The 138,103-nt window shown below is 36.4% G+C and overlaps 13 protein-coding genes across 13 annotated transcripts; 7 read left to right on the top strand and 6 right to left on the bottom strand.

The window, feature by feature from the left end:
- Positions 1 to 1,184: 1,184 nt before the first annotated feature.
- Positions 1,185 to 2,514, bottom strand: LOC133321577 (lipase 3-like). Its single transcript, XM_061530663.1, has 4 exons — positions 2,440 to 2,514; positions 1,656 to 2,372; positions 1,498 to 1,582; positions 1,185 to 1,429 (listed from the first exon to the last, which is right to left on the bottom strand). The coding sequence occupies exons 1-4, from the start codon at positions 2,512 to 2,514 to the stop codon at positions 1,185 to 1,187; spliced, it is 1,122 nt and encodes a 373-aa protein (XP_061386647.1).
- Positions 2,515 to 6,119: 3,605 nt separating this feature from the next.
- LOC133321576 (lipase 3-like) lies at positions 6,120 to 7,438 on the bottom strand. Its single transcript, XM_061530662.1, has 3 exons — positions 7,364 to 7,438; positions 6,585 to 7,301; positions 6,120 to 6,518 (listed from the first exon to the last, which is right to left on the bottom strand). Exons 1-3 carry the CDS (start codon positions 7,436 to 7,438, stop codon positions 6,120 to 6,122), a joined length of 1,191 nt encoding a protein of 396 aa, XP_061386646.1.
- Positions 7,439 to 9,265: 1,827 nt separating this feature from the next.
- On the bottom strand, positions 9,266 to 11,461 carry LOC133321575 (lipase 3-like). The gene is made up of 3 exons (XM_061530661.1): positions 11,442 to 11,461; positions 9,739 to 10,303; positions 9,266 to 9,670 (listed from the first exon to the last, which is right to left on the bottom strand). The coding sequence occupies exons 1-3, from the start codon at positions 11,459 to 11,461 to the stop codon at positions 9,266 to 9,268; spliced, it is 990 nt and encodes a 329-aa protein (XP_061386645.1).
- A 4,565-nt stretch (positions 11,462 to 16,026) lies between these two features.
- Positions 16,027 to 17,756, bottom strand: LOC133321574 (lipase 3-like). The gene is made up of 3 exons (XM_061530660.1): positions 17,670 to 17,756; positions 16,870 to 17,598; positions 16,027 to 16,440 (listed from the first exon to the last, which is right to left on the bottom strand). Exons 1-3 carry the CDS (start codon positions 17,754 to 17,756, stop codon positions 16,027 to 16,029), a joined length of 1,230 nt encoding a protein of 409 aa, XP_061386644.1.
- Positions 17,757 to 25,230: 7,474 nt separating this feature from the next.
- On the bottom strand, positions 25,231 to 26,552 carry LOC133321573 (lipase 3-like). The gene is made up of 4 exons (XM_061530658.1): positions 26,475 to 26,552; positions 25,706 to 26,419; positions 25,398 to 25,647; positions 25,231 to 25,292 (listed from the first exon to the last, which is right to left on the bottom strand). Exons 1-4 carry the CDS (start codon positions 26,550 to 26,552, stop codon positions 25,231 to 25,233), a joined length of 1,104 nt encoding a protein of 367 aa, XP_061386642.1.
- Positions 26,553 to 33,041: 6,489 nt separating this feature from the next.
- On the bottom strand, positions 33,042 to 34,368 carry LOC133321572 (lipase 3-like). Its single transcript, XM_061530657.1, has 3 exons — positions 34,297 to 34,368; positions 33,524 to 34,234; positions 33,042 to 33,455 (listed from the first exon to the last, which is right to left on the bottom strand). Exons 1-3 carry the CDS (start codon positions 34,366 to 34,368, stop codon positions 33,042 to 33,044), a joined length of 1,197 nt encoding a protein of 398 aa, XP_061386641.1.
- Positions 34,369 to 58,606: 24,238 nt separating this feature from the next.
- LOC133321571 (uncharacterized) lies at positions 58,607 to 61,786 on the top strand. The gene is made up of 3 exons (XM_061530656.1): positions 58,607 to 58,643; positions 60,429 to 60,601; positions 60,674 to 61,786. Exons 1-3 carry the CDS (start codon positions 58,607 to 58,609, stop codon positions 61,784 to 61,786), a joined length of 1,323 nt encoding a protein of 440 aa, XP_061386640.1.
- Positions 61,787 to 71,310: 9,524 nt separating this feature from the next.
- Positions 71,311 to 75,260, top strand: LOC133321569 (uncharacterized). The gene is made up of 3 exons (XM_061530655.1): positions 71,311 to 71,581; positions 73,912 to 74,081; positions 74,151 to 75,260. Exons 1-3 carry the CDS (start codon positions 71,311 to 71,313, stop codon positions 75,258 to 75,260), a joined length of 1,551 nt encoding a protein of 516 aa, XP_061386639.1.
- An 830-nt stretch (positions 75,261 to 76,090) lies between these two features.
- LOC133321568 (uncharacterized) lies at positions 76,091 to 81,677 on the top strand. Its single transcript, XM_061530654.1, has 3 exons — positions 76,091 to 76,199; positions 80,314 to 80,486; positions 80,547 to 81,677. The coding sequence occupies exons 1-3, from the start codon at positions 76,091 to 76,093 to the stop codon at positions 81,675 to 81,677; spliced, it is 1,413 nt and encodes a 470-aa protein (XP_061386638.1).
- Positions 81,678 to 85,903: 4,226 nt separating this feature from the next.
- On the top strand, positions 85,904 to 89,867 carry LOC133321567 (uncharacterized). The gene is made up of 3 exons (XM_061530653.1): positions 85,904 to 86,018; positions 88,473 to 88,651; positions 88,728 to 89,867. The coding sequence occupies exons 1-3, from the start codon at positions 85,904 to 85,906 to the stop codon at positions 89,865 to 89,867; spliced, it is 1,434 nt and encodes a 477-aa protein (XP_061386637.1).
- A 13,360-nt stretch (positions 89,868 to 103,227) lies between these two features.
- LOC133321566 (uncharacterized) lies at positions 103,228 to 104,415 on the top strand. The gene is made up of 3 exons (XM_061530652.1): positions 103,228 to 103,339; positions 103,832 to 104,004; positions 104,077 to 104,415. The coding sequence occupies exons 1-3, from the start codon at positions 103,228 to 103,230 to the stop codon at positions 104,413 to 104,415; spliced, it is 624 nt and encodes a 207-aa protein (XP_061386636.1).
- An 81-nt stretch (positions 104,416 to 104,496) lies between these two features.
- On the top strand, positions 104,497 to 108,314 carry LOC133321565 (inner membrane metabolite transport protein YdjE-like). The gene is made up of 3 exons (XM_061530651.1): positions 104,497 to 104,950; positions 106,969 to 107,132; positions 107,196 to 108,314. The coding sequence occupies exons 1-3, from the start codon at positions 104,497 to 104,499 to the stop codon at positions 108,312 to 108,314; spliced, it is 1,737 nt and encodes a 578-aa protein (XP_061386635.1).
- Positions 108,315 to 110,283: 1,969 nt separating this feature from the next.
- Positions 110,284 to 111,993, top strand: LOC133321564 (uncharacterized). The gene is made up of 3 exons (XM_061530650.1): positions 110,284 to 110,392; positions 110,625 to 110,800; positions 110,872 to 111,993. Exons 1-3 carry the CDS (start codon positions 110,284 to 110,286, stop codon positions 111,991 to 111,993), a joined length of 1,407 nt encoding a protein of 468 aa, XP_061386634.1.
- The last annotated feature ends 26,110 nt before the right edge of the window (positions 111,994 to 138,103 follow it).

Here is a 138,103-nt window from a genome sequence, read left to right as displayed (position 1 = left end):
TAAACACCTCTAAACGAAAAGGGCAGTCGAATGCGGCTTTATAGTCGACGAATAGGTGGAATGTGTCGATGTGTTGTTCGTGGGTCTTTTCCAAGATTTGGCACGGAGTAAACATCTGGTCAATGGTGGATTTACCAGGTCCGAAGCCGCCGCATTGTTAGGATTCAATAACATCATATAACAACAACAACTTATCCGATGTGAAGGATACTTATTCCGCTATAGTTGCCACATATCTGGTATCCTTTTTTTGCACCGCACACAGAATGCTGAAGATCCAATGACTGAGCATATATTCCTCTAGCCAATTTGTACTAATCAGTTGGTGCATTCTCCTTATCAGCGTCTGACCACATGTCTTGAATAGTTCGCCTGGTAATCCCTCGGCACCTGCTGCTTTATTAGTCTTCAGCCGATTAATTGCTATTCTGACTTAATTTTGGCTAAGTGGTATACAATCATTTCTAATCTGTTCTCGGATATACTCTTCATGGCCACTATTTGATACCAGAAGCTTCTGAAAAAGATCCTTCCAGATCCTTAACACGCAATCTGTATCTGTCACTAGGTTTCCATCTTCAACTCCACAGGAGGATGTGACTGCACCAAAACTTTCGGTTTGGTGTTTTATTCGTTTGGAAAATTTTCCGGACTTCGTTCTGAATCCTGTACCTCTCGATTTGCTCGCCCTCACGATTTTTTCTTGTTCTTTCTTCTTTTTTCTGAAAATAGGTTTCTCCTCTCCTTTTCTCCCGATAATTCTCTATCGCATTACATGTTGCTACACTCTGCAGGGTTACCCTATATGCTGCGTTTCACACATCAGCTTCTTGATGGTAGTCTTTGGTAACCATGTGTTGATTTTGCTGTAGCCTGTAGGGGGTGGACAATTCTTTCCCATTGTGCTTCTATCTGTAGTTTTATTAAAATGCCACGCTAGACACTCTGAAATTATTTTTAGTGAACAGAGAATTAATTTATACTTTGTCCCAAAATGGGATAAGGTATTAAGTCCTGTAAGTCCACATAACCTATGAACAAATGAGACATTGATCATAGAAATCGATGAATTCCTAACGGTTTTATTCACAATTAAGTGCATATTTCTCAAAGGTTACCCTATTCGAAAACCGTGGGAGATATAATTTATTTCAGATTTTAAAATATAAACGTCATATATTTAACTACTGCAACAAACCATCGACCCGCTTCATTTCATTCAGAACATCACCATTAATGACATCCTTAATATTATAGCCGATGACAAAGTCCATATGGGAAAAATTATCCAAATCAATAAAATGTCGAACAGTTTTATTACCCAAAAGATCGGACAAGTGCTCGACAACCTCAACCGCTGCAAAAGCATCATCTTTACTGTGATAGAAATGCAGTGGAAATTGTGGATTTATATTGGCCAATTGGTAATCTGGAGGGGTATCCTGCTTATAACGTTCCTATTGCCCTTAGTCCCAAAATCAAATTGACGGAATTTACGCGATTTATAAAGCTGCACATAATGTATGGCTTGATTGGTGGAACAACGGGCCGGATGAGTTTCATAAAAGTCGGGATAGACATCCTAAGACGGAGGAAGGTTATTTTTTTGGAAAAGTCAATATCAAAATATTTGTAATTCCTTTTGTCAATCTTACCTGCAAAGTATAGTCTGAACGACCACCCAAACCCACAATTAATAGATAGGGACAAATGAAAAGAGCCCCCTCCGTTCGACGACAACTTTCAATTCCCAAAATGTTGCGGATGAAAACATTGTCAATTAGGGCTTTGTCACCAGCCAATGGCGTCATAAAGGAATAACTACCCAATAATGGTGCGGAGAGCTTTATCAATTTAGAAGTGCTATGTTCCATAAAGGCCACCGGAGCCATTAGATGTACTGACCTCAACTTCGCATTATATTGCGGATAGGTGGACAGTAATACAAACATTGATGTAGTACCCTGAGAATGACCAACATAATGCAGATTATTTTGTTTGGTCGTTTTCAATACGAAGTCAATAATACTGGGCAGATCCAGAACACCAATTTCATGCCATGTAAAACGCCAAAATTCTCGAGAATCCGTTGATAATTTGGGGTGATAGCCGCCATAAGGATTACCACGGGTATTACCCAACCATACATCATATCCATTCTCAACTAAAGTATAGGCTAAGAGATCGGGTACACCTTTCAACACCCAAAAATCGGAGGAGCTAACTAAGCCATGTTGTAGCAGGGCCACAGGTAGTTTGACATTGTTCGGGGCATTTGGTTTTCTAATACGAAACACTGTTATACCAAAACCATCGGGGGTGGTTACATTATACTCTTCACTTTGGCAGCCTGCATCTTTTATGCGATCCGCCTGAGGGGTTTTTTTATCAAATTTTTATATTTTTTTTTTTCAAAATACAAATGTGTCTTTAACTTACAGTTGTCAGGGTTTCTACATTCTGTAGCGCTAAGAGGAAAACCGCGACAAATATGGAAATTATTTTCACAGTCATTATAGAGGTATGATAGACAATAGCGCCACCCAGAGGGAAAGGGTAAAACTAAATACATAATTAACCACTGCACATAATTGAAGGAGGTGTTTTTTTCAGCCATAGTTTCAGCGATAGTTGGTAGCCACTCACCTAGTACAGACTACAGCCGAAAAATCATTTTAATAGCTTATGTCTTCATCAAATAAACATCATCATATGAAGATAACACAAAGCTATGACACCCGAGGAAAATGGAAAAACCTAAATAAGCAAGGACTCCAACCCCTGCACACAATTCAAGAAGGCGTTTTTTCTATGCAACGATAGATGGCAGCCCCATCATACCAAAATCCAATCTCGGCAAAAACTCAACATTAACACATTAGGATAACACAAAATAGGAATGGTAGGATATAGCGCCACACAGAGGAAAAAGGCAAACTTGAATACATAATTAACCACTGTACAAAATTCAAGAAGGTGTTGTTTTCAGGCAACGAGATCTGGCAACCACTTCACCTCCGCATCAATGAAATGTCAATATGAGGTTAGCACAAACAAAGAATGTCAGGAGATATCTCCAGCGAGAGGAAAATGGCAAAACTTAATAACCAAGGAAAACAACACATGAACAAAATTCATGCTGGTGTTGTTTCTAGGCAACGATAGATGGCAGCCCCATCATCAAGTACAGGCTGCAGCAGACCAATCATACCAATAGCCAATCTCGACATGAACTCAACATTAACACATTAGGATAATACGAAACTGGAATGACAGGAGATAGCGCCACCCAGAGGAAAATGACAACACTCAATAAGCATCGACCACATCCACGGCACAAAATTCGAGGAGGCGTTGTTTCTAGGCAACGATAGATGGCAGCCCGATCATTAAGTGCAGGCTACAGCAGACAAATCATCTACTTAGCTGGAATAGAACAATAATTAACTTAACTAAAACAAGGACCAATCGCGTAGCATGGTAATGCTTAGTGGAAACCATATGCTCTCAAGAAAAGTAACAGGATAAAAACAATCGCAAATAAAATTGTGCGAATAACGAATTTCAAGTTGCCTTTAAAGACCTTTTGTAAGTATACCTGTTACCCATGGCTAGAACCTGTCCAATTGCAGCCACTTCAGTTGAAGAATACAGCTATATTTCCTCCCTTTATTATCAGATGTCGATGTATTCGGTGGGAAGTGAGCTTTCATGAGAAGTCTTATTGTTTCTTCTGTTGTCTCTATTCTGTTTCCCCTCTCATCTACTGTGGTTTTGGTTTGAGTGCGGGTTTTTAATAGAAACTTCGTTAGTTTTGAGACATCATTTACGCTCTCAGAATATTTCCCAGGAGCTGCGTTCTTGCGGTTCTTGTCATTTTGTTCTATTATTTCCCCTTAGTGTGGAAGTTGTCTCAGTATACTGTAGATTGCGGCGAGCTCTATCCTTTCCCGAAGTGGACGACTTTTTTCGAAAGACTTTACAATTCCTGTCAGTGTTCAGGCTGTAATTATAGGGCTGCCCTAACCTATCTTTTATCAGTCTCCCGAATTTTACCCAGTTAGTCTTAGACTTGTTTCGGAAGAATATTTTAAACCTAATATAGTTATTTTCTTCTCGCATAAAAAGTGCTATCCAGCGTACTGTGTGAACAACTGAGGCCAATGGTTAATCACATTATTGGACCATATCAATGTGGCTTCAGACCTGGAAAATCCACCATAGACCAGATTTTCACTCTGCACCAAATACTGGAAAATACCCGCTTTACTAACAACAGGATTAATTAAGATTGGCCGAACAGGAGAGAAATACGATTGAGCACTCCCTTCGTCGTCAAGGTGATGCATACAGAATGGTCGAATAAGAGCGAAATATATTGTAGCACTCGCTTTACTGCCCCTTTTTTAGCTATTTTAAAAATTGTAGTCATATTATCCAAAGGAATGGGGGTAATATCCAAAAGTTGAATGGAAAGGGGTAGGTACTATAGCAGAACCTAAAATTATGTACCGAAGAAGTGTGCGGTTTTTGTTATTGGGTTAATTTATGGTGGATATATGCCGTACACTTGTGCCTAGCTGTGGGAATAACCTACAACATCAAAAATAGAATTTATAATGGAGGGAATAGCTACCATAACAGAATCCAGCAGGAGAGTTCTGCATAATCGGTTGTATCTTGAAAATTTTCTTTAATTGTGAAAATCATAAAAAGATCATTTATGATCTCCTATTCCGAAAGGAAAACTAAGCTCTGGGCGATATATATTCATCCAGATTGGATACAAAAATACACGAACAAAAATTATTCAAACCATATCCTCGAAAGGCATATAAAATGATATCTAGCGTGCTATGTGAACGACTGAAGCCAATTTTCAATGATATTATTGGATCGTATTTATGCGGCTTCAGATTCCATCGTAGATCATAAATCCATTTTAAATCACATTTTCACACTGCGCACCATGGAAACGACCCACGAAAATTACATCGACATATTCCACCTATTCTTTGACTACAAAGCATCATTTGACAGGTAAATTCGCCCAGAGGTGTTTAAAGCCATGTCTGCGTGTTTAAAGTCATGTCTGCATTCCTGCGAAATTAATATGGCTATGCAGGATAACCTTAACTGGCACAAGGTTAAAGCGGTTAAAATCCGAAAGGATCATTCGGATCCCATCAATACTGAACGAGAATTCAGACAAGGTGACAGTTTGTCATGAGACCTTTTTAACATCCTGCTGGAAAAGGTCATACTAGATGCAGCGATAAACAGAAATGACTCTCTGTACACCAAACAGCATATGTTAGGCGAGTAACTTCGACGAAATGGACATAATGGGTCGAACATTGCCAGCGGTAACAGCCACCTTTGAACGAATTGAAAAGGAGTCTGCGAAAGTGGGACTGGCAGTAAATGACGAGAAGACCAAGCTGATGGTATCAACTCGCAAGACGTCCAGTACACTGGGACCTACTGTGGAACTTGAAAACTACAGCTTCGAGGTAGTTAACGATTCTATATACCTTGTTACCGCCATAAATAAATCGAATGACATCAGTTTTGAAATTCGGAGAAGAATAGTATTGACCAATAGATGCTACTATAGTCGGAGTAAGCAATTGAAAAACAAGGCCACCTCTCGCCAAAACAAATTCACACTCTACAAGACGCTGATACTACCCGTTCTATTGTATGGATCTGAAGCAAAGGTACTTGCGCTAGTAGATGAGACAGCTCTTGGAGTGTCAGAGAGAAGAATGATTCGAAAGATCTATAGGCCGATCTGCGTCGACGGTGATTGTGGCCATCGAATGAACCATGAGTTGTACCATCTAATCTCGAACATCGACATAGTCAGACGTATCTGGCTGCATCGAGTACGTTGGCTAGGCCCCAGCTCAAAAGGCATATAAAAGCGAGCCAAGTGGTGATTCACGCAGAAGGGATGATCACGAATTCGATGCAGAGATCAACTGTAAGAAAGTCGTGCGTGAAAAATTTTAATGGAACAAGCGATCTGTCACAAACCAGCTAAGTAAGTAGGAATGTCCTCAAAAGAAACTATAGGTATATTAATTTATTTCAAAATATTGACATCATGTCATCAACTACTGCAATAGACTATCGACCCGCTTCATTTCACTCAAAACATCAGCATTAACGACATCCTTAACATTATAGCCCAGGACAAAATCCATATGAGCGAAATTATCCAAATCAATAAAATGGCGAACAGTTTTATTACCCAAAAGTTGTACCAAATGCTCGACGTCTTCAACAGCTGAAAAACTATCATCCTTACTGTGATAGTAATGCAGTGGAAATTGTGGATTTACATTGGCCAATTGGTAATCTGGTGGGGTATCCTGCTTATAATGTTCCTGATTGCCTTTAGTGCCGAAATCAAATTGACGGAATTTACGCGATTTATAAAGCTGCACATAATGTATGGCTTGATTGGTGGAACAACGGGCCGGATGAGTTTCATAAAAATCGGGATAGACATCCTAGAAGGAGGTGTTATTAAAAAAAATCAAGATTATAAAATTTATAATTTCTTTTGCAAATCTTACTTCCAACGTGTAGTCGGATTTGCCACCAAAACCCAAAAAGAATAAATAGGGACAAATGAAGAGTGCACCTTCCGTCCGGCGACAACTTTCCATTCCCAAAATGTTGCGGATGAAAACATTATCAATAAGGGCGTTGTCACCAACCAATGGTGTCAAAAAAGAATAACTGCCCAGCAGTGGGGCGGTGAGTTTTATTAACGTCGAAGTGCTATGTTCCATAAATGTCACCGGAGCCAATAGATGTACTGATCTCAATTTCGCATTATATTCAGGGCGGCTGGAAAGTAATACAAACATTGTTGTAGTACCCTGAGAATGTCCCACATAATGAAGGTTATTTTGTTTTGTCGTTTTCAATACAAAGTCAATAATACTGGGCAGATCTAGAACACCAATTTGATGCCACGTGAAACGCCAATATTCCGCAGAATCCATAGATAATTGTGGATGATAACCTCCATAAGGATTGCCACGGGTATTACCCAACCATACATCATAACCATTTTCAACTAATGTATAGGCTAACGGACTTGGTACCCCTTTCAACACCCAAATATCTGAGGAGCTAACTAAGCCATGCTGTAATAGGGCCACAGGTCGGTTGGCATCATTTGGGGCACTTGGTTTTCTAATACGAAACACGGTTATACCAAAACCATCGGGAGTGGTTACATTATACGCCTCACTGTGGTAGCCGGCATCTTTTATGCGATCAGCCTAAAGGAGGAGGTTTTTCAGAATTTCAATATTGGCGAGATATTAATGGGTCATGAACTTACAGTTGTCAGTGCTCCTACATTCTGTAGCGCTAATAGAAAAACCGCCACAAATATTGAAATTACTTTTATATTCATCATGAATATAAAAAACAGTGACTAATGATTTAGAAATCGGAATATTGTGGCGAGGTTCTAAAAGTTGCCATGTTTATATGAACAAAAATCTCATTAAATATTTTAACGCATTTCCCATAAAATTTTAGTCGTGTTATTCAAGGTATATTACTGGAAAGTAATTATTTTTTTAATCTGAAAAAAATCGGTAATACATCAGAAAATATAATATTTTGGGGACTATAGGTTTTTGACAGCTTACATTTTTTACCTACTTACTACGCTTGTAATTACTTACTTAGGCTTGTTACAGAACGGTTGTTCCATAAGCCGAGCTTAAAAAAGATTGCCAAGCGCGTCGGCCTTGTGCGCATCCCCGCCAATTTGAAAGACCATGTTGTTTTCTACTTGGTCTTTCCATCTGATTCGTGACCTTCCCCTTCTACGGCAACCATAGGCTCGCTTTTATATGCTTTTGAGCTGGGGCATTCTCATTCATTCGCAGAATATGGCCTAGCCATCGTAGTCGCTGCAGCTCTATACGACTGACTATGTCGATGTCCGCGTATAAATTGGTGGTTCATCGTGGTTCATTCGATGCCGATATTCACCGTCGACGCAGATAGGCCAGTAGATATTTCGGAGAATTTTTCTTTCAAACACCACAAGAGCTGCCTCATCTGCTTGCGCAAGTGCCCATGCTTCAGATTCATATAACAGCACGGGTGGTATCAGCATCTTGTAGAGTGTGGGTTTGGTCTGGCGGGAGGTGGCCTTGTTTTTAAACTGCATACTTAGACCATAGTAGCATCTGTTGGTCATCACAATCCTTCTCCGAATTTCAAAACTGGTGTCATTCGTTTTATTTATAGCGGTACCAAGGTATATAAAATCTTTAACTACCTCGAAGCTGTAGTTATCAAGTTCCACAGTTGGTCCGAATCTACTGGACGTTTTGCGCGTTGATACCATCAGCTTGGTCTTCTTGTTGTTTACTGCCAGACCCACTTTGGCAGACTCCTTTTCAATTTGTACGAAGGTGGCTGTTACCGCTCGCAATGTTCGACCCATTATATCGATGTCATCGGCGTAGGCGAGTAACATGTGTTGTTTGGTGAACAGAGTGCCATTTCTGTTCACCTTTGCATCTCATATGACCTTTTCCAACAGGATGTTAAAAAGATCACACGACAAACTGTCGCCTTGTCTGAATCCTAGTTCGGTATTGAAGGGATCCGATAGGAGCTTTCCGACTTTAACTGCTGACCTTGTGCCACTTAAAGTTATCCTGCATAGCCGTATAAATTTTGCAGGAATGCCGAACGTAGATATGACCTTAAACACCTCTGAACGGATAGGGCTGACAAATGCGGCTTTATAGTCGACGAATAGGTGGTGAATCCTAGTTCGGTATTGAAGGGCTCCGATAGGTCCTTTCCGATTTTAACTGCTGACCTTATGCCACTTAAAGTTATTCTGCATAGCCGTATTAATTTTGCAGGAATGCCGAACACCGCTGAACGGATAGGGCTGTCAAATGCGGCTTTATATTCGACAAATAGGTGGTATGTGTCAATGTGTTTTTAGTGGGTCTTTTCCAGGATTTAGCGCAGAGTGAAAATCTGTTCAATGGTGCATTTGCCAGGTCTGAAGCCGCATTAGTATGGTTCAATAATGTCGTTTACACAGCACACGGGATAGCACTTTATATGCGATTTCTTATTATTACCTACTTAATAGTCCTTGAAAATGTTTTTAAAAAAGCCACGCCTATTGCTAAGCCTTGAAAAACTAATTTTAAAAAATACAGACCTATTGTAGGCTTTAAATATATTTTTATTAAATATTTTATAATATGGTATTATTTTTGGCCAGCAGCTCTTCTGTATCCTGCATAATTTCCAAAATCGGCCGATTAATAACTTCGTGGATGTTATTTGCCCAAATAAAATCGATATGAGCAAACTCCTTCAAATCGATGTAATGATCAACACTACGGTTACCTAAAAGTTTACTCAATTTCTCAATATCCTTACGCGTTGCCAACTCATCGTAATCGCTATAATACAAATGTAGAGGAAATTTCGGATTAATATTTTCCAAAGGATATTCAGGGGGCGCTGTGTGATTATACTGCAGAATATTGCCTTCCCGCCCAAAATCATATTGGCGAAAGCGTCCGGATATTTTAAGCTGTACATAATGTATGGCCTGATGGGTGGACGATGGTGATGGATGTGTGGCATAAATGTCCTGTAAAAGTGACTTGAAGAGGAAACGAATAATTAAAAAATCCACATTTCGAATATTGCGGAACTTACATGATTTAAATATCTGGAATAACCACCAGCTACCATAAATAACAACGATGAACAATATTCGGGATTTGCAACGCCTGTACGACACTGTTCTAATCCGAGTAGTTGATGTAAAAGCGGAATTTGTAGAAGGGGTATATCGCCCAGCAGTTCACTTATAATTGGAGAACGAACAAAAATCGGTACCAATAGCTGAAACAAGGGGGCACGAACATTTGCCATATAGGCCGCCGGAGCCAGTAAATGCACGGATTTGAGTCTGCTATTATATTCCGGATGTGTTGAAAGTAAGACCAACATAATGGTACAACCCTGAGAGTGACCGACATAGTGTAGTGACGACTGTTGCGTTTCCTTGAGAATATAATCGATCATTGAGGGTAAATCAATTGTACCAATTTCATGCCATGAAAAACGCCAAAATCTCCTATCATTCGATGTCATTTTCACGTGGCGTTCACCATAGGCATTTCCGCGTGCATTACCCAACCACACATCATAGCCCTTATCGACCAATTCGAAGGCCAAGGGATTTTCCAATTCACGTATAACCCAACAATCGGAACAACTAAAAAGACCATGCATAAGAAGTAGGGGAGACTGGGGCACCTTCGGCATCGGGGCACCTTCGGCAATCGCGTTTTCGATATGAAGCTCTCCCCGTACATCACTAGTTTCGATACATATGTATCGAATATCGAAATAAATAACTTACACAAAGTTTGAAATTTCTAACTAATAAGCTTATTTAGATACATAGGTTTTTGTATTTTTATAGATGTTTCTGTAATATTTCAATTCCATTTCGTAAGTATTTCGTGTATAAAACTTTTTAAATTTTTAAGACAATATTATTAAAAAGTGGTTAACTACGATGTGTATTATTCTAGAAATATTTAAAAATATAATATTTTTACAAAGCTGATCGAAAAAAATGAAAAAACTATAAAAAGTACATTCGGGGCACATTCGGCCATATACAGGTTGTGCAATATTATTTCCTTAAAATGTTTTTGAGTTTGTCTTTAAAACTAATCCTTTAATATGGCTCGAAATTGCATATAAAAGATCAAAAGTGCTTATATTGACGAAAATGCGATAGAAAACCCCTATTTCTGATTGTGTGTGCGACCTTGAGATGTAAACGTCCGCCGCTAGAAAATAAAGCCCTATAATTCAAACATTGTGTGGCGTATTAAAACCAAATAGAGCCTTTAGAGGATCAGAATTTCAACCAGACTGATAGCGATGACAATTACCCGGCTATGACTATGGTGCCGAATGTGCCCCATCAAATGCCGAAGCTACCCCGGGTTGGGGCACATTCGGCGAATTTGACTTTTTTTACAAAACTGTAAAATTTTTTAACTAATACTATTTTTATATATCTTTTTGGTACTATTTTTCATAATTAAGTGTCAGAGGACAATAATCAGCCATATAGTTGTTATATATGTTGAATATGTACTGAGATATAGAGCTCTAAAAAAAAAGTGCCGAAGGTGCCCCAGTCTCCCCTACAACAGGACCATCCGTAAGTTTTCTCTTTTGTACGGAATTCTTGACACGAAATATTGCCAGTTGATAACCATCCGGGGTCTTCACATTATGGGTTTCACTTGAATAGCCGGCATATTTGATACGATCAGCCTGTTAAGAATTTTTTTTTTTTTAATTTCTTTTCAGAAAATAAACCACCCACTTACTGTTGTAACGGCCGCAGCATTCTGATATTTCGAAATTAGAAAAATTAAACCAACAATTATCGTCTTTCTCATGACTGAGAAAAAATCGTGCCTGACTAGATTGATATACCGTTAAAAATTAAATGAAAACATGTTTAGTTCTGTTCTGTAAAATAGGTGTTTATTTGTAGAATTGTCAGATAGACACACACAAACACACCAACTGTCATCGATACAAAAAAATGATTTTGATTGGAAAGTGAAATTTCTAAAATACACAGAGAAAAATAAATTTTGGCCTGACCTGCAAGCCTCCACGATGCGATTTTAACCAGCAAAATACCAAAAATGAGTCCGCAATTTTATCAAAATATTGGCGACGTAGGGGATGATAGATCAAGCAACGGCTCTGATTGGTTTTAGCATGGCAAAGCCCAGGCCTATCTTGTCTCCTCTTTCATCTCAGTTGTGGACACTGACCTCCCCACGATGTCACCGTGGGTAGCTACTTCCATCACCTGTTGAAATAGTGAGCTGATAGTGAGCCGCGAGTTCACCCACAAGAATTAAAAAAAAAATGGGTTGTCGGGTTAGTTACCCGCCAACATTGAGAAACCCCCTTCTTTTATGACAAACCAACTAAACAGAAAACCAAACTCCACCATGTTTACGACCCCCGCAAACGTATAAAAGACCACGATCAGCGAATCTGAACATGAAATGTGCGCACTTTGTACAGAACAAGTGCAGTTTTCCCTTTGACGGATGTACTCAAGAAGTACAAAGCCGATATTATTGCCTTACAGGAAATGCGATGGAAAGCGGCTGGCGTAAGTAAAACAGATGACTGCGCCCTGTATTCGGGCTGCCAAGAAAAGAGACATGAACTTGGCTACGGATTTTAACAGGAGAATAACAGATCTCGTCTCCAGATTCACTCCAGTAGATGAGCGAATTGCTATAAATCGCATAAAAGCGTAGTTCTTCTACATCAGTATCATTTGTGCCCATGCTGCGATGGAAGACAAAGATGAACAGACCAAAGACATATTTCCGAATCGAATATCGATTCGGACATTAACCATGTGGCAGCCAAGGTCCGCACCCGTTCTAATGTTGAAAAGGTGCAATCTAACACAACACGGAAATTCGAAGTCAAAAAGCTGCAAACACAACAGATAGCAGAAGCCTATTCCACTCACCTTACCAACCTGCTTGACGAAAGCACTTCTTGTCCCGATAATAGTTTAGAAGCACAATGGCAAAACATTGCCCACTCCCTACAAACTAGAGCAAAAGCAACACTTGGGTACCAAAAACCTCCATCAGGAAACCCACGCAGCGTATAGGACCACCCTGCAGACAGTAGCAACACGTAATGCGAGAGAGAATTATCAGGAGAAAAGGAGAGAGAAGAATCGTATTTTTAGAAAAAAGGAGAAGGAAAACGTAAACGTCAGCAAATCGAGATGTACAGGAGTCAGAATGAAGTCCGGAAATTTTACCAACAAGTAAAACACCAAACCGACGTCTTTGGTGCAGGCACATCCTGATGATCGGAAGGAGCATTTTGCAAAGCTTCTGTTATCACATAGTAACAGTGAAGAAGATATCCCAGAACCAATAAGAGATGACGTTATAGATTGGATACCACCTAGCCAAGATAAAGTCAGAATAGCAATCAATCGGCTGAAGTATAATAAAGCAGCAGGTGCCGATGGATTACCTGCCGAACTATTCAAGACCGTGTTCAGATGCCGGTCAGGAGCATGCACCAGCTCATTAGTACAATTTGGCTAGAGGAATGCATGCCCAATGATTGGACCCTCAGCACCCTGCGTCTCGTGCACAAAAAAGGAGACAAGACTATATTTGCCTACTGTAGAGGAATAAGTCTCCTTTCCATCACATATAAAGTGATATACAGCGAGCTGTGTGAACGACTGAAGCCAATGGTCAATGACATTATTGGATCATATCAATGCGGCTTCAGGCCCGGCAAGTCCACCATTGACCATATTTTCACTCTGCGCCAAATCCTGAAAAAGATCCACGAAAAACATATCGACACATTCCATCTATTCGTCGATTATAAAGCCATATTCGATAGCCCTGTCCATTCAGAGGTGTTTAAAGTCATGTCCGCGTTCGGTATTCCTGCAAAATTAATACGGCTATGCAAGTCGGAAAGGGCCTCTCTTCAGTACCGAGCGAGAATTCCGACATGGTGACAGTTTGTCGTTGATCCGTTTAACATACTGCTGGAAAAAGTGAGCAGAAATGACACTCTGTACACTAAACAGCACATGTTACTCCCCTACGACGGCGACATCGATATAATGGGTCGAACATTGCAAGCCACCTTCGAGCCAACTGAGACCTACTGACAGTAAATGATTTCAGAGCATGGCTTTAGATACTATGGCCTTATATACAATTGCACATTTTCTTTCAGTGCTCTCGTAGATAGAAACGGGGCGGTCAATTTCTAACTGGCATCGTGAAATATGGAATGTTGCATGCATTTCATGATGTTTTCACAATCACGGGTCAATACATTCCATCCAATAAATGTAAAGTCATTTACAATTCAACAACAACTATCAGTTAAATTAATCATGGTGTCTATTGATTTGATATGTTGTTGCATTTCCAATGATGACAAAGCGAAATTTTCAAAAATCACAACGTGTACCACGTTTAACACGGCGCTTGTTAGATATAATTAAAATTATAACTAACAAAGTATTATTAATTCTTATTATTAGTAATAGATTTGGTAATAAATACTAATGGATTCATTATTTATGAAACGCCAGACAGAAGGTCTTCATCGAGGAAACCAATCGGTATAAATGATAAAATGTCTTAGGAACCGACAGTAAGTCTTCTTGGAGGAGACCAATGATCTTGTTATGGTCATATTTCTTCTCGTAGAAGCTCTTATGGTAAAAGGACAGAAGATTTCCTCTTATCATAGAAGACCAAAAACTCTTCTCATAGAAGACTAAAACGTTTTCTCATAGAAACCCAGAAAGTCATTCCTCACAAGTACAGAAAGAAGGTCTTCTTATAGAAGACCAGAAGATCTTCTTATAGAAGACCAGAAAGTATTCTTCTTACAGAAGACCAGATGGTCTTCTTATAGAAAAAGAAGGTCGTCTTATAGAAGACCCGAAGGTCTTCTTATAGAAGACCCGAAGGTCTTCATATGGAAGACCAGAAAGTCTTCATATAGAAGACCAGTAATTCTTTTTATAGAAGTCCAGTAGGTCTTCTTATAGAAGAACAGAAAGTCTTTTTATAAAAGACCAGAAGATCTTCATATAGTAGACCAGAATGTATTCTCAGAGACAAGGCGGTCTTCTCATAAAAGACCAAAAGATCTTCTTATAGAAGACCAGAACTAATTTCTCATAGAAAACTAGAAGTTGTTCTTATAGACCAGGCGGTCTTCTCATAGTATACCAGAAAATTTTCTTAGAGAAGACCAGAAGGTCCATCTGGTCTTCTTCTTATAGAAAACCTGAAATTATTATTATCTCAGACCAGCAGGTCTTCTTATAGAACACCAAAAGTCCTCCTTTAGGAGACCATAAGGTCATCTAATGAAAGGCCAGCAGGTCTTCTTATGGACGACCAGAAGGACTTTTTATAGAAAATAAGAAAGACTTTTTATAGAAGACCCGAAGGTCTTTATATAGAACAGAAGGTTTTCTCATAGAAGACCAGAAGGTATTCACATAGAAGACCAGAAGGTTTTCTCATAGAAGACCAGAAGGTCTTCTCATAGAAGACCAGAAGGTCTTCTCATAGAAGACCAGAAGGTCTTCTCATAGAAGACCAGAAGGTCTTCTCATAGAAAACCAGAAGGTCTTCTTATAATAGACCAGAAGGTCTTCTTATAATAGACCAGAAGGTATTTTTATAGAAGACCAGAAGGTCTTCTCATAGAAGACCAGAAGGTATTTTTAGAGAAGGACCGAAGGTCGTCTTAGAAAAGGCCAGAAGGTCTTCTTAGAGAAGGCCAGGAGGTCTTCTTAGAGAAGGCCAGAAGGTGTTCTTAGAAAAGACTAGAAGGTCTTCTCATAGAAAACCAAAATGTCTTCTTATAGAAGTCTCGCAGGTCTTCTCATAGAAGACCAGAATGTCTTCTTATAATAGACCAGAAGGTATTTTTATAGAAGACCAGAAGGTCTTCTCATAGAAGACCAGAAGGTATTTTTAGAGGACAGAAGGTCGTCTTAGAAAAGGCCAGAAGGTCTTCTTAGAAAAGACCAGAAGGTCTTCTCATAGAAAACCAAAATGTCTTCTTATAGAAGTCTCGCAGGTCTTCTTATAGAGGACCAAAAGGTCTTCTTATAGAAGTTCCGCAGGTCTTCTTCTTGCGAGGAAAAGAAAGTTTTCTTATAGAAGAATTTTAAGTCCTCTATACGGTACAGAATTTTTTATAAAATACTAGCAGTGCTTAGGAAACCGATCAGGTTCGTCGCTAAATAAAACAAATTCCGGAAAATCTGTTTCTATTTTGGATAAAATTCTAGCTTTTCTTAAAACTTAAAAATATATCACAATTTATTACCCATCACGAATACATAATATAGCTTTAAGGCCCCGTCTCGTTTTCCAGCGCCACTTCAGCATCATTCATTATTTGCAAAATACGATTATTCTGGACCTCCTTAACGTTGGTGGCCCACAGAAAATCTATGTGAGCGAAATTTTTCAATGGTATAAAATGTTCTACACTTCGACTGCCCATGATGCCGGTTAATTTTTCAATATCCCTCCTCGTTGATAATTCATCATAATCACTATAATATAAATGTATTGGGAATCTGGTGTTAACATTGGCCAAATTGTAATCGGGTGGTGTTGACTGATTGTAACGTGCCATATTGCCTTCTACACCAAAATCATATTGACGAAAATATCCGGAGACTTTTTGTTGTATATAGTGTATAGCCTGATGGGTGGAAGCTGTTGAAGGATGTGTATTGTAGGCTTCCTGCAGAAGGAACTGAAATGGGAAAATATATATTTTTTTTATAAAGTAGCGTTACGGCGAAGTTGAGAACGTGTGTGAGATGATCGAAGGACCATTTTTTCAGTTTACAAAATTAAAATTTTTGAAATGAAAATAATGTGCATGAATTGAGCCGAATATCTTCTCGTCATTTCCTATTAAAGCAGACCTCCTCCTAGACGACCAGAGTCCAGAAGGTATTCTTATAAAATACCATAATGTCTCTCTACGGAATAACTTCAGGTCTTCTTCAAACAGATCAAAAATAGTTATAGAAGACCAATAGTTGTCCTATACAAGAAATTCCTTAATAAATACAGAGGATCTGATGCGGAACCGATATAAATGGCCCATATCGAATATTTCCGTAAATATAAATATCGTCCTCCAAGAACGCAATATGCCAATTTACACTCCACTTACACTTTTAAAATACGCCGAATATCCACCGAATATAAGGAACACCACACGTCTACACAGCTCCGGACTGGCTGATGGATCGCTGTTAATTATTTCACGGCATTTATCCACCGCGAATATTTGTCGCAAAATTGGTTGTTGAAAGAGAGCAGAATCGCCCAACAATGGATCCAATGGTGAATATGAACCCACCACCACTGCCAGTAGCTCAAACAGCAATGCCCGAATATATTTACAAAATATCACAGGTGCCAACATATGTGAGGTCTTAAACTTCGCATTATATTCCGGTTGCATTGAGAGTAAAACAAACATTATTGTTGTACCCTGAGAATGGCCAACATAATGTAAAGACGTTTGCTGGGTCTCCTCCAATATATAATCGATAGTTTGTGGTAAATCGTTCATGGCTATTTCATGCCATGAAAAACGCCAAAATTTCGGATCATCTGGTGAGAGGCTAACATGACGTTTACCATAGGTATTACCACGAGCATTACCCAACCAAACATCATAGCCACTATCCACCAAATCATATGCCAATGTGTCGGTTAATCCTCGTATCACCCAACATTCCGAAGAGGTTAACAAACCATGCCACATTAAAACCACTGGGCGCCTAGAAACATCATTTGTCGAATTTCTTATGCGAAATATTGTAATGATGTAACCATCTTTGGTGCGGATTTCATGATTTTCACTAACGTAGCCGGCACTTCGTATGCGATCGGCCTAAATAATAAAAAGGAAGTGCATTATAATCAATCTACGGAAGAGACTTGGCAATTGTATTTCCCACTTACACTTGTTGTCGTTGTTGTTGCACCAATAACACTTTGGAACTTTAGAATTAGAACGACGCTTAGATTTAATACGATAGCCGACTTCATTGTTTCGTCCAGCTAATCAATGTAAATACTGAGAATGTAATGCCACAAAACATGATGAGATTGTTTATAAAATAAGGCAAAATCCAGTAATCATGTATTTGGTCTATGTGTGTTCAAGCCGAACTTAAAATGCGTTACATTATTTTTATGAATTAGGCACACATTGAGGTTATGTGGTGTGTATTTAAATAAATCGAACATTGTTTTCAAATAGTTTACAAATATTATTCACCAAAGTATGTTTTTAAATATCTAATTTAAATAAGTAAAATTCGACAGTGTCGAAGAAGGGCCCTTTGCAGTTCCTTCGGTGTGAAAATGCATTCCATTTTTTTCTTTATATCGACTTCTGTATGTTGTTACAGAATTCGCATATGCATTTTCCAAATTATTTCGAAATAAAAATTCGATATAACGTTCAGAGAGTGTTCCAATAATGGGATTTCTGCATTTTATGAATGCAATTCATAAAAATTTAAATACCAGCTTCTTGTCAGAGAGAGAGAGAGATAGACAAAATTAACTTTGAAGTGTGTGTGCTTGATGGTGGTCGCTTGTTCCTATGGCACAGCAATACTTTGTCTTTTTAATTTTTGTACAGTCAAAATCGTTCATAACGACGCTATTTATAACGATATACCCAAAAGTCCCGTCATCGGTCCTTTGATCGTCGCTATAAGCGATTTCGATTCCAATTTGATTTTATGTTTACTTCTCCTTTGTTATGTCTTGTCTCGTTTTTTCTTATTTACTTATATGTGCATGCTCTGCATCATTAGAACAATAATATATAATGTAAAACATTCGGTTGGGCTTGTTATTCGTATAAACACTTGTTTCATATTTATCATTTATAATATCAAAATTATTTGGAAAATACATATGCGAATTTTGTAACACCATTTCTGAAAAAAAGAAACAATGGAAATCAAAACTAGTAACAATCGAGGGAGTGGAAAGTAGGCGGTTTTTAGCAACAGAAATATTAGACAAATAAATGGTTTCAAAAACAACAACCACGAAGTAAGGGAAGACACGAATAACGATACCAAAACCCAACACAGTCGATCAATAAATGGTGGTTGTGTTTTTTTTTTTGGGCTTGTTAACACCATTTTATCATTTATAAAAAAATTATTTGGAAAATACAATGGAAATCAAAACTAGTAACAATGGAAATCAAAACTAGGAAAGTAGGCGGTTTTTAGCAAGAAGAGAGATAGAGAAATGAGCGCAACTATAGGTAAAGTAAAGCGAAGTAGGAAAATAGTTGTGATATGTGATAATGAAATGTTTTTGGAAAACATAGTGTCTTTCTCATGATTATAATAATTTTCACTTGTTTTCAAAGCGAGGAACAAGTGCAATATTTAAACAATCTGTATATGTGCTGTACATGTGCTAAATTACTAAGCTTTAACTTATATATTGTCATATCTATCGTGATTTCCACAGCCCGACGAGTGAATAAATCGACATAGAATTTAACACTTTAACTTGGAAAGTTTATGGTCGGGTATGACGATTTAATGATGATCGGAAGGTGTCGGAAGTCGTATAATAATCGGCTACGACGATTTATCGATGATCGGGAACGTTGTATACAAATTAGAAATACATGCTGACCAAGCTCTTGGGCAAACTACTATATCTAACTAAGAATATTAAGTTGAGGCCTCTGCGGAGAACGGTAAGCCAAAGCATCTGTGGAGAACAGCAAATCGAATCCTCTATATCCACTATGATAAACCACCAAAAATATTGTGAATGCTCGTATGTGCAAAGAGCACTTATAATACAAAGCAGGCCCGTTCAATGACAAGTTCGCTTCAGTAGATAAAACTGATGTACTTATGGTTGTGTTGTTATGAAGTGAATGTGAATTTTCTGCATGTAAACGTTAATGCTAAAGAAATTCGTGGTGTTCTGCTTGTATTACATTTGTTATGTTGAATAGAACGTCGGTAGGTGACTGGAAATGAGAGGACATCATAGCAAGTCAGGGCTGTGTGGAGAATGCCCCCTCAAATCCACGTTTTTGGCGACCAAAAAATATACACATCACTCAAACGGAATAGTCGCCACATGACCAGCTTTTTCTGAAGAAAAAGGCAATCATTTGTTTCGAAGTGCATCTTCTTCGAAATACTGTAGAATTATTTGGCTTGAATACGAAGACCCACACGATCGATTGCCATTTTTGCTGATACTCCTAGCATCAATAATTTTTCATATAATGATCGTTTACGATGATCGTGAATGATGTATACTGATTAGAAACACATGCTGACTAAGACCTCGGGCAAAGGTCTATATTTAACTACGAAGAGTAAGCCGAGGCCTTCACGGAGAACGTAAACCGAAGCCTCTGTGGGAAACAGCATGTAAATTTCTAAATTCTAAATATTCTAAATTGCAAATCCTCATATGTAAAATGAGCAATCAAAAACACTTATGGCTGTGGTGTTACGAAGTGAATGCGAATTATCTCTTTGTGGTGAACGTTAATGCTAGCTTAGTTGGTGCAGTTCTATTTGCAATACGAGTACATTGTGTTGAACGTTACAAAATCTTAATGCGGGAATAACAAGAAATCATTCAGGGTTGTACGGGTAACGTCTCATCAACTCTAAGCTTTTGCCGATCAAAAATATATACTTTGATTTGGCTCGACTACGAAGATAAATATTTAAACATTAGGCCACGTATTAATCGAATACGAATAGTGTTAAATAAAGCTCGATTTGCAATTGTGGAACAAATGACAAAGTTAGTTTGTAGAATTGAGATAAATGGAAGTATGAGAACCGCATTTGTTATTGCATATCGCATAAAGAACACAAAGTACCGTCCAGATGGTAGTTTGAAAAGTGATCAGTAGTAATGTCTTCCTTAGTTGAGCTGATTAAGGTGTGATTGTATTTCTAAATTATATATTTATTAAATTGGATTAACAGCTACAGTAAGAATCAATAAAAAGTATGTATGTGAATCAATAAAAAGTATTGGTATCTTTAAGAAAATATTCTTAAATTTGTTTTTTACTTCTAACAATTGTTTATTTATGTACCTACTAGTGGCATAATCTGTATATATCCGTTGTAAGTAATCTGACAGCAGAAATTGACTTTTCAAGGAAAACATTGGAATCAAACTGAACAAACAGATTGATTAACACTTGTCTACAGGATCCCTTTTAAACACATAAAAATAAATAATTATTTTTTATGGCAATAATTAAAAAAATAATAATAATATCGATTTTATTATAAAAAGTTAAAAGCTTTAAAAATATTGTTAAGAAGGCGCCAACACTAGATTGAGTTCGAAGCCGATGTAGTGCAAATTTGTTGTCTAGTGTTGTTAATATAGCGTCTTGAGTAATTAGAGTATAAGTTATTAGATTTTTACAAATTGATTAATTACAGTTAATAAGTAAGTAACTAATAAAAGGACGTATGACGTGTAAGTCAGTTAATTTTCGTTTCTGATTGTTTTGAACAGCACAGTTTTTAATTGGCAATGAAAATATTGAGTTGCAAATAAAAATAACGCATATTACACATATTATTTATAGTGATAAATATGACCATAGAATAGTATTTTTATGTGCGGTTCGATGTTGTTAAGCTAGGTTTTTGGAAATTCGTATTTAAATATGTTAATCAACGCCCAGACAAAGCGGATGTAATCAGAATTTTGAAATTTTGTATATGAGTTGGTAATCCTCCAATAATCAGTGACCAGAAATAAACTAAAATCCTTAATTTTTGTTCCTGACTACGTGTGCTCTACACTCCGCTCTGGAGCTACCAAAGGGTTTGTAGAATCTCATACAAAATTTTAAGAGGTATCTTAAACACATAGCATTGATTTTTCGGAAATTCGTACTAAAGGTATACGGAAGTGAACTAAATTTTGCACCTTTCTTAAGGTAAAGCTGAAACGCTGAACATATATATTTCAAAATAAGTACTAATTAAAATATTGGATTCATTAAATTAAAAAAATGAAGTAAGTATATGAAAAGGTTCACCGACTACTTTTAGAAATTTTAATTATGGATAAGGAGTTAATTTTCGAAATTTTTACTATAAATTTATGAAAAATACTAAACTATACTTAATTTAGCTGGCTTGAGACAGAACATTTGTTCCATAAGCCTTCAATTTGATCTTTCTATCAAATACGTGGCCTTCCACTACGGCGTGATCCATCAGTTGGCTCGCTTATATACTCCCTTTGAGATGGAACATCCTCATGCATTTGCACAAAATAGCCTAGCCACCGTAGTCACTACAGCTCGATACGACCGACTAGTCGATGTCCCTGTATCGATGGTATATCTCGTTGTTCATTCAACGCAGATCAGAGAATGTTTCTTTCAAACACTCCAAGCATCGGCAAGGGTAGAATCAGCATCTTGTAGAGTGTGAATTTGGCCTGGCGTGGCCTTATTCTTAAATTGCTTACTCATACCATAGTTACATCTGCTGACCAACACTATCCTTCTCCGAATGTCAAAACCGATGGCATTACTTTCATTTATCGTAGTACCAAGGTATATAAAATCGTTGACAACCTCAAAGCTGTAGTTTTCAAGTTCCACAGTTGGTCCAAGTCTATTGGAAGTCTTGAGCGTTGATACCATACCATTCTCACCATTTACTTCCTGTCCCACTTTGGCAGACTCCATTTCATTCTGTTTTTTCAATTGTAGTTGTTACTGCTCGTAATGTTCGACCCATTATGTTGATGTCATCGGCGTATCACCTTGTCTGAATCCTCGTTCGGTATTAAAGGGCTCCGAGAGGTTCTTTCCGACTTTAACTCCTGGTCTTGTGCCAGTTAAACTTATCCTGCATAGCCGTATTAATTTTGCAGGAATGCCGAACGCAGACATGGCTTTAAATAGCTTTGAGCGGATAGGTCTGTCGAATGCGACGAATATGTTTAATGTGTCGATGTGTGTTCGTGGGTTTTTTCTATGGTGGATTTGCCAGGTCTTAAGTCGCATTGGTATGGTCCAATAATATCATTGGCTTAAGTCCTTCACACAGCACACTGGACAGCTCTTTATATGTGATGGAAGTAGACTAATTCCTCTATAGTAGGCACATATCGTCTTGTCTCATTTTTTGTGCACGTTACACAGGATGCTGAAGCTTCAATCAGTGGGCATGTTCTTCTCTAGCCAAATTGTTCTAATAAGTTGGAACATGCTGCTGATCAGCATTTGACCACCGGACCTTCCAGATCCTCAGCACGTATCTGTCAGTAGGTTTCCATCTTCATCTCTATAGGGGATGTGCCTGCACAACCCAGAGTTCATACGAGAGCTAGACATGTACCCTTTCTAACACCCTTGGAATTTTCGGATTCCGATCTTCCAACGAGGAGTTATCATCCCGGCCATCAAAAGTAAGGACTTTTCTTTAATCACCAAAAACAACAACATCCAAATTTTGAAAATTAGTATTCTTCTCTTTTAAATCTTCAATCATATATGTGTAAAGTTACAAACCTTAACATGCATTGGTATTCATTTACCAGCCCAACGAAAATCTTGAAAATTTAAAATCGAGAATGGGGGAGATCCCCTTAGCAAACCAACCATTAAACACTGATCTACTAATTATAAAAATATATTAGAGGTTTAGAAGTGTAAAAAATTTCAATTCAATTCTTATAACAATTGTGAACATTTTTCTTATGAAGTGTAAATTGTTAGTGGAAGCTTTTTATACCCTACACAACTATGTTGTCAGGGTATTATAGCTTTGTGCAGCCCCAAAATTTTATAACGCCGCGAAATATTAGTCCTAGACCCACCATTAAGTATACCGATCGGTATATCTCGACTAGCTGAGTCAATCTAGACATATGTGTCCGTCCGTCCGTCCATTATAATTTTTAAACACGATACAGGCCGCAGTTATGGACCAATCTTCACGATATTTTGCATGTAGGGTGGGTTCTGGCCAATGAAGACCCTATGGTTTTTGGTAAAGATTGATTAATATTTAGGAGATGAAATGAAACAAATAATTAATTTTTGTCGGAGAAGGGGATCGGCCCAAAGAATAAGCGTGCCAGTTTTGATAAATATCGGACTTTTGTGTGAAAAATTACAAAATTTTTATTTTATAGCGTATATATTTACACCTATAGGACATAGACCCGAGAAGTTGATGATGTATCAAAGATGAGTGGTTTGCCTTTAAATTGATATCAATTATATTGTCGTATGTACTCCGATGTGGGAGATACACTTCCATATTTACAGGTGCTTACGTATTCATATATTATTAAGTAACCCATTACCACACTAGAGGGCGGAAATATAGCGCTGATCGCTTTTTCGGTGATGATCAGATAATAATTTTGGGATGAAGTGGACCGAAAACTTAATTTGTTGTGTGTGTTTTTTTTTCGAGTCGATCTATAGACCATAATTATAAGCCAAACATCACAACACAACCCACGGTGAATGGAATCTGGACAAGTAATTAGAAGGGCTGTACTGAATATTAATAGTATTTGTTCACCGCTAGTCGGTCAGGAGGGTGCAAATATCGCGAAATATTGCCCAAGTTCAGAATGTATTACCACAGAAAGTTAGATTTGTATGTAAGTTGTGTAGGGTATCATACGGTCGACCCAGTCCGACTATACTGCTAAGCTCACTGGTTTAATTCAATATTTACATATTTATTGGGCAATTATATATAAAACTAATATGTATATGGCATTTATTAATTATCTTATTGAAAATGTTTATACAAAACTACATGGCATTTTTAATTGGCACAGTTAATATCGACAGAATCAAGACAATTGGAAACAATATTACAATATAAAAAACTAACATAATTAAATTCCAATAAAGTATTTATTTTTCATTATTTGATCACAACACTTTTAAAAAAGAACGTATCTGAAAAAATATTATTTATGGAAAAAATATTATTTTAATGATCAAAGCCTTGTATTACTTTCAAACAATTTTCTTTAAAAAATTCTCGCCTTGTGTTGGGTGTTGAAAAAATATTTAAAAATCCACGCATGAATGACTTTGGACAAAATATTCTTTTAAAGATCCAAACCTTGTATTACTTTAAAAAAAAAATACTCTTTTAAAAACCACATCTGGCTTTGGAAAAAATATTTTTTTAAAACCACGCCTGGCTTTGGAAAAAAATTCTTTTAATGATCCAAGCCTCGTATTACTTTAGAAAAAAATTATTTTAAAGAGCTACTGCTTGTATGACTTTTAAAAAAATATTATTTAAAAAATCGAAGCCGTATAAGGGACTTAAAAATGTTCTACCCAAAAATACTCCCCTTATAGAGATTTAGAAAACATATTGTATTAAAATCCACGTGTGTTATTTATTTTTTAAATGGTATACTAATTTATATTACAATAATTTAAATTTATTTTTGGTCTATTATACTTAGAATTATGAAACTATTAATCCTGAGAGTCTTCACTTTGTAATACCTCCTCCGTATCCTGCATAATTTTCATTACAACTGGATTAATGCGTTTTTTAATATTATAACCCCACATAAAATCGAAATGGGCAAATTTCTTCAAATTTACAAAATGTAAAACACTTCTATTCCCGAGAACACCACTGAATTTCTCAACATCCGGTTTCGTAGAGAAATCATCAAAATCACTATAGTAAAACTGAAAAGGGAATCGCGGCTGTATATTTTTCACATCATAATCCGGAGGTGTGGTACGATTATAATGCTCTAAATTCCCCTGACTGCCATAGTCATACTGGCGAAAATGTCCCGACAAATAAAGTTGAATAAAATGAAATGATTGGCGGGCTGAAGTACTTGCCGGGTGGGTTTCATAAACATCCGGTAAAATGGACTAGAAGAAGAAAATCCGATAATGATTATTTTTATTTTTTTTTTCGAATTCTACTTACTTTTTGTATAAAATCCGACATGCCACCATTCAGCAATGCCAGCAGAACGGTGCAAACCTCAATGGAAGCCTTACGATTATTACATGTTTTAAATAAACGCCCAGCAATCGGTATATACCTCGTAGTAGTATAACTCACCAGGCCATCCATTGGGGTATGCATATTTACAAAGGGCGCCAAGGAAAGGATCGGTGGAGCTCGTGCATGCTTGAGATAGGCAATGGGGGCAAACATATGCAGCGATTTTAATTTTCGATTATATTCCGGTTGCATGGAAAACAGAACAAATAAAATCGCTGTACCCTGAGAATGCCCCAAATAGTGAAGCCGAGTCTGCTGGGTCTTCTCCAAAATATAATCGATGGTATTGGGTAAATCCATGACTGCAATTTCATGCCAAGAAAATTCCCAAAATTTCGGAGAATCTGTTGATAGTTTTAAGTGGTGTTTTCCATAGGTATTGCCTCGAGCATTACCCAACCACACATCATAGCCGTTATCCACCATTTCATACACCAGGGCATCCTTTAGGCCACGCATAACCCAACAATCCGAGGAACTCATTAAACCATGCATTAGGAGAACCGCTGGACCGGGTGTAGATCTCGTCTCATTGTTTCGTCCAATTATACGAAACACCGTCAAAACATAACCATCTTCCGTAATGACTGTATGTGTTTCACTTCCATATCCAGCCGCATGGATACGATCAGCCTGCATACGGAAAGTGATTAGAATTCTGATTTTCTTCTCGAAATTAGTTACTTACAGTTATCTGTGTGCTGGCATTCAAATACTGCATTAGAACAATTAAAATAATTAAATATCCGACCACAAGTGATTTCATTGTCACCGTTAGATCTTGGCGGATCGAATGCTTAGAGAGAAATGGTCACAGAACGCCCAGATGATTTCTATAAACTAATCTTTATGGGGTAAAATACCTTCAGATGAAATAATCTGTACCGCAAACGAAATACCCTACGGAAATATGAACGGACTTTTTAAAGATTATTTTTTCAAGGGCCATCCATACAAGGCGTGGATTTTTTAAAGAATATTTTTTCAAGGGCTATCCATACAAGGCGTGGATTTTTTAAAGAATATTTTTTCAAAGGCCATTCAAGGCGTGGATTTTTTAAAGAATATTTTTTCAAGGGCCATCCATACAAGGCGTGGATTTTTTAAAGAATATTTTTTCAAGGGCCATCCATACAAGGCGTGGATTTTTTAAAGAATATTTTTTCAAGGGCCATCCATACAAGGCGTGGATTTTTTAAAGAATATTTTTTCAAGGGCCATCCATACAAGGCGTGGATTTTTTAAAGAATATTTTTTCAAGGGCCATCCATACAAGGCGTGGATTTTTTAAAGAATATTTTTTCAAGGGCCATCCATACAAGGCGTGGATTTTTTAAAGAATATTTTTTCAAGGGCCATCCATACAAGGCGTGGATTTTTTAAAGAATATTTTTTCAAGGGCCATCCATACAAGGCGTGGATTTTTTAAAGAATATTTTTTCAAGGGCCATCCATACAAGGCGTGGATTTTTTAAAGAATATTTTTTCAAGGGCCATCCATACAAGGCGTGGATTTTTTAAAGAATATTTTTTCAAGGGCCATCCATACAAGGCGTGGATTTTTTAAAGAATATTTTTTCAAGGGCCATCCATACAAGGCGTGGATTTTTTAAAGAATATTTTTTCAAGGGCCATCCATACAAGGCGTGGATTTTTTAAAGAATATTTTTTCAAGGGCCATCCATACAAGGCGTGGATTTTTTAAAGAATATTTTTTCAAGGGCCATCCATACAAGGCGTGGATTTTTTAAAGAATATTTTTTCAAGGGCCATCCATACAAGGCGTGGATTTTTTAAAGAATATTTTTTCAAGGGCCATCCATACAAGGCGTGGATTTTTTAAAGAATATTTTTTCAAGGGCCATCCATACAAGGCGTGGATTTTTTAAAGAATATTTTTTCAAGGGCCATCCATACAAGGCGTGGATTTTTTAAAGAATATTTTTTAAGGATCATTTCAGGCGAGGACTTTTTAAAGAATATTTTTTAAGGATCATTTCAGGCGAGGACTTTTTAAAGAATATATTTTAAGGATCATTTCAGGCGAGGACTTTTTAAAGAATATTTTTTAAGGATCATTTCAGGCGAGGATTTTTTAAAGAATATCTTTTCAGGCGTGGACTTTTTAAAGAAATGATGATCCTTGAAAAGATATCAAGGATCATTTCAGGCGTGAACTTTTTAAAGAATATTTCTTTAAGAGCCAACACAAATGTATATTGCCAGTCAGTTAGTGTAGCGCTAATAAAAATAAATTATTCCTGATATTTCTACAAGTCATTTTATGGTAATAAAAAAACTTTGTAATGAATTGTAATATGTTTATATTTATTCACAGTTATAGAAAAAGAAGTGGAGGTGAATGCAATTGATTGTCATTGTTATGCCGTACGTGTCAAGATTCTAGATACAGAGAAAAATTATCGATTTGTATCAGGTGTGGACTGTGACTATCTCAGTTTAATTTTAATCGCTGGCAATAAAGTTTGCTCTTGGTGTCATCCTTAACATACATTAATATATTTGTTTTATTAGTATAAAAATAGATTTTTTTATATTTTTGCAGTGTTAGAAAAATCTAAAAGTTATCCAATTATTATTATCAAATTTCTTATTGGTTCGGAATTAATTTCATCAAAGAAAGATGATGATTTTATTGCAAAAATATATTCTATCTATATACACTTTTAATAAGTAAAAGTACCTATTTTATTAGCTTGGAGTGTGGCGTATCGGCATTTAACTACTCAGCAAATATATGAAAAACAAAATAATTATATATAGAAAAATAACTAATTAATCGACTTTGTAATTACAGTATATTATTTATATATGGATTGTTTTGATCCCATTACCTCATTGAGAAAAATTCATTCATCAACATTGTAGGTTCTACAATCCTCGCCTTATACATGAGCCTTGAAAAAATATTTCTTAAAAATCCTCGCCTTATACATGAGCCTTGAAAAAATATTTCTTAAAAATCCTCGCCTTATACATGAGCCTTGAAAAAATATATCTTAAAAATCCTCGCCTTATACATGAGCCTTGAAAAAATATTTCTTAAAAATCCTCGCTTTATACATGAGCCTTGAAAAAATATTTCTTAAAAATCCTCGCTTTATACATGAGCCTTGAAAAAATATTTCTTAAAAAACCTCGCCTTATACATGAGCCTAGAAAAAATATTCTTTAAAAAATCCACGCCTTATATATGAGCCTTGAAAAAATATTCTTTAAAAAATCCACGCCTTATATATGAGCCTTGAAAAAATATTCTTTAAAAAATCCACGCCTTATATATGAGCCTTGAAAAAATATTCTTTAAAAAATCCACGCCTTATATATGAGCCTTGAAAAAATATTCTTTAAAAAATCCACGCCTTATATATGAGCCTTGAAAAAATATTCTTTAAAAAATCCACGCCTTATATATGAGCCTTGAAAAAATATTCTTTAAAAAATCCACGTCTTATATAGACTTTGTACAAATATTCCTTAAAAAAGCCAGGTCTTGGTTTGATCCTTGCAAATATATTCTTTAAAAAATTCACGTCGTACATGTCCCTCGAAAAAATATTCTTTAAAAAGTGAGCGCCTTGTATGGCGCTGGTAAAAATATTCTTTAAAAAATCCACACCTTGTAAGAGCCTTGAAAAATAATCTTTAAAAAATGCGCACCTTGTAAGACCTTGAAAAAATAATCTTTAAAAAATCCGTACCTGAAAAAATATTCTTTAAAAAATCCGCGCCTTATATATGAGCCTTGAAAAAATATTCTTTAAAAAATCTACGACTTGTATGGCTTTTCAACAAAATATTCTTTAAAAAACCCACGTCTTGTGTTGGTCCTTGAAAAATATTCTTTAAAAAATTCTTACAGAGGCCCATTAAGGAATTCAAGTTTTTAAATAACAATGTTTTTTTTAACAATTCCTGCATTTGTTGTCGTCCTGCCATCGGCACACTCCACACCTTTCGGCAGTAGCGTAACAACAAATAAAATTATAGCCACTAGAACGTTTTTGAAATTCATAGACTTCAGAAAACTTCCGTATTTGATGTGACATGAAAAGGGTATATAGCTTCTCAAAGTGATTTGTATTCTTCGAATGAGACACTGAAAACGTGATTACAATAATTTAATTACAATAGCTATATTGAAACCAAGAGACATGAGGTTGGGTTTCCTTTGCAATGCTAGTTACATTTGCGTACATTAGAATGAGATATGGCATATTGGCGAATGATTTAGTATTTCATAAAAATGAGGGAGTACCCTTTATAAGAAAAAAACTTGACATGTCATAATCCTGCCTAGAACCGAATTATAAGAAATGAAAAATATAAGAAATAGAAGAATGGACTATGTACACCATAGAAGAATGGGCGATGTTGTATAATGTAAGCAGAAAAGTTATTTTCTTAGGAACTGTTGACTGAAATAATATGGAAACTGAAAAGTGTCTAGGACGACAAATACGATTCCCGGAAGAAAATACTAAACAAACAAGCTGCAAAATGACAATCGGCTTTGTCTACATATACAGTGGTGATTACATATTTAGCACACAACTGCAGACAATATTTGTTTGATATAATTCCAAATATTTTATGGAAGAGCAGAAAATTGCCATCAACAATGATATACCTCTTTCTGGTACCACCCACGAAAATATCAAAATTTTGGGAAATTGTATACAGCGTTATCCATGTCGTGATTTCAAAAGTAAACGTAAATAAGACAAACTGTATGAATATTGGTAGCCCCATAAATAGGGTTATTGGTGTTAAATCCCATAATCTTAGATAATATCGCTACGAAGAAAAAATACGCGGCTTTGAAATGTCTTTTGCAATAATGCCATATTCGCTCAGGTTGTATTACATGCGGCACCGTCTTGTTGAAACCACATATTCCCCAAGTCGTATTCTTCAATAGCATGCAAAAAAAATCGGTTATCACAGGAACATTTTCGAAGGAGTAAGGTCCAATCACTACTTTTGGACCTAAGAGACTTTTTCTGGATGTATTGGTCTCTTTTCAATTACTGGAGGATTCTCGAAACCCCGAATTTTTCATTTGATATGTGTCGTACATTAACAGATATATAACCCAAAATAGGTTAGCAGCCTATTAAATAAGCTTCCTCCAAGAACGTTTTTAATAAAGGCTTTTGTTTTTACGTAGTCCCCATTTAATTATTTTATGATCGTAGAAAAAATTCCAAACCAAACTCATGTACCTTGGCATTCCGAATTCTAAGTTGCTAAACCAGGGATGCCATCTATCATTGTCTAGAAAAAACGAATTAGTATTTGCATTTTTTCTCTGGGTGGCGCTATTTCTTGTCATTCATATTTTTGTGTTATCCTCATGTGTTTATGCCGAAGTTTGATATTAGAATTTCCGAGAGCTTCAAATGCATTTCATTTGCAGTTGGATGAAAGACTCTTTTTGTTCTACAAATAATCGAAAACCACTTTGAAAAAAAATTTATACCTCCGTTTGGATTCGAACACAGCTCTTATAACTTTGTAATTTGGCCATGGACTACGACACCGCCTTGTTTTGATATAGCTTCCATAAGGATACTTTGAATGTCCAATTTCTGCTTCGTAGATGATTTGTCAGCTGCAGCCTGTGCTAGGTGATTGGGCCGCCATCTATCGTTGCCTAGAAACAATGCCTCCTTGAATTTTGTACAGTTCTTGGGATATTTGTTTATTTAGTGTTGCAATTTGTTTCCATCCGGGTGTCGCCATATGATCTAAGTCCTATTTTTTGTAATTCCTATTAATGTGTTGATGCCTAGATTTCTTATTAGATTGTCAGAGACTTCGGATGCAATTCATTCAGTGGCGATAAGCTTATTTCAGACAAATATTCGAAAAAAATTTAAAAAATATTCCTCTTGGCTGCGAATCACACCCGTGTCCCATATGTTATTGTTTGGTACTGAACCACAATAATCGCCCAGTGTTTTGACATAGCTATAATAAAATTGGTCCTGGCGAAGTATATACGTACATAAAAGGCCCAAATCCTGCTTCGTGTTTGCTGCTTTATCATTGTTTTATTCCAGCTAAATAGATGGCCTGCTGTAGCCTGTCCTTAGTGATGGGACTGCCCTCTATTGTCACCTAGGATGTGCAGTGGTTGCAGTCCTTGCTTATTTATTGTTGCATTTCTCTCTAGGCGGCGCTATGTGTGAATGACGAGATTTATAAATGTAATGTCAGAGGTGCTTCGAATGCATTTCATCTGGAGGGGTGCGTAAGACTATTTTTCGTTATTCGAAAATAACAATTTGAAATCGGTAACCATAAGTTTGTGCATTATGACACCAGACATAGCTCTCATAAAATATTCTCTGCTGATTTTAGGTACATTAAATGTGTGCAGGGGTTGTGGTCCATGCTTATTTATTATTGCAATTAATTCCTCAGGTTGGCGCTTTCTTCTGCTGTCCTCATTTGGATGCTTCTTATTAGAACGCTAGGGTATTCGGCCGCATTTCATAAGAATATATGCCTTATTTTTTACAATTAGTATTTCCTCCTGACACTGCGTTGCACTTCCGCGCTCCCATGTTCTGACCTAGTTCTCAAACACGTCAATTTTACATGCACTGCTAATTTAATTTTAAGTATGGCATTTTCAATGGAAGAATACATTTTTGAAAAAAGCGAAATATTGTGGATCCGCCTCTAGACTTATGTCGATTATTTAATACTTCTATTAACAAGGAGATATTATGATGTATTTTAAGCGGATTAGGGGCTCATTTTAATTAGGGATACGTAGTCGAGCGCAAAAGTCGACTTTTAGACATTTCGATTTTTGCCTTTGACGTTTCGATCTTTCGACTTTGTCAAACATGTTCAAAATCGATCTTGAAAAGTCGACATTGCGATTTTTTCAAAGAACAAAAGTCGACTTCGACTTTTAGATTTTTCAATACAAAAAGTTGATTAGTCGAAAGTGGCTTTACTTATCCCTAATCTTAACACTTCAAGACATCAATCATTAGCTCCCGAGCAGAATATAAAATAATTTATTTCGTTATTAATGTCGCGTACGTGAGAATAATTTAAAATGGTCCTTCCATAAATATCCTATCTAAAAAGTTTGTAGTAAAACTTCATAAGAACAAAGGAATTAAGAATAAATATATTTAAATTAAACTAAAATTTGTTCTACATACTTCTATATCACATACAAATTTATCTTAGTTTTAAAAATCCGTAATACTTATGATTTCCTCTCCTGCTGCAACAACTGCTCCACCTTATTCATTTGCCGCACTATACCATTATTTAAAATTCTCTTCACATCCGAACTCCACAAGAAATCACCGTGAGCAAAATTCTTCTCTTTAACGTAATGTGGTGTACATCGTTTACCCAAAACGTGGGCCAATTTTTCAACATCCTCTCGCGCAGACAGGACATCATTATCACTGTAATATAAATTTAAAGGAAATCGAGGTTTAATATTGGCCAGCGGATAATCGGGTGGCGAGGTGCGGTTGTAACGTCGCAAATTTCCCTCTACACCGTAATCATATGGCGTGAAACGTCCCGACACATAGGCCTGCACAAGATGTATAAATTGATGGGTGGAACATCGTGCCGGATGGGTTTTAAATATTTCCGAATACAGGGACTAGAAAAAAAATAATTTTAGAATTTAAATTATTTCAAAATTTTAAAGACAATCGCTTTCGCACTCACCCTGGATATATGTGTGGAATAACCTAACATCAGTGTCAGCAAAATTTCACATATTTCCGGTTGCGCCATAGGACTGCGACATTTTGGTATGCCAAGCAATTTTTGTAAAATGGGATTTTGTACAAATGATCGATCTCCATAGATGGGATCCAAATCGCTATATGTACCCAAGAGCGGTGCAGCCAAATGTATTGGCTTCGAGCGGGCATGTGACATAAAGCCAATCGGTGCAAACAAATGACTAGTTTTCAATTTCTCATTATACCGCGGTTGTGTGGAGAGTAAGGCCATCAATATTGCCGAACCCTGAGAATGACCAAAATAATGTAGGCCAGATTGTTGGGTAATTCGTAGAATATAATCTATAGTTGTGGGTAGATCTTTTGCCGCAACATCATCCCATGAATATTGCCAAAATCGTCGATCAGTATCGGGTAGAGTAGTATGACGATTACTATATGGATTGCCACGAAAATTTCCCAGCCACACATCATAACCATTGTCGGCTAAATTGAAGGGGATAGCATCTTGGGGTCCACGCAATATCCATGCATCTGAGGAACTTAATAAGCCATGCATCATTAGGGCTATGGGTTTGTGGCCTCCGCTCACTGTTGAATTTGTTAAGCGAAATACTCTTAAAATGTAACCATCTTTTGTGGGAATTTTGTGGGTCTCAGCGGAATAGCCATGGCTTCTTATGCGATCAGCCTTAGTAGAAAAAGGTGAAAAAGATATTAAAATATTTTTATTTGAGAGTGTTTCGTACTTACTGTGGTCCGAGGAACAGCGTGACCCACAGATAGGGATAATACTAACGGTATTATTATTAGAATTATGTTCATATTTGTAAATAACAGGAAATTATAATCTCTGTGCCGAAATTTTTACTGAATTTAGTTGAGGTGAACTTGAGAAGAAGAATATTCAAATTTTCGCCGCCTTCTTAAATAGGAGTCTAATGAAAGACATAAGAGGATAATACAAAATAGGAGAAAAGGAACCATCCAGTCGAAAATGGCAACACTGCATAAGCAGGGACCCCAACCACTTCAAAAATTAAGGAGGTGTTGTTCTAGACATCGATAGATGGCAGCCCAATCACAGTGTAGTGAATAGTGTGCCAGACTACAAACTACATACCGATCGGACTAGATGAAATGCATGTGTGCAACCGAAGATTGGTCAGTAATTTTCATAAATCATTGGTTTTATTCCGGCTAACTAGATGACTGGTCTACTGTCCCCTTTTTTAAGGATGGGTCTGCCATCTACCGATGTCTAGAATTGCAGCGTTCTTTAATTGTAGACAATATCACATGCCATTCCTATTTGGTGTTATCCTCATGGACTTCAGCTATGAGGATAACACCAAATAGGTAATAAAACAAAGTAGGAATGAAAGAAAATAGAAATAATGACAACAACACTACGCAATATATAGAGAGTCGTTGTTTTAGGCATCGTAAGATGGCAACCACCTAGGGCAGGCTACAAGTGAGCAATCGTTTACTTCGCTGGAATAAAAACAAATGATTAACGAACGCATGGAATAATCGAGAAAAGTGGCTATGATTTGTAAAAGACCTATGATCGCATGAGAAGTAACAAGATAACAAATCAAATCGGAAATCTTCATTTGACTTCCACAATGGTCGTGATGATAGAATGGTTTATGGACCTATTCTTTGTCCATAATAAGATCCTAGGGCTAGCAATATACATTAGTTTTCTATAAGAAAACCATCATTGAAAAGAACTAGCGCCCTCCAGACGCAAATGGTAACGCTAAATAAGAAGTTGTTGTTTTTAGACATCCATATATGGCAGCCACTATCACCTAGGAGAGGCTGTAGCTGTCCAATCCCCTACTTAGTTGGAACAAAACCAATGATTAATGAAACTAACTAAACAAAATCGGCATCGACACATGAGAATAACACAAAATAGGAATGATAGAAGATAGCGGCACCCAGAGGAAAATGGCAACAACACTATATAAGCAAGGATCTCAACCAATACCCAAAATATAAAAAGGCGTTGTTTCTAGGCATTGTTAGATGAGAGGCACCTAGCACAGGCTGGGAAAGAAAGATGAAAATTTACGAATATGAATTTATTGTCGTTGAGGGTACTATGTAAAATATTATAAGCAGCATGTTTGTAGAGTTTATGGAGATCTAAAAACCCCTTTTAAGGCTCAAGAAAATAATGACTAAAAATCGCACAACGATTCGAGGCAGAAGAAGGATGTTTTCCAAAAATATTCCTTATTCGATTTGACTGAAGATAAGATATCACAAAAATAATCTGCAATAATATTATACTCCACTTAGTCGGAAAAATTAAAGACCACCATCAAGAAACTCGTGTTACGATAAGGAGTGTCGTAATGCTACTGATGTGAAAAACGCAGCGTATAGAGCAACCCTGCAGATAGTAACAACACGCAATGCGATGGAGATTTATCGAGAGATAAGTAAAGAGGAGAAACGTATTTTCAAAAAAAAAAGGGGAAAGAACTAAAACACGTGAGCGGGAACAAATTGAGATGTACGGGAGTCAGAACGAAATCCGGAAATTTTACCAAACCAAACTCATACTCTACAGGACGCTTATCCTTGACCTTGATTTGTACTAGCTATTCCCGGACATCGGCATTGTCAGACGTATTGAGCTGCAGCGACTACGTTGGCTAGGTCGTGTTGTGAGAATGAATGAAGATGTCCCTGTTCAGAAGGTATATAAAAGCGAACCAGCTGATGGTTCATGCATGAGGGCCAATAAATTTTCGAAAAAAAAAACAATCGGGATGCTTGCAAAGGTTTTTTCTAAGATCAACAAAGGGATATATTCGCATGATCCCGCAACAAATCAGCAATCGATTGTGTGTGTAATCGAAGACGAAGAAGCACTGCGAAATAAATAGTCGAAAAACTGATCATATGGCGACTGTTCAGCTAGAGCAATGTGGGATAGTTTATTCCGAAACAAATCATTAATCGATCTTGTGTGTAATCGAAAACGAAGATGCACTGCGAAATAAATGGTCGCAAAACTGATCATGTGGCGACTGTTCAGCTAGAGCAATGTAGGATAGTTTATTTATAAGATATGATATATAAGTCTTCAGAGAAATTCGAAAAAATAACATGGGAACGTTTAGACAATCAAAATGCGAGCTCTCTGGTGTACTATATACAGAACACCTTCTGCATATCTTCTATAAACAAAATAGCTTCTGCATACGGAAGACTTCTCCAGGTTTTTTTTTTTTTTTGGACTGAAGATCTTCTTTAGACAGAAGACATTATGCAGGTCAGCTATGGACAGAAGGTCTTCTGAAGGTTTGTATTTTAAAGACAGAAAATCTTATCACGTTTTTTATTATATAGAACACCTTCTACCTTGCCCAGATTTTTCACAAACAGACAGAAGACCTTATATATCTTGTGTACTATATACAGAACACCTGTTGTATATCTTCTATAGACAAAATAACTTCTGCCTACGGAAGACTTCTACAGGTTTTTTTTTTTTTTGACAGAAGATATTCTTTAGACAAAAGGCATTATGCAGGTCAGCTATGGACAGAAGGTCTTCTGAAGGTTTGTATTTTAAAGACAGAAAGTCTTATCATGTTTTTTATTATATAGAACACATTCTACCTCCCACAGGCTTTTCACAAACAGACAGAAGACCTTATATAGGGATTTTTAAACAGAAGAATATCTCCAGGTCTTCCATAGGTGACCTTCTACAGAGTTTCAAAAGACAGAAAACATTCTGCTGTTCTCTGGAACACCATTAAAGAAACCAGAATTTAAAATTGCTGCCACTTCGGTTGGCAAATTCAGAAAACCTTCTCTAAGTTGTCCATATCCAGATGACCTTCGACAAAGTTTCAATAGATAGAACACCTTCTACAGTTCTTCCAGAGACATAAGACCTTTTTCAGCTCTTCTACGTTTTTTCTTACAACCAAAGAATACGCAATGTGAAAACTGTTACAACTTCGGTTCAACATAAAATTCTAAAAATTGTATGATACCGTGCACGTTTCTCAGAATTTCTTCAACAATCGACATAATAAAAATTCACAGGACGGCAGTTCTATTTTTCATGTTTTTCTTGGGTATTCGAATATATTATCGTAATGTAATCTTCATACATTCCCGTACAATTCTCTACCGAATTTATTTACATGTCAATCTATGACAAATGTTCTCACATTTAATTCACTCTGTAACAAGTTCCTTTTTTTCAATTATTCAAATTCAATATTCTATTTCTCCAATTTCACAATTTCTACAACATTGGCTATGTTTCACGTTCTACGATATACTGAAGTGATGCTTAATCATTTGGCAAACCACAAAGACTTTAGAATCATCGTAAAAAACTGTGTCACAGCGTGATTTTTAAATATTCATCCCGACTAAGAATTAAAAATCTATATACAACACAACAACAACAAAAATCGCTATTTCATGACCCATAAAAATGTGTGTTGTTATTCAATACGCTGTGATGTGACATTTCAGAATTTGACAGCATAAACTTAATTAGAAAACCGATTGGAATCTGAAAGTTACCGAGGCTGTATGTAATAAATTTCGTCGTCTAGTAAATAGCTGGCTTGCGATCAGTGAACGCAGCGAAGTGTTATTATGACCTATAAAAAACCGGCGGTATTTTTAGTATTTTGTTTTATAATATATATTTAAATGCTAATTAAGCGACAAAGAGAGAAAGAGAATTTATTTAAACTAGTTTCAAAAATTAAATAATAAAAAGTGATAATTGATTTGATATTTAAATATATGCGGAGGGATTGAAGGGGATATGAAAACGATAGGGGCCTTTTAAGATATTTGGGAATTATTTATAATAGTAAATTTATATTTATAGAATATCTTGTCATTAGTTCGTATTAGAGTCTTCTATGGATAGATCGCCTTTTGCAGATCTTCTAAGGACAGAATATGTTGGACAGAACTTTATTGGCAGATCTTCTATGGACAAAATATCTTCTGTAGAATTTACACAGGCAGACGAATCATCCGGGTATTCTATAGACCATCTACAGGTCTTCCGTACACAGATGTCTCTCTGCAGATGTCCTACATACAGAGGATCTTCCACAGGACTCCTATAGACAAAAGTCCTTCATTATATCTTCTGAACACAGCAACCCATCTAATGACCTTCTAGAGACCTTTAACATGTCTTCTATGGATAAAAAATTTTCCACAGGTCTTCTAAAGACAGAAGGCCTTACATAGGTCTCCTATAGACTGAAGAACATCCATCAGTTTTTAAGGAACGTAGACTTTCCATAGGTAGACTTTCCATAGGCAGAAGGCCATCCTTAGTCCTTCTACAGACAGAAGACCTTCCACGGGATTTAAAAAGACGGAAGACCATCCCCAGTCCTTCTGCAGGCAAAAGACTTTCCACAGCAGGCAGAAGACTTCCCTTCCACATGTCGTATAGAGATGAAAGACCTTCCACAGGTCTCAAAGAGACGGAAGATCTTCCTCAAGTCTTATGTTGACAAAATACCATCAACAGGTCTTCTAAAGACAGAAGACCATCATTCGTCCTTCTGCAGACAGAAGACCTGCCACAGGTCTTCTAAAGACAGAAGATCATCTTTAGTCCTTCTTCAGACAGAATACCTTCCACAGGTCTTATAGAAATGAAAGACCTTCCGCAGGTATTATAGAAATGGAAGACCTTCCGCAGGTATTATAGAGACTGAAAACCTTCCTCAGATCTTATGTAGACAAAATACCATCAACAGACATTTTAAAGATAGAAGACCTTCCACAGGTCTTTCAAAGACAATTGACCCCCACAGGTCCTCTGAAAACAGAAGACCAACCTTAGTCCTTTATAGGCAGAAGACTTTCCACTGGTCTTCTATAGGCAGAAGACCTTTCACAAGATGTAAGGACAGAAGACCTTCCACAGGTCTTCTAAGGACAGAAGACCGTCTTCAGGTCTTCTGTAGAAAGAAACCCATCCTTAGTCCTTCTACAAAAAAAATACCTTCCACAGGCCTTTTAATGATAGAAGACCTTCCACAGATCTTCCAAAGACAAAAGACCTCCACAGGTCCTCTAAAAACAGAAGACCAACTTAGTCCTTCTATAGACAGAAGACTTTCCACCGGTCTTCTATAGGCAGAAGACCTTTCACAAGATGTAAGGACAGAAGACCATCTGCAGGTCTTCTGTAGAAAGAAAACCATGCTTAGTCCTTCTACAGAAAAAAATACCTTCCACAGGTCTTGTATATACAGAAGACCTTCCCTAGCCCTTCTACAGACAAAAGACTTTCCTCAGGTCTTCTATAGACAGAATACCTTCGACAGGTCTTCTATGCACAGAAGACCTTCCACAGGTCTTTCAAAGACAATAGACCCCCACAGGTCCTCTGAAAACAGAAGACCAACCTTAGTCCTTTATAGACAGAAGACTTTCCACCGGTCTTCTATAGGCAGAAGACCTTTCACAAGATGTAAGGACAGAAGACCTTCCACAGGTCTTCTAAGGACAGAAGACCATCTTCAGGTCTTCTGTAGAAAGAAACCCATCCTTAGTCCTTCTACAGAAAAAAATACCTTCCACAGGCCTTTTAATGATAGAAGACCTTCCACAGATCTTCCAAAGACAATAGACCCCCACAGGTCCTCTGAAAACAGAAGACCAACCTTAGTCCTTTATAGACAGAAGACTTTCCACCGGTCTTCTATAGGCAGAAGACCTTTCACAAGATGTAAGGACAGAAGACTTTCCACAGGTCTATAAACGGAAGTCCTTCCACATGTCTTATAGAGATGAAAGACCCTCCACAGGTCTCATAGAGACGGAAGATCTTCCTCAAGTCTTATGTAGACAAACGACCATCAACAGGTCTTCTAAAGACAGAAGACCCCCATTCGCCCTTCTACAGACAGAAGACCATCATTAGTTCTTCTAAAGACAGAATGCCAACCTTAGCCCTTCTATAGACAGAAGACCTGCCACAGGTGTTCTAAAGACAGGTGTTCCATAGACAGAATAACTACCACAGGTCTCCTACATATAGAAGGGTTATACAGGTCTTCTGTAGACAGAAGATCTTTCACAGGTAGACAGAATACCTTCCAAAGGTCTTATAGAGACGGGAGATTATCCACAAAACTTCTAAAGACGGAAGACCTTCCACAGATTTTCTATAGACAGAAGACTATTCACCGGTCTTCTGGAGGCAGGTCTTTTACGGAAAATAGAACTTTTACATTTCTTGTATAAAAATAAGAGCTTCTGCAGGTCTTCTATATACAGAATACCTTACGTATTCCATGGACAGAGAACCTTCTACAGGTTTTATATATACCCAGAATAGCTCTTACCAGTCTTTAAGAGGCAGAATACCTCCGCCAGGTCTTTTATAGACATAATTCCTTTGGTAGGTCTTCAACTGATAAAATACTTTTTACAGGCCATCTAGGCACCTTCTAATGATATTCCTACCAAAAAAGATTCTCTGCACATTTATTACCCACATACATAACATTATTCTCCAAATTTTTAATCCCCATTCGCCGAAGGTACAGTAACATAAAACCCACTTCGGCAAAATATATGTGATTAAAGACAATATTTTCAATTTGCATTTCAATCCAAAAATTCGTTTTCCGTTCAGAACCCTAAAAAACAGTAATCAAAATCAATGAAAACAAAGGATAAAAGAACACAACCCAACAACAACAACAACAACTAAAATAAATGGTATGGGCTTAACCTATAAATCCCCGTTTGGAAATAAATGACTCTTTAATGAATTTTGAAAATATACGATTTAAGCGGTAGGGAGAAAAGAAGAAGAAAAAAACTCTTGTATTCGATTTGTTGAACGCATTGAATTAATGTTTCCGACTCAAACGAGAGGAACATACAAAAATTATGTGATAATGTTTTTTTCGAAGGCATAAAAAAATCCCCTCCACTTAGCAGCAGATGCTGGCTTTAATCGAATAAAAAGAATATCTGCGAAAAAACAATTCGTGGAAACAATTTGTTTCGTCTTCGTCGCAAATATCAGTTATTCTTGATGCCAATACCTTTTTGGTAATTCGAAAAAAATAAAAAAAAATTGAACTTATGTTGAATGGTAAAAGGGATTACATTTGTCTGTTCGGCAAACGTTCTTTTTTCATGTCTTGATAAATGTGAATTTTATGCAAACACATTGCAATTTCATAAAGGAAACAATATTTAACAAAAGAAAAGAGAAATAGGTTGTTTTCAGATTTTCATTGAAAAAAAGGTACAGAACTGTAATTCAATGTCTGTAAACTTCAATCGTCGTAAATGAAACACCATTCTCCATAACTGGAATACAACAAGAACACATTATTAAATAACAATGTAGCAATAACCAAAACTATAATTTTCCATTGTCATCTCTGAGAAATAATCTAACAGTTTCGTATAGACAGTTTAGACAGAAGACCTTATGCAGGTAGAGGTATTCTTATATGGAAGTCCAACAGAAAGCATCTCCTCCATAGAAGATCGGTTGAAGGTCTTAACTGTATAAAAGACCAACAAGAAGTACTATATTCATAGAATAAGATGTATACTGCCTTTAGAATATCTAGAGAAGGACTTACAGAAGACTAGCAAAAGATCTTCTGACTGTAGAAGGTATAGAATAGGTATTCTGTTTATAAAAGACCTGGACCTTCCATAGAAGGTCGGCTGAAGGTGTCGTCTATATAAAAGGCCAGAAAGAAGTGATATATCTCAGGCATTCTATGATATTTACATAATTTTCTATTGTCCTCTCAGAGTTTGACCTGCAATATGTCTTCTATATAATATATAGGATAACGACATTGGGGGTTTCGTCTACAAAACACCAAGCACAAGATATCTTAATTTATAGCAGAATAACATAAAGTTGTTCTGCTAGAATATCAATAGAGAGAATACATCCCTTTCGGTTGGAAAAAACTGTTACAATCGTTGCAATACCGATAAAGGGGTGGGACTGTTACTTGGAGGTCGTGTCAAAACATGAACCTACACCGAACATTTTCTACAAATATGTTTTCCAGCCTCCAAGTCAAAGCTTCAAAGTATTGAAAATGTGGTGGGATTTTTAGAACATGCACATATACTAATTGTTTTCTACACAACACCTCTTTTGTGATTTGTCGGTTTTGTTTCCGCATCTGCTAGTCTTAAAAGGAAAAAATATTGGATAAAGAACTTCTGTAGGACAGTAAATCTGGGCAGAGTCTACTGCAGGTATTTACTGAATCGAACACGTCTTACAGATCTTATATGGACAAAATAACTTCTGCTTCTATAGACCCTCTACAGGTCTTCTGTAAACAGATGTCTCTCTGCAGATTTCTGAAGACAAAATACCTTCAACAGGTCTCCTATAGACAAAAGACTTTCCACAGGTCTCCTATCGACAGATGATAAGTCTTCAAAAGATAGGAGACCTTAAACATGTCTTTTAACGACAGAAGACCTTCCAAAAGACTTCTATATATAAAAGACCGCCACGAATCTTCTATAAATATAAGACCTTCCACAAGTGTTATGTAGAGAGAATACCTCCCGCAAGGATTATATATAAAACTGCCTCCAACATATTTCCGAAAGGCAGAATTTCATCTGCTGGTCTTCTAAAAAGAGAACACCTTCCACAGGTCTTCTATAGACCGAAGATCTTCTATTGGTCTTCTAGAGTCGGAAAACCATTCAAATATCTTCTAAAAGATAGAATACCTTCCACAGGTCCAACGATTTTCTACACGTCTTTTATAAACGGAAGACCATCAACAAGTCTTCTAAAGAGAAGGAAGGCCACCCTTAGACAGAAGACCTACTTCAGGTATTCTACAGACAGAACACTTTATCCAAGTCATCTATAGACCGATGGCTTTATTCTGGTCATCTAGCAGAATATCTTCTACAGGATTCCTAAAGCACGAAGACTTTCTACGACCATTACAGAACCAACCATTACGGTTGGAAAATATGTTTAAAATAAAATTGTGAAAGATCTCCAGATGACCGACAAAAAATTTCATATATGAATGATATGCAAACATTTTTGACATAAGACTTTCTGTCCACCGAAGGCCAGAAAAAGGTGCAACGACCTACCTTATATCATAGGTCTGTGAAGTAGTAAGATCGAAAAGTGAAAATGTAAGTACAACAATAACGATAATGTGGCGGGAACCATGTCATATGTTTTCATCAACTCATAATGGAAAATTATAGTTACTTTAGTGGGAAAATGCGGCTGAGAAGTTCAAAATGATGAAAAACGGTGAGAGACCTTTAAACGGGGGCTAATTCAAAACATGGACCTAACTATGTCTTAACTAGTGATATGATACCCTAAACAACTACCACCGAACTCTAATTTTCTTCAGTTCTATATTCCGATATTTACAACATCATAATCGATTAGAGGTCAACAGCTCCTCTTTCTTGACATATTTCCCGGAGATATATTTATTTTGTGTGTAAAATACACACAAAATTTATGATTCATTTGACCATAAGTAAATAGTTGGACAGATCCTTTGCCGTGTGCGACTAGAGTGACTAGGAGACTATACAGAAAAAAATTTCTGGTCAATTACATTGTCTAAAAATATCATCTGATCATCACCGAAATGTGTAGGTGTCGTCCTTAACAATCACCGAAATCTCATGTAAAACTTCACAGCGATCCGCGCGACATTTTAGTGTGGTAACCAAATCAAAATACGTAACACCGGTAATTACCTTAGTATAGCTCCCTCATACGAGTACATACAACAATATATTTGGTATCAACTTAAAGGTCAACAACCCCTCTTGGATATACTGCAAATTTCTCGGGTATATGTCCTTCAGGCGTTTATATACGCGATCGAATAGAATTTTTGTAATTTTTACACAAAAGTCTGAGTCCATTTGACCTGCTTAATATTGACCGATCTTCATCAAAACGGTCATGCTTATTCCATGGTCGGAACCCTTTCTCTGGGTAAAATTTCGTGCTGTTCGGGTCATAATTTTGGTCTCTAGAGCGACCATAAAAACAATCCTTTTTGGCCCATTTCATCCCCTAACCCTAATCCCTATTAACCGTTCATTTTTAAGGACAATAGGGATATTGTTTGGTCAGAACCCGTCCAAACATATAGACTTATATTGAAAATGTTATTCGACTAAAGTATTTTTTTTCAGGAATCCAAAAGTACCACATTGCAGACATTTCGAAAAAGGGGCGTACTTTTTCAAAACATGTACCAGATTGACTAAATTCTACTAAATTGCAGTTCTATATTCCATAAATTGACATAGAATTTTATTATATAATATATATATATGAGGTCTTAGGTGAATATTTGGAGTCATTGCAAGAGTAATGACAAATTTAATATATACTCAAGCTTGTTTATTACTATCATGAGAATATTTTGTTTATGCAACGAACATATGTATGTAATAACGGTAAAACAAACATATTGTAAAAAAGGGAAACATTTCAATACTTAAAACGTTAAAAAAATACAAAACGTTTTTTTTTAAGATTAAATCGAATAAAAAGTTCAACTGACCATAATATGGAATAAAAAGGAACAAAAACTCTACTGCACCAAAAGGTCTTTATTTCAAAATATTTTAAAAGGAAGTAATATATATTTTTTTGCCCAGAAAACCGAAAAAGAACAATGAAGAATATCGCAAATTTATTATTGAAAATATAACTGCGGATGCAATCAGTTTAGTTTTTTTCTTCTTTTCAAAAAATCACATTGAATAATTCACTCAGTTATAAAATATCTCTTAACCATATTGCAATCGCGGTGTCTGTCCTTCATTTGCAACATGGATGGCATCAATCACTCACTCATCAGTCAGTCACTCTGATTGCATTTGTGCGTAAATGCAATAAAGTGTATAGATGCGAGCGAGCGAATGGCAAAAAGACGGACAATGGAGAACAAAGCAGCAGCAGATGATGGTGATAGATTCATTGAATTATGAATTGCATATCCCAACATTAGGGTGGAATGAATAAAAAACTATAACTGGGTATACTAAAAAACTTCACTTCAATTTTATTCAGGAGAACTATTTTCTATAGAAATAAAAATCGGCCCTCAGTTACACAGAAAAAAATAATCCTATATTATCAGAAAATAAATGTCCGGATTTCTGCATTTTATGAATGCAATTCATAAAATTTCAAATGCTGCTTTCATATCATAGAGAGTGAAAAAACAACATTGTGTGTTTAGTGGTGGTGACCGATTTCATATGGTAAAGAAAAAACTCTTTGTCCTTTTAATTTTTCTTATTTTGGTTTTATGTTTTATTCTTCTTTAAGTCTTGTTCTTGTCTTTCTTCATTGAACGATCATATACAACGTTAAATATTTGGTTGAATTTGTTGCTCGAATCAACAATTGTTTCATGTGTTGTATTTAAAATTTATATCGAAATAATTTGGAAAATACATATGCGAATTTTTTAACAACAATGTACAGTGTCAAAAATAAAAGAAACAATGGAATACAAAACTAACCACACAATCGAGTGAGTGGAGAGACGGCGGTTGTTAGCAAAATAAACAGTAGTCAAACGGTTGCAAAACTAACAAGCAGCAAGTGAGGGAAGAGGCGGGGAGCGTTTCGAAAACAACACTGCTGGATTTTTTTTTTTTGTGAAATACATTTGAAGGAGAGTTCTCTCTCTGAAGCTGAGCTAAAATATTTTTTTTTTTTTTATAGATAATTTTGAATGAATTTGTAAGTGAGTTTTTTTTTGGCATTTATATCGACATAATTTGGAAAATACATATGCGAATTTTATAACACAATGCAGAGGTCAGTAACAGTGTCTAAAAAATAGTGGAAAGCAAAACTACCCACAATAGAGTGAGTGGAGTGACGGCGGTTGTTAGCAAAAAGAAACAACAGTAGTCAAACGATTGCAAAACTTACAACCACTAAGTGAGGGGAGAGGAGAAAGGAAATTATGAGCGCTAATAGTGGTAAAGAAAGACTATGTAGGAAAATAATTTTGAGATTAATGAAACATTTACATTTTTCGGAAAAGTAGTGACTTTTAAAAGAATTTTCACTTTTGTTTCTAAGCGAGGTACATCTACAATATGGAAAATATAAACTATGAGCAAAATTATGAAAATATTCCTTAAAAATATTTTTCTGTGTACGCTGACAGTTTTATTTATTGTACTTGTCAAATGTATGTACATCCACCCTATTACCCATCACCCTGTAAAGAGAATGGTGTTGATAAATTTGTTACAGGTGGCGGCGTTATAGTAATTCAATATGAATTACAAACACATCAATCAAATTGAATCAGCCAAACTGCGAACGATATTCGTTTCGTTTCTTGAAAGCCACTACAACACAAAATATTGTAAATGAAAACCAAACAAAATATGTCATTACATAAATTTTGAATTGTGTCAAAACAACATTGTAATAGGCGATGCAGATATTAAATCACAGACACAACAATGTTTGCGAAATTACAGAAAAATTGCGAAGATGTAATGGCTAAATAAGTCGTACAAGTGAAAATAGTTTGAATGATTTAAACAAATATTTAAAAATATATATGAATTTAATTTGACTTACCGCAAAGAACAGTTCAAAGTCTGAAACGAGAACAAAATTTTAATAATTATTATTCTATTGGATGTACATTTTGAGTCCATAGCCCACCGCTTTATTGTTGTCTCATAGCACAGCTACCATATTAAATGTTTAGAGTTAATTAATTAGTCGGTAGCTTTTGTAGCCTAAAGCTTCTACATTTACATAACAGAAATCATATATTTTATTCGCTACTTATATAGTTATAGATGTAAACAAAGAATGACGAGTGGTCATTATTGACTTGTAAATAGTGCTGCTGGCGCTTACACAGTTTTTGAGCATTCATAATTAATACGTTTTTTGCTGATAGACATTCAAAATTCTTATTATGACTAAGAGGCTAAAGTGTGAATTATAATAGAGTTTTTTCTTCCCCAGCTGCTTCTGATTAGCTATTTGATTAATAGTCGTAAATCACATGGCATCGGGGCTACATTCCTAAAAAATAACAAATCGGTGGAATGAAAGGGGAACCCCATTCAAGTACAGAATCCTAGAATTTGTGCATTTAAAAGGGTTATTCATTTCGATGTTTCCTAGTATGGGACTGGAATAAAACCACACATCTTGCCTTAAGAGAAAATTACGATTTAAAAACAAAAATTGGTATATTATATGAATAGAGTTCGGAAAGTTTTGTCAATGTACGGATTTCTGAATTTTATGAATGCTATTCATAAAACTTTAAATACTGGTTTCTTGTATGAGAGTGTGAACTTTGGAATGTGACCGCCTTTCTATGGCACATAAAACCCTTTCGTCGTTTTAATTTTTCTATTTTGGTCTTATGTTCTCTTCTTCGTTAAGTCTCGTCTCGTTTCTTTTCTCTTGTCTTAAGTTAAACATTCGGTTTGGCTTGTTGCTCGTATCAACACTTGTTTGATATATAATATTTTGTCATTTTTAGTAAGTTTTTATACTCTTTCGAGTCGATATTTATGAAATGGGAGTTTTGGAGGAGAACCTACGTAACCCCGCCCATTAATGGAAGCGGCTCATAAGGCATATTGGAATAGCCGTGCGCAGCTGAAATCATTTTTATTTATTTGAATTTATTTAATTATCATTTTGAATTTATTTTTAAGTTAGTTTTTTTTTTTTGCATTTATATCGAAATAATTTGGAAATGGAAAATACATATGCGAAACCATTACATCCAGAAAATGCAACTTATTGGTGCGCCCTTTGGTCTATTATGGTCTATTATGTGATTGGGCCTTATTTCTTTGAAAACGACGATGGAATCACATGCCACACAGCTATATGGAATATTGACATTTCCGGGAAAATATAAACCAAAGTCGAAGAATTGTTTCTTTAATTGTACATAGATGGTGAAGTTACGACAAATATTAGGTAAATGGTGCACCAAACTCCTCATTCTTGTCAGAATGACACTGAATTGTGCATAACGTATAAAATTGAGCATAGAATGACGTTATTGAGTTTTGTTGCAATTGGTGCAGATGTAAACATAGTTCCCCTATATATTTCGACTGACTTCAGGTTAATTTTGCACGAACGAAATTGGATTTAAATCGATTTACATAATTTAGTTCCATTGCCCGAATGAAATGAAATTTAACGCAGTTGCCGAATGGTATGTGTAATGATTGATTTAAGTCCGTTTACAAATAGATAAATATCACATATTTAAGTTTGTCCAATTTAATTTCAATGGTCCTTCATATAGTCGGTCCTGTCCGACTTTACAATTTTCCTTACTTGTTTAACATCGGGTCAGATTAACACGTAGCTCCCACGTCAATCGACTTGATCTGAATGGTACACCAAAGACTCAACGTTTGCATCGAAATTGAGTGTAGACTGAAGTGTTTTTAATTTCAAATCAAAGTCACAAAAATATTAGTCAAACTGTAATTTCTCCTCCAGGCTAAAATGGATTAAATGCGCATAATTCTTCCCAGAAAATAACGTATTTTATCTAAATCTAAACCAATTTTCGTTCTAAACTGGTATGTTAAATTACAGCCTTTTCGGATGAAACTGCTGCTTCAAATCTGAAATATACCGATAATTAGGCGATACCTTTATATGGGGTATATGTCAAAATATGGACTTATAAGCATAATTTTCTGCGCAGATGTATGAGAGATATATCTTTTAGGTTGAAAAATGCGACTACAAGCCTAAAAATACCGAATTTATATGGTGTTTATGTTGAAACATGGACCTATAATGTTTATTTGCTGCGCAGAGGTATATCCGCCTCCAAAGCCCTGAAATACCAAATATTCGACTTTTCGATTGAAAATTCCGGCTACAAACATCAAACTATCCAAAAATGGACCTATAATGTGAATTTTCTCCCAGCCACCAAAACTCCGAAATGCAGAATAGGCTACCTGAATAGATCTAAATATGTGTGTCCGTCTGAAATTCTCAGATTATCTTATAGTGGGGCTACCGTAATATGGGCCTATAAAATGACGGAAATTGTTGAATATTGTGATTGATTGCATAATTGGCAACACATAATAAATTATTGTGGGTCATCATCGTTCGTCGATGCAGATAAAAATATTTCAACACAGATCAATATTGATATTTATTGGTAATGAAAAATTACAGTCAATACGGTTGAAAGACGTGCCCAAAATTCTCATAATACCGAATTGGGTCAATAATAATTTTTAGTGCGGAGATGTGCTGATACCGTTATGAGAACTCAAAATACCAAATTACAGCCAATTTGATTGGAAAAAGTGTCAAAAATCCCCATATTGGGAAGGTATTTTGGGGCTTCCCTAAACATGGATCAATATTGCAATACCAGACATTCTAGGAGTAGTAGCAATGGCTGCGCAAAATTTCAGAGCTCTATCTTAAATATTGCAATTTCAATTTCATTGAATTTTGATCTGATTGAGAATATATTTGCGATCTCGAACTTTTGGGGTCTCCGGTGAATAATTCGAAATTGAATGACAAATTAAATATACACTACACCATATTGTGGTGTATATTTTAATTTTTACAAGTTACATTTAAAGTTAAGAAACTGAAATAATTACTTTTGTGTTGGGTCCAAATGTTTCTCTTGTCTTTAAGAGTTTCAACAATTTAAAAAAAAATCCTAAAATTTTCAACTTTCCAAAAATTACAAACTTCTGACAACAGAAATCAGAATATCAGATACTATTACAACATTATAATTTTCATCGGAAGAGATACACAAAAATAAAGTTATTATAAACTAAGGTGAAAGGCACCGGTAAGTAAGTGATGGCTGTAGTAATAATAGGTAGCTGCTAACATCTCCTGCATACATATTAATGTGAAATTAAAAATAAATTTAAGAAGATCTCCAAGACACCACAAAATCTTCAAAACACCACTTCAAACTAAATTGTTCGTGTAAACAAAAGGTCTATTTGTAATTTAAGCAACAGAACTAACAGAAGCAACAACTTGTATACCTCAAGGGTGTCTGCAGACAACCTACCATCTAACATCGAAGCATAAGAGAACACCAGGAAAAAACTTTACAACATTTAAATTTAATACGAAAATTAGAAAATGTTTTAGTGAAGCGCAACAATATTTCTAATTTCTAAAACTAAGGAGAAGGAAGACCGCCATAGACATTATCAAACTACCGACTAACAGCTTCTGAAGAAGTCATCCAAACCGAAGTGAACACACAGATACTTTAAAACATAACAACTTCATTCACAAGTTCCTGGAATTTTTAAGAGTTTCTTAATTCGTTCATCAACTTGGCATCCCAACTACAACAAAACAACTAAATTTAGATATTTAAACTAACTCGAAAAGAAGAAGAAGACAAAGGCAGCCGCTGCCGCTGCCGCCACCACTAAATGCTATTCAGCCAACAATGAAGCAAAGGTTAGAATGGCAGACAGACGGACGTACGGCTGGGACTGAGTGAACGAACGACAAGCGTTTAGCGTTAGAAATTTATTAACATTTTTATTAGGATGTTCTTTGTTTGGGGTTTTTTGTTCTTCTTTCTTAGATTTTCGGCAACAGATTAAAGCGACAAACGATTAAAGGTAATTTGGCCACATTAACGTAGAAATCTGAAGAATTTAATGTCTTCGTTTTGGTAGTTTGTTTTTTCTTTAGTAGTTGTTAACACATGTAAATACTAAATAAGTTAATATGGATGTTGTTGGTATTTTGTAGTACACTTAGCTATTTACATCGTCAAGGTTTCATAAGAAATAAAATTTAAAACTAAGTTGTTATAAAATACAGCTGAGACAATGAGTTTTAAACCAGAGTCAACAAAATAACTCGAATCCGGAATAAAATAACAGACAACTATTTTTTAAACACCTACGTGGGCTACTATTAATGCCCTATCCGTCGCTTGGCGCCCTCTGAAATTTCCTGTTCAACCATATTTTGTGTATAGTGACTTGAAAAGTAAATTCGATAATTATACCCTCAGCCTTATGTCTAATGAGAGTATATACACTTCGACACGGCAAACATGTGCCAAATCGAAATAATGGTTTAAGACCCCAAAAACGTTTGGGACAATTCGGAGTCTATTTATAAATATCCGTCTATCTGGCGAAGGGAATAACCGATTTCATACAAACGTTGCACATAGTAATATTTCTTCCACACTTTAAGTTTGAATATATGTCGACTCCTTCTGGTACCTCCCACATAAAATATTCAAAATTTTGCTGAAAATTAATTTTGTAAGATCAGCAAGTGGAGAATCCGATTTCAACCAAACTTTGCACAACCTATTATCTTTACTAAGCCTTGATCAAGTCCGAAGATGGGACCCATTGGTCCACTCTTTCTGTTACCTCCCCACAAAGGGTAAACATTTATAAACCTAACTGAATTGAATGACCGATTGGATTAACATTAATTCCGAAACATCTTCGATACGATATATAAATCGACTAATAAAACCTGTGTGTAAATCCGAAGACCTCTACAAACTATAGACTGAGGGTACATATATGGCGGGAACTCCGACTGACACTTTTTTACAAAAGATGGAAACACAACTTACCGCTCAACTTACCCACCTGCTTGGCGAAAGCATTCCTTGTCCCGATAATTAAATAGAAGAACAATGACACTTGGGTACCGCCATCCAGAAATCCAAGGTACGATTAGGAGCGTCGTAATGCTACTGATGTGAAAAACGCAGCGTATAGGGCAACCGTTCAGACAGTAGGGGCGCGTAATGCGAGGGAGAATTCTCGGTAGAAAATGAGAGAGGAGAAACGTTTTTCAGAAAAAAGAAGAACAAGAAAAAAGTGAGCTTGAGAAAATCGATATGTACAAGTAAAACACCAACCCGAAGGCTTTGGTGCAGTCCCATCGTCCTGTAGAGATGAAGAAGGGATCCTGGTGACAAATGCAGATAGAGTGTTGAGGATCTGGAAGGAGCATTTTGCAAAGATTCTGGTATCAAATAGTGGCGGTGAACCAATAAGAAATTACAGTATAGAGGGTATACCACCTAGCCAAGATGAGGTCAGAATAGCAATCAATCGGCTGAAGAATAATAAAGCAGCGGGTACAGATGGGTTACCAGCCGAACTATTAAAGATCGGTGGTCAGATGTTGGTCAGGATCATGCCCCAGCTTATTAGTACAATTTGGCTAGAGGAATGCATGCCCAATGATTGAAACCTCAGCATACTGAAGACAAGATGATATGTGCCAGATATAGATGAATAAGTCTCCTTCCTATCGACTATAAAGTGCTATCCATCGTACTGTGTGAACGACTGAAGCCAATGGTCGATAACTTTATATTACCATACCAGACCTGGCAAATCCACTATAAACCCGATTTTTACATTGCGACAAATCCTGGAAAAGACCCACGAAAAAAATCATCGACACATTCCACCTATTCTTCGACTACAAAGTCGCATTCGACAGCCCTACTTGTTCTGAGGGTTTTGAAGTCATGTCGGCGTTCGACATTCCTGCAAACTTAATGCGACTATGCGGGTTAACTTTAACTGACACAAGGTCAGCAACCTTTCAATACCGAACAAGGGTTCAGACAAGGTGAAACCCTCCCGTTTGACCTTTTTAATATTCTGCTGGACAAGGTCATACGAGATGCAAATGTGAGCAAAGATGGCATTCTGTACACGAAACAGCATATTTTACTCACTTATGCAGATGACTTCGTCATAATAGGTCGAACGTTGCGAGAGGCAACATCAACCTTGGAACGAATTGAGAAGGAGTCTACCAAAGTGGGACTAGCAGTAAATTGCGAAGAGACCAAGCAGATTGTTTCAATGCGAAAGACGTCCAGTAGACTCGGACCAAATGCGAATCTTGAGAACTACACCTTCAAGGCATATAAAAGCGAGCCAACTGATGGTTCACGTAGAAGGGGAACGCCACAAATTGATGGAAAGATCAAGTAGAAGTCAAGTAGGTCTTTCAAATTGCATGGCACGCTTGGAAACATTTTTCAGTTCGGCTTTAGAACAAACGTTCAAATTATTATATTATTTTTGATATTTATTTGTTATTTATCATAATTGTGTGCTAAATTTGCGAAAAATTTCTAATATATATATATTGGGTGGAATTGGAAACTTCATTGCAACTAATACAACACATATTTTATTGCATATTTTCAGGTGGTTTATACATTTTTGTAGGAAAGATAACTCACCTTTCTCTTATCGGACTTAATGAAAAAGAAACAAATATTAGCCGATATTGTATACAAATATATGTCATCAGCCAATGGTTTGTAGAGGTCTACGGAAATATTTTTCAAAATTGTGACAAATTGTGCCGGTACCAAAGATGGTGGACCTATCCAGCCGATAGTTTCGCCAAATCTACGATTAAGATATGCAGAGAATCACATTCTAAGTCGATTTATGCATGTCCGTCAGTCCTTTCGTCTGCCCATGATAACTTGTTAACTTTTTGCATTGGTCACTTATTTTGCCCAAGGACGTACCCTATAGAAATTGGAGAAATTGTATAATAAAGAATGATTTTAAAGTCCTTTAGGATAGTAAAAAACGATTCATGGTTAAATTATAGAACAAGCTGAAAATGTTTGACAGTGAAGGAACATACTGCTCGTGTTGCCAAAAAGATAACAAAAAACTCAGCATTTCCTATTATTAGCTTTAATGCAGAGGGAATAAAAATGTGATCCCACTTGAAGGTATTCCTTGTATATAAGTAAAATATATCGGTTCATTTTTACACTGTGTGAGAAATTAAAAAAAAGGCCAATCTTAATTGAAACCAGTAAGGAAAGCTCAAAATTCGGACGGTGCCGACTATATGATACCCTTTTCACCACTTTGGGTATATACAAAAATCGGACAAATATACAATAGATGCGCAAACATATGCACAATACCCTGTAGATAAAATAGACCATAGCATCTTTGGGGGCCGGGACCATTGATTCGTCCAAATCGGACAATCTTCTGATATTTGGTATAAAATTTAATGAAATTGGATGAAAGTATATATTGAGCCTATATGTAAATATGAAACTTCTTCAATTGAATACGCTATGCTATATCTACATCTGAACCGATTTCAACCAAAAATATGCGCTATATATATGTATATATAATATATATATATATATATATCTGAACTGATATTTTCCCAATTTCAATAGGGTTCGTCCTTGGGCCAAATAAATGGATTGTACCAAATTTCATCCAATTCGGACCATAAATGCGACCTTTGTTTACAATTTAACACGAACGGACATGCAGAAATCTACTCAGAAAGTGTTTCTATGCAGAAATTTAATCTGTACCCTTATATAGGGGCTATGTCAAAAATATCTACAATCACAATTTTGTGGGAAGAAGAGTTTTATTCGCCAATAACAGGTAATGCATACGACTTTTGAACCCTTGGTGAACCCCATGATGAGAAAAAAACTGCAACAAAGTCAAACGCCACAATTTTTACATTTTTAAATTTTATTGAATGAAAGCAAAAACATATCGGAAATAGTATAAAATTTTAGAATAAGTTTAGATTTGATCGAATTGGTCACCTTTGGCACGAATTATGGCCTTCATGGTATATTGGCCCATTCCCGGCGAAGCGCTTGCTTGAGATGATCGACACTTTGGTATTTTTTAGTGCCAACCTTGCTTTCCAAAATACTCCAGACACAATAGTCCAACGAATTGGTATCCGGAGATTTTGGGGGCTATTGCGCGCTGGAAATGATGCGATGAACCTCATCTTGTAACCATTCTTGGGAGGGGCGTGCTGAGTGCGATGGTGCTGAGTCTTGTTGCAATGTCTAAGGTCTGATGCCAAAATGTTTGCGTGCCCAAGGCTTTAATACACCCTCCAGAATATTTTCGAGATAATATTCGGCATTTATTCTGATGTCACGGTCGATTAATACGAGCGGAAAGCGACCAATGGCTGTTATTGCGGCCCACATCATCACCATGACCGGCGCTTGAGTTCTGGTGGCCCACCGAAGGTGTACATTTTCAGCTGACCTCTTTGGCAAGTAAACACGATCATTTCGTTTGTTTACAAACTGCTGGCCACGAATGTTTTCTGCTCGTAGAAAACCAAATTCGGCAGTTACCTGTATCACAACTTTGTACAAATTTTAGGACGGTGATTTTAGTTATCTTGGATCATATTGGGTTCACATCGGTTTTGTTATTTTTAAACGAGATGTCAAGATCCATTCTGCTTGTACTTCGAATCCAGATTTGCAGCTACACATTCTTCAGTAAGGATATCAATTCCTGGCAATCTTTAGCGATTGTAAGTACTGTCAAAGATTCCGTCTTCTTCCCCATAGGAATGGAAGTCTTAAAAAAATTAATTGTAAGGATTTGGCTGACTTTCTTTTGTCATAAATCAACTACAAATTTTAAAGAAAGACGACCGCGTTTCGACCAGTAGGACTCCATCCAACTAACGTTCCAAATAACGAGTGAAGACATGCACACGCCATACCATCTTCTAATTCCGGAGCTACCCCAAGGAAAATAAACAGGAAAAATGTTCTTAAGTTATTGGTAATCAAAACACGAGCGCCGCCGAACTGTGATGACATTTCTAAAATTAATTTTTTGTTTGAAAACAAAACATTTTGTTGGTGCTGCAAAAAGTAAATATGGCGAACGTGACACGCTTTCACACCATAAACACACATCGCATGGGATTTGTCACCTCAATAATTTATGACGGTAGAAAAAATTATCTCAAAATATGGGATACAAAATCAAAATGTCCGAATATAGAAAAAATGAGCTCTAACAACAAATTATCGGTGATATAGCAACAAACAGAATTTTTTAGTTGTACTAAAAAATCTGTTGTGACGTTCGCACAACACCGCTTGGCCACCACAGATAATGGCCATACAACGCAATGACTCTTCGGTAAGAGATTATCGGGGTGGTTGGGTTGGCAAAATGGTCTTGAAAATATATCAGACCAATAGAACATCAAATAACACTTGAAGATATTCATCGCTCGCGATATGATAATATTTTTTACCTATATATTTTCCAATTTGGAATTTTTTAATTAAAATAAAATATATATTTGAGAATACAGGTCAGAGTAGTTCTTAAAAACACATTAGTCGTTGACGAATACTTAAGAAAATAAGGTGTGCTGAAGCGGTGGTAAAGTTACACGGAATAATTGGAATAGAAAATATTGCGAACATTTAGATAATCGCATTATTGAAAATTATCAAACCAAATAAAAGTGTTAAATATTTAAATTAAAATATTTATAACAAAAAATAATTAAAAATGATTGAACACGAAGAGCGCCGTGGCAAAAGCAGACCACAAATATATGCAACGATTCCAGGTAAATAAATAACCGTTCTGTGATTTTTGTGAGTGAAAGTAAAAAACTATTAAAAAAAACACATCTTGTACGAATCTTAAAAAAAAAAAAAAAATACAAAATCCATATTATGTAAGGTTCTTCAAAATATTTAAAATATTTTAAAACATCCACGCCTTATATATCCCCTGAAAAAATAATTTTAAAAAAGTCCACGCCTTGTGCTGAACCTTTAAAAAAAATATTTCTAAAAAAAGTCCACGCCTGGCGTTGAACCTTAAAAAAAATATATTTTTTTTAAAGTCCACGCCTTGTGCTGAACCTTGAAAAAAATATTTTTAAACCAGTAAGGAAAGTAGTAAAGTCGGACGGGGCCGAAAAAAATATTTTTAAACCAGTATATTACCCTTCACCACTTTGGGTATATTCAACAGATGGAATCCTAACAGATGTCGCATTTTTGAAGGACCATTAACATGAAATGAAGAATATGTAGGGAAGGATATATAGGGTGCTTGTTGCACCATTTACATAAAATCGAACGAAAATATATATGGGAGCTATATCTAAATCTGGACCCAATTTCAGGAAATTTAACAAACATCGTTCTAGACATAATTCAGTACGCTATCCCAAATTTCATGCAAATCGAAGGATATATAGGGACTTTGGTACACCATTTAAATAAAATCGAACGAAAATATATATGGGAGCTATATCTAAATCTGAACCGATTTTCACGAAATTTAACACACATCGTTCTAGACTTAATTCAGTACGCTATGCCAAATTTCGTGCAAATCAAAAGACATATAGGGACTTTGGTGCACTATTTACCTAAAATCGGACGAAAATATATATGAGAGCTCTATCTAAATCTGAACCGATTTATAAATATATGTTAGCTATATCTAAATCTGAACCTTTTTTCATGAAACTTTGCGCTATGCCAAAATTCGTGCAAATTTAAATATTTGCAGGGACTTTGGTGCACCATTTACCTAAAATCGGGCGAAAAAATATATATGGGAGCTTTATCTAAGTTTGCACGGATTTTAATGGCATACCAAATTATGCCAAATTTCGTGCAAATCGAAAGATATGTAGGGACTTTGATGCACCAATTATATAAAATCGGACCAAAATGTATATGGGAGCTACATCTAAATCTGAACCGATTCTCACGAAACTTTGCACACATCATTCTAGACTTAATTCAGTACGCTATGCCAATTTTTGTGCAAATCGAAAGATATGTAGGGACTTTGGTACACCATTTACCATAAATCGGACGAAAATATAAATGGGAGCCATATCTAAATCTGAACTGATTTTTCCCAATTTCAATAGGGTTCATCCTTGGGCCGAACAAATGAGCTGTGCCAAATTTCATCCAAATCGGATCATAAATGCGACCTGTACTTTGTTTACAATTTAACATGGACAGACGGACGGGCGGACATGCATAAATCGACTCAGAAAATGATTCTATGCATATTCTCAAAAGGAACCATGGGTCTATCTCGATTATTTTTGCCTGTTACAAGCATATGCACAATGACATACGACACCATGAACCACAGTGTGGTGAAAGGTATAAAAATCCACGCCTTGTATATGTGTTGAAACAAAAATCCGCACTTTGGTGTTGAAAAAATGTTCTTTAAAAAAAACTTTTTTTAATAAAAAAAAATAATTTTAAAAAAGTCCACGCCTTGTGCTGAACCTTTAAAAAAATATTTCTAAAAAAAGTCCACGCCTTGCGTTGAACCTTGAAAAAAATATTTTTAAAAAAGTCCATGCCTTGTGCTGTACCTTGAAAAAAATATTTTTAAACCAGTAAGGAAAGTAGTAAAGTCGGACGGGGCCGACTATATGATACCCTTCACCACTTTGGGTATATTCAACAGATGGAATCCTAACAGATGTCGCATTTTTGAAGGACCATTAACATGAAATGAAGAATATGTAGGGAAGGATATATAGGGTCCTTGTTGCACCATTTACATAAAATCGAACGAAAATATATATGGGAGCTATATCTAAATCTGGACCCAATTTCAGGAAATTTAACAAACATCGTTCTAGACATAATTCAGTACGCTATCCCAAATTTCGTGCAAATCGAAGGATATATAGGGACTTTGGTACACCATTTAAATAAAATCGAACGAAAATATATATGGGAGCTATATCTAAATCTGAACCGATTTTCCGAAATTTAACACACATCGTTCTAGACTTAATTCAGTACGCTATGCCAAATTTCGTGCAAATCGATATAGGGACTTTGGTGCACTATTTACCTAAAATCGGACGAAAATATATATGGGAGCTATATCTAAATTTGAACCGATTTTCACGAAATTGTACACACATCTTTCTAGACTTAATTCAATATGCTATGCCAAATTTCGCGCAAATCGAAGGATATATGGGGACTTTGGTGCACTATTTACCTAAAATCGGACGAAAATATATATGAGAGCTATATCTAAATCTGAACCGATTTATATATATATATATATGGTAGCTATATCTAAATCTGAACCTTTTTTCATGAAACTTTGCGCTATGCCAAAATTCGTGCAAATTTAAATATTTGCAGGGACTTTGGTGCACCATTTACCTAAAATCGGGCGAAAAAATATATATGGGAGCTTTATCTAAGTTTGCACGGATTTTAATGGCATACCAAATTATGCCAACTTTCGTGCAAATCGAAAGATATGTAGGGACTTTGATGCACCAATTATATAAAATCGGACCAAAATGTATATGGGAGCTACATCTAAATCTGAACCGATTCTCACGAAACTTTGCACACATCATTCTAGACTTAATTCAGTACGCTATGCCAATTTTTGTGCAAATCGAAAGATATGTAGGGACTTTGGTACACCATTTACCATAAATCGGACGAAAATATAAATGGGAGCCATATCTAAATCTGAACTGATTTTTCCCAATTTCAATAGGGTTCGTCCTTGGGCCGAACAAATGAGCTGTGTCAAATTTCATCCAAATCGGATCATAAATGCGACCTGTACTTTGTTTACAATTTAACATGGACAGACGGACGGGCGGACATGCATAAATCGACTCAGAAAATGATTCTATGCATATTCTTAAAAGGAACCATGGATTATTTTTGCACAATGACATACGACGATTATTTTTGCTTGTTACAAACATATGCACAATGACATACGACACCCTGAACCACAGTGTGGTGGAAGGTATACAAATCCACGCCTTGTATGGGTGTTGAAACAAAAATCCGCACTTTGGTGTTGAAAAAATGTTCTTTAAAAAAAACTTTTTTTTATTTTTCTCAAAATCTTTTCTAATTTTTTAATTTATTTTTATTTCTTTCTAGGTGGCGTTATTTTCTTCTCCGCTGGCATGAACCTGGCCATCAGTGTGGGTTGGGCCAAGTTCGGCTTAATGGGCACCAGTAAGCATTTTTGCAATTCCTGGTTAATTGGTGTGATTGCGGGCACAATTCTGTCCACAGTCCTAAGAAGATTTCTAAGCAAAACGGTGCTATGGGTAAGTAGACCCCGAAAAAACCACACCTCAAAAATTCTGTTACTAATTATCCAACCTTCCTTTTCATTGCAGATTTTCTCTTCAATTTTAATTCTCACTGCTGGTCTCATTTTCACTGCTGTTCCCGATAACTACGATGCTCTATTGGCGGGACGTTATCTCAACGGCATTGGTGTGGGTCTGGCAATTATCTCCTTCATAATGCACGCCAGTGAGATTGCAGTGAAGAAGCATCGTGGGCGATGTTTGGTAGTGGAGCAGTTCTCAATGTCTCTGGGAATTGCGGTACAAATGATTTACACCTCAAATTGGAAGGATGAGTGGGCATTCTCCACATATCGTTTACATGGAATTTTGGAAATTATTTTGGCATTTTTGGGTGTGGCCGCCTTGATATTTTTCATTGAATCACCAATTGATCAAATCCGCTGGGGTAACGATCATGCCGCTCTGAAATGTTATGCCAAGCTGAGGCTCATCGACTCCCACTCGAAAGAGGCCTATGATCTCCTCAGTATGGGCAAAGTTTATGTCAATGAAGAGGAAAGTTTGACATTTGGTGCCAGCTTCAAACGTGGCATCCTGCCGTTGGTGAAAATGTTACTTTTCCGCAGTATCGTTGTGGCCTTGTGTTTCTCGCTGCCCTTCAGTGCTGCCTTCAAATATAGTGCCCTACAAAATGGCACCGAATGGGTTGTAACCGTTGCCGCTTGTGGTCGTATTTTGGGTGCGGTGTGTGTAATATACTTAGTGGACTCCGTGGGTCGCAAGACCACCTCCATGCTAACCATGTTCATAGCTGCTGCCATGCTAATCGGTTTGGGCCCTTTGTTTAGCCGTCTCAGCAGTATTGAGGATACATCAAATATGGCCACAGCCACATATCTTTGCACCTGGATGCAATTTGCTGTGGGGTATTTTACACCCTTTACCTCTGTCTATTTGGGTGAAGCTTTCCCCCTCCTGCTTAAACCTTATTTTATAGCTCTTGTGGTCATTGGCGAACAATTGGTCCACATTGTGTTGATTAGTACCATCTCCTTCGATTTAAGTCTCATGGATCATGGCATCATTATAGCTGTGATATTTTTAATAAGCTGTTTCACAATGCCCGAAACGAAAAATACCACCCTGCAGGAAGCTCAACAGAAATTCAGAAAATTGTTTAATGTAGGACGAAATTAAAGTTAGGGGAATATTTTTTAAGAGTAGATTTTTAAGGTTTAGCGTAAGGAAAAATGAATTTAAAATTTTAGTTTTGTAAGTAATTTAATTTCTAAGGAAAATATTTATTTATTTTAATTATAAGGACTGATGTTTTACGAACATGTATCGCCAAGACCATACATTAAATAACCATTTAACCGAAAATAGATAAAAATAAAAAATAATACACGATATTATTATCCCAAATAATCTCAATAAGATATTTTCATTTCAAAATATAAACCATTGCGCAAAATTAAAAAAACAATGCCTAGGACCCTTAAAAAAATTATAAAAACCCATTTTCTATGACCTTAGTAGTGTTGGCGGTTTATATGGGATACCATTTGTTTTTTGTTTTGCTAAATAGACTATGACCCTTAAAACTATTTTTAAAAAATCTCCGCCTTTTATGTCTCTAAAAAATATTTTTAAATATACACACCTTGGCCCTTGGATAATGTGGTTTTCTCGTCGGCTGAGGTTAGCCCTGTCGTTTCCAAGGTCTCCATAAGGACCCACAAAACCTTATTGATTGAAAAGACTAGTGTCTCCCTTTTGGGGTTAAAAATCTGATGTTTATTGATTTTGATACTAGTATGTTTATATAAATATGCCATAAAAAATTGATTTCGGGTGGCTTAGTATGCTGGTGGTTATCGGGAGCGGCTATGACGATTTAACTTGTGATCGGGAATGATGGTTGTCGGGAGTGGGAATCGATGATCAGCAATGATGATTCAACGGTGATCGGGAATGGTGAATGTCGATTTAACGGTGCTCGGGAGCGATGTTAGTAGTTGCTTACTGACTAAGTTCTCGTACAATCTACTATATCTAACTACGAACAGTAGACCGAAGTCTCTGTGTGGAATAGTAAGCCGAAGCCTCTGTGTGGAACTGTAGATAGTAGTCTCTGTGTGGAACAGTAGACCGAAGTCTCTGTGTGAAACAGTAAGCCGAAGCCTCTGTGTGGAAAAGTAGACCGAAGTCTCTGTGTGGATGTATTTAAGTAGCCGCCACAATGGGTAACCACCAAAAAGAATTGTTAATGATCGTAAGTGCAATGAACATCCAGAACACAAAATAGCAAGCATATGCAATGGCAAGCCCCCCTCAGTAGATGAAAGTGAAATAGTAGATCGAAGTAAGCCGAAGTCTCTGTGTGGATGTATTTATGTAGCCGCCACAATGGGTAACCACCAAAAAGAATTGTGAATGATCGTAAGTGCAATGAACATCCAGAACACAAAATAGCAAGCCTATGTAATGGCTAAAAAATAATATTCATAAAAAATTCACACCTTTTAGGGCCCTTTGAAAAAATTGATATTATTTAATCGGAATCAGATTATATTTAAAAATAAGAACAACAAAAAAATAATACGCACTAAAATTAATTTCGATAAGATATTTTTTGGTTGTCATTGCAAAAATGGGATCCAAGATCTACACACTGATTTCAGGATGATATGTCGTCATGGCCCCATCACGTGTATTGTTTTTATAGCTTCTGCTTTTTTTGGTAGTTTTTGATTTATCTCCAACTGAAATTGTTTAATAATATATAAAAAATACAAACTAAAATAACTTTAGATTAGATTATTTTATTTTTATATTTCAATTAGCAGTTAATTATTCATCACACTGAATTCGGATCGGAAGATAAGACTTTTCGAAAAAATACTTAAAAATCAATATTCTGATATATCGAAAGCCTAAAAATATAATTATGTGTTCACCTAATATTGTCGAACACAAATAAAAAGCCCCATCCTGATATATAGATGGCGCTACAAACATTAACCCTCAAGAAATTCGTGTATTATTATGACATCTGTCGGATCATTACTTATAGTATTTTGAGCAACATCACTTTTTTCAAAAACCAATACAAAATTACAGCCAATTCAGATAAAAATTGTTTCCAATGACTCCAAAATACAGAATATTGAGCACGACCAGCAACCTCTAAATTAAGAATGATGGGGTTTGCAAAATGTAGGTCAAGTTAAAATTGTGCCAAAGTATAAATTTTCCATAAGTATGAATTTCCCAAACTACATCAATTTCCAAATTTCAGTGTTCCAGCCCTATCGGTTCACCCAAATCCACAGTTGGTACCATTTTGTACATATTAGTACAAATTACGTGTTTTCAGAAAAAAGAACAAGAAAATCGTGAGCGTCAGCAAATCGAGATGTACAGCTGTCAGAATGAAGTCCGGAAATTTTACCAGCGAGTAAAACACCAAACCGAAGGTTTTATTGCAGGCACATCCTCCTGTAGAGATAAGAAGGAAACCTGGTGACAGATACAGACAGCGTGTTGAGGATCTGGAAGGGGACATTTTGAAAAGCTTCTGGTATTAAATAGAGGCAGTGAAGAAGATATCCCGGAACCAATAAAAGATGATGGTATAGAGTGTATACCACCAAACCAAGATGAGGTCATAAAATCAATTAATCGGCTCAAGAACAATAAAGTAGCAGGAGCCGATGGGTTACCAGCCGAACTATTCAAGACTGGTGGTCAGATGCTGGTCAGGAGCATGCACCAGTTCATTATACAATTTGGCTAGAGGAATGCATGTCCAATGATTGGAACCTCAGCATCCTGTGTCCCGTGCACAAAAAAGGAGACACGACGGTATGTGCTAACTATAGAGGAATTAGCCTTCTTCCCATCGCATATAAAGTGCTATCCAGTGTGCTGTGTGGACGATTGAAGCCAATGGCCAATGACATTATTGGACCATACCAAAATTTATACGACAGGCAAAAGTGAACAGAAATGACCTTCTCTACACAAAATAACACACGTTACTCGCCTACGTCGATGACATCGATATAACGGGTCGAACATTGCGAGCGGTAACAGCCACCTTTGAACAAATTGAGAAGGAGTCTGCCAAAGTGGGTCTGGAATCAAGGCCACCTCCCGCCAGGCCAAACTCACACTTTACAAGACCACCTTGCTGTTATATGGATCAAAGCAGCGTACTTGCGCAAGCAGATGCTCTTGGGGTGTTTGAAAGAAAAATTCTCCGAAAGATATACGGGCCGATTTGCGTCGACGGTGAATATCGGCGTCGAATGAACCACAAGCTCTACAATTTATACGCGGACACCGACATAGTCAGTCGTATTGAGATTCGTACTCATGTAATACTTGCTTCGAAGAAAGCATCCAAATTCCATATACCGGTTCACCCAAATTCAAATTTAGTACCAATTAGTACACATTATTATACATTTCCATAACTACCTACTTTAACAATCATAAGTACGAATTTCCAAAACTTCCCACATATCCCAAATTTAAGATTCTATCGTTTCACCTAAATCCAAATTTGGTACATTTTAGTACACATTAGTACGAATTTCTGAAACTTTCTACATAGCCCAATCCTACACACCAACAGTGATCCTAACTTCAAATTTTGAAGGTGCCAGCTCTATCGGATCACCCAAATTCAAATTTGTTACCATTTAGTAAACACTAGTACGAATTTCCTACACACCCCAACAACTATCCCGAATCCAAATTTTAGAATCACAGCTCTATTAGTTCACCGAAAATTCAAATTGTACCAAATTTAGTACCCAGTATGAATTTCCCAAACTACATCAATTTCCAATTTTCAGTGTTCCAGCTCTATCGGTTCATCGAAATCCACATTTGGTACCATTTTGTACAAATTAGTACAAATTTCCAAAAATTTCTACATATCCCAATCCTACACCTAACTCTCACTCTTCAGGATCCCCGTAATGTTAATTTCAAATTTAAGAATCCCAGCTCCATTTTAACCTCGAAATTAAATATGTACCAAATATTGTACCGTTTAGTACTTTTCATGTATATGAGTACACACTTCCAAAACCATCTCCTCATATCGACCCTACTTCTCAACCTTAATTCGCATTCCATATTTCAAGCTTTTAGCTCTATCCATTCACATTCTACGAAACTGTACCAAAGTTAGTACATTTTAGTGCTTTTCGGATCGGATGGTAGCCAAATATGGGTGATGTACATAACACTGGATTGATAATCATTGCTTTTTTAGCCACTAAAAAATATTAATCTCCATTTCGGTTGAAAAATGTGGTTAAACCAAATAAAATACTGACATATACAGTAACTCCGATATACTCCACTTTTGATATTTGCCTGTCAGCATTTTGTAGAACCTAGGGGTATTGCATACCGTGTGTGCCAGTATAGTGGGCCAGATCTATGACTACCGCCTCGTGGTGGAGTGAGGCGGGAGTTTTTTGGGACATTTTTTTTCAGATTCGGAGACTACATCATTACATCCACTTCTTAATGAATTGGGGTAGCCATCGGGTTTGAAGTAGTAATCTGATTTTGCTAGATTAAAAAAAAACATTGTCTGGTGTTGATTGTATGATCGGAAGAATGGTAAAAGCCGTCTGTAATAGTACGCTTACATTATACCGGATTTTTAGTTAAGCCAGTCAGTCGTACCGTTACAATGGGGGCTATTTATTTCTTATTGATTGATTCTAAATATTTGAATGAATATTATTAATGTTTTTCCCCACCATATAAGCAATTCAGTTATACATTACAACAATAAAACAAATATATCACAACAATTCTAATTGAATATTTATCTTCCGCCAAAAATCGGTTAACCAATTTTAAAATAATCTATTTATAACCGGGCAATTTATTCGGTAGTGAACAACCACACACTTCTTGTTTATCACCAAAAACATTTTAATTTATTTATTTTTTTTATTATTACTGGAACATTCTTATCACCAAGCATTGATTGAAGGTCTACAACAACAGCAAAACATATATAAAATAATAAAATGTTGGTAGTTCCCCACAAATCGCGATGGCGATATTGTTTTTTTCTTGTATCCGTAGCACAATTTTTTTGTGAGTAATCCATCACTCTCCATATACAAATATGTGTTTGTAGTATTTTTTGCGAAATACAGTACGAAATGGAAGATACATTTCCATGTGCCAAATAAATCAATAACTATTGACACTTCCACTAAAAAAATCGTATCCAGTCCATTATAATTAATTGGACATTGAACCGGTTGTGGTTTGTTTTTTTGTTTGTTTATTAAATTAATGAGTCATTGTTTTGGGATCCTGAAAAGTATATAACTGATATGATAGTGATAGAAAAAATAATCCTACCCACATTTTACACAGACTTTTCCCACCCTTGGGTACTCGAGCATTTTTCATACTCATATTTGTATTGTTTATATAAGCGATTCTTAGATCGGCTCGGTGCGCAAGCACCTACGGCTAAAAAAATCCAATTCAACTCCGGTAACAATTAAATTGACATACTGACTGACTGATGGACTGACTTAAGGTTTCATCGACGCCCAGATCGGATAATGCTAGAATCTTGAAATTTTGGGGTGAGGCTCACTCTTAGTCCGAAAGTGTCAGATAAGGCAATGGTTTTGGAAATCCGTACCAGAACGACACGAAAAGTACTAAATATTGTACCATTTGTATTTGGCAAACTGGTAGAGCTAGAGCTCTGAAATTTGCAATGAGGGTCAGTGATGGAGTGTAGGATAGATTATCAAAGGGGTTTTAAAAATTCGAACTATACGAAACGATACGTACGAAAAGTACTACATGGTTCTGTATTATACAATACAATTTAGATTTAGGTAAACCGATAGAGGGGGAAAACCGAAATTTGGAAATTTTAAGATTACTAATGTCTTTAAGAATTCAGGTATGTAGGTAGTTTAAGAAAAGAAATGTGTTCTAAATATTACTAAATTTGGTACAATTTAAATTTTGGATGAACCGATGGATCTGGAATCTTGAAATTTGGTGTTAGTATCGTGTTGGGGTGTAAGATAGGAATATATATGAAGTTTGGAAATTCGTACTAATGTGTACTAAATGGTACTGAATTTGGATTTGGGGGAACCGAATCCTGAAATCGGGAAATAAGATTTCTATTGGTTGTACCATATAGTTACTTTTTGGAATGTAGTGCTAATGTGTACTAAATTGTACGAAATGTTGTACAATTTGAATTTTGTGTGAACCGATAAAGCTGTAATCCCGAAATTTAAAGTTAGGATCATTGTTGGGATGCATGACGATTTGGAAATTCGTACTAAATGGTACTAAATTTGGTACAATTTCATTTGGTAGAATCGATAGCAATGGAATCCTGAAATTGGGAAAAAACGTTTGTATTGGACTGTGTGATATTGGTTGTTTTGGAAATATGTACTAATGTGTACTAAGTGGTACTAAATTTGAATTTAGGATACCAATAGAGCGGGAAACCAGAAACATGGTGTTTGGATCACTATAGGGGTGTAGAATTGGGATATGTAGAAAGTTTTGGAAATTCGTACTAATGTGTATTCAATTTGAGCTGGAATCCTGAAGTTTTGAATTAAAATGGAGTCCGGAATTGGATTATGATGGAAGTTATAAAAAATTGTACTCATGAGTACTAATTGGATTTGAGTGATCCGATTGGCTGAAATCCTGAAATTTGGAAACAAAATTGCTATTGGATCTACTAAGACAAGTTGGTGCTGAGAAGATAATATTGCTGCTCCAATTCACAATTTTTGAACATGGTGTGGAATACTATTAAAAAATTCTTCTTGAAATGGTCAATTGGAAAATGGTGACTGCGTCAACAAATATAGCCCCTCTTTTAACGGAATGGAATTACTGTAATTTGGTATTTATTAAGAACCAAATCTTACTACCAAAAAATGATCAATGTCGGTCTAATTGGATACGGCCAATAATTATCAAAATTGGCCCAACCGAATTCGCTATAAATTGAAATTTTTATTTCGTATTTCGTAACAAATTTTCGTACAAAAAATGGTTAATATTGGCCTCTTTATGGTAGGAGTCCCCATATAACCACTTTTATAGTTATATGGTTAATAGTTAACAGATTTATTTCGCATATTGGTATGGTCCCGATAAAACCGTATTCTAACATGGTATAGGGGATATTCTGAACTCGAAATTTTCAGTTTATATCCAAAAAAATAAGACGTCTGTACATCTGTTGTAATCATTTAACCTTTATAGGGCACCGAGATACAAAACTAAAAGGTCAGATCCGAAAATGAGATATATCGGTCCACATTTAAGCATTGCCCCCGAGATACAAAACTAAATTTTAGGTTTAAACATGAGCTTTTTTCCCCGTTACTCCTCTTGGTCTTCCACAAAGTACCGCCATCTTAATCAGTTAATTGCCATTCATTTTAAATCTTCTAATGGTATTTGACACAAGCAAGGTTTCATTGTCATATAGCAGAATCGACTTTATATATGCTTCGAATATTTTAAGCTTGGGTTTCCTGGATATATGTAAGATCCTCCATACACCTTGTAGTCGATCGAATGCTGCTCTCGTTTTTGTACTACTACTTGTTCCTAAGGTGCTTCCGAGATAGCAGAATCTATCGACGTATTCAATTGTTTGGTGTTGTTAATTCTCATGGCCTTTGTTTTCTTGATATTAATCTCAAGTCCAACATTGCATGCCAGTCTCTTCAGATCTTCTTATGACTGCATGTTGTTTGAGAGAGAATGCATATATCATCCGCATAATCGTGAGATGTCGTGGGAGCCTCCATGTACAATTGTGCACACAACAGTGCATCCATTTTTACTCCTGGGTTTGGTGTGAAACGGTTGGCTTATGTTCCCGATGTGAAGAACTGAGAGTTCTGCATCATCGTACATCGTTCAGATTATTTTCTGGGTACCCAATGCCTCCCATATGGTAGTTTGTCTGATGGTATCGAAAGACTTCTTGAAATCGATGAACTCTATATACAGGGGGTGCGTCATTCTATAGATTGTTCTATTATGACTCGTAGAGTGTTGGCCTGGACCACACAGCTTCTATTTAGTCTAAAACCAGCTTGTTCATCTCTACGAATGATTTCTACGTGACCTTCAATTCTTTTTTGTATTATGGTTGCCAGGATTTTGTATATGGTGTTGAGCAAGGTTATTCCTCTCTAGTTGTTAAAATCTTTCAAGTCGCCATTTTTGGGTGACTTAAGAACAATGCTATTATTTTAAGTTGGAGGGAGTCTCTCTTCCTCCCAAGCTTGACTGATGTAAGGTTGAAGTGACTCAGCTGCGGTTCTATCGTTGGATTTAACTCTTCCGCCGGCAAACCATCTTTACCCACTGCTTTGTTACTTTTTAATTGTTCTTTTACCTCCATGGCCCAATAATAAGGTCGACCAATAAGGCCAGATGATTTCTCCGAACTGTCGAAATACTTTCGATTTTGACTTAATCGTGTTTATTGGGTCAAGAGTACCTCTTTTATTTCAATCAAGCGGGGAGCGTTGGACAATAGATTCAGAGTATTTTTCCATTTGACTTTACATTTCTTTATTTTTCTTCGAGATGTTCTCTCTTCTTCATCTTTGAGTGACAAATAATTTATTTTTAAACACATTGATCCCTTGTGGTCGTTTCTTATATATACTCATACATTCTTATATACATTTTAACCAATTAATATAATGAACTATTATATACTAAAATTAAGGAAATAATATATTTTGCCGCAGATTCGACTTTACAGCACTCACGTATCATCGCAGCCAATTTTCTATAGTGCCTCCACATTCATCTACTACTTTCATTATCCAGCCAAAAAAAAGTTTTTCTTAGACAGTATGTTCTGTCCTCCAGGTTCTTCACTCAGTGTGTCTGGTATTTCTGAAAATGCTCAATATGTGTAAATTTGTACCCTGTTTTCTCAGGGCATAAAAATCCTCATGGCTAAAATTTACCATTACACAGTCCCCATATCAAAGTCCCGCACCGATTTTTATTGGCTTCGATAATTTCTGTTCTTGTTCCTTCTATTTTTTAACGTTAATTCATTCATTCCATAAAGATTGTCAAAAAATTCCTAAGCCTTCAGAAAAAAACTGGCCGTCGTTTTAGGAACCCCGAAATCAAACAAAAGCATATTGACACATTACACCAAAACAAAATCGTTTTTTTATGTGAAAAAGATTACCTTTTTGTTATCACCTGTCTCTTTTATTTTTGATAACACTCACACCTTCACCCCTAGCAATAACCCTCTCCTCCGAAAAAGAAAATCAGCAAAACATTTTCACATTATCAAGAGCGGGCCATATGTATGAGCCAAGTTTTTTATCGACTGATAATGGTCTGGGTATTAGAAACAAATATTGGCGACGTTTTGTTTTCGTCGATTTCGAAATTGAAAACAACAGCCAGCACCTGCATTGGGCAGCAGCGTTTAGTCTTTCATTAACATTAACGAATATCGGGTTATATTTGACGCACGGACGACAAAAGTATTTTCTATTCGGAAACAATCGATATTCTGTGAACAATTTTCTCACACACATTTTATTTTTTCTAATAACAAAAATTCATTTGGTGTGAAATAGTGAAAATAATCTGAAAAAGTTGAAATAATCTCAAAAATGCAGCCGCAACAGCAGCAATATGCAGGACAACAATATCCTGCGCAACCACAATATCCTGGGCAACCACAACCGCCATATCCAGGACAGCCTCCACAATATACAGCCCAACCTCCACAGTATCCAGGGCAACAATATCCCCCACAACCTGCCCCAGCTCCAGCCCCGAATGTAATATATGTTACATCTCCCACACCGGTTGTGACTGCTGCACCCATACAAGCGAACACCAGATGGCGCAACAGGCCACAAACTAATGCAACAGCAGCAGGTGATTTAAACATAATTTCAGAACAAAAAATTTAAATTGATTTCTCGATGTAAAGAGAGTAGGTTTTTAAATGATTCATCAATGACCGGCCGAAATGACTGAGTACATAGACTAATGTTGAAGAATAATTTTTATGGCCTAGGGTTTAGATAAGGGAGGCGGTGTTTTTTTCATTATGGCCTGTAAGATTACACAAATGTGTCGTACCACTCCCCAGGTTTGAATGTGAAGCTTCAGTATTATAGTTCTTTTCCAGAATGTCTACTTCGGTATATAAGATGGAGAACATTTTACAGCTATATTCTATGGGTGTCGACCCAATTTAGGTATATTGAAGATCACAGCTGCACTTTTCGAATAAAGTGTATTATAATTAATAATATCAGATGGCAATGCCGCGCGATTATAGATATACTGTTAGTTCCACTCGCAACTGAATTTGGCATTCGGAGGCCGGGTAGAATATTATTAATATAGGCCCACCTTCCATTGATGTCCCATTGCTAGATCTCCCGCCGAGTTGGCGGTATTCTGACATTTTTCAAAAGGTTCATGTTTTGTCGGAGCCGCCATTAAAAAATTGGAAGATACAATTCCAGATAATTGCGCTTGATGCCATCGAATTACTTCATTATAGTTCCATACATTCGAATAATCCGCTTCAGTTTTGAATTTATTTTTCATCCGGATGCAAGTTGTTTCAGATCTTACAACTCGTCTTTAATAATATTTAACCATTCCCTTAGTAGACCTACTATTCGGAAGAGTATTCTTTTCGTTATATATGACGTTTAACTCCTGGGCGTCTCGACTAAATCGCCTGTACTTCCTCTTTCTCTCCCGCTCATTAAGACCTTTCTTATGATTCTCTGGTAAAATCTTTCTATTTCTCAACTTCAATTTTTTAAATAAAAACCTATTCTCTTCATGAAACAGAAAATCTCTAACAATTCTTTAGATCTCTACTCAAAACTGCTATTATTTTTTTTAGAAGTCCCAGTCACCATATAAGAGTCTATGTTTGTAGAAGGTCTCAAGGTCTCATAAGCTGATCGAATCTAACTGCTTGACCCACCATGTACTTAAATAAAATCTCTGTTCAAATGGATAATCAGTTTAGTAGGGTCTCAGTATAGATTTTATCCAGTAGTTTTGATTAATGAAAACCTGCAATTTACCTCAATGCAGATCACTCAGCATCATAGTCTCCGTCGATATACCCTTTGAACGCACTATTTTCTAAACCATAGGCGACTTTTACAAGACCGTTACATGTGACGAATCAAGGGCCTATGCGTATGAGCCCGTGACAAAACAGTAATTAATCGTGTGGGTCTTCGAAGACGAGTCAGATCAAACGAAAGTTGTTCGTTGGAGAAGAACTTGATCGCATGTTTCTTCAAATAAACTGACCATCTTGTGACGGTTCTGCACCGTAGGGCGGTCTATTCTGAGAGTCATTGTGCAGCATGACTTGGTACAATCCATTACCAATCTAGGGCACGGAGCGGATCGATTTTTCTCATTGTTTTTTAAGAAAAAAAAACTAATTTCATAACATAGTTTGGGAGTAGGTCGTTCGGCAACGAACTGGTTGAAAAGAACTATTCCACAAAAGAAACGATCGTTACTAGGTCCAGTTCTTTCGTTCATCTAGCGCCAGTCTTTTTCTTTCAAAAATCGAAATGGTTCAATGGAACTATTCCTCAAAAGGAACGATCGGTACTAGATCCGGATGTTTTGTTCGTCTATAGCATTTTGCCCCAGTCGTTCATTTTTTCTCTCGCATTTAGTTCCTTTTGATCAAATCGTTCATCTAGACCTTACCTTACTCATTGGCCGAATAGAAGGGACATATACACCAAACATGTTTTACGTAAATCCTCATATATTTGATATATAAATGTCCTAGTTCATATTGAGAAGCGAACCGTTTCCGGAACACTAATATATACCTTTTGCTCCATTTAGAAGTAAGTCGTTCGACATCGAGCTGGTTTAAAAAAAAAAAATATTTAGCAAGTAGAACAATAGGTACTAGATCCTGTTCATTTGTCACATATAGTTCTTTTGGCTCCAGTCGTTCTTTTTTTCTCTCGCACCTAGTTCCCTTTGATTCAATCGTTGATCTAGGTCTTCCCGTTCATTGACCGAATTTAACGGAGATATACACTGAAAACGTTTTATGCAAATCGTCATTTTTAAATATGAATGCCGTAGTTCCGTTTGAGGAGCGAACCGCTTTGCTCACACACAATTTTGAAAATTGTTGATGTCAATCTTCCCATTAATTAATTAATTTAATGTAATTTTTTTGCTTTCTATTGCAGCTGGTATCATTTTCGTATCGGGCGGTGCCAATTTAGCCTACAGCACCGGATGGTCACCAGTGGCAAGTTTATTTGGCGATCATTATCTATACTCATGGTTTATTGCTGTAATAATTGGTTGTATTATTTCGATACCATTGCGTAAATTTGTTGCCCAGAGACTAATACTGGTAATAGCACCCCTTAGAAAGAATACAATTTCCGCATCAAAAATAACTAATGTTCATTATCCCTTCTAGGCCATATCCACGCTACTAATTCTGATTAGTGGCATCATTTTTGCCAGTGACCCCGGCAATTATGATTCCCTGATGGCGGGGCGTTATCTCAATGGCATTGCCATTGGTTTGGCCACAGTACCGTTCCTGATGAATGCCAGTGAAATTGCCGATATTCAATATCGTGGTGTATGCGTTTCCATTGAACAATATTCCTTCTCGCTGGGTATTGCGGTACAAATGATCTATGTCTCAAACTGGAACGAACAGGTCGATTTTCCTGCCAATCGTCTGCATGGTATTTTGGATATTATCTATGCCATATTTGCTGCTCTTTCCTTGGTATCGGTTGTGGACTCACCAGTCGATATATTGCGTAAGGGTAATGAAAACGCTGCCTTGGAGACATTGGCTCGTTTGCGTCGTCCCCAGGGGGTGACAACAGAAACTCAACGTTTGCTGAACGAATACAAGGCCTATGTACGCGAGGAGGAACACCTTACATGGATGCAAAGTTTCGAACGTGGTCTGGTGCCGTTGGTGAAAGTTCTATTCATTCGTAGCATGATGTTGGCTTTCTGCATGTCTCTGCCCTTGAACTGGAGCATATTATATAGTATACAGACAACGTATGGCACTTGGGTACCTACCGTTTCGGGTATTTTCCGTATTTTGGGTGGTATTGTTGCCGTCGGTATGGTCGATAATGCAAATCGTAAAATACCATCGGTGTTCTCAATGTTAATCATCGGTTGTTTCCTTATCGGTTTGGGTTCACTATTCCAGTCGTATTCGAATGTTTTCAACTACGATGATATGAATTCGGCAATGTATTTGTATTTGTTTTTACAATTATTTGCCGGTTTCTTTGTACCCTACACATCGATATATGTCAGTGAGGCATTCCCGCTGCGCGCCAAGCCCATCCTAATGGCTGTTGTTGTTATCGTGGAACAGATAATCCATATTATATTCATTGAAACTGTTGGTAATAATTTGGGTGATAATTTAATGACCCAGGGTATAATAACGGTGGTCGTATTTCTATTTTTGGGCGTAGCCATGCCCGAGACAAGAAATACAACATTGACCGAGGCACAGATACGTTTTAGGAAATTATTGAATCTGTAAAAAAATATGTATTTTTTTAGGATTGTCTGGAGATTTAATAAAAAAAACTGATGTATGTACATAAGTTTAAAGATTTCCACTTTTTGTATTAATTTTTATTAAATTATTTGTATTTAGAAAAATTTTCTATTTATAATAAAGATATGTTCAGAAAATTTATCAAGAGATTGTTATGTTTAAGTACTGACGTGAGAAACTATCTACCATAACGATCAGAACTCGTTGACAGCCGACTACTAACACTATAGTCTGGTGTGCGAAGTGGATTTATATGTTTTCCGTGGGTCTTTTCCTGGATTTGACGCAGAGTAAAAATCTGGTCAATGGTGAATTTGCCAAGACTGAAGCCGATAATATTATAAACCATTGGCTTCCGTCACATCTGCAAGGTCGCTCTGCGTATATCGAGAGATGCTTGTTACTGGTTTATAAATTTGATACGTTGGTCTTCAATCTCCTGAGTCCATTCAATGACGGATGCTGAGCTGTAGCAGGCAAACTCCCGCACACGGGCTCTCTTTGAAAGTAATTTGTGTGAAAAACAGTTCTCTGACTGTTCTGTAACGTGGTTTTCTCGTCGGCTGATGTTAGCCCAGTTGTGTCCAAGGTCTCCATAAGGAACCACAAAACCTTATTGATTCTCCCTTTTGGGGTTAAAATCTGATGTTCATTTCAATACTAGTGTGTTTAAATATGCGATACAAATAATTGATTTCGGGTGGCTTAATGTGATGGTGATTATCGGTATCGGCTACGACGATTTAACGGTGTTCGGGAATGATGGTTGTCGGGAGTCGGAATCGATGATGATGATTCAACGGTGATCGGGAATGGTGAATGTTGCAAGCGGCTACGACGATTTACCGGTAATCGTGAATGATGGTTTTCTGTGTCAGTACGATGATCGGAAACAACGATTTAACGGTGATCGGGAACGATGTTAGTAGTTGCTTACTGACTAAGTTCTCATACAATCTACTATATCTAACTACGAACAGTAGACCGAAGTCTCTGTGTGGAACAGTAGACCGAAGTCACTGTGTGGATGATCGGGAATGGTGGTTATCTGGTGTCAGTACGATGATCTGCAAAGACAATGTAACGGTGATCGGGAATGATGGTTATCTGGTGTCAGTACGATAATCGGCAAAGACAATGTAACGGTGATCGGCAACGATGTTAGTAGTTGCTTACTAAGTTCTCATACAATCTAACTACGAACAGTAGACCAAAGTGTCTGTGTGGAACAGTAAGCCGAAGCCACTGTGTGGAACAGTAAGACAAAGCCTCTGTGTGGAACAGTAAGCGAGCTAATCAAGTGGACGTCATGCGAAGTCGTTGCTATGATGGGTGACTTTTTGTATGCATGTGGCTTTTGGCACGTTACAGTTCTTGTCGTAGAGCGTAGATACCGTAGTGCTATTTTTGTTGCTGCTTTGCTCTTCTTGCTTAAACTTTTTTCTGATTGGAATATGTGTCGGTCACCTCAACGATCCTATGTGATCACTAAGATCCTCTGCGAACCACATGAACTTCTTCGTTTGCTTGGCTAATAACCTTTTAAATGAGGTAAAACTATTTTTTTATTTTTCAAGAGATTATTTAAGCATTTGAGAGATTGTGGGTAGTAATTCAGAGCCATAGAGAGTACTTGGAATCCTTCCGCGTGGAACAAATGACTACGGAACTAATGTACAGGCCATAAGTAAGAAATGCACGAACAGATTTTAATCAACATGTTTAGGTTTTAATGCATCCCAATAAACACAAGAAAACAAGAAGATCTAAATTTTCCCCGTGAGTTCCGGTGTGCATAACATAAGCCGAGCTTAAAAAATATTTCCAAGCACGTCGGTCTAGTGCGCATCCAATCTTCATCCATTCTCTCAACATCTAGCCACTGCATTCGCTGCAGCTCGATACGTCTGACTATGTCGATGTCCGAGTATAGATAGTACAACTTGTGGTTCTTTTGACGCCGATATTCACCGTCGACGCAGATCGGCCCACAGATTTTCCGGAGAATTTTTCTCTCAAACACTCCAAGGGCTGCTTCATCTGCTATTCGACTTTAACTGTTGACCTTGTGCCACTTGCATAACCGTATTAATTTTGCAGGAATGCCGAACGCAGACATGGCTTTAAACACCCCTGAACGGATAGGACTTTCAAATGCGGCTTTATAGTCAACTAATAGGTGGAATGTCGATGTGTTTTTCGTGGACCTTTTCCAGGATTTGACGCCGGGTGAAAATCTGGCCAATGGTGGATTTGCCAAGACTGAAGCCGCATTGATATGGTCCAATAACATCATTGAGCTTTGGCTTCAGTCGTTCACACAGCCCACTGAATAGCACTTTATATGCGATTGGAAGTTGGCACATATCATGTCTTGTCCAGCGTCTGACCACCGGCAATAGTTCGGCATCTGCTGCTTTATTGTGTTCTTCAGCCGATTAATTGCTACTCTGACCTGATCTTGGTTAGGTGGTATACACTCCATACCATCATCTCTTATTGGTTCTGGGGTATCTTATTCACCGCCACTATTTGATTCCAGAAGCTTTTCAAAATGTTCCTTCCAGATCCTTAACACACAATCTGTATCTGACACAGGTTTTCATCTGCATCTCTACAGGAGGATGTGCCTGCACCAAAGCCTTCGGTTTGGTGTTTTTCTCGTTGGTAGAATTACCGGACTTCATTACGACTCCTGTACATCTCGATTTGCTGATGCTCCCCTTTTTCTTATTCTTTCTTCTTTTTTTCTATTTCTATTTGCTTTTGTTTTATTCCGTTGGTGATTTCACCCATGAAAGTATTACATTTCACTCATTAGCAATATCCCTTAGACATATTACAAGAAATTCGTTATCTCATTGATCGGTATATACCCAAGTAATATTATTGGGAATTACTTAGGCAAATCTTAGCAACAGCAGTATCATCAATTCTACACATTAAAATATTTTATATACATGTTTGCATTCTTTTAAAAAGTACATCCCCCCACTTGATTTGTTACCGCAATTCTTGAGGGTACTTCTTTGTACGGTTAGTGATAAAAAATCGAACACTTGACAACATTTTTGTTGTGATACGAGGTAGGTACTTAAATGTAAGAACTTTTATAATAAAATTGTAATTTGAATATACCTTATGCACCAACCCACGCTCGATAGGGCCACAACTTATTGAAACTCCATTTTGTTCCATTTCTGCATACTCCATATAGCCTCATCTGTATAAGACCGGCTATCTCTATGAACAAGATTCTGCTATAACAAATATATTCGACCCCTTGACGAATCTGTTGGTTTCAGACCAACTGCTAATTTTTATCACAAAAGTCGGAACCCCTGTCAAAATGTCCTAACATACCAATCGAAATCATCCCAACCTCGTTATATCAGTACAAACAAAACAGAAATTTGTAAATATGTATGTTTGCATGTACATACATACATGAATATTCTCTATATTTATATATATTTTTATCAATGGATAAAAATTGAATACTGCCAACAGATAATTAATCATGACAATGTTCAGTGTAAATTCATTAAATTAATTACGTTTAGCAAAATATATTGAAAATTCTGACAAGAAAGTAGTCTTTTAACAACATTGGTGGCGAACGAAGTACTACGCATAATTAAATATATTTTTAATACATCAAATTAAATAAAAAAAACTCTATAAATAAATACGAAAAATAAAATAACTACCGGTAAATTTGTATACGACACAGAAAATTATCAGTGATGTCATCACCAACAACTTCTGACCCCCCAAATGGATTCGATGCGACACCGAATGGACAGCTAAAGAAGAGCACACCACACTCGATATCGTTATCAGCAGGTGATTTACAAAAAAAATATATATTTATCAATAAATTTTGTAGATCAAAATATCAAAATGCAAAAAAGGCACTCATTCTTTGACACGTTGAAAAAAGTCTTCTTTAAAAAATCCACGCCTTGTTTGACACGTTGAAAAAAGTCTTCTTTAAAAAATCCACGCCTTGTTTGACACGTTGAAAAAAGTCTTCTTTAAAAAATCCACGCCTTGTTTGACACGTTGAAAAAAGTCTTCTTTAAAAAATCCACGCCTTGTTTGACACGTTGAAAAAAGTCTTCTTTAAAAAATCCACGCCTTGTTTAACACGTTGAAAAAAGTCTTCTTTAAAAAATCCACGCCTTGTTTGACACCTTGCAAAAAGTCTTCTTTAAAAAATCGACGCCTTGTTTGACACCTTGCAAAAAGTCTTCTTTAAAAAATCCACGCCTTGTTTGACACCTTGAAAGAATATTTTTTAAAAAATCCACGCCTTGTTTGACACCTTGCAAAAAGTCTTCTTTAAAAAATTCACGCCTTGTTTGACACCTTGAAAGAATATTTTTTAAAAAATCCACGCCTTGTTTGACACCTTGAAAAAAGTCTTCTTTAAAAAATCCACGCCTTGTTTGACACCTTGAAAAAAGTCTTCTTTAAAAAATCCACGCCTTGTTTGACACCTTGAAAGAATATTTTTTAAAAAATCCACGCCTTGTTTGACACCTTGAAAGAATATTTTTAAAAAATCCACGCATTGTTTGACACGTTGAAAAAAGTCTTCTTTAAAAAATCCACGCCTTGTTTGAAAAAAGTCTTCTTTAAAAAATCCACGCCTTGTTTGAAAAAAGTCTTCTTTAAAAAATCCACACCTTGTTTGAAAAAAGTCTTCTTTAAAAAATCCACGCCTTGTTTGACACGTTGAAAAAAGTCTTCTTTAAAAAATCTACGCCATGTTTGACACGTTGAAAAAAGTCTTCTTTAAAAAATCCACGCCTTGTTTGAAAAAAGTCTTCTATAAAAAATCCACGCCTTGTTTGACACGTTGAAAAAAGTCTTCTTTAAAAAATCTACGCCATGTTTGACACGTTGAAAAAAGTCTTCTTTAAAAAATCCACGCCTTGTTTGACGCCTTGAATAATATTCTTTAAAAAATCCACATCTCAGATGGTCGTTGAAAAAAAATATTCCTTAAAAATAATTTTCTTTTTTCCAGGCGGCATGATTTTCCTTTCGGCTGGCATGAATATGGCCCTGGGATTAGGCTGGTATCACTATAGCCTCTATAATTCGGCCAAACATTTCTCATACTCATGGTTTATAGGGGTTATAATTGGAAATATTTTATCAGCACCCCTGGTCAATTTTATACCCAAGAAATTTATACTGGTAAGTGTATAAATTTTTGTAGATTTTTTCAAACTAACTTTAGTTTATTTTTATTTACAGGGCCTCTCCACGTTCCTTATACTCCTCGAGGGTATCCTCTTCACAAGTGCTCCACACCATTATGACAGCCTGATGGCGGCCCGTTATTTCAATGGCATTGGCGTCGGTTTGGCCATTGTCCCCTTCCTGATACATGCCAGTGAGGTGTCGACCAATGCAAATCGTGGTTCGTACCTGGCCTTAGAACAATATTCTGTGAGTTTAGGCATAGCCGTACAAATGGTGTACGCCTCGTTATGGAGTTACACGGTGGACTTCCCCATCAATTGTCTGCATGGCATACTCGACATTTGCTTCGCTGTCCTCGCCTTCATATTTCTATTTTATTTCGTCGAGTCACCGGTAACTTATATACGCAAGGGAGAAGATGGTTTGGCATTGGAATCATTGGCTAAGCTAAGGCGTCCAGTAGGTGTAACCGCGGAGGTACGTGCCCTGTTCGAACAACATAAGGCTTATGTTAGCGACCAGGACAGCATAACAATGGCCGAAAGTTTACGTCAAGGCCTATTGCCGTTGGTGAAAATGATCCTCTATCGCAGTCTCATGCTGGCCTTTTGCTATTCCCTACCCCTTAATGCTGCCCTACAATTTAGTATAGTATTGAACGATCAATCGTGGGCTCCCACAACTGTTGGCTTTACACGAGCTTTGGGTTCCGTCCTTGCCATATGTCTAATGAATTATGTCGATCGTAAAATTCCCTCAATACTCTCCGCCATTATTGTGGGTGGTCTGCTGATTGGATTGGGTTTGATTTTCCGCCATACCGAGAGTATTTTAATAGCCAACGAAATGACAACGGCAATGATACTTTGTATTGTCCTACAATTATTTGGCGGATACTTTGCACCTTACACTTCGGTATATTTGGCTGAGGCATTCCCGCTGCGCATGAAACCCTATCTAATGGACTGCTGTATAATTATCGAACAAATTCTGCACATTATTCTAATTGAAACCTATAAATATCTGTATATGGGTACTAATCTGCTTGTTCAGGGTATAATTATTATGGCGATATTCTTACTAATCGGTTTGACAATGCCTGAGACGAGAAAGACATCATTGGCCGAGGCACAACGACGTTTTAGAAAATGGATATATATTATGTTGGATATTGAAGTTTAAAATTTTACTAATAGTAAAAATGTTATTTTTGTAAATATTATATTATTGAATGTAAACTGAACAAACAAATATTTAAAATATTATTTTAATAAAAAAATTAAAAAAAAACTTACCTATAATTCTTCCGATTTTGCAAACACCTGGAAAAACGAAAAATAATAGGTAGGTATAAATTAAAAAAGTAGCCGATTATTATGTTATATTAGAATGTTTTAGGAAAACATAGATGTCCGCTAAGTTAAATTTCCTATTTATCTAGCAAAGACACACACCACAATGTTAACAGAGCTATTGACAAATCACTGTTAACATTATTGGATTTGTTATCCGACTCGAAGGACCAAATGTTAGTGAGATATTAAAACCAAACCGTCTCTTACGATTGTGATTTATATTCTCTGTTTCTGTTTCTTTATTAAAGTATATTATTGTGGTTCTTTTTTTTAAAGTACCATATTTTATTGTAATCCGACTCGAAGGACCAAATGTAAATGTGAGATATTGAAACCCAACAGTATTGTTCGATTATAGTTTCAATTCTTATTTATTTGTGAAATATTTGTACTTAAGAACTACATAAACTAATCTAACTTAGGCTAATCTTATACAGATAACAGCTATCAATTCTCACAGTGCACATGGGGGTTGCGTTCATTTTTTTTTACATCAAATGAGCGCGCCAATATCATTGTGTGTGGACTTCTATTAATTTTTTTTTATCAGCGCACACATATTCACCGTCGACGCAGATTTGCCCATAGATCTTCCGGGGATTTTTTCACTCAAACACTCCAAGAGCTGTCTCATCTGCTTGCGCAAGTACCCATGTTACAGAGAGTGTGAGTTTGATCTGGAGTGTGAGTTTGGTCTGGCGAGAGGCGACCTTGTTTCTGAATTGCTTACTTAGATCAAAGTAGCATCTTTTGGTCAACACTATTCTCCTCCGAATTTCAAAACTGATGTTATTAGTTTTAATTATGGCGATACCAAGGTATATAAAATCTTTGACTGCCACGAAGCAAATTAGTTGGTTCATCTTTTGGCCAACACTATTCTCCTCCGAATTTCAAAACTGGCGTAGACGAGTAACATATGCTGTTTGGTGTACAGAGTGCCATATCTGATCACCTTTACCTCTAATATGACTTTTTCCAGCACGATGTTAAAAAGATCACACGACAAACTGTCACCTTGTCTGAATCCTCGTTCGGTGTTGAAGGGCACAGATAGGTCCTTTCCTACTTAATCTGCTGAACTTGTGCCATTTAAAGTTGTTCTGCATAGCCATATTAATTTTTAGGAATGCCGAACACAAATGGCTTTTAACACTTCTGAACGAATAGGACTTCGAATGCGGCTTTATAGTCGACGAATAGGTGGAATGTGCCGATGTGTTTTTCCGTGCCGATGTGTTCTGCCGCAGAGTGAACATCTGGTCAATTGCCAGGCCTAAAGCCACATTGGTATGGTCCAATAATGTCATTGACCATTGGCTGTAGTCTTTCACACAGCACGCTGGATAGCAGTTTATACGCTAGGGGAAGGAAACTAATCCCTCTTGTCTCCTTTATGGGGCACGGTATACAGGATGATGAAGTTCCAACCATTGGGCATGCATTCCTCTAGCCAAATTGTACTAATAAACTGGTACATGCTCCTGACCAGCATCTGACCAACGGGTTTGAATTGTTCGGCTGGTAATGAATAGGCACCTGTTGCTTTATTGTTCTTCAGCCGATTAATTGCTATTCTCACCTCATCTTTTCTAGAAGGTAAAAAATCTATCTTTGGTCAAGGATGCTTGAATATAAGCCATTATAACGATTTTTTGCTTTGGGTAAAACATGTTTTTTTATTAATCAACCATAAAAAAACTAATCAAGCAGACGAATCTTTCATTTTTTTTTTTAAATTAAGTAGTAAATATATTCTGAACGATTTGATTTGAGTGACGGTCTCAAGATAGATTCAAACGAAACGTGTATTTGGGAGGAAAATGCGGCATATATAAGAACGTAATATTCCTGCTTGTGCTTAAGGCCAGAACAAGGGGTAGATGGGATCTTGCGAATACCTGCTAATAAAGTAATGTATGATTCCATCGACTTCAGTCGAATAGATAACTTTCTAATGGTTCCTAGACCGAGCGGCAAATTTAAAAAATAAGTTAGTTAGAGATAACCGTTTGCACGAACCAGACGTCGAAAGGTTAATTCGGGGATAACTATAGGCCTCCGAGCAGTTTAGCTACTTTGAATGAAGGTCTTATATATATATAGGTCTTATATATATAGAGATGACCAGCTCCTCTTCTATCATCGTAGGTTTGGGACACTAGATAAATATAGTACCGTTTACAGCATCTCTGTAGAGGGTAAAGCGTCCTCACTTGTATAAGGATGCTTTACCCTCTACTAGGAGCCGTCGTAGGACTTTATTTAAACGTGACCCGTCGTGGACCTTTATTTAAAATAATTGTAACCGAACAAGGATTAAAATGAATGTAATCCAGTTGAAATAAGAAGCCGTCGGGGGACTTCATTAAAATGTGATTTTAAGTGTGGCAGATGTGATTTTAAGTGTGGGTCTTTATATAAAAGTGTTAATCGTGAAGAGCCGCCGAACCCTATAAAGAACACTTTGTAAGTGATCGTGAAGTTAAGCAACCATAGGCGACCGAAGCCTGTTCCGGATCGTCCCAACCAGCATGCTACTTAAAGAGTCCCGACCAGAACCGCACAACGTCCCCAGTTATCTGTATTACCAACAGCCGTACCGGAGCAGTAACAGAACAGAGTCAGACGTTGCAGACTACAATCGCAGTAATTAAAGTGTATGGAGTTTGTATATCAGTTTAAAGTTCTAAATAAAGCGAAGTACTTTGAATTTGAAAAGTAAAACTACATCTTTTCACTCTCGGTCACTTCAATATAAAATATCTGTGACAAACCCTACCACCTCGACATATCCCAGTAACCGGAGGAAACTTGGCGTTACAATAAAGACAGGGCATTTTTTTATCGCCACACCTTATTTTTTATAATTTACAGTTGGCAACAAAAGCTTTTCGGACTACCTTCCACAAAAATCAATACTTCTGTTTCGACCTTAACTAATTATTGTGTACGTCAATGTTCGGCAACTTTTAACACGTTGGCAACTTTTAACACGTATAGTCACAATTTTCGAATTTCACTTGTTTCTACTGTCCGTCAACGTGATAAATTCAAAAAATATCAAAAATAATATCTCGATTTGCTAAACCCTATAGAAGAACAGGCTAACATAAATTGTATTGATTGTTAAAAAAATTGTCAAATTAGATAAGGAAATAAAATCAAAATTCCCATAATATAAACCCCGAATGTATCAAACTATAATATCTCGATCATAAATATTATTTGTGACATTTTTTTAAATGATATTATTTGATAATATATTAATTCGAAATTTGGTAAAATAGACCAAGTCAAGTAGGGAAAAAATAAACAAATAGAAATTCTCAAATGTGGGCCTTTTTTTTTGTAAATTTTGAATTATTGAAATTGGAACAATCAAAAGAACCTCAGTAAGTGTAAACTTAAACAGGACATTATATTAAGAGGACCTTAACCTCATATTTGATTCCTTCGGATATTATACAAAAAATATTAGCCCGCGATATTTATTTCTTCTTAATTGTTATCTAATTGGCGCCAGAGTATTGATCCATTACTAAGGCAATCCCCAAAATATCCCACCAACTTTTGGCCATTTTTTATACCCTCTAGCACACCTCCAAATATTTACCAGAGATCCCATGAGGTTAACATGGCTCCCATACCAAGGTCCCTCGTAATTGTAGCGTAATTGAATTTCCAAGTCCAGTTTTCCAACCTGAATGTCGGTAATTTTCTCACAGCAATTTACAAAGAGATACGAGTATCCTCAAATGAAAGGTCCCGAAAGTTAACCTGGAATTTTTAAGACACTCGACATGTATTGTCTGTCTTTTGAATTATTCTCTATTATGGATTTAATCTCTTTTGTTAATATATCAATAACAACAAAACTATTATCAATTTCTTTACATTGATTTTCCAAAAAAATAAGAATTTGTTTAAGTAAACTCGACATATTATTAGTAGTAGAGTACAACTGATTTGGCCATAAGGTGTATTTGGGGGAAAGAATGATTCTTTTTCTTTTTATTTCGATTTTTTTTATAAAAATAAATACGCAACATAATGTCTCCAACGCTGACAAATGTTACAACAACGACGGCGACCACACCGATTGGACGAGCCCATATTGATAATCCAAATCGACGCAATAAACCACAATCGAATGCCACAGCTATTGGTAAGTATCGATCGATAATCATCATTGTTATTGTTTTTTTTTTATTATTATTAGCGAACTTAAATCTCTGTATGGCGATACATTTTTATACCCTCCTCCGTATCGCCAATGAGGGTATATGCACTTTGATACGGTAAAACAGTGCCTCATCAAAATCGCTTCAGACAATTTGGTGTCGACTTAAAATTGTTCGTCTGTCTGTTTGGCTCTCGAATGGAGTAACCGAATTCATTCAAACATTGCACATCGTAATATTTCCTCGAAACTTAAAACAACGGACTATCCGATTTGAAACTTAGCACAATCTAATATTTAGAAGGTGGGACTTATCGACGCATTTCTTCTAATACTTCTCCCACAAAGCGTCAAAATTTTCATTTTTATAATTTCAAGTTTGATACTTTCTTACTCAACTTCCCGAGCTCAATCACGTCTGCTGATTGACACCAAGGGCATAAGATATCGACTAATCGACTTTTTGTATTAAAAAGTCGACTTTGGATCAATTTCTTTTGACAACAATTCATATAAAAGAACAAAATTTTTACCCGATTTTGCATTAGTCGGTAAAAGTCGAAAACCGATTTTGAACAGGTTTGACAAAATCGAAAGATCGAAAAGTCGACTTTTTAGTCAAAGGGAAAAATCGAATAGACTAAAAATCGACTTTTGCGCTCACTATGTATCCCTACACGGGCATCTCCTCGGCAAGTTCCCTCAGTGGAGACCCTAGAGTGAAGATGCCACCGAGCGGTGGTTGTTGTTTTGCTCGACATTTTCTCCCATTGGAATATGTAAATGTATTAGTAATCGAAAACAGATACTTAGCGATCACCGCGATCCTCAGTGATTACATCAACCGCATTATATCGATGTCATCAGCGTAGGCGAGTAACATGTATTTTTTTGGTGTACAGAGTGTCATATCTAATCACCTTTGCCTTTCATATGACCTTTTCCAGCACGATGTTACAAATATTACACGACAAACTTTCACCTTTCCTGAATCCTCGTATTAAAGAGCTCCGATAGGTTCTTCCCTACTTTAACTGCTCATCTTGTGTCATTTAAAGTTATCCTCCATAGCCGTATTAATTTTGTAGGAATGCCGAACGCAGATATGGCTTTAAACACCTCTGAACGGATAGGGCTGCCGAATGCGGCTTAATTGTCGACGAATAGCTGCAATGAGTCGATGTGTGTTTTCGTGGGTCTTTTCCAGGTTTTGGCGGATGTGCCAGGTATGAAGCCGCATTGGTGTGATCCAATAATATCATTGACCATCGGCTTCAGTCGTTCACACAGTACGCTGAATAGCACTTTATATGCAATGGGAAGGAGACTTATTCCTCTATATCTCCTATATTCCTCAAGCCTCCTTTTTTGCGCATGGGACACAGGATGCTGAGATTCCAATCATTGGGCATGCATTCCTCTAGCCAAATTGCAGTAATCAGTTGGTGCATGCTCTTGATTAGCTTCTTGAATCATCGCACCAGCTTCGTTATTGTTCCTCAGCCGATTAATTGCTGCTCTGACTTCATATTGGCTAGGTGGCACACACCGTCATCTCTTATTGGTTCTGAGGATTCTTCTTTACCGCCAGTATTTGATGCCAGAATCTTTTCAAAATGTTCCCTCCAGATCCTCAAAACAGAAATGACATTCTGTACACCAAACAGACATCGAAATACTTCCAGTAGTCCCGGATCAACTGAGAACTACAATTTCGAGGTAGTCAACGATTTTATATACATTGGTACCGCCATAAATAGAACTTATGGCATCCGTTTTGAAAGCAATTCAGAAACATGTCCACCTCTCGCCAGACCAAACTCACACTCTACAATACGCAGATACTACCCGTGCTGTTGTATAGATCAGACGCATGGGTACTTCCGCAAGCAGATAATGCAGCTCTTGGAGTGTTTGAGAGTAAAATTCTCCAAAAGGTCTATGGACCGATCTGTGTCGGCGGTGAATATCGCCGGCAAATGAGCCATGAGTTGTACCATCTATTCAGCGACTACGTTGGCTAGGTCATGTTGTGAGAATCGGTAAGGATTCAATGTTCTCCTTTGAATGTGTGCTTGTAGAGATACCCTCGACTATAGATTTCAAGACACCCATATCTGTAGGAGAGGTTTGCTCACGATCGCAAGATGACCACGGTTGGTGCCTCGTAGGTTGATCAACGATACCCGTCGGTACTGTGTTTTTTTTCGGATATGGACCGTAAATTTATTCTTCTTCGAATTTTCCGTAGTTTTTTTATTTTTAGAGGATTAGTTTTGGTGTAACTAATTGTAATAGATAAGTGTGGTCATCCACTTTCCCCTATCCGGCAATTGGGTACGCGCCCGTTAGGAGACTTAAAACTTCCCTCTTAATTAAAAGTCCGTTAACCTTTCGACACCTTCGTAATTATTATGATATTTATAATTACATTTCCAGGAGCATTTCTATTCACATCGGCTGGCATGAATATGGCCATGGGTCTGGGTTGGACGGAAAGTGCCGTGTACACATGGACCAAGCATTATTGTTATTCATGGTTTATGGGAGTAATTATTGGTGCCATATTTTCCATGCCTCTTTCACAATTTATGATGGCCAAAAAGAAGTGGATAATGGTAAGTCCCGAAATTTACAATATCTCATTAAATTTGAAAAAAAAAAAATAATTAAAAATTCCTCCAACTTTTCCAGGCTACTGCAGCAACCATGGTACTCGTGGATGGTATTCTCTTTATATCCTTTCCCACCGACTACAAAGCCATTCTGGCAGCAAGATATCTCAATGGCATGGCCATTGGCCTGATAACAGTACCATTCCTAGTGCATGCAAGTGAAATCGCCGTCGATTCGTTTCGTGGCAGCTGCCTAATGACCGAACAATATTCCCTAACCTTTGGCATAGCAATACAAATGATTTATACCTCGTTTTGGCCCAGCAGTGTTGAGTTTCCGGCAAATCGTTTACATGGAATTTTCGATATCGTGTTCGGTGTATTCGCTTGGGTGTTTCTCTCCTATTTTATTGAATCACCAATAGATTTGATACGCAAAGGTGATGATATGGCAGCACTAGATTGTTTGGCTCGTCTGCAATATCCTCAAATAATTACGGCCCGGACTCATGCCCAGCTGGAACAGCAAAAGTATTATTTCCAAGAGGAAAAATATCGCTCTTGGTGGAAATGCGTGGGCCGAAGCGTATTGCCTTTGGTGAAAATGTTCTTTTTCCGCAGTGCTTTGTTGGCATTTTCCTACAACCTGCCGCTGAATTTAACCCTACGTTATAGTGTTCTGATCAATGAGGCTATTTGGTCGGGTACCGTTGCTGCAATTTGTCGTATTTTTGGTGCCTTCTTGGCATTCATTATGGTTGATCATGCAGCCCGGAGAATACCCTCTGCTTTGGCGGCAATCGCCATAGGCATTCTACTAATATTGCAAGCCATGTGGTTTGAAAATCTGCTGGCCAATAGTTTTGATTTGAAGGATCTGAAAATCATTATGGCTCTCTATATGCTGATACAAGCCTTTGCTGGATTTTTTAGCTGCTACACTTCGGTATATTTGGCAGAGGCATTTCCATTGCGAACGAAACCATTTTTTATGACATTCTCCGTGGTCGGTGAACAGCTGTTACAAACTATTTTTATTTTAAATATTTTTCGAAAATTGAGTAATGTTATATTGGTTCAGGGTGTGGTGGCCTTGATAGCGGGTGTAGCCTTTTGGTTTACAATGCCGGAGACAAAAAATACAACGCTGTCAGAGGCTCAAGAGAAATTTCGTAAAGTATTTAGTTTTAAGCGTAAGGAGAGTGTATCCGAAGCGTAATACTTAGGCAGTGACGAATTTTTATTATTTTTTTGTTATAATTTTTATTTAAAAAACTTTCTTGATTTATAATCAATAAATAAACAAATAATAAAAATTATCCTTGAAAATATTCTTTAAACAATCCACGCCTTGTATGACCTTGGGAAAAAATAATCTTTAAAGAAAACATGTCTTGAATGACCTTGGGAAAATATTCTTTACAGAAAGCAGGTATTGTATGACCTTGGGAAAATATTCTTTAAAGAAAACAGGTCTTGTATGACCTTGGGAAAAATATTCTTTAAAAAATCCACGTCTTGTATGACCCCAGAAAAAATATTCTTTAAAAAATCCACGCCTTTTAAAGCACTGGAAAAAAATTCTCTAAAAAAATTGTTGATTATTTTTTCTTCTTCTGAACCCAATCGAGAACCACAAAAAGGTCTATTTAATAATTCTGAAAGCAAAATCAAGTTCAAGGACCACAATGAATCTACTTATTAACGATATGTGTTAATAATAATACACATTTTAATAAATACGAGAGAAAGCGAGACAACATATTGCGGTTTAAGATTGTGTCATTGTTTAATTTATATTTTTAAAAACTGTTCGCATAGGCCCCATAATTTATAAAATTCAAATTTAGTCTTGCAGTTGATATCTAGATAGTACGCAGTCATAGTTCGAAACATTTTTGAATTGGACATTTTAATAAACAGAGAAACAAAATGGATCAACCTCCAACAACCCCACCAGTTGTGTGTGAAATAGGTGGAACCCAAACACCGGCAGCACCAATGCCAACATGGTATAGCCGTCATCACTTGGCTTCAATGGCTGGAGGTAAGGAATGTGTGTCAGTTATAAAATCCACGCCTCAGATGGTCTTTGAAAAAATATTCTTTAAAAAATCCACGCCTCAGATGGTCGATGAAAAAAAAATCCACGATGAAAATCGATGAAAAAAAAATCTTTAAAAAATCCACGCCTCAGATGGAAGATGAAAAAAAATTCTTTAAAAAATCCACGCCTCAGATGGTCGATGAAAAAAAATTCTTTAAAAAATCCACGCCTCAGATGGTCGATGAAAAAAAATTCTTTAAAAAATCCACGCCTCAGATGGTCGATGAAAAAAAAATCCACGATGAAAATCGATGAAAAAAAAATCTTTAAAAAATCCACGCCTCAGATGGTCGATGAAAAAAAAAACCACGATGAAAATCGATGAAAAAAAATCTTTAAAAAATCCACGCCTCAGATGGTCGATGAAAAAAAAATCTTTAAAAAATCCACGCCTCAGATGGTCTATGAAAAAAAATCTTTAAAAAATCCACGCCTCAGATGGTCGATGAAAAAAAAATCCACGATGAAAATCGATGAAAAAAAATCCACGATGAAAATCGATGAAAAAAAAATCTTTAAAAAATCCACGCCTCAGATGGTCGATGAAAAAAAAAATCCACGATGAAAATCGATGAAAAAAAATCTTTAAAAAATCCACGCCTCAGATGGTCGATGAAAAAAAAAATCCACGATGAAAATCGATGAAAAAAAATCTTTAAAAAATCCACGCCTCAGATGGTCGATGAAAAAAAATCTTTAAAAAATCCACGCCTCAGATGGTCGATGAAAAAAAAATCTTTAAAAAATCCACGCCTCAGATGGTCGATGAAAAAAAACTTTAAAAAATCCACGCCTCAGATGGTCGATGAAAAAAAAATCTTTAAAAAATCCACGCCTCAGATGGTCGATGAAAAAAAAATCTTTAAAAAATCCACGCCTCAGATGGTCGATGAAAAAAAAACTTTAAAAAATCCACGCCTCAGATGGTCGATGAAAAAAATCTTTAAAAAATCCACGCCTCAGATGGTCGATGAAAAAAAATCTTTAAAAAATCCACGCCTCAGATGGTCGATGAAAAAAAATCTTTAAAAAATCCGCGCCTCAGATGGTCGATGAAAAAAAATCTTTAAAAAATCCACGCCTCAGATGGTCGATGAAAAAAAAATCTTTAAAAAATCCACGCCTCAGATGGTCGATGAAAAAAATCTTTAAAAAATCCACGCCTCAGATGGTCGATGAAAAAAATCTTTAAAAAATCCACGCCTCAGATGGTCGATGAAAAAAAATCTTTAAAAAATCCACGCCTCAGATGGTCGATGAAAAAAAATCTTTAAAAAATCCACGCCTCAGATGGTCGATGAAAAAATATTCTTTAAAAAATCAACGCCTAAGATGGTCGATGAAAAATTATTCTTAAAAAAATCCACGCCTCAGATGGTCGATGAAAAATTATTCTTAAAAAAATCCACGCCTCAGATGGTCGATGAAAAATTATTCTTAAAAAATCCACGCCTCAGATGGTCGATGAAAAAAAATCTTTAAAAAATCCACGCCTCAGATGGTCGATGAAAAAATCTTTAAAAAATCCACGCCTCAGATGGTCGATGAAAAAAAAATCCACGATGAAAATCGATGAAAAAAAATCTTTAAAAAATCCACGCCTCAGATGGTCGATGAAAAAAAAATCTTTAAAAAATCCACGCCTCAGATGGTCGATGAAAAAAAAATCTTTAAAAAATCCACGCCTCAGATGGTCGATGAAAAAAAAAACTTTAAAAAATCCAGGCCTCAGATGGTCGATGAAAAAAAAAACTTTAAAAAATCCACGCCTCAGATGGTCGATGAAAAAAAATCTTTAAAAAATCCACGCCTCAGATGGTCGATGAAAAAAAATCTTTAAAAAATCCACGCCTCAGATGGTCGATGAAAAAAAATCCACGCCTCAGATGGTCGATGAAAAAAATCTTTAAAAAATCCACGCCTCAGATGGTCGATGAAAAAAAATCTTTAAAAAATCCACGCCTCAGATGGTCGATGAAAAAAAATCTTTAAAAAATCCGCGCCTCAGATGGTCGATGAAAAAAAATCTTTAAAAAATCCACGCCTCAGATGGTCGATGAAAAAAAAATCTTTAAAAAATCCACGCCTCAGATGGTCGATGAAAAAAATCTTTAAAAAATCCACGCCTCAGATGGTCGATGAAAAAAAATCTTTAAAAAATCCACGCCTCAGATGGTCGATGAAAAAAAATCTTTAAAAAATCCACGCCTCAGATGGTCTTTGAAAAAATATTCTTTAAAAAATCCACGCCTCAGATGGTCGATGAAAAAAAAAATGCCAACATGGTATAGCCGTCATCACTTGGCTTCAATGGCTGGAGGTAAGGAATGTGTGTCAGTTATAAAATCCACGCCTCAGATGGTCTTTGAAAAAATATTCTTTAAAAAATCCACGCCTCAGATGGTCGATGAAAAAAAATCCACGATGAAAATCGATGAAAAAAAATGACCTCAGATGGTCGATGAAAAAAAATTCTTTAAAAAATCCACGCCTCAGATGGTCGATGAACAAAAAATTCACGATGAAAATCGATGAAAAAAAAAATCTTTAAAAAATCCAGGCCTCAGATGGTCGATGAAAAAAAATCCACGATGAAAATCGATGAAAAAAAATCTTTAAAAAATCCACGCCTCAGATGGTCGATGAAAAAAAATCTTTAAAAAATCCACGCCTCAGATGGCCGATGAAAAAAAAATCTTTAAAAAATCCACGCCTCAGATGGTCGATGAAAAAAAATCTTTAAAAAATCCACGCCTCAGATGGTCGATGAAAAAAAAATCCACGATGAAAATCGATGAAAAAAAATCTTTAAAAAATCCACGCCTCAGATGGTCGATGAAAAAAAATCTTTAAAAAATCCACGCCTCAGATGGTCGATGAAAAAACATCTTTAAAAAATCCACGCCTCAGATGGTCGATGAAAAAAAATCTTTAAAAAATCCACGCCTCAGATGGTCGATGAAAAAAAACTTTAAAAAATCCACGCATCAGATGGTCGATGAAAAAAAAACTTTAAAAAATCCACGCCTCAGATGGTCGATGAAAAAAAATCTTTAAAAAATCCACGCCTCAGATGGTCGATGAAAAAAAAAACTTTAAAAAATCCACGCCTCAGATGGTCGATGAAAAAAAATCTTTAAAAAATCCACGCCTCAGATGGTCGATGAAAAAAAATCTTTAAAAAATCCACGCCTCAGATGATCGATGAAAAAAAATCTTTAAAAAATCCACGCTTCAGATGGTCGATGAAAAAAAATCTTTAAAAAATCCGCGCCTCAGATGGTCGATGAAAAAAAATCTTTAAAAAATCCACGCCTCAGATGGTCGATGAAAAAAAATCTTTAAAAAATCCGCGCCTCAGATGGTCGATGAAAAAAAATCTTTAAAAAATCCACGCCTCAGATGGTCGATGAAAAAAAAATCTTTAAAAAATCCACGCCTCAGATGGTCGATGAAAAAAATCTTTAAAAAATCCACGCCTCAGATGGTCGATGAAAAAAAATCTTTAAAAAATCCACGCCTCAGATGGTCGATGAAAAAAAATCTTTAAAAAATCCACGCCTCAGATGGTCGATGAAAAAAAATCTTTAAAAAATCCACGCCTCAGATGGTCGATGAAAAAAAATCTTTAAAAAATCCACGCCTCAGATGGTCGATGAAAAAAAATTCTTTAAAAAATCCACGCCTCAGATGGTCGACGAAAAAAAAACTTTAAAAAATCCACGCCTCAGATGGTCGATGAAAAAAAAACTTTAAAAAATCCACGCCTCAGATGGTCGATGAAAAAAAATCTTTAAAAAATCCACGCCTCAGATGGTCGATGAAAAAAAACTTTAAAAAATCCACGCCTCAGATGGTCGATGAAAAAAAATCTTTAAAAAATCCACGCCTCAGATGGTCGATGAAAAAAAATCTTTAAAAAATCCACGCTTCAGATGGTCGATGAAAAAAAATCTTTAAAAAATCCGCGCCTCAGATGGTCGATGAAAAAAAATCTTTAAAAAATCCACGCCTCAGATTGTCGATGAAAAAAAATCTTTAAAAAATCCACGCCTCAGATGGTCGATGAAAAAAATCTTTAAAAAATCCACGCCTCAGATGGTCGATGAAAAAAAATCTTTAAAAAATCCACGCCTCAGATGGTCGATGAAAAAATATTCTTTAAAAAATCCACGCCTCAGATGGTCGATGAAAAAATATTCTTTAAAAAATCCACGCCTCAGATGGTCGATGAAAAAATATTCTTTAAAAAATCCACGCCTCAGATGGTCGATGAAAAATTATTCTTAAAAAAACACGCTTCAGATGGTCGATGAAAAATTATTCTTAAAAAAAAACCCACGCCTCAGATGGTCGATGAAAAATTATTCTTAAAAAATCCCACGCCTCAGATGGTCGATGAAAAAATATTCTTTAAAAAATCCACGCCTCAGATGGTCGATGAAAAAAAATTCTTTAAAAATCCACGCCTCAGATTGTCGATGAAAAAAAAATTCTTTAAAAAATTCACGCCTCAGATGGTCGATGAAAAAAAAAATTCTTTAAAAATCCACGCCTCAGATGGTCGATGAAAAAAAAATTCTTTAAAAAATCCACGCCTCAGATGGTCGATGAAAAAAATCTTTAAAAAATCCACGCCTCAGAAAAATTATTCTTAAAAAAATCCACGCCTAAGATGGTCGATGAAAAAAAAAATTCTTTAAAAAATCCACGCCTTAAATGGTCTTTGAAAAAATATTCTTTAAAAAATCCACGCCTTAAATGGTCTTTGAAAAAAATATTCTTTAAAAACTCCACGCCTCAGATGGTCTTTGAAAAAATATTCTTTAAAAAGTCCACGCCTCAGATGGTCTTTGAAAAAATATTCTTTAAAAAAGCCACGCCTCAGATGGTCGATGAAAAAAAAAAGTTCTTTAAAAAATCCACGCCTCAGAAGGTCGATGAAAAAAAATCTTTAAAAAATCCACGCCTCAGATGGTCGATGAAAAAATTCTTAAAAAAATCCACGCCTCAGATGGTCGATGAAAAAAATCTTTAAAAAATCCACGCCTCAGATGGTCGATGAAAAAAAATTCTTTAAAAATTGCACGCCTCAGATGGTCGATGAAAAAAAAATTCTTTAAAAAATCCACGCCTTGAAAAAATATTCTTTAAAAAATCCGATCCTTTCCAGGTGCCCTAATGTTTGTTTCCGGTGGCATGGCATTTGCCCACGGTTTGGAATGGACCCAATTCCGTGTGACTGGCTATACTCAACATTTTCATTGTTCGGTCTTTGTCAGATAGTCTTTGAAAAAATATTCTTTAAAAAATCCACGCCTCAAATGGTCGATGAAAAAAAATCCACGATGAAAATCGATGAAAAAAATCTTTAAAAAATCCACGCTTCAGATGGTCGATGAAAAACAAATCCACGATGAAAATCGATGAAAAAAAATCTTTAAAAAATTCACGCCTCAGATGGTCGATGAAAAAAAATCTTTAAAAAATCCACGCCTCAGATGGTCGATGAAAAAAAAACTTTAAAAAATCCACGCCTCAGATGGTCGATGAAAAAAAAACTTTAAAAAATCCACGCCTCAGATGGTCGATGAAAAAAAATCTTTAAAAAATCCACGCCTCAGATGGTCGATGAAAAAAAATCTTTAAAAAATCCACGCCTCAGATGGTCGATGAAAAAAAATCTTTAAAAAATCCACGCCTCAGATGGTCGATGAAAAAAAATCTTTAAAAAATCCACGCCTCAGATGGTCGATGAAAAAAAATCTTTAAAAAATCCGCGCCTCAGATGGTCGATGAAAAAAATCTTTAAAAAATCCACGCCTCAGATTGTCGATGAAAAAAAATCTTTAAAAAATCCACGCCTCAGATGGTCGATGAAAAAAATCTTTAAAAAATCTACGCCTCAGATGGTCCTAGAAAAAATATTCTTTAAAAAATCCACGCCTCAGATGGTCCTTGAAATTGTTTTCCTAAATCTACGCCTCAGTTTGGTCCTTCTTTAAAAAATCTACGCCTCAGATGGTCCTAGAAAAAATATTCTTTAAAAAATCCACGCCTCAGATGGTCGATGAAAAATTATTCTTAAAAAAATCCACGCCTCAGATGGTCGATGAAAAATTATTCTTAAAAAATCCACGCCTCAGATGGTCGATGAAAAAAAATCTTTAAAAAATCCACGCCTCAGATGGTCGATGAAAAAAAATTCTTTAAAAATCCACGCCTCAGATTGTCGATGAAAAAAAAATTCTTTAAAAAATTCACGCCTCAGATGGTCGATGAAAAAAAAATTCTTTAAAAATCCACGCCTCAGATGGTCGATGAAAAAAAAATTCTTTAAAAATCCACGCCTCAGATGGTCGATGAAAAATTATTCTTAAAAAAATCCACGCCTCAGATGGTCGATGAAAAATTATTCTTAAAAAAATCCACGCCTCAGATGGTCGATGAAAAAAAAAATCTTTAAAAAATCCACGCCTTAAATGGTCTTTGAAAAAATATTCTTTAAAAAATCCACGCCTTAAATGGTCTTTGAAAAAAATATTCTTTAAAAAGTCCACGCCTCAGATGGTCGATGAAAAAATATTCTTTAAAAAATCCACGCCTCAGATGGTCTTTGAAAAAATATTCTTTAAAAAGTCCGCGCCTCAGATGGTCTTTGAAAAAATATTCTTTAAAAAGTCCACGCCTCAGATGGTCTTTGAAAAAATATTCTTTAAAAAAGCCACGCCTCAGATGGTCTTTGAAAAAATATTCTTTAAAAAATCCACGCCTCAGATGGTCGATGAAAAAATATTCTTTAAAAAATCCACGCCTCAGATGGTCTTTGAAAAAATATTCTTTAAAAAGTCCACGCCTCAGATGGTCTTTGAAAAAATATTCTTTAAAAAATCCACGCCTCAGATGGTCGATGAAAAAAAAAGTTCTTTAAAAAATCCACGCCTCAGAAGGTCGATGAAAAAAAATCTTTAAAAAATCCACGCCTCAGATGGTCGATGAAAAAAATTCTTAAAAAAATCCACGCCTCAGATGGTCGATGAAAAAAAATCTTTAAAAAATCCACGCCTCAGAAGGTCGATGAAAAAAAATCTTTAAAAAATCCACGCCTCAGATGGTCGATGAAAAAAATTCTTAAAAAAATCCACGCCTCAGATGGTCGATGAAAAAAAAATCTTTAAAAAATCCACGCCTCAGATGGTCGATGAAAAAAAATTCTTTAAAAATTGCACGCCTCAGATGGTCGATGAAAAAAAAAATTCTTTAAAAAATCCACGCCTTGAAAAAATATTCTTTAAAAAATCCGATCCTTTCCAGGTGCCCTAATGTTTGTTTCCGGTGGCATGGCATTTGCCCACGGTTTGGAATGGACCCAATTCCGTGTGACTGGCTATACTCAACATTTTCATTGTTCGTGGTTTATTGCAATGATAATTGGAACTTTGGTCTCAATGCAAATTGGAAAATATATGCCAAGGAAATTTATAATGGTAGGTCAAACTTCGGTCACTCAAAAGTTCCGAATTAAAAAAAAATCATAATTTTTTACAGGGCATATCCTCTTTGTTGATGTTGGGAGGAGGCATAATCTTTATAGCCGACCACAATACCATGGAGGCCCTTGTGGCGGGTCGTTATCTTAACGGCATCGCTGTGGGTCTACTCACAACACAATATCTAAATCATATCGCGGATATTTCACGTGTTACAAATCGTGGCACTTGTCTGGGCTTGGAACAATTTTCTTTGACTCTCGGTATGGCTTTGCAAATGATTATCTCGGTACAGTGGGAGGAGAAGTCGTATTTTGGTGCAAATCGTCTACATGGCGTATTGGATATGATATTCGCCCTATTTTCCGCCATATCGCTTTGGTATTTTGTAGAGTCACCTGTGGATTTATTGCGTATGGGTGATGAACCATCAGCATTGGATAGTTTGGCAAAGCTGCAACGTCCACCCAAGGTCAACAAGAATACCAGTGTTTTGTTACAGGAACACGCCGCCTATTTGAGTGAACAGGAAAATCTGCGGCCAACAGCCTGGTTGGGTCCATTAGCCAAAATGCTCATCTTCCGCAGTATGATGTTAGCCTTCACCTTCTCCTTGCCGCTGTCGAAAATTTTAGAACACAGTGCACATGCCAATGTTACGGAATGGCCCATCATAGCTGCTGCCTGCCTCCGTTTACTGGGCAGTTTCCTGGCACTGATGGTGATCGATAAAATTGGTCGAAAATTCCTTTCGATAATAACAAGTGCTGCAGTGGGGGGTCATATGTTGGCCATCGCTATTATATGCCTCGAACGTCAACGATTAATTAACACTCATTATATGTCCTATGTAGCTGTGTTGTGTGTGGCCAGCCAATTTTGTGCTGGCGCATATGCTCCCATCACTTCCGCATATATGGGGGAGGCATTTCCCATAAAGGCTAAGCAATATTGTGTGGGGGCATGTGTCATTGTGGAAGAAGCCATACAGCTTTCGATTATCCTTGCTAATGTTGGTTATGGCAACCGAGGAGTTCTATTGGCGGAAAGTGTAACGATATTGCTGGCATGCATCTACTTTTGCCTGACAATGCCCGAAACAAAGCGTACAACTTTGCGCGAAGCTCAGAAAAAATTTCGATATTTCTTTAATTTGAAATTGATGTAAAATAAAAATAAAATCAAAATAATAAAAATTATTCCTAAGATTAAAAAAATATTCTTTAAATAATGCACGCCTTATATAGCCATTGAAAAAATATTCTTTAAATAATGCCCGCCTTATAAAAATATTCTTTAAAAATTCAATGTTGTTTTATTATTTCCCTACTGAAACCTTAACGCTAACAACAAATTATCATCTATATTATCTTGCTTTTGGTTGAACTTCGCAGCCGGTTGTTATCATTATCCTTATCAATTTTTTTTAAATATCAATAAATGGACAAAGAAATATTGATGTTTTGGTAGTAGTCCCCTTCTACTGGTTGGTGTTTAAACTTGTCGAAAAAATATACCCAGTGAAAAATATCTGCTACCAATTGTCGGCCAATATTTGTGTATAAATATGGAACATCCAAAATCGAATACAATCAATCCCACCAGCAGTTCGTCAGCAAGGCGAGCGCCACAAACGACCAAGAACTTTAAACCCAATCTAATGGCATCTCTCAGTTCAGGTAAGTGTGGAAGTGACATCATCATATCAAAAACCGGTTATCAAAAAATTCACACCTATTTTCCTCCTAAAAAATCTTTAAAAAATCCAAAAAATCTTAAAAAATCCAGGCCTATTGTCCTCCTAAAAAAATCTTAAAAAAAAATCCAAGCCTATTGTCCTCCTATTGTCCTCCTAAAAAATGTTTAAAAAAATCCATGCATATTATCCTCCAAAAATCTTTTAAAAATCCACGCCTATTGTCCTCCTAAAAAATCTTTAAAAAAATCCACGTCTATAGTCCTCCTAAAAAATCCACGCCTATTGTCCTCCTAAAAAATCTTTGAAAAATCCACGCCTATTGTCCTCCTAAAAAATCTTTAAAAAATCCACGCCTATTGTCCTCCTAAAAAAATCTACGCCTATTGTCCTCCTAAAAATCTTAAAAAATCCATGCCTATTATCCTCCAAAAATCTTTTAAAAATCCAAGCCTATTGTCCTCCTAAAAAAATCTTTAAAAAATCCACGCCTATTGCTTTTAAACAAATTTTTAAAAATCCACCCATATTGCCCTCCTAGAAGACAACTTTAAAAAATATTTCCCTTTCAGGTTTTTTCCTTTTTATATCGGGTGGCATGAGCCTGATCCAGAGTTTGGCCTTCATTTATTTTGGTTTCATAATCGAGAATCCTCACGTATTCTATTGCTGGTTCATAGCTATGGCTTTAGGTGCCTTACTGGCTGTCTTATTGGGCTATGTTATTTCCAAAAAAGTTATTATGGTGGGCGTAGAGCATCTCTCTCGAAAATTACAATAATAAATTACAATTTTCTCTAATTTTTCAGGCAGCTGCTTCAGTCCTTGTCCTAGTCGGTGGTATTATTCGTGTCAGTTCTCCGAAGAGTGTGGCTGTTTTTATTGCGGCACGCTATTTCAATGGCCTCGGTGTGGGAGTGGCCACAATATCGTATCTAATGTATGCCGGTGAATTGTCAGAAAATCGTCGACGTGGCCTAAATCTAGGCCTGGAACAATTAGGCCTTAGCATTGGCATAGCGCTGCAAATGATTATGACTACGCAATGGCAGTACTCATGGAGTTTGTCACAAAACGCCCTACAGGGAATATTGGATATTCTTATGGTCGTCCTGACCATGGGCTCGTTAATCTATTTCATTGAATCACCGCTGGACCATATACGTTTGGGTGATGATACCGCCGCCTTGGAGTGCCTGAGTAAATTACAAAAAACAGACGGCATTACCATGGAGACAAATCAACGTTTGGCGGAGCTCAAGGACTACGTGGAGGAAGAAAACAATTTATCCACAAGGGAAATTGCCAAACGGAGTCTGGTGCCTCTATTCAAGATGATACTCTTTCGCAGTATGATGCTGTCCTTCAGCAATTCCGTGGCGGTTTCAAATGCCCTAGCCCTGTCAATGCTAACTGTGGCCATTACTTGGTCACCAATATTGGCGGGTTGTTTGCGTATAGCTGGCAGTTTGGCTTCGTTGAGCGTTATGGACAGTTTAGGCCGTAAAATACCCGGTTCAGTGTGGGCCCTTGTCATAGGTGGTCTCCTTATACCAATGGCTGTTGCAACCGGCAGTTGGTTTAATATTATAAACCGTCATAAGATGTCCTCAGTTGTTGGTATGTGGGTATCACTGCATGCCATTGATGGCCTCTTTGCCCCTATTACCTCTGTCTATATGGGTGAAGCCTTCCCCCTGCACTCCAAGGGAATTTGTTTGGCAGTGTGTGTTATTGTCGAACAACTAATACAAATTATTTTGGAATAACAATGCCTTTAAAAATCTATTGTGCAGGAAAAAAATCTTTAGAAAATTATTGTGGTTTAGGGATGCCTTTAAAAATCTTTAAAAAATGCACGCCTATTGTGGTTTAGGGATGCCTTTAAAAATCTTTAAAAAATCCACGCCTATTGTGGTTTAGGGATGCCTTTAAAAATCTTTAAAAAATCCACGCCTATTGTGGTTTAGGGATGCCTTTAAAAATCTTTAAAAAATCCACGCCTATTGTGGTTTAGGGATGCCTTTAAAAATCTTTAAAAAATCCACGCCTATTGTGGTTTAGGGATGCCTTTAAAAATCTTTAAAAAATCCACGCCTATTGTGGTTTCTTAAAAATGTGGTTTAGGGATGCCTTTAAAAATCTTTAAAAAATCCACGCCTATTGTGGTTTAGGGATGCCTTTAAAAATCTTTAAAAAATCCACGCCTATTGTGGTTTAGGGATGCCTTTAAAAATCTTTAAAAAAATCCACGCCTATTGTGGTTTAGGGATGCCTTTAAAAATCTTTAAAAAATCCACGCCTATTGTGGTTTAGGGATGCCTTTAAAAATCTTTAAAAAATCCACGCCTATTGTGGTTTAGGGATGCCTTTAAAAATCTTTAAAAAATCCACGCCTATTGTGGTTTAGGGATGCCTTTAAAAATCTTTAAAAAATCCACGCCTATTGTGGTTTAGGGATGCCTTTAAAAATCTTTAAAAAATCCACGCCTATTGTGGTTTAGGGATGCCTTTAAAAATCTTTAAAAAATCCACGCCTATTGTGGTTTAGGGATGCCTTTAAAAATCTTTAAAAAATCCACGCCTATTGTGGTTTAGGGATGCCTTTAAAAATCTTTAAAAAATCCACGCCTATTGTGGTTTAGGGATGCCTTTAAAAATCTTTAAAAAATCCACGCCTATTGTGGTTTAGGGATGCCTTTAAAAATCTTTAAAAAATCCACGCCTATTGTGGTTTAGGGATGCCTTTAAAAATCTTTAAAAAATCCACGCCTATTGTGGTTTAGGGATGCCTTTAAAAATCTTTAAAAAATCCACGCCTATTGTGGTTTAGGGATGCCTTTAAAAATCTTTAAAAAATCCACGCCTATTGTGGTTTAGGGATGCCTTTAAAAATCTTTAAAAAATCCACGCCTATTGTGGTTTAGGGATGCCTTTAAAAATCCGCGCCTATTGTGGTTTAGGGATGCCTTTAAAAATCTTTAAAAAATCCACGCCTATTGTGGTTTAGGAATGCCTTTAAAAATCTTTAAAAAATCCACGCCTATTGTGGTGGGATGCCCTTTTAAAGATAATCTTTCCTTGACAATATATAAAAAAAATCCCGCTTACATGTTAAAAAATCCCCGCTTATGTTTAAATTTTTTTTTGACAAAGAAGTTGAACATTGATTAGATAAATGTGAATTTATTTCTTATAATTGATATTCTGAAGCTTTAACGCTAACAACAAATATTCCAGTGGAATAAATCGGCAGCGAATTGAGGGTTAATATTTGTGAATAAATATGGAACAGGCAAAATCGAATACAATCGAGCCCACCAGCAGTTCGTCAGGAAGGCAAGCGCCACCAACGACGAAAAGCTTTAAACCGAATCTAATGGCATCTCTCAGTGCGGGTAAGTGAGGAAGTGACATCATATCAAAATTCGCTTATCATCAACACGCGTATAAATTGCTATCACCGTGTGCAGGGGGTATTTTTAAATCTATACACTCTTTTATAACTTGATGCTCCGCCGGACGTGTTTTATTGTGCTCTGGAAGGGGAAGTGAAGAGCAAGTCCTTCACTAAAAAATCTCAGTTCCGTCCTTCCTTTTAGCCGTCAGCAGTCATCTGTGTGCCAACAGATACAAGAGGGGATATGTACTAGATTTACGTTGGAAACGAGTGTTAATGCACGCCTGCTGTCCACCTAGAAATCGTTAAAAATCTACTTCTATTGTCCTCCTACAAACCTTTAAAAAAATCCAGGCCTATTGCCCTCCTACAAATCTTTAAAAAATCCAGGCCTATTATCCTCTTAAATATTGTTTAAAACAAATACACGCCCATTGTCCTCCTAAAAAATAATTTTAACTAAAAAAAAATATTTCCATTCACCTTTCAGGTTTTTTCCTCTTCATATCGGGTGGCATGAGCCTAATACAGAGCTTGGGCTTCATTTATTTTGGTTTTATAATGGAGAGCCGTCACATATTATATTGCTGGTTCATAGCTATGGCTTTGGGCGCCTTAATTGCTGTGTTATTGGTCTATGTAGTTCCCAAAAAATATATTATGGTGGGTGTAGAGCATCTCTGACGAAAATTACAATAATAAATTATAATTTTATTGGGTTATTTTCTCTTCCAGGCAGCTGCCTCAGTAATGGTCCTAGTCGGTGGTATTATTCGTGTTAGTTCTCCGAACAGTGAGGATGCTTTAATTGCGGCACGTTATTTCAATGGCCTCGGTGTGGGCGTGGCCACAATATCGTATCTAATGTATGCCGGTGAATTGTCAGAAAATCGTCGACGTGGCCTAAATCTAGGCCTGGAACAATTAGGCATTAGCATTGGCATAGCGCTGCAAATGATTATGGCTACGCAATGGCCGTACTCCTGGAGTTTGTCACAAGACGCCTTACAGGGAATATTGGATATTTTTATGGTCGTCTTGACCATGGGCTCGTTAATTTATTTCATCGAATAACCGCTGGACTATATCCGATTGGGGGATGATACCGCCGCCTTGGAATGCCTAAATAAATTACAAAAAACAGCCGGCATTACAATGGAGACAAATCAACGTTTGGCGGAGCTGAAGGACTACGTGGAGGAAGAAAACAATTTATCCACAAGGGAAATTGCCAAAAGGAGTCTGGTGCCTCTATTCAAGATGATACTGTTTCGCAGTATGATGTTATCCTTTAGCAATTCCGTGGCGGTTTCAAATGCCCTGGTCATGACAATGCTAACTGTGGGCGTTACTTGGTCACCAATCTTGGCGGGTTGTTTACGTTTAGCTGGCAGTTTGGCTTCGTTGAGCATTATGGATAGCCTGGGACGTAAAATACCCGGTTCAGTGTGGGCCCTTGTCATAGCTGGCCTCCTAATACCAATGGCAGTTGCAACCGACAGTTGGTTTAATATTCTAGACCGCCATAAGATGTCCTCAGTTGTTGCTATGTGGATATCACTGCATGTCATTGATGGCCTCTTTGCCCCAATTACCTCTGTCTATATGGGTGAAGCTTTCCCCCTCCATTCCAAGGGAATTTGCATGGCTGTGTGTGTTATTGTTGAACAAATAATACAAATTATTTTGTGGTTATCGCCTCTAGATGCTATGCTAATAGTCACGGGAATAATGGTGTTAGTTGCTGTTGTTGTATTTGTAATAACAATGCCAGAAACGAAGAAAACTACGCTGCAGGAAGCTCAAGCTAGGTTTAGAAAATTTTTAAATTTGAAAATGTTTTGAGCAAAATTTTAACAAATTTATATTGTAAATAAAATAATTTATTACCAAATAAACAATTTATAAAAAATATTATCTAAAAACTCTTAAAAAGATTAAAATATCCCCGCCTACTTAGGGATGCCTATACAAATCTTTGAAAAATCCCCGCCTTATTAGGGATGCCTTTACAAAACTTTAAAAAATCTACGCCTATTGCCCTTTAGGGATGCCTTTACAAAACTTTAAAAAATCTACGCCTATTGCCCTTTAAAAAATCTACGGCCCTTTGGATGCCTTTAAAAATCTTTAAAAAATCTACGCCTATTGCCCTTTAGGGATGCCTTTAAAAATCTTTAAAAAATCTACGCCTATTGCCCTTTAGGGATGCCTTTAAAAATCTTTAAAAAATCTACGCCTATTGCCCTTTAGGGATGCCTTTAAAAATCTTTAAAAAATCCACGCCTATTGTGGTTTAGGGATGCCTTTAAAAATCTTTAAAAAATCCACAACTATAGTCCTTTTTTGTTGCTCGAAAAAACTTCATAAATCCACGCCTTATCATGGAATTAAAAATTAAAAAAAAATCATGGAATTACCCTCGGGTAGTCCGTCGTATTGGGGGTATAAAACCTATCTATAGCAGAAATTTGTTTATACACAATTATTTGAAATATTTTATCTTGGGTTTTTTTATTACTCTCACCGACCTTACACACACGGCGTGCCAGTGTAACCGACCACAATCTTATCTGCAGTTGCAAAACAAAGCGTTTTGTTTTTTGCACGAGATATCATCAGTCATTGTTAGAACCTATAAGCAGTTAGTTGGAATATTTAATAAGCTGTCTTGGAGTACACCCAGTTGTTTTTACCATTCTTAAATAAACCTTGGTTTATTTAAAAAAAATATATTGAATGAGAATACACCTGCGATTATAAAAATGCAAAAATCAGCAACGATAATACATCCCACGGGTGCTGCACCGCAACCACCGTCACCATTAAGGGCAAATTTTTCCTCAAAGCAATTGAGTTCACTGACAACAGGTGAGATTTTTTGGAGGCATACCCAAAGGACAATGGGTGGAGATTTTTTAAAGATTTTTTGGAGGCTACCAAAAGGACAATAGGCGTGGATTGTTTAACGATTTTTTGAACGCTACCAAGAGGACAATATGCTTGGATTGTGTACAGATTTTTTGAAGGCTACCAAAAGGACAATAGGCCTGGATTTTTTTAAGATTTTTTGAAGGCTACCAAAAGGACTTGGATTTTTTTAAAGATTTTTTGAAGGCTACCAAAAGGACAATAGGCGTGGATTTTTTTAAAGATTTTTTGAAGGCTACCAAAAGGACAATAGGCGTGGATTTTTTTAAAGATTTTTTGAAGGCTACCAAAAGGACAATAGGCGTGGATTTTTTTAAAGATTTTTTGAAGGCTACCAAAAGGACAATAGGCGTGGATTTTTTTTAAAGATTTTTTGAAGGCTTTCAAAAGGACATCCCTAAAGGACAATAGCAATGGATATTGTAAAGATTTCTAGAGGCATCTTTAAAGGACAATAGGCGCTGACTTTTTAACTATTTTTAAAGGCATCCCTAAAGGGCAATAGGTTTATTTTTTTAAGATTTTTAAAGGCATCCCTAAACCACAATAGGCGTGGATTTTTTAACGCTTTATAAAGGCATACCTACAGGACAATGGACGTGTGTTTATTAACGATTTTTAAAGGTATCCCTAAAGGACAATGGGCGTGTGTTTATTAACGATTTTTAAGTTTACTTATTTTTTTTTTTATTTCAGGTGTCTTCATATTCATTTCGGCTGGTATGAGCTTGGCCCAAAGTGTTGGTTGGTCAGACATTAATGCGGATCGCCACTTTCTCTATAGCTGGTTTATTGCTGTAGCTCTGGGTGCCTTGGTGTCGATATTACTGGGCTATGTTTTACCCAAAAAATTTATAATGGTAGGTATTTTTTTGAATAATTCTCTAACAAACCCAGTAAAACCCCAGTAACATTTCTTCTAGGCCTCTTCAGCGGTTCTAATTTTGGCGGGTGGTATAATTTTCGCTAGTGCTCCCCGCAATATTGATGCCTTGGTGGCGGCACGTTATCTAAATGGCATGGCAGTGGGTTTGGCCATCACAACCTATCTAATCTATGCCAGTGAATTATCACGCAATCGTATACGTGGTGTGTGCTTGGGTCTGGAACAATTCTCTCTAAGTCTTGGTATAGCTATACAAATGATAACCACCTCACAGTGGGATGTGATGTCGAGTTTTTCCGTTAACTGCCTTCATGGTATATTGGACATAATTATGGCCATTTTGGCTGCAGGTTCTTTAATTTATTTTATCGAATCACCAGTGGATTTTGTACGCTTGGGGAACGATACGGCAGCCTTGGAATGTCTAAGTCAATTACAACAGAATCCGAGCATAACAATGGAAACAAATCGCCGCCTGGAGGAACTGAAGCATTATGTTCAGGAACAGGAATATCTTTCACCACGAGAATTGCTACAGCGTAGCCTAATTTCGCTGCTGAAAATGTTGTTCTTTCGCAGTGCGTTGCTGGCCTTTACATATTCGGCAATTTTGACCAGTCTCTTGGCATACTCCACCCAGCTGATTGGTTTCACCTGGACCCCTATATTGGCTGCATGTTTACGTATCATTGGCAGTGGCATGACTTTGGTGATAATCGATAATATGGGTCGTAAATTGCCAGCATCTATTTGGGCCCTCATTATGGGTGGTCTAATGGTTCCGATGGCGGTCATTGTGACGCATAGCATGAATTTGTTAAATAGCCATAAAATGTCCACAGTGGTTTCTCTCTGGATTTGTATGCAATTTTTTGCTGGTCTTTATGCGCCCGTCAGTTCTGCCTATATGGGTGAATCTTTTCCGCTGCGTACCAAAGCTTTTTGTATGGCTGTGTGTGTGATAGTCGAACAAATTATACAAATCGTTATAATTAGTCAGGTCTCCATTGGCAATGATGGTAGTCTAATGGCCATGGGAATTATGATATTAATATCGGCTGCGGCATTCTTTGTGACAATGCCGGAGACAAAGAAAATCACCCTGAGAGAGGCTCAGGAGAGATTTGTGAATTTATTGAATTTGAAAATGTTTTAAAGTGAATTACGAATTTCTATTTAGTTTTTAATTTTATATTTAAGCGATAAGTTACGATAAACAAAATACTGATTAAATAAATAAAATTTTAAGGACCCGAAGTCTGGAGTTTTTAAAGATTTTTTAGAGACACCCAAAAAGGACAATATGCGTCGATTTTGTAAAAAATTTCAAAGGCATTCCAATAGGCGTGGATTTTTTAAAGATTTTTTCGAGCTACCGAAATGGGCAATAGGCGTGGATTTTTTAAAGATTTTTTCGAGCTACCAAAATGGGCAATAGGCGTGGATTTTTTAAAGATTTTTTCGAGCTACCGAAATGGGCAATAGGCGTGGATTTTTTAAAGATTTTTTTCGAGCTACCGAAATGGGCAATAGGCGTGGATTTTTTAAAGATTTTTTCGAGCTACCGAAATGGGCAATAGGCGTGGATTTTTTAAAGATTTTTTCGAGCTACCGAAATGGGCAATAGGCGTGGATTTTTTAAAGATTTTTTCGAGCTACCGAAATGGGCAATAGGCGTGGATTTTTTAAAGATTTTTTCGAGCTACCGAAATGGGCAATAGGCGTGGATTTTTTAAAGATTTTTTCGAGCTACCGAAATGGGCAATAGGCGTGGATTTTTTAAAGATTTTTTCGAGCTACCGAAATGGGCAATAGGCGTGGATTTTTTAAAGATTTTTTCGAGCTACCGAAATGGGCAATAGGCGTGGATTTTTTAAAGATTTTTTCGAGCTACCGAAATGGGCAATAGGCGTGGATTTTTTAAAGATTTTTTCGAGCTACCGAAATGGGCAATAGGCGTGGATTTTTTAAAGATTTTTTCGAGCTACCGAAATGGGCAATAGGCGTGGATTTTTTTAAAGATTTTTTCGAGCTACCGAAATGGGCAATAGGCGTGGATTTTTTAAAGATTTTTTCGAGCTACCGAAATGGACAATAGGCGTGGATTTTTTAAAGATTTTCTCAAGCTACCGAAATGGGCAATAGGCGTGGATTTTTTAAAGATTTTTTCGACCTACCGAAATGGGCAATAAGCGTGGATTTTTTAAAGATTTTTTCGAGCTACCGAAATGGGCAATAGGCGTGGATTTTTTAAAGATTTTCTCGAGCTTTTTTTTATATGCCCGAAATGGGCAATAGGCGTGGATTTTTTTTTTTTCGAAAGATAGTCGTGGATTTTTTTTTTTGACAGATTTTGTGGTACATTGGTTTATTTTTGTTAGCCGCAATCTGAATAATCTATGCTTGATTTTCAGAATGAGCCTCCCACACCAAAAGTTTAATTGAGACTATGATGACTCATAGAAATTTCGCAATATTATACCGAGATATCTGAGTTACTTCTTACGACGAAACAACGCCAACCGATTCACACAAAGCCAAACCGCAGAATTATTTTTTGTTCTGCTTTGCCTGTTAGCGATGCGTCAATTTTGTTTTTTCCTATTTTTTATGATAAGGAAAAAGTATACCACGCTACGTTATCACAAAAACTTTCAATATCAAAACATATAGATAAATAATACCCTGCACATTGGGTTGAAAATTCTCAAAAATAAAAAAAAACTGCAACAAAATCGAAAAGCAAAAGGTGCCTAGTCCGGAAATTAAGATTTGGCGAACTGAGTTAAACATCACCTAGCATTGGAAGGCATACCACCGAGTATGGCCCCTAATTCACCTAGATATTTATATTGTATTGTAGGTGTGTAGTGTTGTCGATATGCCGCAGTTATCTGCCTTTCATAACGTCATATGTCAATACACAAAAAAAAATGTTATCAAAATTATGTCCATAATCGTCAAAAAAAAATTATTACCTAGAAAAAAACGAAAAAAAAAATCAAAACAAACAGAACTCGGTTTGATAAAAAATCAGTCTTATTAAAACATTTAATGAAATTGGTTAAACCAACAAATAGAGAAATTTTGAAAACGAAAACAACAGAAATTTGGTTTAAGCACCCATGAATCCCTCAATTCCCGTAGTTGTAACCGATGACTCGAATAAATCACAATACAGTAAATATGGATATTGGTGTTGTAATTCGCTGGTGCCCATAACAACATTGCCAGGTAAGTTTTTTTCCCTGAGATATATTTTTCTACAGAAAACAATTCAACGACTTCCGTAGTTGGGGATTTTTTAAAAATATTTTTTTTCAATGTCCCAACATTGCCGTGTATTTTTTAAAAATATTTTTTCAATGTCCCAACATAGGCGTGGAGTTTTTAAAAATATTTTTTCAATGTCCTAACATAGGCGTGGATCTCTAAATCAAAAAATTTGCATCCTGTTTTCTTTCAGCCATATTCATATTTATATCAGCTGGCATGCATTTGGCCCTGGGCTTAGGTTTCATACCCATCTACAATACCTATGGCAATCTTCGACATTTCGAATTTTCTTGGTTTATTGGAGTTATAATAGGAGCTGTGGCATGTTTGCCACTTCTGTGGTATGCCCCCAAAAAATGTGTAATGGTAAGAATGGCAATTTAAAATATAAATAAATTTTAAATTTATTTAATAAAACCTTTTTCTTTATTCTGCAGCTAACCTCTTCAGTATTAATTCTAATCGATGGCATTATCTTGACCAGTGCCCCAACTAATGCTGGCCCTTTGCTGGCTGGTCGCTATCTCAACGGCATTGCTGTGGGTCTGGCCACTATAACATTTCTGATGCATGTCAGTGAAATCGCCTCCAATAGCTATCGAGGTTCCTGTTCGGCCATCGAACAATTCTCCCTAACTCTGGGTATTGCCATACAAATGATCTATGGCTCTCAATGGAGTCCTTTTGCCACATTTCCTGATTTACGTGTCCTTGGCATCTTGGATATATTGTTTGCCCTAGCCGCTGGGCTGTTGGCACAATTTTGTTTCATTGAATCACCAATTGTGGGTCTGCTGAAAAAGGACGAGGCTTTGGCATGGAATGCCTTGGCCCATTTGGAATTACCCAAGACCGTTAGTACAACGACCAAAGAACGTTTCATGGAACTCAAGGAGTACGTAAACTATGAGGACAGCCTCGATCTTATGGATGATATTAAGAGGGGAGCCCTGCCCTTGGCAAAGATGATATTATTTCGCAGTATGATATTGGCATTTAGTTTCTCCTTACCGCTGAGTGAGGCTTTGAATCTCGGTGCCGTTACAAATCACCTGACATGGCCGGCAATTGTGGCCGCCTGTTTGCGTATTTTTGGTGGTTGCCTGGCCTACCCGCAAATCGATTATATTGGTCGGAAACTGCCATCTCTGGTGTGTGCTGTGATCATTGGAGGTCTATTAATCGGTATAGGGGGTATCTGTCAGAACTATATAAATTTATTCCTGGAAAGACCAATGGCCATTGTGACATCTCTGTGTTTATTGGTACAATTTTTTGCCGGTGCCTATGCTCCTTTTACATCGGCCTATTTGGGTGAAGCATTCCCTCTCAAATTAAAAGGGTACTTCATTGCGGTTTGTGTGGTGGTGGAACAGCTGATTCACATAATTGTCATTTGTACATTTAAACGGGTCAATGGTGCGGCTTATATTGCTCCTGGAGTTTTGACCATATTGGCGGCGGTTGCCCTGCTAGTGACCATACCGGAAACACGAAAAACTTCCCTGAAGGAGGCCCAGGGACGTTTTAGACATCTGCTGCATTTGAGAATGTATTGATGTGTGGAAAGAGGGGAGATTTTTTTTAAATAAACGTCTGAAACAATCACCTTATTTTATTGTTTAAATGCTTTCTAATGTTTTATTTTTTAAAAAAAATCCACGCCTATGTTGGTTGATTGAAAAAATATTTTTAAAAAAATCCACGCCTATGTTGGTTGATTGAAAAAATATTTTTAAAAAAATCCACGCCTATGTTGGTTGATTGAAAAAATATTTTTAAAAAAATCCACGCCTATGTTGGTTGATTGAAAAAATATTTTTAAAAAAATCCACGCCTATGTTGGTTGATTGAAAAAATATTTTTAAAAAAATCCACGCCTATGTTGGTTGATTGAAAAAATATTTTTAAAAAAATCCACGCCTATGTTGGTTGATTGAAAAAATATTTTTAAAAAAATCCACGCCTATGTTGGTTGATTGAAAAAATATTTTTAAAAAAATCCACGCCTATGTTGGTTGATTGAAAAAATATTTTTAAAAAAATCCACGCCTATGTTGGTTGATTGAAAAAATATTTTTAAAAAAATCCACGCCTATGTTGGTTGATTGAAAAAATATTTTTAAAAAAATCCACGCCTATGTTGGTTGATTGAAAAAATATTTTTAAAAAAATCCACGCCTATGTTGGTTGATTGAAAAAATATTTTTAAAAAAATCCACGCCTATGTTGGTTGATTGAAAAAATATTTTTAAAAAAATCCACGCCTATGTTGGTTGATTGAAAAAATATTTTTAAAAAAATCCACGCCTATGTTGGTTGATTGAAAAAATATTTTTAAAAAAATCCACGCCTATGTTGGTTGATTGAAAAAATATTTTTAAAAAAATCCACGCCTATGTTGGTTGATTGAAAAAATATTTTTAAAAAAATCCACGCCTATGTTGGTATTTTTAAAAAAATCCACGATGTTGAAAAAATATTTTTAAAAAAATCCACGCCTATGTTGGTTGATTGAAAAAATATTTTTAAAAAAATCCACGCCTATGTTGGTTGATTGAAAAAATATTTTTAAAAAAATCCACGCCTATGTTGGTTGATTGAAAAAATATTTTTAAAAAAATCCACGCCTATGTTGGTTGATTGAAAAAATATTTTTAAAAAAATCCACGCCTATGTTGGTTGATTGAAAAAATATTTTTAAAAAAATCCACGCCTATGTTGGTTGATTGAAAAAATATTTTTAAAAAAATCCACGCCTATGTTGGTTGATTGAAAAAATATTTTTAAAAAAATCCACGCCTATGTTGGTTGATTGAAAAAATATATTTAAAAAAATCCACGCCTATGTTGGTTGATTGAAAAAATATTTATAAAAAAATCCACGCCTATGTTGGTTGATTGAAAAAATATTTTTAAAAAATCCACGCCTATTTTACTTACTTAGCTGGCTTGTTACAGAACGGTTGTTCCATAAGCCGTGCTTAAATTTCCAAGCGCGATGGTCTTGTGTTCTTTTCTACTTGGTCTTTCCTTCTGATTTGTGGCCTTCCCCTTCTACGGGAACCATCAGTAGGCTCGCTTTTTTATGCCTTTTGAGCTGGGGCATTCTCATTCATTCGCAGAACATGGCCTAGCCATCGTAGTCGCTGCAGCTCAATACGACTGACTATGTCGATGTCCGTATAAATTCTAAAGGTTTCGGTTCATTCGACGCCGATATTCACCGTAGACGCAGATCGGCCCGTAGATCTTTCGGAGAATTTTTCTTTCAAACACCAAAAGAGCTGCCTCATCTGCTTGCGCAAGTACCCATGCTTCAGACCCATATAACAGCACGGGTAGTATCATACTTAGACCATAGTAGCATCTGTTGGCCATCACAATCCTTCTCTGAATTTCAAAACTGATGTCATACGTTTTATTTATGGCGGTACCAAGGTATATAAAATCTTTTACTACCTTCTCGCCGTTTACTGCCACATCCACTTTGGCAGACTCCTTCTCAATTTGTTCAAAGGTGACTGTTACTGCACGCAATGTTCGACCCATTATATCGATGTCATCGGTGTAGGCGAGTAACATGTATTGTTTGGTGTACAGAGTGTAATTTCTGTTCACCTTTGCGTCTCGTATGACCCTTTCCAGCAGGATGTGAAAAAGATCACACGACAAACTGTCACCTTGTCTGAATCCTCGTCCGATATTGAAGGGCTCCGATAGGTCCTTTCCGACTTTAACTGCTGACCTTGTGCCACTTAAAGTTGTCCTGCATATCCGTATTAATTTTGCAGGAATGCCGAACGTAGACATGGCTTTAAACATCTCTGAACGGATAGAGCTGTCAAATGCGGCTTTATATGCCGCTTTATGAAAATCTGGTCAATGGTGAATTTGCCACGTCTGAATCCGCATTGGTATGGTCCAATAATGTCATTGACCATTGTATTCAGTCGTTCACACAGCACACTGGATAGCACTTCATATGCGATGGGAAGGAGACTTATTTCTTTATAGTAGGATGCTGAGGTTCCAATCATTGAGCATGCATTCCTCTAGTCAAATTGTACTAATCAGCTGGTGTATGCTCCTGACCAGCATCTGACCACCAGTCTTGAATAGTTCGGCTGGTAACCCGTCGGCTCCTGCTGCTTTATTGTTCTTGAGCCGATTAATTGCTATTCTGACTTCATCTTGGCTAGGTGGTATACACTCTATACCATCATCTCTTATTGGTTGTGGGATATTCTTCTTTATACCTCAACTCGCTGATTGTATCTGTTACCAGGTTTCCTTCTTCATCTCTGCAGGAGGATGTGCCTGATCCAAAACCTTCGGTTTGGTGTTTTATTCGTTGGTAAAATTTCCGGACTTCATTATGACTCCTGTACATGTCGATTTGTTCACGCTCACATTTTTCTTGTTCATTCTTCTTTTTTTGAAAACACGTTGTTCCCCTCTTCTTTCCTCCCGATAATTCTCCATCACATTACGTGTTGCTACTGTCTGCAAGGTTGCCCTATACGCTGGGTTTTACACATCAGTTGAATTTCGACACTCCTGATCGAATCATGGGTTCCTTATTGGTGTTTTTTGGTACCCAAGTGTTGCTTTTGCTGCAGTTTGTAGGCAGTGGGCAATTTCTTGCCATTGTGCTTCTATACTATTATCGGGACAAGAAGTGCTTTCGTCAAGCAGGTGGGTAAGTTGAGCGGAGTAGGCCTCGGTTACCTGTTGTGTTTGCAGCTGCAACATTAAGACGAGTGCGAACCTTGGCTGCTACAAGGTAGTGGTCCGAATCGATATTCGTTCCCCGGATCGATCAGACGTCTAAAACACTGGATGAATGCCTTTCGTCTAGCACAACATGATCGATTTGATTTCTCGTTGTTCAATCGGGAGAAATCCAGGTGGCCTTGTGTATATCGAGATGCTTGAATCTGGTGCTGCTAACTACGATGTTTTTACTGACGCGAAGACAATCAACCTCATGCCGTTGTGTGAAGTTTCTTCATGAAGGCTGAATTTTCCGACGATGGGGCCAAAGATATTTTACCTTCCGCTTTTTGCATTAAAATCTCCTAGCAAAATTTTAATGTCATGGCCAGGGCAGCTGTCATATGCTGTTTCTTGTCGCTCGTAAAATATATCTCTGGTCTGCTCATCTTTGTCTTCGGTCGGAGCATGGGCGCAAATAAGACTGATGTAGAAGAACTTCGCTTTTATGTGGATTATAGCAATTCGCTCATCTACTGGAGTGAATCTGGAGGTTTTTTAATCTCCTGTTAATTATAAATCTGCAGCCAAATTCATGTCTCGTTTCATGGCAGCTATAATACAATGCGTAATCGTCTGATTTACTTACGCCTATCCCTTTCCATCGCATTTCCTGTAAGGCAATAATATCGGCTCTGTACTTCTTGAGTACATCCGCCAAAGCGAGAACTACGCCTATCCTATACAACGTGCGCACATTCCAAGTGCAGATTCGCAGATCGTGGTCCTTTATACGTTTGCGGGGGTCGTCAACATTATGGGGGGTTTGGTTTTCTTTTTCTTTGCTTTTTCATAGTAGGAGGGGTTTTCCGACTGTGGGCAACTAAACCGACGCCTCAATCCATTTTTTATAGTTCTTATGGGTGAACTTGCGGCACATATTAGCTCACTATTTCAACGGTTGATGAAAAATAGCTATCCCAGGTGACACCGCGGGGAGGTCAGTGTCCACAATTGAGATGAAAGGGGGACCGAGATAAGCCTGGGCTTCGCCATGTTAAAGCCAATCAGAGCCATTGCTTGGTATCTATCATCCCCTACGCCACCCCCACGCCTTTGTTAGCTGTGTGGAAAAATATTTTTTGAAAAATCCACGCCTATGTTGGTTGATTGAAAAAAATATTTTTTTTAAATCCACCCTTACGTTTGTTGGATGGTCATTGTCCAAAAAAAGAATAATATGAGTAGGGACTTAACGATGCCGGTATTTTCTTCAATGTTTGCTGCTTTTAATTATTCATGCCTAAGCATAATTAAAATATGAAAAGAAATGCTGAATAAAAAAATACTCTTAGAATATCCGCTCTAATGGACAAAATTATGTGCCCGCTGATGCTGCTGGACATACGACAAAGTTCAATTCAATTGTGTGTAATTAACGTCCATGATATGACAAAATATTTGCCTTCCAATGATGACAAATGGTTTTGAAAAGTTATGTCATAGAGAAGTTTTTGTTTTTTTTTTTAGAGGAGGTCAATGCTCGGATGACCATAATTTATTTGAAATTCTTTAGAATAAGAAATGTGAATTGCTGATTTCAAATATTTTTGATATTCACGGAAATAATATGGGGTCATTTTAAAAATATCATTGTACCTCTGAATCTCTGATATGTTCCCATGATGTCAATAAAATTCCAACTCCGCATTTTTGAAGTCATTGATCGAAATTAAACATACAATGTAACACGATTGCATTTAATTGAATTTTACTTTCACTATTATTAGGGATAGCAGGTGATATCGCTTACCTAACCTCACTTCTATTGAAAACTATTACTTTGACAAAACATTTAAGCAATTTTGTAAACAACGCCTTAATTCGATTCAAGCGAATTCAAAATTTCTACACCAAATTCGTTAAACATGTCCACTCGTTTTTTTCTTTGAGGTAACACATCAAATCAGGCATTTCCTTATTTGCTGTGTGGGGGGAAAATTAAATCAAACGATAACAAAATTTTTAAGCGTAAATGGATTGGTTTTTTTCTTGTTGTTGTTGTTGCATCGTCGGATTTTCGCATTAGTTGGTCTTTAAGCGAAAGTTGAACGACATTTTCCTTTTTTGTGTGTATGTGTTGTTGTCTTTCGAAAAGGAAATCAGTTCCAACTCCGGTAATGTTTCGTTTCATTTTCAATTTTTTTTTGTGGCTGATTTTGTTGTTTTTTTAGTTTTTTTTTTTTTTTTGAAACATGTTCCGATATGTAGGGGCAACACCAACTTAACTGACATCTAACAACAATTTCAATTTTTTTTTTTTTTTGGTTTTTGGTCCAGACACGCAGTTTTTTCCTTTTCATTTGATTTGATTTCGTAGAAGTGTTTATCGCTATTTGTGGTGGTATGTGTGTATGCGTGTGTCTTTGGCATTTTCGCCATGCATCCATCCCAGCAGCAATATGACTCGCATTTGAAATAATTGCTCACCAATTTGGTTGTGGGTTTTTTCTTCGTCTTCTTCTTATTTGCGCACAGAAACTGGTCAGAGCTCAATGGGAAAACCATAACGAAAAAATAAAGCAATTCCCAAAACGTTGCACAGCTCTAAAATTGATCTATACGCAATATTTGAAAACACAGTGGGAGATTTTCTTCGGAATATACATTTTGTCTCACTCAAATAATAACACTGTGATACAAAACAAAACAAAAAAATTTTTCAGGGGTTCTAATGTACCAATTCCGTTTAGTTGGAGTCCCTGGACTACGAATATACCTTTGGTTTTTATAAAATTAGTTTTATAACGGTAAATGTAGAGAAAAACGTGGTTTCATAGATTTTCAACTTGAAATGCGTATAACTTATTTTCTTTCTAATGGATTTATATTATTCCTTTTTTTCGTTGAAAGAGTAGAATTTTTTCTTTCAAACAAGGTATATACTTGGTAAATCGGTTGAGCCTTGGCTGATTTACAGTGGTTGAAATGTGAAAAAATACGCATAAAATGACAAAATTTATTTTTCTTCGGATTGTACGAAGAAATTATGACATCAAGCCATATAAGTTTTATTATATTACGGGGAAGACAATTAAATAAGCTTTCGAAAATGAGAAAAATCAAAAAAATCGGTAAAAATAAATGACTTATACACATTTTTGTATTGATTCTATGCATATTCTCTAAAGGAACTATGGGTTTTCCTCGTTTCCACATTATGTTTGTAACAGACAAAAGAAAATGAGATAGACCCATATTTCCTTAAAAATGCATATTTGTGTATAAGTCGTCCATTTTTTAACCGATTTTTTCGATTTTTCTCATTTTCGAAAGCTTATTTAATTGCCTTCCCCGTAATATAATAAAACTTATACGGCTTGATGTCATAATTTCTTCGTACAGTCCGAAGAAAAATAAATTTTGTCATTTTATGCGTATTTTTTCACATTTCAACCACTGTAACTCAGCCAAGACTAAACCGATTTACCAAGTATATACCTTGTTTGAAAGAAAAAATTCTACTCTTTCAACGAAAAGAAGAATAATATAAATCCGTTAGAAAGAAAATAAATTATACGCATTTCAAGGTGAAAATCTATGAAACCACGATTTTCTCTACATTTACCGTTATAAAACTAATTTTCGAAGTGACCCAGAAAAACCAAAGGTATATTCGTGGTCCAGGGTCTCCAACTAAACAGAATTGGTACATTAGAACCCCTGAAAAAAATTCGTGTCGCACAGTGTAATAGATATGTTCAATTTAATTTTTAAATTTTTATAAAAAATTATCCAAATTTTATTAAAAAAAATTCCGCAACTTTAAAACTTCACCCACTGTGCTCCACTTCTCACACGCATAATATTTTACCATTATGGCTAAAATTGAATGTTGTTGTTCGATATCATTTGATGTTGTTGGAAAAATAAAAAAGTATTGCGGAACAGTGGATGGATTCATAGACATGGAATTTTTTTTAACAATATTTTTTCAATCAACCAACATAGGCCTGGATTTTTTAACGCCCAACATAGGCGTGGGGGCGACGTAGGGGATGATAGATACCAAGCAACGGCTCTGATTGGCTTTAACATGGCGAAGTCCAGGCTTATCTTGGTCCCTCTTTCAACTCAATTGTGGACTCTGACCTCCCCGCGGTGTCACCTGGGGTAGCTATTTTCATCATGAGCTGATATGTCCCGCGAGTTCAGCCATTAGAACTATAAAACAATGGGTTGAGGCGTCGGGTTAGTTGCCCACTCTCGGAAAACTCAACCTACTATGAAAAAGCAAAGAAAAAGAAAACCCCCCTAATGTTGCCGACCCCCGCAAACGTATAAAGGACCATCACGATATGCGAATCTGCACTTCGAATGTGAGCACGGTGTACAGGACAGTCGCAGTTCTCATTTTGGTGGATGTACTCAAGAAGTACAAATCCGATATGGAAAGGGACTGGCGTAAGTAAATCAGATGATTACGCAATGTTTTATAGCTGTCATGAAACAAGACATGAATTTGGCTGCGGATTTATGGTTAACAGGAGAATAAAAGAGCTTGTCTCCAGATTCACTCCAGTAGATGAGCGAATTGCTATAATCCGCATAAAAGCGATGTTCTTCTACATCAGTCTTATTTGCGGCCATGCTCCGACCGATCACAAACATGAGCAGACCAAAGACATATTTTACGAGCGAAACTGCGAATGATCGCTTCCCCAACCATAACATTGAAATTCTGTTAGGAGATTTTAATCCAAAAATCGGAAGGGAAAATATCTTTGGCCCCACCGTCGGAAAATTCTGTCTTCATGAAGAAAGCAAAAAACATGGTAGTTAGCAGCACCAGATTCAAGCATCTCGATATACACAAGGTCACCTAAATTTCTCCAGATCAAGCAACGAGAAATCGAATTGATCATGTTGTGATAGACGAAAGGCATTCATCCAGTATATTAGACGTTCGATCGATACGAGGAGCGAAAAACGGATTCGAAGACTACCTTGTAGCAAACAAGATTCGCATCCGTCTTTATGTAGCTGCAAAGGTGTTACCTAATGTAACAACGAAACTCGACGTCGAAAAACTGCAAACACAACAGAGGAGAGGCCTACACCGCTCAACTTACCCACCTGCTTGACGAAAGCACTTCTTGTCCCTATAATAGTATTGAAGCACAATGGCAATGAATTACAAACTCCCTAGAAACTGCAGCGAAAGGAACACTTGGGTACCAAAAACCACCGCCAAGAAACCCATGGTACGATGCTACTGATGTGAAAAACGCAACGTATAGGGCAACACTGCGGACAGTAGTAAGACGTAATGCGATGAAGAACTATCGGGAGAAATAGCGAGAGGAGAAACGTATTTTCAGGAAAAAGAAGGAAGAACAAGAAAAACGTGAGCGTGGGCAAATCGAGATGTACAGAAGTCAAAATGAAGTCCGAAAATTCTACCAACGACTAAAACACCAAATAGAAGGTTCTTCATCTCTAGAGGAGAATGGTTGGTGCAGGCCCATTCTGATGAAGAAGGAAACCTGGTGACAAATATAGACAGCGTGTTGAGGATCTGGAAGGAGCATTTTGAACAGCTTCTGGTATCAAATAGTGGCGGTGAAGAAGATCCCCAGAACCAATAAGAGATGATGGTATAGAGTGTATACCACCTAGCCAAGATGAGGTCATAAAAGCAATTAATCGGCTCAAGCACAATAAAGCAGCAGGAGCCGATGGGAACCAGCCGAACTATTCAAGACTTGTGGTCAGGAGCATGGACCAGCTGATTAGTACAGTTTTGCTAGAAGAATACATGCCCAATAATTGCAACCTCGGCATCCTGTGTCCCTTGCACAAAAAAGGAGACAAGACGATATGTGCCAACTATAGAGAAATAAGTCTCCTTCCAATCGCATATAAAGTGCTATGCAGTGTGCTGTGTGAACGATTGAAGCCAATGGTCATTGACACTATTGGACCACACCAATGCCGCTTCAGACCTGGCAAATTCACCATTGACCAGATTTTCACTCTGCTCCAAATCCTGGAAAAGACCCACGAAAAACACAATGCACATTCTACCTATTCCTCGACTATAAAGCCACATTCGACAGTCCTATCCCTTCAGAGGTGTTTAAAGCCATGTCTACGTTCGGCATTCTTGCAAAATTAATACGGCTATGCGGGATAACTTTAAGTGGCACAAGGTCAGCAGTTTAAGTCGGAATGGACCTATTGGAGCCCTTAAATACCGAACGAGGATTTAGACAAGGTGACAGTTTGTCGTGTGATCTTTTTAACATCCTGCTGGAAAAGGTCATACGAGACGCGAAGGTGAACAGAAATGGCACTCTGTACACCAAACAACACATGTTACTCGCCTACGTCGATGACTTCGATATAATGGGTCGAACATTGCGAGCAGCAACAGCCACATTTGAACAAATTGAGAAGGAGTCTGCCAAAGTGGGTCTGGAGGTAAACGGCGAGAAGACCAAGCTGATGGTATCAACGCGTAAGACGTCCAGTAGACTCGGACCAACTGTGGAACTTGAGAACTGCAGCTTCGAGGTAGTCAAAGATTTTATATACCTTGGTACCGCCATAAACAAAACGAATGACATCAGTTTTGAAATTTGGGGAAGGATTGTGATGGGCAACAGATGCTACTATGGTCTGAGCAAACAACTCAAAAGCAAGGCCACCTCCCGCCAGACCAAACTCACACTCTACAATACGCTGATACTATCCGAGCGACTACGGTGGCTAGGCCATGTTGTGCAAATGAATGAGAATGCACCAGCTTAAATTAAAAGGCATATAAAAGCGAGCCTACCGATGGTTCCCGTAGAAGGGGAATCCGATCGAAAGACCAAGTAGAAAAAAACATCTTGGAACGTGGTCTTTCAAATTGGAGGAGATGCGCACAAGACCGGCGCGCTTGGAAATCTTTTTTAAGATCGGCTTATGGAACAACAACGTTCTATAACAAACCAGCTAAGTAAATAATCAGAGGCGTGGATTTTTTTAAAAATATTTTTTAAAAACCACCAACATATATTCGACATTTAAAATTACTCTCTTCAGGATTAAAAAAAATATATTTTTTTTATTTCTAAACTATGTGCCTAACACTGTCTTTTTTGACTTTAAAAAAAATGTATTTTTTCGAAACCCCAAACGATGTTGCTTAATAAAGAAATTGAAAATTTGTTAAATGACACATGATCAATAAAGGCAGGATTATGTTGAGGGGGGGATTAATAAATATACCCACTAGAAGGCCTACAGACAACAGCCAACAACAAAAATGGCCAGACTGGATTTCATTTTCTATGAAGAAAAAAACAACTTATTTTCCTTACAAGGTTTTCGTAACGCATTTTACTCCTTTTTTTCCAACCAACGGCGATTACTGCTATGGTTACAAATGTGCGTCTAGCTCCGATGTTTTGATTTTCTTGATTTAAAAAAAATCACAAAAAATTAAACCCAACTTGTTAGCAAAATGACGGAAATATTTTCAATCACAAAAAACGGTCTTGTTGTCGTTTTTTTTTCGTTGATAACCAAGAGTCTCAGTGAAAAACTTTCGCTTTTCTTTTGGCAGAAAATCCCATTAAAATCGAAACTGGAGACAGTTTAATGGCGTTATACTTAATTGCTAATAGACTGATTTTTATTTTGGTTTATTTTGGATTTACTTGTTTTGCTTCAATTGGCGGGAGCCATAGTGGAGGAGATATCTGCGGTGCGTAAAATTTCGTTAGGGTAACTTGTTGTAATCTTTTGATTTTTTTTTTTGGAATATAAATGATTTTGTTAATCTAATGGAGCTTGTAAGTGTAATTTGTAAAGGAGGCTTACTAAATTCAAGTTTCGCCTTCCGCAAATGTGTAATGGGAATTTTTTTTTTTAACATAATTACATGCGACAGTTTGTTTATCGAAAATCTTTTATTTCCTGTTAAACAATTAATGAAGAAAACAGTCGACATTTCCACGCCTTGTATGACCCTCGAAAAAATATTCTTTAACAAATCCACGCCTTGTATGAATGACCCTCGAAAAAAATATTCTTTAACAAATCCACGCCTTGTATGACCCTTGAAAAAATATTCTTTAAAAAATCCACGCCTTGTATGACCCTTGAAAAAATATTCTTTAACAAATCCACGCCTTGTATGACCCTTGAAAAAATATTCTTTAAAAAATCCACTCCTTGTATGACCCTTGAAAAAATATTCTTTAAAAAATCCACGCCTTGTATGACCCTTGAAAAAATATTCTTTAAAAAATCCACGCCTTGTATGACCCTTGAAAAAATATTCTTTAAAAAATCCACGCCTTGTATGACCCTTAAAAATATATTGTTTTAAAAATCCACGCCTTGTATGACCCTTGAAAAAATATTCTTTAAAAAATCCACGCCTTGTATGACCCTTGAAAAAATATTCTTTAAAAAATCCACGCCTTGTATGACCCTTGAAAAAATATTCTTTAACAAATCTATGCTATTGCATGACTTGTATGCATTTTCCAAATTTGTGTTAGAAGATGTTAATTTACCCATTCCAAGTTTCATACATTTCAATTAGCGTTAATGTTTTAATTGCCCAACCAACCAAAAACGAAGCGGAGAGAAACAAAAACTTTACAAATTATCTTCATTTTATGCAAAACGTATGATGATGATCATGCGGAGGCCTTCTTTTTTGCATTTTCTGTAGGCTATTCTGTTAAAGCAAAAAACCATTTCGTCTACGCTAATTGGTGCATCAGACCAAATTAACATCATTAAAGCCATGTTTCAAATTGTTGGAACAGCGCGGATCACACCGCATCGTTGTTGTGGCACACAATCATCCTAATGAGGAAGTACAGCTCTCGGTATTGTTGCACATTATGGCTTGAAAATTGTTATGTGGCCCATGCAAAAAAATTGGCTCATTTGCAAATACCAAAATTAAATTCCCACAGCCGAATGGACGGATTACCTCATGTCGTCAATTGCAGGCCTATAAACTTACATTGTAAGTTTATTATTTTTGGACAAAAATATTAGTAGGTGTTTCGTGTTGTATTTTCCTAGAAACCCACAATAATGTTGTTCACCGTTAATAAAAAAAAAACACTTAAAATTATATATAAGTTTCGCTGAGCCAGGCACAGTGGGCAGAAACGTAGAATATTTTTTCAAGGGCCATTCATACAAGGCGTGAATTTTTTAAAGAATAGTTTTTTCAAGGCTCAAGGCGTGGATTTTTGAAGATTGACCTTTTTCAAGGCTCAAGGCGTGGATTTTTGAAGGATGACTTTTTTCAAGGCTCAAGGCGTGGATTTTTGAAGGATGACTTTTTTCAAGGCTCAAGGCGTGGATTTTTGAAGATTGACCTTTTTCAAGGCTCAAGGCGTGGATTTTTGAAGGATGACTTTTTTCAAGGCTCAAGGCGTGGATTTTTGAAGGATGACTTTTTTCAAGGCTCAAGGCGTGGATTTTTGAAGGATTTGTTTTTCAAGGCTCATATAAGGCGTGGATTTTTTAAAGAATCCTTTTTTTCAAGGGCCATCCATACAAGGCGTGGATTTTTTAAAGAATAGTTTTTCAAGGGCAATACATACAAGACGTGGATTTTTTAAAGAAGACTTTTTCAAAGGGCCATCCATACAAGGCGTGGATTTTTTAAAGAAGACTTTTTTCAAAGGGCCATCCATACAAGGCGTGGATTTTTTAAAGAAGACTTTTTTCAAAGGGCCATCCATACAAGGCGTGGATTTTTTAAAGAAGACTTTTTTCAAAGGGCCATCCATACAAGGCGTGGATTTTTTAAAGAAGACTTTTTTCAAAGGGCCATCCATACAAGGCGTGGATTTTTTAAAGAAGACTTTTTTCAAGGCTCATATAAGGCGTGGATTTTTTAAAGATTAGTTTTTCAAGGCTCATATAAGGCGTGGATTTTTTAAAGAAGACTTTTTTAAAGGCTCATATAAGGCGTGGATTTTTTAAAGAAGACTTTTTTCAAGGCTCATATAAGGCGTGGTTTTTTAAAGAAGACTTTTTTCAAGGCTCATATAAGGCGTGGTTTTTTAAAGATTAGTTTTTCAAGGCTCATATGAGGCGTGGATTTTTTAAAGAAGACTTTTTTCAAGGCTCATATAAGGCGTGGATTTTTTAAATAAGACTTTTTTCAAGGCTCATATAAGGCGTGGATTTTTTAAAGAAGACTTTTTTAAAGGCTCATATAAGGCGTGGATTTTTTAAAGAAGACATTTTTCAAGGCTCATATAAGGCGTGGATTTTTTAAAGAAGACTTTTTTCAAGGCTCATATAAGGCGTGGATTTTTTAAAGAAGACTTTTTTCAAGGCTCATATAAGGCGTGGATTTTTTAAAGAAGACTTTTTTCAAGGCTCAAACTAGGCGTGGTTTTTTAAAGACAAATTTTTTAAGGCTCATATAAGGCGTGGTTTTTTAAAGATTAGTTTTTCAAGGCTCATATGAGGCGTGGATTTTTTAAAGAAGACTTTTTTCAAGGCTCATATAAGGCGTGGTTTTTTAAAGATTAGTTTTTCAAGGCTCATATAAGGCGTGGTTTTTTAAAGATTAGTTTTTCAAGGCTCATATAAGGCGTGGATTTTTTAAAGAAGACTTTTTTCAAGGCTCATATAAGGCGTGGATTTTTTAAAGAAGACTTTTTTCAAGGCTCACATAAGGCGTGGATTTTTTAAAGAAGACTTTTTTCAATGCTCATATAAGGCGTGGATTTTTTAAAGAAGACTTTTTTCAAGACTCATATAAGGCGTGGATTTTTTAAAGAAGACTTTTTTCAAGGCTCATATAAGGCGTGGATTTTTTAAAGAAGACTTTTTTCAAGGCTCACATAAGGCGTGGATTTTTTAAAGAAGACTTTTTTCAAGGCTCATATAAGGCGTGGATTTTTTAAAGAAGACTTTTTTCAAGGCTCATATAAGGCGTGGATTTTTTAAAGAATATTTTTTCAAGGCTCATATAAGGCGTGGATTTTTTAAAGAATATTTTTTCAAGGCTCATATAAGGCGTGGATTTTTTAAAGAATATTTTTTCAAGGCTCATATAAGGCGTGGATTTTTTAAAGAAGATTTTTCAAGGCTCATATAAGGCGTGGATTTTTTAAAGAATATTTTTTCAAGGCTCATATAAGGCGTGGATTTTTTAAAGAATATTTTTTCAAGGCTCATATAAGGCGTGGATTTTTTAAAGAATATTTTTTCAAGGCTCATATAAGGCGTGGATTTTTTAAAGAATATTTTTTCAAGGCTCATATAAGGCGTGGATTTTTTAAAGAAGACTTTTTTCAAGGCTCATAAAAGGCGTGGATTTTTTAAAGAAGACTTTTTTCAAGGCTCATAAAAGGCGTGGATTTTTTAAAGACTATTTTCTATCCACTGTATTGTGCCATTTCTAAAACAATGTGTTGTTAATAAGATTATTTTTTCACTTTTCTCAAATGTGATCATAAAATGTGTGTTTTTGAGTTATTCGTTAATATTTTCATCACCGAGATGAAGTGATTACATCATATTTCAAACGCATACTACATGGCGTGGCTGTCATAAAATGGAAAAAATTGCGTGACGATGACAGCTATTTTAGGTAAAAAACACATTGTTAACTATTTTCCTACAACGAGCTACTCCATCCATAACTAATGTCTATCCGACATATTGCAATAAGGAAGTCTACAGAAAATGTTAATTGATAATGTAATAACGTAATGTTGAACGTTTTTTTAAAGGAGACAATATGCGTGGAAGTGTCATGTAGGTCTTAGATATTGTGAGAGACATGTTTCCAAATTTGGTGCACATAAAAATGCATTTAAAATAAATTATTTTTATTTCGGATAAACATTTCATATTAGAAAATTGTTTGCACAGACCTCAGTTACCCGCTGAGGTCCAATTTTTTTCTATACAAAAAATTTCGCATAGTTCTTGCTCTGTTACTCTTGCCTGATTGTTGCAATTTTGTAGCTCTTTGATCCTCTTAATTGCCATATTATCATCTACCGGACTATTAAATACAGGAAGTAATTATTTATTTTCTTTCTTCTTTCATTTCTTCTAGCCGGCAGCAATTTCTCAATAAAAACAAATTACGAAGCTACCTACCATGATTGATTAGAAGTTCGATGAAATAAAATTGGCTAAACCCCACAAAAAATATCCCCGTCCAACTCTTCAAATCTCAGATGGAACGAAGTGCTAGCGGTTGGTGCTTTTTTGAAATCATTTGTCTGGAATCACCGTCAAACTTGACCCACTTTTTTCTCTAATGATTCGTATTTTTTATTCCGAGAATGGAAGTAGGAGTTGATTGTTTATATTTATCAAAAATAGCAACAATTAAGAGTTTTTGTGGTTTTTTATTCTTTTTTTTTAATTTGGCATCAATTTGTTCCAATTGTATTCATGGGTTACTCCCCGGTTATTGTTCTTTAGCCAAATAACAAAAAAACGAAATCTCTAATTGTTTTCTTTTTATTTTCAATTTCAATTACTTGTTAGTTTTTTTTATTTCGCTCTGACGTGATCTGCAATAATTTATGAAATCGACAAAAGCACCGCATAATGATTGAAATTTGACATAGTTTTTTCGCCTTCTTCGTTTTTTTTTTTATCGGAACCCACCTACATCGAAACGTTTTTTTACTCCTCCTTTTTATTAATGGCAAAGAAGCACTTCATCATTTCTTCACGTGTGTGGAACTAATCGGAGAATATCAACCAAAAAATATATATTTTGTGAGAGGAAAAAGTTATTGAAGATAATTTTACTACGATGTTCGTTTTGTATTTTTTTACAAAAGTTTTTACAGTCACTGTAGCACACAGTGTACGAACCGAATCTGATATCAACTCCTGAGAAAGTGCAGATGTTTTTTTTATACCCTACACATTTAATATTACCAAATGACAGCTATATCTAGATCGGAACCGTTTTCAAAAAAAACTTGGAGTAATTTTTTCCAAAACTTTTAAAAAATTGACATATTTTTGGCAACCAACCTCGTATAGTAAACAATTTGTTATGCTAATTGTTGTGGGCAGCTGGATGACTGTGAATGGATGGTGAACTGCGTAATGAAGTGCCGGTCGGCCGACAATACCTCACAAGTAGGGGAGACTGGGGCACCTTCGGCACTTTTTTTTTAGAGCTCTATATCTCAGTACTTATTCAACATATATAACAACTTTATGGCTGATTATTGTCCTCTGACACTTAATTTTAAAAAATAGTACCAAAAAGATATAAAAAAATAGTATTAGTTCGGCATTTGATGGGGCACATTCGGCACCATAGTCATAGCCGGGTAATTGTCATCGCTATCAGTCTGGTTGAAATTCTGATCCTCTAAAAGCTCTATTTGGTTTTAATACGCGACACAATTTTTGAATTTTAGGGCTATATTTTCTAGCGGCGGACGTTGAAATCTCAAAATCGCACACACTATCAGAAATAGGGGTTTTCTATCGCATTTTTGTTACTACAAGCACGTTTAGTCTTATATATGTAATTTCGAACCAGATTAAAGGATTATTTTTAAAGACAAACTCAAAAACATTTTAAGGAAATAATATTGCACTATCTGTATATGGCCGAATGTGCCCCTCTTTAAGATGCCGAATGTACCCCGAATGTACTTTTTATAGTTTTTTTCATTTTTTTCGATCAGTTTTGTAAAAACATTATATTTTTAAATATTTCTATAGTAATACACATCGTAGTTTACCACTTTTTAATAATATTGTCTTAAAAATTTAAAAAGTTTTTTACACGAAATACTTACGAAATGGAATTGAAATATTACAGAAACATCTATAAAAATACAAAAACCCATGTATCTAAATAAGCTTATTACCTAGAAATTTCAAACTTTGTGTAAGTTATTTATTTCGATACTCGATACCTATATATCGAAACTAGTGATGTACGGTGAGAGCTTCATATCGAAAACGCGATTGCCGAAGGTGCCCCGATGCCGAAGGTGCCCCAGTCTCCCCTACTGTTTATTTTGCTTACAGCCAAATATGTTGAGCGGCTATCTTATAAGTTGTGTGTGTGGGTGTTGTTATTGTTCATTATTTGGGTTATTGCCATTGCCAAAAATTAAGATAAACATCTGAACTCCCTTTATAAACAAACTGAAAATAAATCACAATTATCATAATATAATAAAAAACATTTTTCGTCTGAAAATTGGTCCGTAGAGTGTATTGGGGCTCCTAGAAAAACAGTTTACAACCATTTCTGTGGGAAATTCAGTTCATCTCTTCAAAATACCGAAAATGAGACCGAGCATAGCTTCAAATAGAATTACTGCACTTTTAATTGGAAATGCGGTTACAATCAAATCTTCCAGAATGCCAAATTACAGTTACTTCAGTGAGACTATAATGTTCAAAGTACCGAAAATGGAGCGAGACCTTCAATGCTTGGACCAACATTGAAAATGTTCTGCAAGTACGTGAAATTTTTATGGGAGGCATTGACCTAGTTCGAAATACAGATAGTTATACCTTCAAAGAACTCTGAATGATATAACATAAAATTGGATGAAAAAAAAATGTGATATTTATCTAAATGTGAATCTACCTAGATCTATCCATAAAGTATGTCAATCGACTTCAAACAAATATAAATAGGTCATCCGTTGGGCTATGTCTGCACTTCTAGAAAACGCAACTAATTCTATGCTCAATTTTGTAAGTTGTGCAAAATTTGATGTCAATCTGACTAACATGAGGAGTTTGATGCCCAATTTATTTGAAATCGGGCGAAAATATATATGGAAGCTCTATCCAAATATTGAGCGATGTCAAACAAACTTGTCACAGGTTGGGTTATACTAATTTCAGAACGTTTTGTTCCTATTGATTCCTTAGTACGTCAATTACTTAAAATCAATCTATAATAAAAGGGAGCTATATCTAAATCTGGACCGATTTTCACGAAACTTGGCAGACATCATTCTAGGCTCAATTAAGTACGTTATGCCATATTTCGTGCAAATCGAAGGATATATAGGGACTTTGGTGCACCATTTACATGAAATTGGACGAAACTATATATGGGAGCTATATCTAAATCTTGACCTATTTTCACGAAACTTGGCAGACACCATTCTAGACTCAATTCAGTACGTTATGCCAAAATTTGTGCAAATCGAAAGATATTTAGCGACTTTGGTGGACCATTTACATCAAATCGGACGAAACTATATATGGGAGCTATATCTAAATCTGGACCGATTTTCACGAAACTTGGCAGACATCATTCTAGACCTAAATGATTAAGCTGTACCAAAGTTCGTGCAAATCGAAAGATATATAGGGACTTTGGGGCACCATTTACATGAAATCGGACGAAACTATATATGGGAGCTATATCTAAATCTGGACCGATTTTCACGAAACTTGGCAGACATCATTCTAGACCTAAATGATTAGGCTGTACCAAATTTCGTGCAAATCGAAAGATATATAGGGACATTGGGGCACCATTTACATGAAATCGGACGAAACTATATATGGGATCTATATCTAAATCTGGACCGATTTTCTCCAAACTTGGCATACATCACTCTAGGCTTAATTCAGCACGTTATACCAAATTTCGTGCAAATCAAAAGATATATAGGGACTTTGGGGCACCATTTACTTGAAATCGGACGAAACTATATATGGGAGCTATATCTAAATCTGGACCGATTTTCACGAAACTTGGCAGACATCATTCTAGACCTAAATGATTAGGTTGTACCAAATTTCGTGCAAATCGAAAGATATATAGGGACTTTGGGGCACCATTTACATGAAATCGGACGAAACTATATATGGGAGCTATATCTAAATCTGGACCGATTTTCTCCAAACTTGGCATACATCACTCTAGGCTTAATTCAGCAAGTTATACCAAATTTCGTGCAAATCAAAAGATATATCACGAATTCCATGTCACGCACTGTTACAGCGTGCGAAATATAATCGTTTGTTTAGTTAAGAAAATTTAGTTTCCGAAATTTCTTTCGCAATTTTTATTAAATAGTTTTACGCCTTTTACAATACCTTCTATTTTTTTTTATGAATATGTTTGTAAATGTCGGAGATATTAAGAAAAAATTAGCGTACGCACGCGCTACAAAATATTCCCTTTAAAAATTGGATATCAGTTTCGATACGAAATTTCTGCGAATTGGCTGGAGATAAAATTGCGGATTTTTTTTACAGCTATAATGGGTTATTCAAGATTATATTGACATTCAATTTTTTTGAGAAAAAAATTTCTATGATATACTTTTTTAACTTTGAACACCGTCACGCACATGTTACACTCGTAACGCACTGTTACACATACATGTACTAAAAAATTAAATTCAAAACAGAATGTTTTAAAAATGCTAGTTCTTATACCCCACACAACTATGTTGTCAGGATATTATAGATTTGTGTGGCCCCAAGACCTTTGGTAAATCATTATGCAGTTATGGACGACATTTTTGCCTGTAAATTCGGTTCTAAAGCAACTTATTGAGGAAGAATGTAACATGTGCGTGACGGATACAAATTTGTTCGATGGAGATAGAAGACAAACTTTGTTTTATTTGAGTTTGTCATCTCAAGATCCACACATAACAGCATTATCAAAAAAAAAAAGTTCTCATATTAGAGTCTGTATAAAAACATATGTTAATTTTGTCACGCACGCGTTACATATTTTCTTACACTATTTAACTGCACTTACCACGGGATTCTCTTGGTATATGTATAGGTTTATGTATATGTAATTCTTAGTAAGATATTACTTTATTTGAATTTAATATTTATTATTGATATTGTTTTAGCTAACAGCGTTCACACTTACGACAAATGACATTCTAAAACTAATAAAAATATGCCCAAGTTACTCTCCACGCGAAAATGGTACAACGAAAAGAAAAACTACGGTTATTTTTCAAAATTCAAATAAAAATATATTGTCCGGATTGCAAAGAATATTTCCTATATAATTTCATATCTCTCTTAACGAATTGATTTTTCACCTGTGTGGTTGACCTTTTTGTGGAATTCGTGATATAGGGACTTTGGGGCACCATTTACATGAAATCGGACGAAACTATATATGGGAGCTATATCTAAATCTGGACCGATTTTCACGAAACTTGGCAGACATCATTCTAAACCTAAATGATTAGGCTGTACCAAATTTCGTGCAAATCGAATGATATATAGGGACCGTTTACATTAAATCGGTTAAATATATATATGGGAGCTATATCTAAATCTGAACCGATTTTTCCCAATTTCAATAGGGTTCGTCCTTGGGCCGAATAAGTGACCTATGCCAAATTTCATCCAATTCGGATCATAAATGCGACCTGTACTTTGTTTACAATTTAACATGGACAGACAGACGGACAGACGGACGGACATGCATAAATCGACTTAGAAAGTGATTCTATGCATATTCTCAAAAGGAACCATGTGTCTATCTCGTTTCCTTTTGTCTGTTACAAACATATGCACAAAGACATAATACCCTGTACCACAGTGTGGTGAAGGGTATAAATATATCCATTAGCTGGAACTTAAGTATGTGGGAATTTATTTCTATGGAAAAATGCTGATTTAGAACAAAATTGAGCGTCTGCGCGATTTTTTTTTCTTTAGATAAAATTGGACCTCAGCGGATAACTGAGATCTGAGCGATTTTTTTCTATAGAAACAAATTTGACCTTAGGGATTAAATGCGGTCTGTGCGATTTTCTTTCTATAGAATGTTTTTTTTCTGTAGAAATAGGACCTCAGCGAGAACTGAACTGTGTCAAATATTTTCCATTGGAAAAAATTTGGACCTCAGTCTGAAGTGCATTCTCCAAGAGTCCGGAATGCCAAATTAACACCTTTAATAAGGTGGAACCATTACCAAACATCCCAGGAGTCCATAATTTCAAATCTCTATCTTAAATATTGCCATTTTCATCGAGTGGGGAAAACTGTAAATTTGTTCTATAAAAAATTGTATTTAGTGGGCAAGGAATATATATAACAAAATTTGCCATCAGTGGGCCAAATTTTATGGAGATTATATCGAGATTTCGACATACAGATGGACTCGAATCTACCTCCAATGGGATGGTATAATAATATTACCCTCCACGAGTGCTGAAGTCTCTGTGATATTTTTTAAGGGAATTTTCAATGGGCTGGTAAATCAATACCAATGCTTGTTAAGGTTTGTAACTTTGCATATATATATTTGAAGATTTAAAAAGGAAGAAAAATAATTTACAAAAAAAAATTGTTGTTGTTTTTTGTGATCAAAGAAAAGTCCTTATTTTTGATGGCGGACATGATAACTCCTCACTGGAACATCGGAATCCGAAAATTCCAACGGTGTTACACTACGCTCTAAAATTAACAAAATGGCGGACCTTTGAAAAAATATTTTTGGAAAATCGCCGATTTTTTACCAAAAACCAAGTTAAAAAATAAGGAAAATCTTCACCGATTGGCTTTATCCTAGTTCAGACGATAGCTATACAGTCACAGAGAAACGTGTAAAAATTTTAAATCGATTGGGTTATTAGTTTTTGAGTTATCGTGCCCGCCATTCGCAAAAAAATGTTTAGAGAAAAACGCGTTTAAAGTTTGAGAAGCCCTTCAGCCGTCACTTGATGCTGACACAATAAATCGGCTATGTCTTCAAGAGTTCTTGAGATTTTCATTTGAAATTTTGTAGGGACATTCTTTAATTAGTGTAGATTCGAATTATTTCAACAAAATTTTTGACCCCGAGAATGGGTGGGGTCCCCTTAAAAGAAAAAAGTGGCCCTGAATTCGCTGTGTATTTTTTCTATAAACAAAAAACTCATAGTGAACTGAGGTCTATGCGATTTTTTTCAATAGAAGCATCAGCGGGAACTGTGCGTTTTTCTTATAGAAAAAAATATGTCTCGGCGAGAACTAATGTCTGAGCCATTTTAGAAATAGAAAAAAATCGATCTCAGCATGTTAAAGTTGGTAAAAAATATAACAATATGCAATCAATGGCTCAAATCGCTGCATATGAAATTTACAATGTTTACCCTTGTCAGGGAAGTATCTGAAGGAGAGGATCAATAGGTACCAGATTCGAACTTGATCTATGTCTGTTTAAATATCTACAATGTACATTGTTTGGATCACATCAGACATTAATTGGTTTCATATGTGATTTGCAAGTTTTCAAATTTAGAGGTTCGGTATATTGATTAGGTTTTAAAACTTCGTTCGCATGATATTATACTATAGTTTTAGCAAAATGTTGACCATATTGTAAGTAAGGAAGGTACAAAAAGAGTGAACCGAATCAATAAGGAGTGGATCTTAAAATCAATATTTCGATTAGGCATATTTCCATCAAAGTGTATCTGCTCTCATTAGACACAGGGCTAAGGAAAACATTGGACCTATGTGGAAACTGAGGCTGTGCAGTTAACTGAGGTTTGTGCGATTTTTTTTAATAAAAAGTGGCCCTTAGCCTGATCTAAAGTCTTTGCTAATTTGTTTCTATAAAAAATGGACTTCAGCAATAACTTAAGTCTTTGTAGTCTTTTTCTACAGAAGAAAATTGGACGTCATCGATATTTTTTCTATAGAAAATTAACCTTAGCGGAAACTAAGGTCTGTACAATGGACCTCCGCATACTGCACTGAGATCTGCGCGATCTATTTTTCTATACAAAAAAGTCATGTTATTTTTTGTATAGAAAAAATTAGGCCTCAGCAAGAGCGGAGGTTTTTGCGAACTTGTTCCTATAGAAAAAATATTTTTTTGCGGGCAGTTGAGGTCAGTGGCCTAATGAGGATTTTTTCTATAAAATAATCCATCTCAGTTGACAGCTGATGCCAGTGCGAGATATACCAGCCAGAACTGAGGTGTATCCAATTTTTTTTTAATATAGAAAAAAGGCTATCTGCAACTGAGAATTTTTTGTATAGAAAAAATTGGCCCTCAGTGGCAAATTAAGGAGTAAATATCAAAAAGGGTGAACATTTCTGGAGAGGTAGTAAGTAATGTTGCCGAAAAATGTACCAAAAGGAGTGGTCGGATATCCCCAATCTTCGAACTTCATTTATTTTGGATGAAATGTTATTTTAAGACCCCATCAGTTACTTCGAGACAGCAGACAGGCTGACATTCATAACTTGACATAAAATTGATTGAAACGAATTTGGTCCAAAAAAAAACCTTTTTAGTCTAAAATCAATAATTCGATTAGGCACATTTTTTTCGTATCAAAGTCTATATACCCTCATTAGTCATAAAACTAAGGAAAAATTATACCTCTGTGGAAAATGGGGTCTGTGCGAATTTTTCCTATAGGAAAATTTAACATCAATCTGAATTATTTTTATACCAAATTTGGGTCACGGTTGAAACAAAAATTTACGATTGTTTTTCTGTAAATTTAGGTATCCGATTTGTTTAATATAAAAAAAATTGGCCCTGACCTTGAAGTATCCGATTTTTTTTTATTAAAAAATATATTTTAGAATTTTGAATTTATATTCAATAATAGTTTATTTTGAATACCCATTATTCTATCATAATTTTAAATTTTGCAAGTAACACATTAATGACTGTAAAGCGCCCCCTTTATGTTGGAGTTTTTTTGTAGAATTTGGATTTTTTATTAATTATGATGTACATCTTTGTAATTGCAAATTTTGAAGTACATTGTTCAAGGTGTGTCCATGTAGAACGCAGGTGTTAAGCGTTTTGCCGTCACATTTTATTTGATGTTTAAATTATCAAAGAATTTTATATGCTGACACATCTTCGCTGACACTACTCCCCCTGCTAGAAGATACTTTTTCAGTGGCTAGAACAAAAATGACTTGCAAAATTAAAAATATGTTTGTGGAAATGAAATTATGAAGATTGATTTATTAGACGTTTCGTAAAAACATCATCGGTAGATTTATACATACATATCAAATTGAATTGGATAAAGGGACTTTAGCATATCGTTAAATAATTTGCAGCATATCGTAAAATAATGCTATCCATATTGAAAATATTTATATTAGCCAAACCCTATTTATTTTGCTTAAAATAAATTATTACCCTCCCACCAATATTCTGCAGTGCTGTAACAAAATCCCATATATGCATTTCGTTTTTATTTCGGCTTAAAAGCCCCCAATTAACCTTCGAACCTTGAAAAACGAAACGTCGTACAAATTAATACACACATACACGATTAAATCACACATGTGTGCTTACAATAGAATGCAATCAAAATAATTTATCTTCGTATCTATTCAAACCAATCGATTCAAACAACAATAAAAAAATGAGAATGTAAGCCACCGGCATTCGGCAGCCGCATATTGTTTAACAATTATCATTACATATCAATCTATTAACCATTTGTCTTTTAAATTGTTATAAACAATATGTTTGTGGATGGATTTTGATTTTTCTTCACGGGGTGCATATTTTGTTGGAGTTTATCTCTAACAGATTTCCAAGTTATTTTGGTAATTATTCGACATTGATTGGATTGTTTGTAAGTTATTGTCACCAGTATTGCATTGTAAGAGTGGTGGTTTTAATTGGAAGCATTAAAAAAAAAACGTAAAATGTGTGCCAGATTGAAATGAAAACAAAATAGTTCTGCTTCTCTCCTTCCCCATGTACTCTAAAAATTACATCGACTTTGATAAAAAAGTGCAGCTAAAAAATTCAAAATACCGAAAATGAGGCGGTGTAGGTTAGCAATTTACGATAGATTTTCTGTATACAAAGTTCTGATAATGACTATGTCGATGTCTGAGAATAGATGGTACAACTCATGGTTCATTCGACGGCGATATTTACCGTCAACGCAGATCGGCGCATAGATCTTTCGGATAATTTTCCTCTCAAACACTCCAAAAACTTCCGCATCTACTTGAGAAGTACTCATGCTTCTGATCCATACCCCAACCCGGGTTTTATTAGCGTCTTGTAAAATTGCTTACTACCTCGAAGCTGTAGTTTTCAAGTTCCACAGTTGATCCGAGTCTACTGGACGTCTTGCGCTTTGATACCATCAGGTCTTCTTCTTGGTCTTCTCGCCATTTACTGCCGGACCTACTTTGGCAGACTCCTCAATTTGTTCAACGATGTCTGTTTCCGCTCTCAATGTTCGACCCATTATGTCATCGGCGTTGGCGAGTAACATGTGTTATTTGGTGTACAGAGTGTCATTCCTATTTATTTTTGCCTCTCGTATGACCTTTTCCAGCAGGGTGTTAAACGTGTCACACCACAAACAGTCACTTTGTCTGAATCCTCTTCGGTATTGAAGGGCTCTGAAAGGTCCTTTACGACTTCAACTGCTGACCTTGTGCCAGTCAAAGTATTCTGCATAGGCTAGGTGGGATTGAATCGATACCGCCATCTCTTATTAGTTCTGGGGTATCTTCTTCACCACCAGAAGCTTTGCATATACAATGTTATCTATTCGGTTGGGCCTGTTGTTCGTAATAACAATTTTTTGATATATTGTATTTAGAATCTTTATCGAAATAATTTGGAAAATACATATGCAAATTTTGTAACACTAATGCAGACCTCTTCATTAAGAGTGTCTGGAATACAGAAGCAATGGAATCTAAACTATTCACAATCAAGTGTGTGGAAAGTCGCCGTGTATATGTAACTCGCTTAGAACACAAGTAGAAATTCTAAAAATCATGAACGGGCTTCTATTTTTTCAAAAAAAAAATAAACATAAATTAATATTACAACCATTTTCCTACTTCGCTCCACTATAACACTATTGGGAATCATTTCCTCTGTCTTTTTCTTGTTCTTTTTTCCTTGTAGACAAAAACAAATGCATTCCTTTCAAGAAAAAAACACAACAAGCACCATTC

Source organism: Musca vetustissima, unplaced genomic scaffold (genome assembly GCF_032173495.1).
Source record: "Musca vetustissima isolate MV318-11 ecotype Yass unplaced genomic scaffold, APGP_CSIRO_Mvet_v1 utg68149, whole genome shotgun sequence".
NCBI lineage: Eukaryota > Metazoa > Arthropoda > Insecta > Diptera > Muscidae > Musca > Musca vetustissima.
Note: the sequence above shows the minus strand (reverse complement) of the source record. Positions and strands in the feature narration are given on the sequence as shown.

Coding starts and splice junctions, on each gene's coding strand:
- LOC133321572 (XM_061530657.1), bottom strand. CDS start 34,368: ATGAACATAATTCTAATAATAATACCGTTAGTATTATCCCTATCTGTG. Junction 34,235..34,296: donor ACGCTGTTCCTCGGACCACA/GTAAGTACGAAA, acceptor TTTTCTACTAAG/GCTGATCGCATAAGAAGCCA. Junction 33,456..33,523: donor ATTCCACACATATATCCAGG/GTGAGTGCGAAA, acceptor TTTTTTTTCTAG/TCCCTGTATTCGGAAATATT.
- LOC133321564 (XM_061530650.1), top strand. CDS start 110,284: ATGAATCCCTCAATTCCCGTAGTTGTAACCGATGACTCGAATAAATCA. Junction 110,393..110,624: donor GCCCATAACAACATTGCCAG/GTAAGTTTTTTT, acceptor GTTTTCTTTCAG/CCATATTCATATTTATATCA. Junction 110,801..110,871: donor CCCCCAAAAAATGTGTAATG/GTAAGAATGGCA, acceptor TTTATTCTGCAG/CTAACCTCTTCAGTATTAAT.
- LOC133321574 (XM_061530660.1), bottom strand. CDS start 17,756: ATGAAGTCGGCTATCGTATTAAATCTAAGCGTCGTTCTAATTCTAAAG. Junction 17,599..17,669: donor CAACAACAACGACAACAAGT/GTAAGTGGGAAA, acceptor TTTATTATTTAG/GCCGATCGCATACGAAGTGC. Junction 16,441..16,869: donor ATTCGGCGTATTTTAAAAGT/GTAAGTGGAGTG, acceptor TTCCCATTTCAG/TTCCTTCTGCAGGAAGCCTA.
- LOC133321576 (XM_061530662.1), bottom strand. CDS start 7,438: ATGAATATAAAAGTAATTTCAATATTTGTGGCGGTTTTTCTATTAGCG. Junction 7,302..7,363: donor ATGTAGGAGCACTGACAACT/GTAAGTTCATGA, acceptor CTCCTCCTTTAG/GCTGATCGCATAAAAGATGC. Junction 6,519..6,584: donor AATCCGACTACACGTTGGAA/GTAAGATTTGCA, acceptor ACCTCCTTCTAG/GATGTCTATCCCGATTTTTA.
- LOC133321573 (XM_061530658.1), bottom strand. CDS start 26,552: ATGAAATCACTTGTGGTCGGATATTTAATTATTTTAATTGTTCTAATG. Junction 26,420..26,474: donor ATGCCAGCACACAGATAACT/GTAAGTAACTAA, acceptor TTCCGTATGCAG/GCTGATCGTATCCATGCGGC. Junction 25,648..25,705: donor TGTCGGATTTTATACAAAAA/GTAAGTAGAATT, acceptor TTCTTCTTCTAG/TCCATTTTACCGGATGTTTA.
- LOC133321565 (XM_061530651.1), top strand. CDS start 104,497: ATGGAGACAAATCAACGTTTGGCGGAGCTGAAGGACTACGTGGAGGAA. Junction 104,951..106,968: donor AATTACCTCTGTCTATATGG/GTGAAGCTTTCC, acceptor TTTTTATTTCAG/GTGTCTTCATATTCATTTCG. Junction 107,133..107,195: donor TACCCAAAAAATTTATAATG/GTAGGTATTTTT, acceptor CATTTCTTCTAG/GCCTCTTCAGCGGTTCTAAT.
- LOC133321575 (XM_061530661.1), bottom strand. CDS start 11,461: ATGCTGCGGCCGTTACAACA. Junction 10,304..11,441: donor ATGCTGCGGCCGTTACAACA/GTAAGTGGGTGG, acceptor TGGTCTTTTTAG/TTGTTCCGATTGTTGGGTTA. Junction 9,671..9,738: donor ATTCCAGATATTTAAATCAT/GTAAGTTCCGCA, acceptor TCACTTTTACAG/GACATTTATGCCACACATCC.
- LOC133321567 (XM_061530653.1), top strand. CDS start 85,904: ATGTCTCCAACGCTGACAAATGTTACAACAACGACGGCGACCACACCG. Junction 86,019..88,472: donor ATCGAATGCCACAGCTATTG/GTAAGTATCGAT, acceptor TTACATTTCCAG/GAGCATTTCTATTCACATCG. Junction 88,652..88,727: donor CCAAAAAGAAGTGGATAATG/GTAAGTCCCGAA, acceptor CAACTTTTCCAG/GCTACTGCAGCAACCATGGT.
- LOC133321571 (XM_061530656.1), top strand. CDS start 58,607: ATGACATACGACACCATGAACCACAGTGTGGTGAAAG. Junction 58,644..60,428: donor GAACCACAGTGTGGTGAAAG/GTATAAAAATCC, acceptor ATTTCTTTCTAG/GTGGCGTTATTTTCTTCTCC. Junction 60,602..60,673: donor TAAGCAAAACGGTGCTATGG/GTAAGTAGACCC, acceptor TTTTCATTGCAG/ATTTTCTCTTCAATTTTAAT.
- LOC133321566 (XM_061530652.1), top strand. CDS start 103,228: ATGGAACAGGCAAAATCGAATACAATCGAGCCCACCAGCAGTTCGTCA. Junction 103,340..103,831: donor AATGGCATCTCTCAGTGCGG/GTAAGTGAGGAA, acceptor TTCACCTTTCAG/GTTTTTTCCTCTTCATATCG. Junction 104,005..104,076: donor TTCCCAAAAAATATATTATG/GTGGGTGTAGAG, acceptor TTTCTCTTCCAG/GCAGCTGCCTCAGTAATGGT.
- LOC133321577 (XM_061530663.1), bottom strand. CDS start 2,514: ATGACTGTGAAAATAATTTCCATATTTGTCGCGGTTTTCCTCTTAGCG. Junction 2,373..2,439: donor ATGTAGAAACCCTGACAACT/GTAAGTTAAAGA, acceptor AAAACCCCTCAG/GCGGATCGCATAAAAGATGC. Junction 1,430..1,497: donor TGTGCAGCTTTATAAATCGC/GTAAATTCCGTC, acceptor ATACCCCTCCAG/ATTACCAATTGGCCAATATA.
- LOC133321568 (XM_061530654.1), top strand. CDS start 76,091: ATGGTGAATGTTGCAAGCGGCTACGACGATTTACCGGTAATCGTGAAT. Junction 76,200..80,313: donor TAACGGTGATCGGGAACGAT/GTTAGTAGTTGC, acceptor TCTTTTTTCCAG/GCGGCATGATTTTCCTTTCG. Junction 80,487..80,546: donor TACCCAAGAAATTTATACTG/GTAAGTGTATAA, acceptor TTTTATTTACAG/GGCCTCTCCACGTTCCTTAT.
- LOC133321569 (XM_061530655.1), top strand. CDS start 71,311: ATGCAGCCGCAACAGCAGCAATATGCAGGACAACAATATCCTGCGCAA. Junction 71,582..73,911: donor AACTAATGCAACAGCAGCAG/GTGATTTAAACA, acceptor TTTCTATTGCAG/CTGGTATCATTTTCGTATCG. Junction 74,082..74,150: donor TTGCCCAGAGACTAATACTG/GTAATAGCACCC, acceptor TATCCCTTCTAG/GCCATATCCACGCTACTAAT.